The sequence below is a fragment of the Callithrix jacchus genome, chromosome 8 (assembly GCF_049354715.1).
Source record: "Callithrix jacchus isolate 240 chromosome 8, calJac240_pri, whole genome shotgun sequence".
NCBI lineage: Eukaryota > Metazoa > Chordata > Mammalia > Primates > Cebidae > Callithrix > Callithrix jacchus.
The window spans coordinates 22,989,535-23,126,968 of record NC_133509.1 but is presented as its reverse complement, the minus strand read 5'-3'; the positions used below and the strand labels follow the sequence as shown (position 1 = coordinate 23,126,968).

The window sequence follows — 137,434 nt, the reverse complement described above, 5'->3', positions numbered from 1 at the left end:
GGCTCCCCTTCCCACCCTGATCTAAGGAAGACTGCCCCACCCCCAGACCCCTGTGGCTCCTGGTTTCCCTGCAGAAGGCAATGAGCGTCTGACCCCAGAGGCCAGGCCTGGGACATGCAGAACCTCTGGCCTGGTCAAAAACAACTCAGGCCACACTGTCACCCTAGTAGCTTGAACCAGGACCTCCCAAGTCATGTAGTTCACTTATGCAGAGGCAGAAGCCAGATCACATCTCTAGAGCAGCCAGAATGTAGAGTCAGGGCCATGGCGGGGACCTCGATTACCAAGGAGCAGAACAGCAGAACCCCAAAGAAGATGAAGAAGCCCATGAGGAGGGAGGACAGAGCAGAGGAAAGCTTGGGGAGCAGCCCGTAGGGAGAGGCTCCTGTTACCGCTGAAGCCGGAGGCCTGGCTGCATGCACGTGACCCAGAGAACAGGTTCAGGGAAGATCATTCCATTTCACTGGAGGTGGGATCGTTCCCGCAGAGGGGATAAGAGCTTTTCCTGCCACCCAAAGCCAAGGTGGGGTCCCCTCCAGGAAGAAGTGAGGAACAGGGCCTTTGGAGCCTTTTTTTTTTTTTTTAGAGGAAGTCTCATTCTGTCGCCAGGCTGGAGTGCAATGGTGCGATCTCTGCTCACTGCAACCTCCAGCTCTCTGGTTCAAGCGATTCTCCTGCCTCAGCCTCCCGAGCAGCTGGGACAACAGATGTGCACCGCCATGCCCAGTTAATTTTTGTATGATTAAAGTAGAGATGGGGTCTCACCATGTTGGCCAGGATGATCACTTGACCTCATGATTCGCCTGCCTCGGCCTCCCAAAGAGCTAGGATTACAGGCGTGAGCCAACCGCTCCACGGCCTGGAGTGATTTTGAGGAGCGTCCGGGGAGCTCCAGGACAGCCAGGCTGCCCAGGTGGTGGGGGGACGGCTGGGAGGAGGAGGCAGATCCAGAGATGCCCCGAGTGGAGCCCACAGCCTGCACTCACTGCTGTGCCCCTGAACTGCCACTGAGCGGCTGCTGGAGCCCGAGAGGCACCTGTCCTGGGGGTTCCGGAGTCTGCCAGCGCCCCCGCTTGGAAGAACTGAGCCAGGAGCAGCTCGAAAAGGGGTGTGGAGAATGTGCCCCGCCCAGATGGCATAGAAGGGCCAGTGTGGGGCCCAGAGCCACAGCAAAGTCACCCAGGGGAGACCTGGGGATCCACTGTGGCCTGTGCCCCCGCACCCAACGCAAAACCTAGAACAGACAGGGGAGCCCGGCGCGGCCGCAGCCCCTCTCCTGCAGCCACGGGAGCGGGGGCCAAGGCTGCGGCTGGGTGGTTGGCCCGGGGCTGTCCATCCAGGCACCTGGAGGCCATGACCTGAGGGTGTTTCTGGCAGAACAGGCCTGGAGGGCAGGGCCCGAGCCAGCATCACTCACTGTGGGGGCACCGCCTTGAAGAACCCCTGTTTATAGAGGGGGAGGGAAGATGAGAGGCAGGCAAGGAATAAGAGGCGCAGTTCTGCTGCCGCCCCCAGCCTCAGCCCTCCTCCACAGAGTCCCCCGACCCCCAATGCCATCTAACCCCACCCCCGCCCCTGTGTGGGGCCCTGGGCCACTTGGGCTGGCATGCCCACGATTCATTGCCTACATTTCACACAAACAGTTCCCACTGATCGGCCCAGGCAGCAGGTGGCTGTCCACCCCTGCCTCCCTATGCAGGCTCCTGCTCAGGGTGGGAAGCCCAGCCTCGATTCCCTGGGAAGAGGAGCTCAGGGAAGGGCCCCAGGGAGGAGAATGCTCCACACCCCCCAGTAGAGGCTGGTGGCTTTCTGCTGTGGGAAGATGGGTGCCCTGAACACAGGGTCCCAACCCAAAGAGAAAGATGCCCCTCAGCATGTGAAGGTGGCAGGGATCAGGGTGTTCCAGTCTGAGATCCAGCTCTGGGAGGACAGGGAGGGAATTGCCTCGGGGCCTCCATTTGTCTACCCTTGGAGAATGGGCACACGCCTCAGATGGTGGAAGGGTCTGGAAAAGCCAGCATGGGGCAAGGCCATGTCCTCTCTGGGGGGCGCCAGAGAACTGCCTGCCAGCAGGCCGTGACCACCCTCAGTCCTCTGCTTCCCCTCCAGGAAGGGCTTTGGGTGTGCTGGGCTGTGGCTGGACTCTTGGAGGCTACCACTGACCATGTGTCTCTCCTCTCTGGCCTCAGGCCTCTGGTGCACTCCAGAGAGGACACGGGTCTTGCCCCATGCTGACTTATCCAGACACTTCCACCATCAGGTTCCTTTGGGTGAGTTCCCAAGGGCAGGACCTAGGGTGCCATCTCTGCTTCGCAGTCTGGAAGCACCCATGGGCAGGACTGGACCACCTCCGATTTTATCCAAGTGCACCAGGGCTGGGTACACACCAGGCCTGAGTGGCCAAGCCTGGGACATGCAGAACCTCTGACCTGGCCAGAACCAACTCAGTTTCCCTCCCAAGATGTGGTTCTGTCCCCCTCAAGTGAGGAGATGCTGGAGGAGGAGAAGGTGGGAACGGCAGCCCCAGCCTTGCCCCACCCTCAGCTCAGGCAGGGGATCCCAAGGAGCCACTTCTCCAGGAGAAGGGATCCGGGTGGCCACTGGTGGTCATAAAGCCATCTGGAAAAGCCTCCTGCCAGCCACGAGCAAGAGCCCATGCCCCCAAGGGTAGAGAGCCGGTAAATTACAGCTGAGGGCTACACACCCTCCCCTCTGTATTTATATCCGCCTTGGTGCCTGAAAATGGATATTTATGCATTTTCAATATTCAGGGCAAAGGCTCCATCACGCCATGCTCACGGCTGCAGCACACGACACCGCCCCACAGGGACTTTCCTCTTTCACCTGGTTTGCCACTCAGGGGCTTCCAAGTGGAGCCTGGGCCCTGGAAGGGAGTCCCCACCCCCATCTGCAGGCCTGCATGACTAGGGGGAGTAGAGGGAAGAAAGGGACCAGGCTAGCCTCCCACTGGAGCCTCAGGGCCCTCTCGGAGGCAGGCAGGGTCAGTCCCCCTGCTTCATAGACCAAGTAGACTAGGCTCAGAGAGGCTGGGTGCCCAGGCAGGGTGACACAGCATCCTCTCTAGGCCAGGGTTCTCCGGCCTTTCTCTGTTTCTCTGGTTCTCTCCAGTGTCCTCTTCGTGTGTCTCCGGGTCTGACTCTCAAACATCCCGGCCCCTCTCATATCTTTCTCCATCTCTTGCTTAGTGTCTCCCCATCTTTCTTACTGCCCCCCATCTCCCTGTCTCACTCCCACCACCCCCACCTCCCCTCTCTCCTGGCTCACACCCTCCCTCTCCCTCAGAGACCCTGTCCTTGTCCATCTCCATCTCCCAGACTCTGTCTCAAGGCTGAGGTCAGGGCAGGGGTGGGAGGAGCTGTCCTGGTGCCCAGCAGGGGCCTCCCTGGGCAGCGGCATCTCCCCCCACCCCCGCCCTGGACCTGTGATAGGAGAGCCCCCACAGCCCTAAGCCAATGAACGCACAGAGCAGAAGTGGGAATGAGGATGGGAGGTTCGGGGTTGGGGGGCAGGTTTCCACTCGGTGGGAGCAGGTGAAAGTCAGGTGTGCCCGGTCCCCAGAGCTGTGTGGAGGGGGCGCACAGGTGGGCTTCAGAGCCAGCACCACCACTTGACCTTGAAGGGCCCGGCTGGTTCTAGGATTGGCGGTGAGTGAGGAAGAGCCTGGGCCTGCCCTGAGCTGGAAAGGTTAATGCCCATGGGCCCAGGGTCCCTCAGCCTCCTCGCTGCCCACTTCCCCTTCGCCCTCCTGCTGCCCTCTCCCCTCTCCTCTCCGCCCTCTCATTTCACTCCTCTCTCCCTCCTTTCCTCTTGAATTCATTAAATGTGCCCTTGGCTCAGGTCTCCTCACTTCCTCCAGGGAATTAGCCACTCCTGCTTCTTGGGCCTTGTTAGATTCCAAGAAAAAATAACTTGTGTGTGCTCCATGTGCATGTCCGTGTGCATGTGGGTGTCCCTGCATAGTGGTACGCCCCGGGCTGGTCTGCAGGTCTGTCAACACATACCCGCGTGTGTACAATTCTATGCACATGCCAGGTCTGGAGACGGGACTGTGTGTTTGTGAGAACACATGCGTGCATCTCCTGGGGTGCACATCGCCTGTGTCCCATATGGGTTTCTATACGTGTGCACTGTAGGGCTTCACTTGGAGACCCACCCATGTGTGTACATGTCTCTGTTGGATCTGTGTGCTTGCACAGTGTGTCTGGGGAGTTATGCGTGTTACCATGCAAGTATCTGTGGGGTGTGTGTGTGCGCTCGCTAGATCTATGTGCATGCCTCTATTCATGCAGTGTGCCTGTACATGTGTATAAGCATGGGTGTGCGCTCGCTAGATCTATGTGCATGCCTCTATTCATGCAGTGTGCCTGTACATGTGTATAAGCATGTGTGTGTGCTCGCTAGATCTATGTGCATGCCTCTATTCATGCAGTGTGCCTGTACATGTGTATAAGCATGTGTGTGCGCTCGCTAGATCTATGTGCATGCCTCTATTCATGCAGTGTGCCTGTACATGTGTATAAGCATGTGTGTGCGCTCGCTAGATCTATGTGCATGCCTCTATTCATGCAGTGTGCCTGTACATGTGTATAAGCATGCGTGTGCGCTCGCTAGATCTATGTGCATGCCTCTATTCATGCAGTGTGCCTGTACATGTGTATAAGCATGTGTGTGCGCTCGCTAGATCTATGTGCATGCCTCTATTCATGCAGTGTGCCTGTACAAGTGTATAAGCATGTGTGTGCGCTCGCTAGATCTATGTGCATGCCTCTATTCATGCAGTGTGCCTGTACATGTGTATAAGCATGTGTGTGCGCTCGCTAGATCTATGTGCATGCCTCTATTCATGCAGTGTGCCTGTACAAGTGTATAAGCATGTGTGTGCGCTCGCCAGATCTATGTGCATGCCTCTATTCATGCAGTATGCCTGTACATGTGTATAAGCATGTGTGCCGGTGTCTGTGTGTGGGTGTGTGTACGTGTGTCTGCCTGTGTGTGTCTGCCTGTGTGTGTGTTGTGTCTGCATGTGTGTGTCTGTGTGGGTGTGTGTACGTGTGGGTGTGTGTCTGTGTGTGTGTCTGTGCGTGTGTCTGTGTGTGTATTCAATGTACATGCACCCCTGCCACCCTGCACACACATCTCCTTCCTGGCTGCCTTGAGCTGGCAGCCTTGTCCCCAACAGAAGGCCTATTGCGCCACATCCCTGGGGTGATGGCAGTGGTGTCAGTGGCAGTGTGGGTGGCAGGAGCCTGCAGGTGGAAAGGTGGAGGTGGCACAGGGGAGGGCACTTACTAATGAGGTCACCTTCCTTGTTAGCCTGAGAGCCAGTGCCACTAATGATCTCTTCAGTAACCAACTCCCTGGGGAAGGGCTGCTGCCAGAGCCCTGCTCTCTCCCTCACCTGGGACCCCTCTTACCCCACTTCCCCCCAATCCTGAGGCGCTGCAGGAACCAAGAACACCAGGATAAAGCACAGACAGAGCTGGCAGCCAGTGCCTGGTCCCACCAGGACCCAGGAGACCGCCAGCATTCCCATCAGCCTGCCACCAGGAAGCCCGCCTTGCAGTGAACCCTGTGTTAGCGCGCAGTCTCCAAAAGCCCTCTGAGTCCACATGTGCCTCTGGAGGAAGAAGGCCTGCACACCACAGGGAGCGTGCTTCCGTAAAAGAAGCACTCAACTGGGAGTCAGGCGAGCTGGCTATGAATCCCAGTGCTGTGCCACCTCGGGCAGGCCCTATACCTCTCTGGATCTTGGTTTCCTTGTCTGTAAAATGGGGGAGGCTAGAATGGCTGGAAAACTCTCAGCTCTGTGAGCCATCTGAGCCCGGTTTGTTTCACCATAATGGGAGGAGGCTGGAGCCACTCTAAACCTAAAACAGGAGTAGATGGTACACAGAGCTGAACGTTTGCTATTCTGTGTTTACTTTCAGTATATATTTTATGTGTGTATTTTCATATACATGTGTCAGTGTGTGCATGGGCATGAGCCTGTATGTACCTGTGCATGTGCGTATGTGTGCGGGTATTTGACTAGTACATCAGACGCTAATTTCAGAGATATCGCTAAAGATGAGGCTAAAACACACATTTAAATTATAAAAGTAAGCTGATTTTTTAAAATGCTGAGTGAAGAAGAATTCAGGTGGCATCTGAGGGTGGCAAAAGTCCAGATGAAAGTTGACAAATGTCTGCAGCCCCGGTCTGAGTGTCCCTGTCCCCTTCCTGCCTAAGGGACAGTGGATTGGGGGCCCTGGCCTCCCTGGAATGGGAAACGTGCAGACAGGGCCCCGACTTCCCACAGTGTCCTCATGGTCCCAAGACAGACATCGGTGTGGATCGGCAGAAGACCTTGGGGTGGGGTTTATGGAGCTGACCCTTCAGGCCACAGGCTCCATGCGATCTCTGAGGCCACAGAACGTGTCCACACATGTGACCCCCAGAGTGATTCAGGCCAGGACACAGGAATGGCCCAGGCAGAGGTGGCCTGGGCTGGGCCTGAGGCATCCTGGGGGTTCAGCACTGCATCTCCTTGAGGGGCCAGCTGAGACTGCTATGCCCATGAATAGGCTTCTCCCCGGTACCCGCCTGCCTCCTTGGAGGAGAACAGCCAGCCCCACGGCCCCAAATGTCTCTGTCCTCCAAGAGGCCAGATATGAATCACAGGAATTTACAGCCCAGCCTGGAGTGGGATTTATGAGTCTGCCTCCAGCCTGGGCTGGTAGGGAGTGGCCGCTGTCAGCGCCCCATTGCCGCTGATGGATGAGGCTGTTTCCTGCAAGACAAACTCCCCTCTATGGCACGCAGCGGAGAGAGACCCATCCAGGCCCTAGGACCAGCCCCATACCTGTCCCAGAGCTGATCGCTTGTGCCCTCCCTTGGACCTGCCCAAGAAGAGATGTAACCACACTCAAAGCCAGAATGGACCTCTGAGGTAGCTCAGAACACACACACACACACACACACACACACGTGCATGCGCACACACACACACACACACACACACACAGTACTCAGATGAGGAACCAGGGTCCAGAGAGGGATGGGCCTGGCCTGAATCACCCACCAGCACAGCAGTGAAGCTGAGACACCAGCCCACAAGCCCCCCTGGACTGGTTATTTCAGTGTCCGGTCACACTGGGCTGTCATATGGCCATGGGGGTAGTTTTCACCTCCAAATGCCAGCGCCTCTCCAGAGTAAGGACAGACCTGGGTTTGAATCCTCATCCACCCTCTAAAAGTTATAACCTCTCTGTGCCCCTTTCCTCACCTGAAAAATGGGGATCAAAATGCCCCAGCTTGCTGAGGTTCTTACGAGGTTCAAGTGAGAGGACGCAGGTAGAGCCGCAGCACAGAGTGGGCCCCTGGCACATGCTCCCTGGGTGGTGATGATGGTTCTCCACCATCCCCCGTGCCTCAGGGGCCCTGCGCCTGATTTGCTGTGGGCAGAAGGACAGTCAAGGTTGGTGGGGGCAGGAGCAAGGAGAGTTCGAGTGTGGGACTGCAGGGCAGGAGTGAGACCAATTCCTAGTGGAGGAGACCCTGGAAGCCTCCCTGGAGGTGGTGGCATCAAGCAGAGGATGCAGAACTCTGTCTCTCTTGCTCTGAAGCTGACTGGGGGCTTCTTGAGTACCGCAGGGCTGGAGGGAGGTACCATAGTCTGAAAGCCAATCCCAGCCCAGCCCAAGCTTCTGCCCTGGATGACCTGAGGAGGAGTCCCTCCCTTCTCTGGGCATCCGAAAAATGGGGCTAGGGAGGACCAGCCAACACTCCCTCAAGGCGCCTTCCTGCTCAGGGGCTTGCGCAAGCGGAAGAAGGCGGTGCAGACCCACCCTCGGCAGTACCCAATTATTGCCACGGGGCGGCAGCAGGGAGCGAAGCTGCGGTCGGGCCTCCTTTCCCCGCGGCCAGTCCCTCCCCAGCCCCCGGTGGTCTTTGCTCCCCGACCCCCAGCCAGCTCGCCCGAGAGCCAGAGCTGAACGTCCTTCACATCCAGACATGCGATGCTCCCCGCAGCCCTGCAGGGCGTCAGCATGCTGGCCGCTTTCCAGATGGAGAAAATGATGGCCCAGAGAGGGGAGCACTTGCTCAAGGCCCCGCGGGAGCCAAGTCTGCCCGGCCGAGGCGGTGTGAAAGGAGACGGCGATCACACGGACCTGACTGGGATCCCGGTCCCTTCACCTCCCGCTGTGTGTCCTCGGGCAGGTCACCCACCCTCTCTGAACCTCAGTGGATACGAGTGCTGATCACAGAAGCCACCGCTTTGTTTCCGGTAGAGTTAATGCCCCATGAGAGCGGAGACATGTCTGTCACTCACCTCAGCGCCCCCAGAGCCTGGCGCAGGGTGGGACACAGAGAATAGCGCCTTCCTGGCGATGGGCAGATGCTGTCTGTCCTCAAACCCCGCCCCACAGCAGCCCCGCGTCAGCCCCGCCTTGCTCCCCTCCCGGCAGCCGTTCCTGCAGGACGCCCACCCTCCCCCCGGCCTCGAGGGGCTCCTGCTCCACTCCCCGCGTGTCCTCTGACTCCACCCCAGCCCGCAGGCCCCTGTCTGGGTCCCGGCCGCTCCCTCGCGCCCCTCCCTCCTGCCGAGCCCCTGCTCCGCTCTACACTGTTCACAAGACAACGAGGACGGTTTTTATTTCTCTTTTGTCTCCCTTCCTCCCCTGAAGGGAAACGTGCTTCCAATCTTCCAGGAAAACATGAAGGCTCCGGATGAGAAAAAGCAAACAAAGGCCAGTGGGACCGTGGGCGCCCCCCGCTCCCCACGCAGGCCCCGCACGCGAACCGGCGCCAGGGCCCGAGAACCGCTCTGTTATTTTGGGGGTAATTGAAAATGTCGACCTTTATTCTAGAGGATAAGCAGGTCACAGGGACACAGGGAGCCAGAGAGCAGAGAAAGGAAAGCCGGGCGGGCGTGGGGGAGGGTCTGGGGGAGAGAGCGGCCGGCGGGGAGCCCGTGGGCGGGAGAGGAAGCGGGAGCGGAGGAACGGGAGGGGCGGGTGACCCTCCGCCAGTGAGCGGGGCCGCGCGGCCTGGACCCCCAGGGCTCAGGGGCATGTGTCCTCCCGCCAGCCCTCACCCCACCCGCAAGGAGCCGGTGGCAGGAGCTCTGTTTAGTCCTCCCGAGGTGGGCGTCTCTGAGTGCTGGGAACAGGGGTGGGGCCCCGGCTTGTCTTCGTGGGCGCAGTCTCCCAAGCACGTGCACAGCGCCCAGAGGCCGGGGCCCAGACTGGGGGGCGCTGAGAGCAGCCAGCGGCCACCGCTGCTGCGGGAATGCAGGGACTCCCATGACCTCCCTCCCGAGGCGCATCCTGCCTCTCTCTGCCTGTGGGGGCATCTCAGGGTTTGTAGACTTACTTCTCCAGGGCAGTGGGGGGCGCCAGTGAGCCTGGGTGGGCACGTATCTGTGCAGGAGACGAGAAGCCTGGGAGAGAGGGGCAGGCAGGGTGGGGCGGGGGCAGTAAAAGGTGTGGCCTTGGGTGGCGTGGGGCCTGTGCGCATGCGCGGTACAAGTGTGGGTCTTGTCTGTGTTTTCCCTGTGACTGTAGCATGAGGCATGTGTTTGAAGGAGCTGGTACCAGGCGTGTGTAGAGTAAGGTGTGGGTCTGCACATTTATGTGTGTGTCTTGTGCCATGTGTATGCAGTAAGGGACACGTGTGTGCACCCCCTGTGTTCCTCCATATGGTGTGCCCCCATGTCCCTGCAGGCAGGGCCCCTCTTCTGCTCTTGACCCGGGGTCACCATCACCCCAGGTCTTGAAAGCCAGAATCATGATTGGCCTTGGGGTTCCCTCCAGCAACAGCAGAACAGAGACCAGTCCCCACCCCAGCCAGTGTCTCGGGGGCTGGTGGGACTGCAATGCTACCACTGTTGTATTGGACCGAGCACAGAAAGTCAACAGCAAGACAAAAGTATGCCAAATTGCAGGGTTTATTGCCCGCGACCACAGAGGACTCACATCTCTCCAACCCGTGGCAGAGAAAGAAGGATGACAAGACCTTTTTATACCTGCAAAACCACCTTGGGAGTGGGGGTGAAGAGTGGAGATGGGAATGAAAGCTGTCAATCACCTCCTAGGCTGAGACAAGGGTGAGGGGGCTCCCGACATTCCAAGGGCCAGGGGACTTTTGTCATTCCGATTGCCACTTAAGTGGTTTACAGAAGTCAAGATAAACATTAGTTTATACATTATTTGGACAGGTGTGGGGTCCACAGATTTTTCAGTTGCTTGGCGCCAGGATGGAATTATCTGGGGGTGCTTACTCTGGTCAGTACCGGTAAACAGAGGCCAGCAATTCTGGCAGTTACAGATAAGAGAAGGCATGCAGCTTTACCTCTTTTTGCATTTTGCAAAGTAAACTTAGCAGTTTACAGAAGCCAAGGTTAGCAGTCATTGTGAGGAGAATGGAAACAGTTTTGTCTCTTTATAAAATGGCAGTGTACAGGTTCTAACTCTAGGCTAGCTATATCACACCACCAAGCCCTGGCCGAGGTAATCCAACATGGAGTCAGGCCTGTCTTGCCCCTGGAGAGAAGGGCAGAACCTCAGGCGGGCCTCCTGCCAGGCCCTGAGCCTCATCCAGCCTCCATCAACTGCTCGTGGCAGGAGAGGGTGGATTCCCACCCTCTCACTCACACAGCCTCTGACCTCCTGGAGGCCAGGGTAAAGACCGATTCTCCGTACTCCCGGGCCCAGCCAGGGCTTGGCACAGGGCAGGAGCTTAGCAAATGTTTGTTGAATGAATGGATGGATGAATGGATGGACGGGGGCTTTGTGTGTGATCAGGTGCCAGCTCTGGGGCCTAATGACCTGAAGATACGGATTCAAGTCCTGCAAGGATCAAACCAGGGCTTCCTGCAAGGTCAAGCTAGAACCCCGGAGTTGTTCAGAAGGGGCTGCGTCAGCATTCAGCCAGACCTGGGAGGCCGCTCCTGACCTTCTGCAGGTCACCCCTCTGGGGGCGCTACCACAGGAAAGGCAAGGCCAAGAGCTGGGACCACTTCATCCAAAGGTGGAGCCCAGGCTAATGACCCTGTCATTCTGCAGGCGGAGGCACAAGGGAGGCCCCGTTCATCTTCCCTGGAGTTGGCATCGCTTTGTTGGCGGGGCCATCTTCATCCCCCAAATGTTCCTTCTGAACCCTCCATCCTCCTTCTCCCCTTCCCTTGGTACCATAAACCAACCCCAAGAGTGAGTCTCAGCTTTACGGCTCGGTTTCAGTCCTGCCCCTGTCTGGTGGCAGCTGGGGCGAGGCTGAAGGTTTGTCCTAGACTGAGCCATAAAGGCAAAAATAGAGTTTAGTCCTAATAGAAGTAAAGCACTGGCCAGGCGCGGTGGCTCACGCCTGTAATCCCAGCACTTTGGGAGGCCGAGCCAGGTGGATCACAAGATCAAGAGATCGAGACCATCCTGGCCAACATGGTGAAACCCCATCTCTACTAAAAATACAAAAATTAGCTGGGCATGGTGGCCCATGCCTGTAGTCCCAGCTACTCAGGAAGCTGAGGCAGGGGAATCACTTGAACCTGGGGAGGTTGCAGTGAGCTGAGGTCGCACCACTGTACTTCAGCCTGGTGAGGTCGCACCACTGTACTTCAGCCTGGTGACAGAGTGAAACTCTATCTCCAAAAAAAAAAAAAAAAGAAGTAAAACACCTCACCCCAGACAAGTTCTGACCCTGGTCACCCACTGAGCCCTGGTCCTGGTCACACACAGAACCTAAACCTGTATTTAGAGACGGGCCATTAATTTGTCACATGGGCTGGGCATGGTGGCTCAGTTGTGTAATCCTACTTTGGGAGGCCAGGGCAGGAGGATCACCTGAAGCCTTGAGGTCGAGACCAGCCAGGGCAACATAGCAAGATGTCTCTACAAAAAATGTAAAAATTAATCAGGCTTGGTGGCGTGTGCCTATAGTCCCAGCTACTACAGTGAGCCAAGATTGTGCCACTGCACATCAGCCTGGGCAACAGAGCAAAATCCTGTCTCAAAAAAGAGATTGTCATGTGGCCACAGTTATTTCCGGGCTCTGGGACTCAGCCTCCTCATCTTTCCAACGGAGGGCCTGCACCTGGGCTAGGTGTTAAGTCAGAAAAGCCCTATTCAGAGATTGGCCTGCAGTTCCCTGACCTGGTCATGCCGGGGCATTGGCTGCTGCCACCTGCTCCCACCCCCACCCAACACCGACAGCCCAAGCGTCACTAATTTTTGCAGCTGCCGTGATAAATGGCACTGTCGGCAAAATGACATCTTTCTAATCTGCTGCAAGAGAGATGGGTCCCCGAGCTCCCGCAGCCTCCCGAGAGCCTGCCCAGGCCAGCCTCGTTGAGAGGGTGGGCAGACACAAAGCCCAGAACCTAGGGGCAGGTGGGTGGAGAGGGGACCTCAGGGTCCAAAGTCAAGGACATCCCTAGAGGGGTTTACCACAGGCTTTTCTAAGTGTTTAGCTGTACGTATGCTTTTTTAAATAGTCCAGAGGATATTATATCCTCTGTTCCTTTCTGTCCAAAATTAGGTCTTCAATTCAACTTTCTTTTCTTTTCTTTTTTGAAACAGGGTCTTGCTCTATCGCCCAGGCTGATGTGCAGTGGCACAATCACAGCTCACTGCAGCCTCTACCACCTGGGCTCAAGCGATCCTCCCACCTCAGCCTCCCAAGTAGCTGAGAGGACAGGCGCCCACCACCATGCCCGGCTTATTGTTGTATTTTTAGTAGAGACAGGGTCTCACCATGTTGTTCGGGTTCAGACTGTCCTTGTACTCCTGGCCCCAAGTGATGTGCCCACCTCAGCACCCCAAAGTGCTTGGATTTCAGGCATGAGCCACCGTGCCTAACCTCAATTTTCACTTTAAATTAAAACCTGGAAATTGCTCACGGTTATAAAGATGAGCCGTTAGACATTGGTTCTGAGGTGGTGCTCGTTTCCTGTCTCCCTCTGCTCTGCGGAAGAGTGTGCTTCTGCCTGAGTCATTGGACCTGAAGGCTCTTCTCACCCTCCACTCCCTCCGTGTCTCCCACAATCCCTCCCAATCCCTGCACCAACCTCAGCCACATCCCCTCCATGCCTCACACTGGCCTCAGGCTGCCAGGTCAAGGTAGAACTCCCCTCACACCCTCCTATGTCCAGGGGTGGAGGTGAATTGGGCCTCTGGATGCCAAGAATGGAGGAAAGACAAATGCCAGCCCCAGAGACCCTAGCCTCCTCAAAGACCAACGGGAGATGGTGCCTGTTTGCCCAGCAGCAGCCAGGCCGGAGCAGGTGTGGGCCGGGGTGGGTGGGCACAGGCCTGGGCTTGAAAATCCAGGCAATGCTGCCCCCTCCTGGCTAATTCGTGGCTGCTCCTCTGACAGGCACTGCCAGGCTAGTTGAGGTTGGGGACACAGCGAGTGACTCTCCAAGAACAGCATGTGACAAGCAGACCCTTCCTGGCAGTCGGCCTGGCTGAGAGCTGCCTCCGCTGCCCATCCTGTCCAGACTTCTCACTGCCCAAAGCATCTTCCGGCCCTCACACCTTCAGGGCAAAGCCTGAGGCCCCTCCCAACTGCCCATGATGCAGCCCCGGGAGCAGCCCCACCCCTGCACACCGGGCCCCTGCCACTCTGCATCTCCCGAGTTCTGTCCCTTGTCCTTCCGGGGCACCTACATGCTTTGCTCTCACCTTGACCTCCATCTTTGCCCTCCCCAGCACACTGTCTCCTCTTGTCCTCTCTGGTCCCTCCCTGAGGAAACTCCCCTCTCCCCCCCTTTTCGGCCAGAGAAACCCCACTCCTCTGCCCACACCTCCATCTGCCCTGCTCCTGTCCCAAGGACTGTCCACTGTCAGTAACTCAGACCAGAGATTTGATCTGAACCGGGTGAGCCACGTCTAGCTCCAGAACCAGATGCCTGCTGGCTTTAGACAGGGTGCCTGTCACTACCCAGGACACAATTAAGGAAACTAGGGCCCAGAAAGGATCAGGGACTTGCCCAAAGTCTCCTATTACATCAAAGTAGCAGAGAGAGAACCAGCGCACAAGACCCAGGGCTCTCCTTGGATCACAGTCTCTGACTGAATAGAAACCAAGCCGTGCTCAACGCATTCCAGCCACAGGCACAGCGAGGGCTCAGAGCAGCAGGCAGGACAGGCATGCAGGCGTCCAGAGGTCCCTGAGGGGCTGCAGGCCTCACAGCAGAGGACGGGGGCCCACCCCCTCCCCAGCAGCAGCAGCAGACCCTCTGTGTGCTCCCCATGCCCATGGAGCAACCAAGCCTCTGATTTCTGGGAAGGGAGGCCTGGGCCAGGCTGAGGGTGACCCAGCCTCCGTAGCCTCGGGCCGGGGCCAGTGCTGCCTCCTTAGCCCCATCCATGTCAGCTTTTCCTGCAGGAGACTGTGAGCCCTGATGGTCCACCAGTGCTGACAGGGCCGGATCTGGGGCTGGGACCCCCACCTTCCTGGCATTTCAGGCCCGGGGAGCCCCCTGTCTTCCTCCCTGACCGCTTCTGCCCATCATCCTGCGGCACAGCTCTTCAGGAAATCAAGTGACCCACACCCCAGCAGATCACAAGCCACTCCAATTTATTCCCTGTGCTCCCTTCCCTCCAGCTCTGACAGACCCAGCTCACCCCTGGAGGTGGCCCTTGGCCCTCACATCTCTTCTGCCTCACAGTTCCAAGTTGCGTGGGTCACTAGCCACCTTGGTCCCCAGACTGTGTGCCCTCCTATAAAATGCATCATTCCTCTGGGGCCCCGGTGTCCAAGGGTGCCCCCCAACACCTCCTCAGGGCTGCTATGGGTCCCTCACTTGTAAACCTAGCAGCCACGGCTCTGGGCCACCTCCACCCCTCTCTTGGCCCCCTCCAGCCCACCCCAACTCCTGCCATTATCCTGATGGCTCAGGCCTCCCTAGGTCCACCACGAATGCCCTGGCCTCCCCAACCCCAGACCTCCCCATGTGCAGACGCCTCCACTCCCTCGAAGCCCAGACCCCACTGCCATCCGTGGCTTCCCACCACCTCCCGCAACACTGGCGGCCGGTCTCCCTGGAAGGCCGTCCCCTGCCTCCCATCGCTGAGACCCCACCGCTGACCCTGCACTCCCTACACTTCCGCCTCGCCCTTCAGGCCCCTCCAGCCTTCACCACCCTCCTCGTGCAGCCGCTTTCCTGGAACATCCCAGCCCTTCGTCCCCAGGTCGGCCTTGTCCATCTGCACCAGGCAGCTAAAGCTGCTGGGGACAGTCTCACGGCTGGAACCCTGGACCTGCCCTCCTCGCCACCTGCTAGCCACCTCACCCCTGGGCAGCCGCCCTCCCCGCTTTCCCACCCCCACGGGTCACCCCAGCGTGGCTCACTCTCCTCTGTACGCCTGGCCGTCCCTCAGTCCCCGTCCACCTGCCCCATCAGGCTGGGCTCTGACAAGCACCCCCCACGACGGCCTCAGAACCACCACGTCTGCTGTCAGTCCGCTCCCACTTCCCATCTGGGACGCTGTGGATTTCACCCCTCTCCTTTGACTTGCGCCTCTCATCTAGCTCCCTCCTGTCACACTCTGGATGTCCTAAGTCCCCTCCATCTATTCAAAACCGTCCCCCATGCCCACATGCTTCTCTGTCCCCACTTGTCCCTCTCTGCCCAGCCACAGACCCCCTTCCCCACAGAGGCATTTCCCGGTCGTCTCTATTCCCGCCTCCTTCTCACACTTGCTTAGCATGAGTTGGCTCCGGGCCCACTGCGCCACCCGAACCAGGCTTAACTCCAAGGCAGGTGGTACGTGCCTCCCAGGGACACTCTTCAGCTTCTGCACGGACTCTCGGCCTCTCTCGGCAGCACTGGCCCCAAATGCTGGCCCCGCCCCCTCCTGCCGCCCCTCCTACTTGTCTCTCAGCTGCTCCTGCTCCGCCTTCTTACTGGCTTCCTTCCCCATCCTGACCTTTCATTGTTGGTGTTTGCTTATTCATTGCAAAGGGGAAACAGTAACTTTACAGGGGAGAGGGCTGGCAGGCATCACTTCAACCAAGTGATGCAAGTCAGCATCCCGATGATGACGCTACAGACGGGTGCCTCTGTTTGTTTATTGGATTGAAGTGGTGTCATCTCAGCTCATTGCAAACTCCACTTCCTGGGTTCCAGCTCTTCTGTCTCAGCCTCCTGGGTAGCTGGGATTACAGGCACCTACTACCATGCCCAGCTAATTTTTGTATTTTTAGTAGAGACGGGGTTTCACCATGTTGGCCAGGCTGGCCTCAAACTCCTGACCTCAAGTGATCTGCCTGCCTTGGCCTTCCAAGGTGCTGGGATTGTAGGTGTAAGCCACCGCCCCCACAGATGTGTGTGTCTTGATAGGCTGCGTAAGAAGAGAACGGCATCACTTCCCAGGTGTTCCCACCATGATGCAGAACCTGAATCTAATCATGCGGAAACCAGACACACTCAAACCAAAATTCACCTGCAAAAGAACTGGCCTGTATCTGTCAAAAGGGCAACATCACAGAAGACATCGAAGCACTGAAGAACCGTGCCAGACGAACGGACACTCAGAAGACAGGATAACTAAATGCAACGTGGACGCCGGGGTTTTCTTTTGCTATAAAGGATACTGCTGTGCCTCGGGTTCCTGCTAGTCTGCCTGGCATGATGCTGCTCAGCACTGTCCTGGGTTTGAGTCCCAGGTTACGGGCTGAGCGAACGCCAGGCCTGGGTGTGCTGGAGCCACAGCATCCCTGTTTCACTGAGAGCCTCAGTTTCATCTGAGGCCAGGACACTGTCCCCCAACACATACACTTTCCACAGTTGTCAAGAGACCAGGTGAATATTTTGTAAACTGGGAAGCCCCAGCAGAGACATGTGAGCCGGGATTACTAGGAGAGATTACTGCCCTGATGGTTGCTGGGATTACTGGGAGAGATTACTGCCCTACTGGTTGCACTATTTTCCAGGCCTGTGTTTCTCTGCCTAGCTAGACAACAAGGCAGGGGGAAGCTCCCAGCTAATCACAACTTGAATCTCAGCTGTGGGTGGGAGTGCCCTTTCTGGAGGCTCCACAGACATCTGTGTAGGTGGAGAACAGGGAAGATGGGGCTGGCAGATATCTTCACCCAAATTTTTGATTCATAGAGCAGAAGCCTTCTCTCTTCTTTTTTTTAATTCCTGAAAAGAAAGCTCTTTTCCTCCAAATACAGTCTTCCAAAAGCCCCACAGCCCCAGGCCCATAGCTGGCCAGTAATTAGCTTCTAACAAGGACCAGGTGTCCTGGTGACTTGAGAAGGAAAAACAAGGGACAAGTTGTGGAATCAATGGCTTCAACGCCACTGAGGCCAGCCTGGCACAGCCTCCATCCCATGCCTCCTAGGGTACCTGGATTGAAGCGCTTAGGTTTGCCCAGATCCCCACAGAGCAATAGCAACTGGTTTCTTAGTCAATCACAGCAGGCATTTATTGCACACCTACTGTATGCAGCAGCCTCTGGAGGGGAAGGTTCAAGCTTTGCCACAAGGGAGGTGATGTGTGTAAAGCTGTATGTACACCATGAATCACAGGGGTGTGCAGGATGACAGAGACAGAGGAGAAAGGATAAGCATTTATTGAGCACCTACTGTATGCCGGGCCCTGGGCTAGGCAGTTGAGGTACATTAAAGCATTTAATCCTCATCAACCCAATTTTACAAATGAGGAAACTGCCACAGAGAGGTGAGGGGACTTCAAGATTTGACAGTCAAATAGGAGAGCTGGGATTCAAACCCAGGTCTCTGTGGTTTCAAGAGAAACCATAACTCCCGCATGGACCAGACACCACCACATCTCAAAAGTCCTGTCACTCAGCCCACTGGGGTGCAGTCCAGGCCACAGCCCCCATCTCCAGCCCCTGCCCTGGCCCTGGCTTGGACCCTGGCTACGATGGCCAGACTTGCATCTACAGATGAGTGAGGAACCTGAGACCCCGACTCAGCCTGGCAGAACTAAAGGGGCTCCTCAGGAAGGGAAAAAGAATAGGAGGAGCCAGAAATGGCCGCAGACAAGGAGTCAAGCAGGCTGCGCTTCTCCCACCACAGGCTGGGGCTGCCAGGAGTCAACCCTGGGCTGGACACGGACCCCGCTATCTCAGGTTATGGGGTTTCTAGCTAGCCAAGGCTGTCCAGTTGGGGGTGGGGGCAGGGGACCCAGGCACAGATGGCCTAGGGTGTGACTTTGCCCATTTGGAGTGTCTGAGAGACCCAGTAGGGCCACCCCAATGCTAGCCGGGCTTCGTTTGCCAGGCAAATTTGGGGTGACCATGTTTAAGCCCAAAGGGACCCAGTGACAGTGAGAAGTGGGTCCTGCAGCCTCAGATGCCCTGGGCCAGGAACGGGGAGTGCTGCAAGGTGGGAAGCCAGAAAGAAGCCACCCTGCCCTCCCTGTGAGGAGCCCCGCACACCCCTCCAGCTGCTCCCCAGCTCTGCCCCTTCTCCCCTCCCCTTGCTCCCCTGTGGATCCATCTGTCTATCTGCCACCTCCCCTCCTCCTTCTGCCCTTCTCTCCCTGCTCCTGTTGGTGACAGGCAGGACCCCGCCACTCACCACCCACTCAGCCTCTTAGAGGCAGAGCTGGTGCCCCTCAGATACCCCCCGGAGGGGGCTTGTCCTACAGACAGCCCTGGACCACCCCCGCCACACCTCCTCGTCCTAGCACGGATGCCTGGCCCAGCCGAGGCTGAATGGAAGTTTGCTTTCGGAGAGGTGCTGGGATACATCCCCTCTCTGTCCCGATGCCAGAAACCCCACATGACAGCGTTCTTCCTTCAGCCAAGGCAGCTCTAGTTATGCCGTAAGAACTGCGGCCTCAGGGAGCACCCGTCATCACCTCCCATATGTGATTCAGTGCCTCAGCTACCTCTTCGGGACCATTCCCAAGAGCAACGTGGAGCGAGGAAGGGCTGAGCCTCCTTCACCAGGGCCCAGGCCACACCCTTCTCCCCTTCAGATGGAGCAGCCAGCTCTAAGAGAGGGCATCACGGTTCCCGGAAAGGAAGTGAGTCAAGGGAGGACCCCCCGGGGTGAATCAGTGCTGGATCCCCAGGCTCCTGTTCCTGTCTGCAGGGACCAGATCCCCCAAGATTTAAGGGCCTGAGGGAAGGGCTGGGCCTCTGGAGAAATGGGAAGAGAGCATCCAAGGTGACTGTGGCGGTCAGCTCATCCAGGCATCAGCCTCCAGCCAAGGAGGGATTCCAACACTCCCACCTCCTTCGGCTTCAACTGAGAGCCATTCTCAGATACCTTCTCAGCCCTGACAACATGCAGCACGCCCAGTTCCCAGACGCAGCCTATACACTTCCTCCGTGAGCTCCACACGAACCCCACTCCCCTCCCGCTGTCATCGCCAGCCGCCAGGCCCACCTGGTGCGGCCCATCCCCGGGCCCCCAGGCGGGCAGCACTAAAAGGCCCTTCTTGTCCTGCCTGGGCGGGCGGCGTAGGGAGGGAGGCTCAGTTACACTTGGCTCTGGAACAGTTTTGAGTCTGGGTGGGCTGGGCCAAGGGCGCTGGCCCCTGGGCCCTGCCCTGCTCCAGAGGCCTGGGGCGGCACACAAGGTGCACACAAGACTCACTGCCTGTCCCGAGCATCATCGGTCCCCTCAAGCCATCCTCAGAGGCAGCAGGATCTACCCTGCTTCAATTTCCTGTACCTGGTGCCCCTTTGGCCCTGCTAGCTAAGACACGAGTTCTGAGTCCATCAGTTCTGAGTCCCCACCCAGGAAACACACAAGCCCTCCCTGCCAGGTACACCCACCTGGGTCCCACATTCAACCCCTCACATTCTGCCTTTCAAAGTCAGCAATGCCAGGCCAGGGAAGAGGTGTGGGAGTAACCATCCCTGCCTGCCCTGTGCTCACTCTAACCATCGACTGGAATGTCGCCTCCTTCCTTCTCTGCCTGTCCTTCCAGCATCAGCTCGAATCCAATCTCCTCCCACACTTGGCTCTCTGCTGGGGCTGCCCACATAGCTCAGAAGGAGCTGGACACCACATCTGTCATCCACACTCACAGTGGCCCAAGCCTAGCCCCCCACGCGGGCTGGCAGCACCCTCAAAGCAGCGCTGGGAGCTCTTCCTGGGCTGCTGGAGGAGCTGGAAATAGCCCTGATGTCCACACTTAACTGGCGCACACAGATGTGGGCACACACACGTGCACACGGCCACTCTCACAGACCTGGCCGACGTGGCAGAGACCAGGAGCCCAGCATGGCTACTGCCTTCATCTCCAAGTCCCCTACCTTGAAGACCTGGACCAGTGGCACTTGTGGGAAAGGAAGTGAGCACAGGATGGGGACGGGTGCTACACTGAGCTGTGTTCTATTCAAGGCCAGCAGCAAATGAGCAAGACGCTGTGGGTCTGGGCCTGGATCCTGGTCCCTCCCTGGTCCCTCCGCTCCTTCACGACCTCACCTCGACCCTCACCCCATCCAGCTCTCCTCTTGCCTCCAACAGGCCTCTGCCCCAGCTGTCAGGTCTATAGAGGCTTCCAGAGCTAAGACTCTTCCTCCAGCTGTGGGCTGAGGCCGGGTTTCAAATTTACTGTATTACTCTTCCTACTGTTTGTACGAGAAGTGTTTGAATGAACTGAATTTGTATGAACAGTTTTGTACTTAGCTCTCCATGGGGCAAGGGTTCCAGCTCTCTCCGCTTCTTAGGAGGGTCCGTATCTCCAAACAGGAGAGGCCAGAGCTGTCTGTCGCTGTGCTCTTTTCTCCATGGACACCCCAGCGTGCCACTACCCATGGTGCCAGTCCTGCAGCCCACAGCAGCCCTGCAGGTCAGGAAACAGTCCCCCACCACCTGCTCTTTTTTATTTTTGAGATGAGGTCTTACCATGTCCCCCAGGGCTGCAGCAATCTTGGCTCACTGCAGCCTCAGCCTCTGAGGGTCAAGCGATCTTCCCACCTCAGCCTCCTGAGTAGCTGGGACTTCAGCTGCATGCCGCCACACCAGAGTAATTACTTTTTTTAGAGACAAGGTCTCACTATGTTGTCCAGGCTGGTCTCAAAACCCTGGGCTCAAGCAGTCCTCCTGGCTTGGCCTTCTGAAGTACTGGGATTACAGGTGTGAGCCACCACCCCTGTCCAGCATTCCTATCTTACAGATGAGGAAACTGAGGCTCAGAGAAAAGCAGGGACTGCCTCACATCACTCTTTGGGCGCACAGGCCATGGTGTTCTCACTCACCCCAACAGCAGCGAGCTTCCCCACATCAGGCCGGGGGACAGCCACCCACCAGTGGCTCTGACCCCAGCAGGGGGGAGAGAGAGAAGCCTGCAGGGACAGACAGCTCCCTGAGGACACCAGATGTTTGTTCCTGTCTCTTCATCTCCCACCTGCCACTGTTCTCTCCCTCTCCAACCCCCCCCCCGCCACTTTCTCAGCGCCTAAGCAAACCCCCTTCAATAAGGCGCCCCCCAAAAGCCGGGGTTGCCAATGAAGCCACGTGTGTCTCTGATGCAGAGTGATGGCTGTAGGGCTGCCGTCAAGGTGGCCTGGTGGCAGGGGTGGGCTCCGCAGGGACAGTGCCTGTCCTGTTGAGCATTCCTGCCCCTTGCTCAGCTCCTCCCCACGCCCAGGCAGGCTCCCAGCCTGTGGAAGAACCCACCGCTGTGCCAGCCCTGGCATGCGTTAGTCCGGCCTCCAGCCGTCACTCCTGCTTCAACACGTCAACGTGCGGATATCCCTCGGCCTAACGGTTTGGGTGTGTCAGCGAGGCTGCCTCCCTTCCTGGAACTTACTGCAGAAACCCCTGAGCTGCATCAGACCCCCATGGATCCTGGGGAAACCCCGGGCTCAGAGAGAGGCGCCTGCTTGTTCAGAGTCACACAGTAAGTCCTCAGCAGGTTGGGGGTGGGGCTCTGTCCCCGGTTTGGGTGGAAACTTCACCGTCGGGACCCACAGCTCCCCAGGAGCAGACATCCCACCTGCTGTTCTCAGGGGTCTCCCCGTGTTGTAGGCTCACAGCCCAGCCCCCAGAGGGGTGTAGACATCTCTGAGCCAACCAGGGATTTTCAGGCAAATCCCTGAAACGGTCCTGTACCTGCACTTCCACCCCAGGCCTGACCGCCAGCCCTGGGCCTGCCCCTAGGTGGAAGAGCAGTGACGCCTTCTCGCTGGATGTGGCCTCGGGCCTGGGTGCTCCCCTTGAAAGTGTCTGTGTGGAGCTGGAGGTGCTGCCCGCTGCCATCCCACTGGAGGCACAAAACTTCAGCATCCCTGAGGACGGCAGCCGCACCCTGGCCCCTCCGCTGCTCCTCGTCTCCGGGCCCTACTTCCCCACTCTGCCTGGCCTTAGCCTGCAGGTGCTGGAGCCGCCCCGGCACGGGGCCCTGCAGAAGGAGGACGGACCTCAAGCCAGGACCCTCAGCGCCTTCTCCTGGAGAAAGGTACGGCTGTGAGAGAGACCCAGGGCTGCAGCCAGCTCCGGGCGCGAGTGAAGGGAGCCCCGGGACTCCCATCTGGGGTTTACACAGAGAGGAGTCGGGAGTCGCATTTCAGAAGCACCTCTGCTTTCCACACTGCATCTGCTTTCTTCCTCACAACTCCTCCGGGAGCTGGAGCTTGTTCTCCCCATTTCCACAATGGAAACGGAGGCCCTGAGAGAGTCAGTCTCCTCCTGCACCCAAAGGCAGGACACGGAGGGTGCTGCTGGGGCCTGACCGCCAGCCCTGGGCCTGCCCCTAGGTGGAAGAGCAGCTCATCCGCTACGTGCACGATGGGAGCGAGACACTGACAGATGGTTTTGTCCTGATGGCGAACGCCTCCGAGATGGACCGCCAGAGCCATCCTGTGGCCTTCACTGTCACCGTCCTGCCTGTCAACGACCAACCCCCCGTCCTCACCACAAACACCGGCCTGCAGGTGAGAGCATCCCTGGGACCACCCCCATTCTGCTTCAAGAAAGAGGCCAGCGTCCCCTCCCTCCTGGCACAGAGCTCCCCCTCTCTGAGCCTCAGTTTCCTCCTCTGCAAATGGGGCGCTGCTGCACGCCTCACGCGGTGGCTGGAAGGAGAGAAGTGAGATTGTGCTGAAACAGAGCACAGGCGGGAGGTTTTGCTGTTGGACGCTCGCAGGTAAGGCAGGCAGACTTCTGAGCGGCCACGCGTGGCTCTGCAGTTTCTTCTCCTGTGGCTCAGGACCAGAACACCTGCCAGAATCACTTACAAGCCCTTAAGAGCAGGCGTCAGGACAGGAGCCATTAAGCTTCCCACCTTCACCCCAGCAAGTGAAGGACACGGCCTGGCTCCCCAAACTCCTGCCCCTTGTGCCACAGCAGAGCAGGGCCCCCATTCGGCAGGGGTGGAAGTGGAGGCCCAGACATGGGCTGGAACCTCTCATGGCTGCACAGGTAGTTCTGCTGGAACAGAAAGGGCGTGCGCTTACTAAGCCCACGTGGCAGGGCTTTGAACGCCAGCTTCTGGGGGGCATCCTCCCCGGTCAGGAGCCACTGAAGGTTCCACAGAGGGCTGACTTGGTCTGTCTGTGATGTGGGCACTGGGGGGCTTTGGTGGTCTAGGATGTGCCTGTAGAGGGTGGCCTGGTGGTGGGGAGGCCGCTGAAGAGTGAGTGGTACACAGTGCTCCGGAACCATAGGCCAGGACAGCTATGTGGCAGCGCGGCCACCAGGTGGGGCCATCCACCCGTGTTTGCTCCAGGAGCCCAGCGCTGGGGCCCTGCCAGGGCTGGGCCTGAGGGCTCCCTGGGGTCAGGGGAGAGGGCCCAGGAATGCCAGAGGGCTCCATTTTTTGGGCATGTGAGCCCCACACCAGCACTGCTCGCAAGTAATTGGCCCAGCAAGAACAGACCTCAGGACCTCAGGAACTGGAGCCTACTCTGCTTGCCCATGGGAGGCCTGAAGGGGGTCACCTTTGCCCAGCATGAGCAGGGCCCAGAACTACTCTGGAAGCACCTGGCCCATCCCAGCACTGCTTCTGTGCCGCAGGACACTGCCAGTCATCAGCCCACTCACTCTCTTCGCATCCCAGCCCTCCCTCAGCTGGAAGGAGGGCCCATTTCCAAAATCACCGTTCCCACCCTGCACAGCTCTTGCCAGACACACATGGAGAGCCTGAAAGGAGACCCCGGTCCCATCAGTGAGGCAAATTAGGGAGCAATGTTGGTCAGGGTCGGGGTTTCTGGAAATGAGAACTTGGTGAGGGTAAGAGCTGGGGCTTTCCTGGGCAGGGGACACAAGCTGGCCTTGAGGGACACGTGGGACTAGGGCAGATGGAGAGCAGGGAGGCTGGGCCTGGAGGGTGGCTTTCCCTGGGGTTACAGGGAAGGTGAATGCGGGGAGGGCCCTTTGTGCAGGGGAGCCAGAGCGGTGCCAGCCTCGATGCCAGCTGAGGCCTGAGCTGCAGTGGGGTTGAAGCCCTGGTGGCCATGTGGGCCAGGGAGGAAGGGGTGGGTGAGCGTGGCAAGGCAGGACCTTCACAGGCCCATGTCCCCAGATGTGGGAGGGGGCCGCGGCGCCCATCCCTGTGGAGGCTCTGAGGGTCACGGACGGTGACTCCAGGCCTGAGGACCTGGTCTACACCATCGAGTAGCCCAGCAATGGGCGGGTGGTGCTGCGGGCAGCGCCGGGCACTGAGGTGCGCAGCTTCACGCAGGCCCAGTTGGATGGCGGGCTCGTGCTGTTCTCACACAGAGGTGGGTGCTAAGGGCCTGGCCCCAGGTTCCTGCTGCCCACGGGGGAGCCCTGAGGTGGGGAGCCAGCTCAGGCCAGTGGATCCAATGCCCCTTTCCCCAGGAGCCCTGGACAGAGGCTTCCGCTTCGGCCTCTCTGACAGCGTGAGCATGCTACCTCCGGACACTTCTTCCGAATGACAGCCCAGAAGCAGGTGATCCTCTTGCTGGAGGGCAGCTGGACCCTCACCATCTGCCCAGGTATGCATGCTGGCCGTGGGCGTTCCTGGCTGCTGGAAGGCTGGGAGGAGCTGAAGGTCGCATGCCAGGGTGATGCTGTCTCTGCAGCCACACGCCTGGGCCTGGATCCCAAAGGCTGATAGTCTCTTTTGCCTCTGGCAGGGTCTGTGCAGCCACTCAGCAGCCAGAGCCTCAGAACCAGCTCCAGCGCTGGGGCAACCTGCAGCTCCTGCTCTACCCTGTGGTGCCATGCCTGCCTGGGCAGCTGTTCTGTGATTCCCCAGCCCCAAAGGCAGCCCCCTTCATCTGTACCTTAGTCTGTTGTAGTGGTGAGCTGACACATCCAGGCGTGACCATGGCCCTCTGTGGCATGCCCCGGCCCTGTTCTAGAAATATCTTATCTATAAATACTCATATATATACACACCTACACGTGGCCAACTGCCCCACCTCTGGCACTGAGCATCAGTCACCATGCTGTCCTTGTGGAGTCTTGTGACCCAACAAGAGAAAGCTGTTCCCTGACATTGTCCCTCCAAAGTGCGCCACCTCCAGTGAGCCTCCCTGTCACCCAGGCCCCGCCATCCCTCCCACCCCCGCCAAGCATGGGGGTGCTGTGCAGGCAGCCCTGAGGCCTGCCAGTCTCTACCAGTCCTGCTGTACCTCGGCTGAGAGTCAAACTCATTTTTAGATGACAGGGAATGTGCCCTCTGTGGACTGTGTTCTCTGTGGAGTTCAGGGGAGGGGAAAGGCCAAGCCATTTCTGGAATGCTGTTGGGAGCAGTGAAAAGGCCCCAACCTTTCCAAGGGACACTGTTCCTGGAAAGCCCCAGCTTAGCTGGTCTTATCCTGTGAAGCCAGCTCTGGCCACTAGGGGTCAGGGCCATGAACACAGCCTGGAGGGAGCCTGTGGGGCAGCCAGCACTCTGGAGGGACAGACAGAACAGGCCACCAGGCGCAGACAGGAGAGGGAGGCAGGGGGATGAAAGATGCCTGGGGTGGATGGAAGTCAGTGCCCTTGAGTGCTGGTACCTGCCTTCCCAGCCACTACTAAATCAGGCTGTCAGGGCTGGATGTGCCATGGCAGTTCCCAGGAAATCCCCCAGGTGTCACCAGCCAGCACACAGGTAACAGGCCTAGAAGGTCCCCAACAGCCCCATTGGATGTGCTCAGACACTGGGGCTCCTCATTCAGTGGCACAAACTCCAGGACCCAGTGAGGGAAACGGGAATACACCAGCCGAGCAGTGTGACTAAGTCCATTTATTCCAAAATAAAAAGCAAAATAAACAGGAGTTGCATCACCACGGAGCCACGACCCCATCCCCACCTCCTTCCTGTCCTCTGCTATCAATAAATAAGTTTCCCAGCCGCAAACAATTATTAAATCCTCCTCCCCATGTGCCAGCTCCCACCTCTGCTAGGTACAAAATGGGGGTGCCATACCCCCTGGAATAGACAACATGTTACACAGATACAATATGTACACTGGGGAAGGGGGCCACCCCAGCAGCCTGTGCCCTCACCTGGTCCACAGTTAGCGCCATTGTCCTGCCTCAGCTGCCTCTCTGAATAAGAAGATGGGAGCCCCCTGAGGGAAGAGTTGCTTTGGTGGAGGAAGGAGGCCATTAGGCCTCCTCCAAACCCACCAACTCCAGCAGCCTCTGGCTCCTAAGTAACAACCATCATCATCCAGAGATTTAAAAACTCAGCCCTGGTCAAGGTGGCAAAGGGTCTGTTTGTCTCCTCCCATTAGACAGGGGTCTTCTCTTGCTACCCTAATAATAAAGGGGTGACTGGGAAGGGGAGGGAGGGACATGGTGGGGGCAGAGACTCCAGCCCCCTTCTCCAGGCCCTGCTGACAGGGCCTGCTTGTATTTATTTTTATATTTATCTCCATGATGTTTTTTTGAAATCTCATAACTTTCTTTTCATAAATTTTATACTTTTCATAAAATTTTTCTACTTTTTATCCACTTTTTTTTACCACAACCTTTCCACATTTTTTATCCCATAACTTTTATTAGTTTGTGTTCTTTTAATAAACACACTTGCATAGTTATATTACAATTTTGTAAAAATAAAAACAGATTATCTCATGCCAAGTGTGCCCAGCGTTTGCAGTCTCAATACCTTTAATACTATAGCTGTCAAGACGCACAAAGTTTTAAGGCAGAAACAGCGCTTTGCAGCAACTGAATAATTTATTACATCACAGGAGCATCACAGCAGCAGTCAGTATTGCCGCTTTAGACAAAAGGCTCAGGATTTCCATCTTACATTCTGTTCACAGGAGTTCATACAGTGGTAAAAGTCATTCTTAGAAAACTTGGCAACTAAAGCTTTGGACTGGAACTGGCATTTCTTTCTCTACTTTTCCTTCTCCTGGTTTCTTTTAAACTCTGATATTCACATTTTAAAATGTTTTAAGTAATTTCAAAACAATAAGATAGCAGTTACACGTTTTAATAGTTATTTTAAAATGACTCTTAAAGATAAAGTTTTGGAGAAGCTATATTATGGATAGGATAGGAATAATTTACATTTCAAATTTTCTTAAAATCAGCTTTGGTTCCAGAACTGATTTTTATTCATTTCTGAAAAACCTATCAGGTTTGATAAAATCCTTTAAAAATGATCATCATATATTTGCAACCTTTAAATAGGCATTTTGATTCTTCCTACAGAAATTCAAATTTATTCAGTTGAACCCACATTTGGAAATTGTTTTATTGTACTGACCTCTGAACAGAGAGACGCTGCCACTGAGCAGGCCTCTGGTATAGCAAACAAGGTACCTTCTGGAGCTGCGAATATAGCTCTAGGTGAGCCCCTGAATCAGTTCATGGTAGATGATGCTAAATAGTGAGATGTTATTGGAGGTGTGGATGAGGAAGTTTGTTGTTGTAATCCTTTTTGGCACCTTATTTTAAAGAATAAATGAAACATTTTTCTGGTTGCCTTTTTACAAATTTAAAATGGAGGGGAAGAATAGAAGCAGGGCACTATTAGGTTACTTCTGACGCTTCAGTGTTATAAATTCAACATATAGACTGACAACCCAAATCAATGGTGAAACACAATTCTTTTCCTTTTTTTTTTTTTTTGTATCTGTTCAATGAAAATAAGAAGGTACAGCCCAAGTTTTGTAGTCTGACTAGAGGGATTCCACTTCAAGTTCTGAAAGCAGGACTTTTACCTTAAAAAACAATAAAAACAAACAGAAACTATGGCACGGGATGGATAAGAAGATGCTTAAACAGGTTTGTGTGGATCTTGTTGGTGCTGAACTATGGCATGAGCCTCATAGGTTGTAAAATAGAGATAGTTGGAGCTAATGTACAGAACTGAATTTTTTAAACATTATTTGTTGTTAAAGTCTGCGCAGTTTCAGTTATCTAAAATAAACACACACAAATATAAAGAAAATAAATTCTGTGTTTTTGATGAACGCTAACCTTCTGATGTTGCCTTCTAAGCAAATTGAAAGCTGCCTTCTACTGAATGAGGAAGAGAACAGACACTTGGCTGAATGAAGTACTGCAGGAGACTCACGTGCACTTTGAAGAAAGACTTAAGTCACTGTCATGTGATTTCCATTCTTTTAGATTTTTCTTAAATAGATGACAAAATGCCTACTCAGAGTGATATTTCGGTTAATATAGTAAATGTATTTTCCTGACTGCCATTCAGCTTAAACATGCCTGTATGGGATTTACTCCACAGGTACCTGATGAACACATTATCATCAGATTGGGTACAGATGCTAAACACTATCTGAAGGTCATTCCTAGTCATTTGTATTTCTTAGGGTAAAAGTGAAGTGATTTGAACTATCAAAATCCCTTTGAAATAATTTATCAATGTATTAGATAAACCCAGTTTCAGAATGATTAAGGCAAACTGTCCTCTGACAGCCAGAGCCTTGAGGACTAGCATGAGGGCTGTCTGCCCTGTGAGGAGGTAGGTCTCATGTCCCCAGGCCCGGACAGCAGGCCTTCCTACCTGGCCAGCTCAGACCAAGAGGTGCCAAGAAGTTCACATTTATCAGTTTATTAAAAATACAGCATTTTTCACATGAGCTTGAGGGATGTGGAAGGTGGGGTGCAGTTAAAAACATCACAGCTGTCCTGGGAGCAGCCGTCGGGCATTTGCACCTTCTACAAATTCAGACACTGCCCACTCCCGAGAATTCAGACAGACCCCAGATTTACGGCAAGGCAACAAGAAAGGGCGGGTGCAAACAAGTAGACCCTCCTGCTAAGAGGCTGAGGTCCCCTCCAGTTCCAAGGATGGGGTGTCAGCCTTGGCCTTCCGAGGTCTGCGCTGGCCTGGGGGAAGAAGAGGTGAGATGGTCAGCTCAGACTCCGGGGCTGCCCTGACAGCCTCTCTCCCAGCTTCATTCACGGGCTCCTAGGCTGCCGTCCCATCCTCTCCTGTAGAGCTGGCTGCTGGGGATGCTGAGGAAAGCCTACCAGAGGCTGCCTGTCGTCCCTTCCTCCTCCCCTTCTTGGGGATTTTGGGAGCCTCTGGGTCCTGCTGGAAGCTGGTCGCCTTAGGCCGCTGGGTTGCAGTTCTCTCAGGAAGGTCTCTCTTTGCCCTAAGTGTCCTGGAAGGGGCCTTGCTTGGAGGTGGACGGTCCTGGATGGAGGAGGCATGGGTCCCTAAGGGACTCTGCAGAGGTTGGTTAGGACTTGCCACTCCCCCACCCTCTTAGGGTAAGGCAGCTGCCTGGGGGGCGAAGCCAGGGGGAGGAGGAGATGGGACGGGGGCAGCCAGGGCAGGAGTACAAGGGAGGAGGCGGCGGAGCAGGCAGCCATACCTCCACTCCATCCTCAGGACAGCTGTGTGGCCTTGGATTTCTTTTTTCAGGACTCGCCCCCTGCAGGACACTGATGTTGGAGTTGGAGGGTCCTGTCCTGCCCCGGGGGGGACTCCCAAGGTTGCAGGGGGATAGGGTAGAGAAGGGTGTTGTAACCCTAAGTCCTTTCTGCTCTCAGCCTATTACATTAGGAGTAGCTTACCTTTGGGTGCCAATGGTCCAGGATCCCCCTAAAGTGGGACGGGGATAATTCAGCCTGCATTGGCTCAGGGGCAGTATTCCTGGGAGAGGCAGGACTCACACACACCCTTCCAGATCAGTGTAGCTTCTGCCCTAGGAAGCCTCTAGGACCTCCCCCATGTCAGAGTCCACATCAGCAAAGCTGCCCTGCCCTTATCTACTTTGACTGGCTTCGAACCTGGGATGCAAGGGAGAGGAGTGGCATGACCCTCGGGAACAATGTGGTCCTTGGAGGGTCTAGACAGGCCCCAAGCATCTCCACCCCAGTTCTTGTGACCCCAGGTTTCATTTCCACCCATCAGCCTCGTGGGGTCTCTTTGCCTGTGTCAACAGGGCCCAACCTGGAACCAGATGGTGCGGCCATGCTGGTCCTGCAGGGAGCTCATGCCCGGCATGCCATAGCACGGGAGCTAGGCGCAAAAAGGGGCAAAGTCCCTCTCCCCGCTCTCTGACCCGTAGCCTTTGCCCCCTGTGGGACAAAGGAACAGGCAGAGATCAGAGGGCAGACGGGTTGGGAGAAGCAGGGAGGCTGGTTAGACCTGGCCCAGACCTCAGCTACACAAGCTGATGGACTGAGTCAGGGGCCAAACTCCCTCTGGTGATGTGACCTCAGCTGGTGTCTTCCCACTCAGCCACGACTTTCCCATCCTGGAGTGGGGTTAAGGATCCTTGTCCTGGCCCTACGCAGTGGCTCACACCTGGAATCCCAACACTTTGGGAAGCTGAGGTGGGAGGATCCCTTGGGGCCAGGAGTTCAATACAAGCCTTGGCAACATAGGGAGACCGTGTCTCTACAACTTTTTAAAAAAATTAGCCTAGTGTGGTGGTGTGGGCCTGTAGGCTGAGCCACTTAGAGGCAGAGGTGGGAGGATCACTTGAGGCCAGTGCAGGCAACATGGTGAGATTCTATCTCTACCAAAAATGTGTGTGTGTGTGTGTGTGTGTGTGTGTGTGTGTGTGTGTGTGTGTGAATATATAAAAGAATCCTTGTCCTGTCTGTCTCATGGGTTGAGGAAACACATTTTTTTTTTTCTCAGACGGAGTTTTCGCTTGTTGCCTAGGCTGGAGTGCAATGGCCTGATCTCAGCTCACTGCAACCTCTGCCTCCCGGGTACAAGCAGTTCTGCCTCAGCCTCCTGAGTAGCTGCGATTTCATGCATCCGCCACCATGCCTAGCTAATTTTTTGCATTTTTAGTAGAGATGGGGTTTTACCATTTTGGCCAGGCTGGTCTTGAACTCCTGACCACAGATGATCCCACTCACCTCAGCCTCCCAAAGTGCTGGGACTACAGGCATGAGCCACCGCACCCAGCCAGGAAACACTATTGACAAGTGAGGCCTAGTCCACTGAGTAACAGCTAGGGCTACAAACGTCCAAGCCAGTGAATCAGGCCCAAAGAGGGACACCTGCCCCAGGGTTACACAATAATTTGCTCCAGCAGAGGTCATTCCATCTTTGGCCTCACCCAGCTGGACCACTTCCTTGGGCACTGAGTGGCACAGCTCCAGCAGGTCAGGGCTCTGCAGCTTGGCCTTGATCTTCTGGCTCAGGGTCAGCTCCAGGCTCTGAGGAAGGGGCAGGGGCAGGACCTGTCTGTCAACGGGGTCGTGTAAAGGCAGCTGACCTTCCCTCTGAGCTTGGCAGGACCTTGGGCCATTCATCCCCTCCCCATCCCCGTTGTTGAACTAAGCTGGGGACACCTGACCCCACTTATCCGCTAGGCAGCCCGCGTGGACACCAGTGTGGCAGCACGTGCTCCATCCCTCGGGCTCACCAGCCTGGGCTGCTGCAGGGCCTCCAGGACTGAGCGGGCCTTCTCAAAGGGAGGGATCTTCAGCCTGGAGTGGCGGTGGGGGAAAGCCATGCTAGACAATGGGGAATGTGGACACACCTGGCCCACCCATCCCCATGCCCATGCCTGCTTGCTGACTGGCACAGGATCTCCGCCCACAGATAGTTGCCAATGCCATTGAATAACCTCTGCTCCAGGAGGGCCTCACAGATGGGCTGGTAAAAGGCCTTGTCTGATAGGTTTCATAGCACATTCTCCCTGGAGCGACACAGTCTGGGTGCATAAGAGGATGGGGAGAGGGGCTCAGAGAACTTGTTTCTGGGTACAAAGGGAAGGAAGCTGGGAGTTCCAGAGTTTCCTCTGCTCCCTGCCTTGGTTTTCCTATCTGTTAATTGGGAACATATGGGATTAAAATTCATTGTGAAAGGATGGCTGGGTGAGGTGGCCCACGCCTGTAATCCCAACATTTTGGGAGTCCGAGGCTGGCACATCACTTGAGGTCAGAAAGGCAGCCTGGCCAACATGGGGAAACCCTATCTCTACTAAAAATACAAAATTAGCTGGGCATGGTGGGAGGTGCCTGTAATCCCACCTACTTGGGAGGCTGAGTCAGATCACTGGAACCCGGGAGGCAGAGGTTGCAGTGAGCCAAGATTGCATGATTGCACTCCAGCCTGGGCAACAGTAAGACTCCATCCCAAAAAATATAAACAAAAATAAATTCATTGTGAAAGGCGAAAAATGCTGATCAAAAGTAACGTAAGGCTGGTGTGGTGGCTCACACCTGTAATTCCAGCACTTTGGGAAGCTGAAGCAGGAGGATCCCTGGAGACCAGGGGACCAGCTTAGGCCACAAGGAAGGCAACATCGATACCAAAAATTTAACAAAGTAGCCAGGGGCTGAGTGGTGTGCCCTGGTGGTCCCAACTACTCAGGAGGTTGAGGTGGGAGAATCACCTGAGACCTGGAGGTTGAGACCGCAGTGAGCTGTGATGGTGCCACTGCATTGCAGCCTGGGCAACAGAGGGAGATCCTGTCTTAAAAAAAAAAAAAAAAAAAAAGCAGCATGCGGTTGTATATGAGGTTGTGTGTTTATCACTGCAGACTCCTCAGGACATGAGAACTTTGTCCACAGCACCTCATGTCTGCAGTCTGGAGCTCCCTGTATAGGACTGGTGGTGGGTGAGACTACATGTGGGTTTGCCATTGGTAGGGTCCACTCTTCTCAGGATCCTGGATGTTCTCTGGCTCTGCGCAGCAGATAGGTGAGGTACCAGTGAGGGCCCTAGAACCCCCGCCCCACCTCCAAGGGCCGTGGGTCTCCTCCCCACCATGAAGAGGATGCACATCTTGTTTCTTTGAGAGAAAGGGTCATGGCAAGACTGACTGACTGATGGGTGTGATGGGTGGGCCAGAAGACAGAGTCCTGGGGTGAAGTTACAAGGGTTGCCTGGGAGGTGCCCTGATTCCTGAGGGAAGCCAGTCACCACACACCCCAGCGGAAGCACTAAGGAAACAGCGCAAATGCTCTCACTGTTTGAGACAAACCTCAGTTAACTTGTGGCATGACTCCCCAGGAAGGCAGAGGTGGGAGGAATCCAGGACCAAAGACTGAGGTTTCCCTGGGGATGTGCGTGGGGTCTGGGGAGGCCAGGAGTCCACTGCCTTCGAAGGCGTTGGAGACGCCCCCGAACCATCCCACAGGCATCCGTGTCTCCTAAGGGCTAACTAACAGCACCACGTCCCCCAGAAAGGGAGAAGTCCACTCCGGGCCTCTGCGTCTCTTGCCAGTTGAATGCTCTTCCTCTGGCTGGCTCATTCTCATCAGTCAGGCTTCAGCTCACCTCCCTAGAGTGGCCACTGCCAGTACAGCCCCACCCTCGCCCAAGTCATCCTCCACCTCCTTCACCTGTTGGGTTTTCCTCAGGCATGCATCTGCCCGTTTCTCATTCCCCTACCCTATCTGAACATCAGTTCTGTGGGAGCAGGAACCACATTCATCTTGTTCACTGCTGTACCCCAAGCCCTTAGAACAAGGCCTGTCATGAAGCAAAGACTCATATATGTTTCCTCTTCAGAGGAAAGAAGCTGTCAACACTGCACCATCTGAGGTGACCTGCATCACATCCCAGGTGGGGCTGTGAACCCTCCTGCAGGCAGGGAAGAGGCACAGAGGAGACCACAGGACACAGACCAGTGGGCAGGCAGGATGTGGGAGACCAGAAACCCAAGGTGGAAACGTGTCATGAGGCAGTCCCCTCCCCACCCCGTTGAAACAATTCTGCTCAGCCTCTTATGTTAAAGCCCCTCCACCTTCTCAGCCTCCTGGGAGCCCTGAGAGGTACTGTGGCATTGAGGGTGGGAGCCCCAGCTTCTCTGACACTACCTGGCCACCTGTCCTCAGGGCAGTGCCAACCCATCCTCCGCTTGGCTTTCCTCTCTCCTTCCCCATCAGTTAGTTTTTGAGACAGAGTTGTTGGAGTACAGCGGTGCTATCCCGGCTCACTGTGACCTCCACGTCCCTGGCTCAAGCGATTCTCCTGCCTCAGCCTCCTGAGTAGCTGGGATTACAGGCAAATGCCACCATGCCTGGCTAATTGTTGTATTTTAGTAGACACAGTATTTCACCATGTTGCCCAGGCTGGTCTCCACCTCCTGACCTTAAGTGATCCACCCGCCTCAGCCTCCCAAAGTGCTGCGATTACAGACGTGAGCCGCCACACCTAGCCCCCAATTAGTTTTGAGTTTCCTTATCCACTGGCTCGGGGAGCTGACCCAGGACAGGGACACTGTCTTGATCTGCAGATAAGGGGACTGAGGCCGAGAAGCAGCAGACACTTGCCCTTCATTGGCCAACAAGGCAGTAACAGAGCCAGGTGTGGAGCCCGTGACTATGCTCATCACACCTGGTGCTGGCCCTACCTGAACTGCTCGTACTCCTGCAAGACGCAGGGCCCGCGGCCCGGCAGCCACTTGCCCCCAAGATCCCAGTGGCCAACCCGGCGGATGTCCATGAAACACAGGGCGAGCTGGGGGCCGGGCAGAGCCGTGTAAAAGCTCAGGTGGGCGTGGCGTGGCAGCTCCCTGCGGGGAACCAGCTGGAAGGAGCCAGACATGCCGAAGCGGAAGACCAGGGCCAGCGGCTCCTGGGGGGGCTGGGCCCCAGGCAGGGGGCTGAGAGTCAGGCGCAGCTCCTTGCCACGTGCGGAAGCCGAGATGCGGTAGGCGCTGCTCTCAAAGGGCACCTCGGGGTTGCGGCTGACGGGGGACTTCTCCACGCAGCCCCCGAACACCAGCGCCCTGCAGGCCTCGTTCACAAACTGGCTGGCCAGGTGCAGCTCCGGGCCCTCGGGCATCCTGAGGGAGGGTGGCGGAGTCCTGTCGGGGAGGAAGGCAGCAGGATGAGCCCGGCGTGGACCTTGTGAGGTAGCGGCTGTCAGCCCCATTTTTAGAGGAGAACTCGGACGGTCGGAGGGGCACGCGGCCAGCTGCGGCTGGCGGGGAAGTGCGGGCCTGGCCACCGCCCCCAGTCCCCTCCCAGGACAAGAGCCTGGAAAGCCCAGGGCACTGGGAGCCGGGCGGCTAACCGCTTCCTTCCGTGAGCTTTCGGCACGTTTAGAGGAAGGTTCCATCCCGTGCGTGGCCGCGGCTCCCGCCCTGCTTCCTCCGGGTTCCCCTCAATCACTGGCTCTTCTCATCTCCGCCTTGGCCCCCCGCTGTCCCTCTGTCCCGGACACTTAAGGGAGCCTCCCCTCCGCACTCGCTGTCGCTTTCTTCAGGCCCTCCCACCATCTGAAAGGGCCTTAGGGTCTGTGGCCGCCCCTCCCTGCGCCCCCACCCCACCAAGGACACGCCGGATCTGTCGGCACAGGACGGAGGGAGAGCGTGCAGCCCGGCCTGGCGCGGGGGAGCTGTCGGATTGGACCCTCGGCCGCAGCGAGCCCGGGGCCTGCCCCACGGGCCGAACACCCCCGCGGCCACCCCCGGGCCAGGACGAAGTGGGGCTGCTACGGTGCGCTGGAGCCGCCCCCACGGCTCCGCACAAGGAGAGCGGGCACCAGGAAGGTCTCCCCGAGCTCTAGCCCAGTCCCGGGGGAGGTTAAGGGCCCGGGGCAGCGTCTGGTGCCTGGGGTAGGGGTATCCACTCCTGACCTTCGCCCTAACTGCTTTGCCTCTGTCGCCGGGCGGTTCCGGATGGGACGCGAAGGTGTGCCTGGAGTGGAAGGGGGCACTTAGCCACGGGAGATGCCGTTACCTCGCTGTCCCCGCACCTGGGCGCCGACCTGGGCCTGGGGCCCTCAAGGCTTGTTTTGAGGAAGGACTTAAGGCTCCAGATTCCTAGTTTTGGGGAGGAGCGGTGCTCTAGGGCCCGCCCTCCCCATGCTCCCGCTGAGACCTCGTCCTCCGTTAATCCTGGCTCCTCTTCTCCTCACATTTGGGAGCCAGAACCCTGATTTTCCTCTCAACAGACAAGCAGATGCATTTCGGTGCTCAGTCTGCCTCACCTGTGGCCTGCCTCGATCAGCAACTGACAAAAGAAAATGAGTGATGGACCAAGGAGGCCGGTAGGTCACTTTCGTTTCTCACAAAAGCCCTTGATCTGAACCCAAACAGAAACCCCTGTACACATTCCTTTTCCTTCTGTTTATTTTTCCTGCTCACGAAAATGGCCAACAACTGCCTTTCAAGGGAAGGGAAGGGAATGTTGGGAAAGGTCCTCAGGAGCCCTAAGCCGAGCTCTCATGAGAGAAGTGAGGCAGCCGGGGATCTGGGAGGCCAGAGCCCAGCTATGGCCCCAGTTTCCTAGAAGCGGGGCACCTCCTGAAGAGCAGTGCAGATGGCATGATTCCGTATAGGTTAAGGCGGCTCCACACAGGCCTGTAACTCCCTTCTCCTCAGCCCAGGGAGCTCATCAGGGTCTGGGCCTGCTTCAGCTCTGCAGAGGGAAGAGGTGGGCAGGCGGGAGGCAGTCAGGCAGGATCTGGGAGGAACCCTTAACCCTCCAGGAGTAGCTGAGCCTCACCTGCCAGGAGGACCTGGAACTTGTCTGCTGAGAGGGACATGGCAACAGGCTGGGCTGGGGTACCTGGGGCAGCTGCCACCTCCAGGCGCAGGTGCACCATAGGCTCTTCCACAGACTGCAGCAGGCTGGAGCTCAGGGTGTAGTCTACCCGCCAGCCCACACCTGCCAACCTATTTGCTGGGAGACGAGGTGGGTGGCTCTCAGGATCAAAGGCAGGAAAGCCAGTGGCCCTCAGCCCACACCCTGGCTCAGCCCTCAACCCTGCAAGGCTGTGTGGCCTCGAAGAAGCTCCCATCTCCCTGACCCAGGCTCAGAACAGGGCAGGTGCCCAACAGTCAGGAGTCTGGATCACGTACAGCAGACCTCAATGGCAAGAAACCTTAGCTGGAGTCAAGAGAACCAGGGCCAGGCCCCAGCTCTGCGGCTGCTCAGTATGTCACCTTGGTTAAGTCGTCTCCCTGGAGCTAGCACTTTGCATGCTGCATGCCCCTTCCAGAATGAGCCTGGAGCCTACCCTGGCTGGCCTCATACTTACTGCGGAGGCTGCAGACCCGCAAGTGCTTCTGCAAGGGAATTTGCTTCTCCTCGTAACAGCGGCACAAGGCTGGCCGCGTGCTCTGCAGGTGGAATGGAGGAGTTCTGGAGGTAGCAGGTGGGGGCTGGGCTTGGGCTGCTCAGAGGCAGGTCTCAGGCTCCTGGCCCAGAAAGGGCAGGGTACAGCTCAGGGTCACAGGGCCTGGTCCGCTCTCTAGCCGCCCTCGGCCCACAGGCTGCCCAGCTGCCCACCCACAACCCGTACCTTTGGGCAGCCCCAGCTGCTGCAGTTCACTGGACAAGGATTCGCCATCAACACTGTGCTTGGCCGCACTGGAGAGGATGAAGCTCAGCACTGCCACTGTGGCCTTCACATCGCCTGACTCTGAGGAACCCGTGGGAGGGGCAGGGGGTGTCACTGTGGCCCAGCCACCTCCCTATTGCCCTATTATCTTCAGCTCAAAGCCCACAGGCCTCCTGAGCCACAGGCACTGCTACTACTGCCCCATGAGGAGCTGGTGGTGGGGAGTGTGGGGGGTCGGGTTGGGAGTGTGGGGGGTGTCAGGTTGGGATTGTCGACGTCTTTCTTTCCCTCATGCTCTTCCACTAGGGAAGGTAGGTTAAGGACGCTGCTGGGAGAGATGGGTGGGCCCCTCTGTACCAGGCACCATGCCGAGTTCCCAGGGTTGCCGAGGACCTGTGGACTCAGCAGGGTACTCACCAAACTTGGTGTCAGCCGTGAGCTTCAGGATCTTCTCATACTATGGGGAAAGAGATCCTATAAGGAACAGACAGGCTGGAAAGAAGGATGGAAGATGCCCAGAGAGGCTGAGAGGATGGGTCAGCCGTCTCCCTGGGCCTGGTGAAGAGTTTGAGGGCAGTGCGGGTCATAAGGTCGTGGGCAATAGGGTGCTGGGTCTTTACTCACATCAGTCCCCTGTCCCAGCAGCTCCTTTAGTACCTGGCTGCAGAGCAGCCGCAACTTCACAGAGGACTGGAAGGGAAGTCCTCTTATCAGCCAGGCTGTCATACCTCACCCCACCTTCCTAGGCACTGGCTCAGAGCAGGCCAGCCGCTGATCAGTATCACAAGGCATTGTAGCACAGGCTGAGAGCACTGAGGTCCTAACCCCAGAGAAACCTCACCATCCTCTACACCCACAATCCCCAGCCCCAACGCCCCTCCTCCACCCAGAGTAGACCCTGTGCACTCAACCATCTTGGCCAGCGTGCTGATCTCTGCCAGGACCCAGTCGGGACAGTCCAGATCGCCACAGAACCGGAACCTCTGCAAGGGAGGGAGGCAGGTCATCAGGCTGGAGGGAGGGCTGAGGTGTGGCCAGGATCCGTGTGTGTCTCCCACAGTGCTGCCCAGCACAGACCCCTGGTCCCTGTCACAGATGAATACCCTCTGGCCACTTGTTCTCCCCTATCACCAGGCTGTTCAGTAAACTCTGCCTGACCCGCTTTGCCACCAAACCCTGCTGAGGTCTATTGCAGGCATTTATCTGCTCAGCGAACATCAACTGAGCGCCTTCTCTGTGCTAGCTCCCACTCTAAGGGCTGGGGGTACAGCAGGGGATAAAACAGAGTCCTGGGCCTCACAGACACGAGGGACCTCTCTCCCCTCTTCCCCAGACCCACACAGCTCCAGCCACTCCAGCTTCCCTGCTGCTGCTCAGGGACACCAGCCTTGCTCTGCCTCCATGCCTGCTACACTCTGTGTGGCTTGCTATCCTTTATTTCATCCTAGCCTCTGCTCAAGTGACACATCATCAGACAAGCCCTTCTTAAACAAAAAAACAAAAAAACACGCTCATGGCTGTAATCCCAGCACTTTGGGAGGCTGAGGCAGGTGGATCACCTGAGGTCAAGAGTTCGAGAACAGCCTGGCCAACATGACGAAACCCTGTCTCTACTAAAAATACAAAGATTAGCCAGGTATGGTGGTGCGTGCCTGTAATCCCAGCTACTAAGGGGAATGGAGCAGGAGGATTGCTTGAACCCGGGAGGTGGAGCTGCAGTGAGCTGAGATCCTGCCACTGCATTCCAGCCTGGGCAACAAAGCTTGACTCTGTCTCAAAAGAAAAAAAAAATTTTTTTTAATTAGCCAGGCATAGTGATGCATGCCTGTGGTCCCAGCTACTCAGGAGGCTGAGGCAGGAGAATCGCTTGAACCCAGGAGGTGGAGGCTGCAGTGAGCCGAGATCAGCCACTGCACTCCAGTCTGGGCAACAAGAACGAAACTCCGAATCAGGGGAAAAAAAAAAAAAAAGAAAGAAAGACGGAGTCTCTCTCTCTCTGTTGCCCAGGATGTAGAGCAATGGCATTATCTCGGTTCCCAGCAACTTCTGCCTCCCAGATTCAAGTGATTCTCCTGCCTCAGCCTTCTGAGTAGCTGGGACTACCGGCATGCACCACCACCCCTGGCTAATTTTTTATTTTTCATATGGAGTTTCACTCTTCTTGCCCAGGCTGGAATGCAATGGCTCTATCTCAGTTCACTGCAACCTCTACTTCCTGGGTTCAAGCGATTCTCCTACCTCAGCCTCACGAGTAGCTGAGATTACAGGCATGAGCCACTGCACCCAGCTAATTTTGTATTTTTAGTAGAGACAGGGTTTCACCACGTTGGCCATGCTGGTCTCGAACTCCTGACCTGATGTGATCTACCCTCCTCAACCTCCCAAAGTGCTGGGATGACAGGTGTGAGCCACCGCACCTGGGAAGACTGGCCCTTCTTGATCATACTTCCTAAAATAGCCCCTCACACAAAGAAATTTTGGGGCCAGTCGATATGCTCATTATTTTGATTGTGGTGACCCAAGAGCCAGGAAGATTTGGTCTTTACTTGTCCAGCCTCATCTTTCACTAACCTCCAGATGACACTCTCCCAGCTATATGACATGCATTCATTGCTGGGGAGCCATGCTCTCTCTCAGACCTAAGTCTCTGCACATGCTGTTCCCTGTCTGAAGACACACGCCTCACACCCTTACCTCCCAACCCCTGGGACAGAAACTGTGCTTCAGCCAGCCAGCTCCTGCCATCCCCCTTTAAGGTTGAAGTAATCCTCAGGAAGCTGCCTTAACCCTACACACAAGGCGCAGTTAGGTCTCTGTCCCTAGAGCCTTAACTATGACTGCCAATTCCCTCGGCAGCTGAGGTCCTCCCAGTGCCCAGCACACTGCATGGTATAGACGCGGCGCTCAGAACGTACGGGTGGGTGGATGGATGGATGGATGAGTCTCAACCCAAGTACTACTACTTTCTGGCTCTGGAAGGAGCGGAGCGGCTTCCCAACAGTATGGAAGAGGGAGCCTGATTCTAAGCACGCTCCTGTCCAAGTCCCACAGCAGGGGTGGGGAAGTGGGCGTCCTTGGAAGGTCCTCTTGGGGCTGCGGAAGACCTGAAAGGACTCCAGCTCCAGACAAGCCCCAGTTCCTGCCCCGGGAGGCAGGGGCCCTTCCGTCCGCCAGGGAGGCAAGGGGACTCTAAGCCGCCGGCCGCGCTGTCTTACTCGCCCGCGTCTCGGGAACCGGCGGCCGCGGACTTTTCTCTACCAGACTCGCAGTCCTCACGCCCGCACACCCTGTGTTTGCGGAGAGGCCAGTGGAGACAACCTCCCCCGTTTCCGGAGCCACCGGCGCCCCCTCATTCCCGCTCCAGCAGCCCAGGCCTCGCTTCACCCCGGTGCCTCACCATCGCGCCAGGAAGCCCGCGCCGGGTAATTCCTTTTTCCGCTCGCGCCGGGTCAGCTGATTCCACCGTCACTTGACTTGGAGTCACGGCCTCTGGGTGGGCGGGGCCTGCTCGAGTGTGGCTGGGAGCGGACCGCCGCCCCCTGGAGGTGGCGAGGGCGAACTGCTGCGTCTACTCCGTCTCCCAGAACCCTTCCCGGGAAAAAACCGGCGCTAACCGGCAGTTTAACAGAGGTCCGAATGCAGGCATTAGGAGAGACCGCGGAAGTTATTTCATTTAACTTAAGCGGGTAGGATCCCGGGAGCTAGGGTTCCAGGTCATTGCCACTATTAAGCAAATGCCATTATGCACAGCTGCGGGCTGTGGCAAAAGACGTATTTTGAAAACTTGAAATATACACATACAGAAAACTGTATATATTATAAATGTAAACTTTTTAAGTTTTCATAAACTGTAGACCTCACATAACCAGCACCCAGATTAGGAAACAACCAGATATCTTCTTCAAGTGCGTGTGTATTTTATTTCATTTTGATGAATCCTCTAAGCGCCCAGGGAAAAGGGCTGTCATCATTTACATGCTCAGGAAAACTCCCTACGACTTCGACATCAATAGAAGCTTATCTTAATGTTTGCCCATGGGATGGGGAAAAGAATCGGTTGCTTAGATTGCAGCGGTAGTCTGCTTAAGGGTGACTTTGAGCAAATGAGTAGTCTACAAAAAGTTAACTTTCCGACATTGATTTGAAGAGGCAAAAACAAAAAGACAAAACAACAAAAATACATTAGAGACTAGCCTAATAACCAAAGAAGAAATCGAATACGGTCGTCGCTTAACAACCTCAAGATATTGGTTTCAGGACCCCAGAGATACCAAAATTCACAGATGCTCGAGTCCCTGATATAATGTGGCATAGTACTTGCATATAACCTATACACATCGTTCTGTAGACTTTAAATCATCTCTAGATTGCGATAATGCCTAATGCAATGTACACGGTTTGTAAATAGCTGTTAAAAAGTATTTTGAAATTTTTGGGTTTTTTTTATTGTTTTACTTTTTCCGAATATTTTTGATGCACAGTTGGTTAAATCCAAGGATCCAGAACCTGAGGATACAGAGGGCTGACTACAGTTTGCATGCTCTCCTCAATTCCATGCCTATCCCATGCACTAGGTGCAGCTGGCTTTATTGTTTCAGGCTTTGAAGCTTTCAAAAGACAGAGCCCATGACAATTAAACTTCTCTATAAAATACAAAGAAATGGAGAATGTCCCAATTCATGGTAAAAATGAGCTCATTTCTGAAGAGTTCTTTTACAAATCAAAAACACTAGCCTGTTGAAAACAACAGTATGTTAAGTTACTATATCACGTCAAAGAAAAATTTTAAGAACATAAGACCTGTAATCATAGCACTTTGGGAGGCGAAGGCCAGTGAATCACTTGAGCCCAAAAGTTCTAGACCAGCTTGGGCAACATAGGGAGTCCCCAGTGTCTACAAAACATTAGCCGCTTGTGCTGGTGCATACCCGTCGTCCCAGCTACCTAAGAGGCTGAGGCGAGAGGATCTCTTGAGCGTGGGGGATGGAGGCTGCAGTGAGCCATGATGGCGCCACTGTACTGCAACCTGGGTGACATAATGAGACCATTTCAAATAAAAAAAAAGGTTTGGGCGCGGTGGCTCACACCTGTAATCCTAGCACTTTGGGTGGCCCAGGCAGGCAGATCACCTGCGATCAGGAGTTCTAGACCAGCCTGTCCAACATGGCAAAACCTTGTCTGCTAAAAACAAAACAAAACAAAAAGCAGGGTATAGTGGCAGGTGCCTATAATTCCAGCTACTCAGGAGGCTGACGCACGAGAATCACTTGAATCTGGGAGGTGGAGGTTACAGTGAACTGAGATCGCACTACTGCATTGCAGCCTGGGTGACAGAGTGAGACTTCATCTCAAAAAACAAAACAAAACAAAAAACCATGTAAGAATGGCTCAACTTTCATTTTGTCCTATCAGTAGGATAAAGAAGAGAAAACTGGACCAGGTGCAGTGGCTCACGGCTGTAATCCCAGCACTCTGGGAGGCTGAGGCGTGTGGATCACAAGGTCAAGAGGTCGAGACCATCCTGGCCAACATGGTGAACTAAAAATACAAAAATTAGCGGGGCATTTGGCACATGCCCATAGTCCCAGCTACTTGGGAGGCTGAGGCAGAAGAATCACTTGAACCCGGGAGGCGGAGGTTGCAGTGAGCCGAGATTGTGCCACTGTACTCCAGCCTGGCGACAGAGGAAAACTCCATCTCAAAAAAAAAAAAAGAGAGAGAAATAGATTTGGAAAACCATTTTTATTTAAAAAGAGAAAATTAGGAACAGATAAAAACTTCCTTAAATTGGAAAATGAAACAGCAAATTTAACATCAGACAAAATATTTAAATTCAGAAATAAGATAAAAAGGTTTGTGGTGTGTTTTTCTCTTTAAGCATTGTTTCATAGATATTTGTTTTACAGATTATTTGACTATTTAGAGCAGTGGTTGTCAAACATTAGTGTGCATGATAGTCACTGCAGGGCTTGTGGAAAGCCTGGCTGCTGGCCCTACACCAGAGTTTCTAATTCAACAAGACCCAGGTGGGTCCTGAGCATTGCATTTCTATGTTCCCAGGTGGCGCTGATGCTTCCAATTTGAGACCATGCTTTGAAAACCACTAATGTAGGGAAATATACTTGACAATATGTTATGAATACACTTGAGAATATGTATATGTTAACTTACAGATTTCTGTCCAATAGAAAACTCCCAAAGATGGAAGTTTTATGTCTCTATAAGATTTTTTTTTTTTTTTTGAGACAGAATCTTGCTCTGTTGCCCAGGCTGGACTGCAGTAGCATGATCTCAACTCACTGCAGCCTATGTCTCCTGGGTTCAAGCAATTCTCCTGCCTCAGCCTCCCAAGTAGCTGGGACTACAGGTGCCAGACACCGCGCTTGGCTAATTTTCTTATTTTTAGTACAGACAGTATTTCACCATGTTGGCCAGGCTGGTCTTGAACTCCTGATCTCAGGTGATCTGCCCGCCGCAGCCTCCCAAAGTGCTGGGATTACAGGCGTGAGCCACCGTGCCCGGCCTCCCTATAGGATATTAACAAGTTTGTCTCTGTGTCAGAATGCATTTCAGAATGCCCTCCCTGGAGCACTACAGACACTGTCTCTCAGCTCACTGGACCCTTGAAGTAGCTTCACCGGTTGCTGACTCCCTTATGAATGAAAGAAAATGTCTTATACATATTCCTTCATTCTTTGTATGAAAGTCATGCTTTTCACATTCTGAACATTATAATTCAGGCTGCGTGAGGTGGCTCATGCCTGTAATCCCAGCACTTCGGGAGGTTGAAGTGGCCAGACCACTTGAGGCCAGGAGTTTGACACCAGCCTGGTCAACATGGTGAAACCCCATCTCTACTAAAAAAAAAAAAAAAAAAAAATCAAAATTAGCCAGGCATGATGGCTCACACCTGAAGTTCCAGCTACTTGGGAGGCTGAAGCACAAGAATTGCTTGAACTCAGAAGGCACAGGTTGCAGTGAACTATCGTGCCACTGCACTCCAGCCAGAGCAAGACTCTGTCTCAAAGAAAAAGAAAATTATACTTTGATACAGTATGCTAATGTGAAGGATATGATTCGGTTTGACTGTGTCCCACCCAAATCTTACCTTGAACTGTAATAATCCCCACGTGTGGGCTGGGAACAGGTGGAGGTAATTGAATCCTGGGGGCGGTTTCTCCCACTCAGTTCTCGTGATAGTGAGTTCTCGGGAGATCTGATGGTTTTATAACAGGCTTTCCCCTTTGCTTGGTTCTATTTCTCGCTCCTGCTCCTCCGTGGAGAGGTGTTTTCTGCCATAATTGTGAGTTTCCTGAGGCCTTCCCAGCCCTGCAGAACTGTGAGTCAGTTAAGCCTCTTTTCTTATAAATTACCCAGCCATGGGTATTTCTTCAGAGCAGCATGAGAATGGACTAATACAGTATAGTGATATAGCAGCCCAGACAGTAGGATGCGGGTACCACTATACTTTGATACTAGAGGTATTCCCAGTAAGGTCAGGAGCAGTGTGTGGATCATCCCCGTGATCTAACATTGTTCCAGAGGTTTTCAGGTCAGCAGTTCTCACCTGGAGGTGACTTTGTCTCCCTGGGAACATTTGGCAATATCTGAGATCACTTTGGCTGTCACACCTGAGGAGTGGTACTAGCGTGTGGCAGGCGGAGGCTGGGGATGCTGCTGAATACCCTGCGAGGCACAGACAGCCCCATAACAAAGAATTCTCCAGCCCAAAACGTCAATAGTGCTGCTGTTGAGAAACCCTAGCCTAGACAAGTAAAACCTGGGAAATCCATTAACATAAATGCTGGAAAATAATAAACAGTATTTGCCACTGGCAGTCTAGCTAGGAGGTCCAAAAGAAGCACCTGGATAACAGTCAGATTTTGTAGGGGCTGCATGGTGGCTCATGCCTGTAACCCCAGTGCATTGTGAGGTCACATTGGGAGGATAATTTGAGGCCAGGAGTTCAAGACCAGACTAGGCAAAAGAAAGAAAGAGAGAAAGAAAGAGAGAAAGAGAAAGGAGATCCCGCCTCTGTAAAAAAAAAAAAAACTTAAAGAAATAGCCAGGCATGGTAGTGCATTCCTGTAGTCGTGACTACCTGGGAGGCTGAGGGAGGAGGATCACTTGAATCCAGGACTTGTAGGCCACAGTGAGCTATGATTGTGCCGCTGCACCCCAGCTTGCACAACAGAGCCAGACCCTGTCTCAAAAAATATATATACATATATATGTATATGTGTGTGTGTGTATGTATATGTATATGTATATATATGGTTCGATAGCTGGAAAATAATATACACAGCATGTAAATTATAAAGTATAGTAAACACTCATGAACTACATCACCAGGCTGGGCATGGTGGCTGATGCCTGTAATCCAACGCTCAGGGAGGCCAAGGTGAGAGGATCACTGGAGTCTGGGAGTTCAAGACCAGCCTGGGCAACATAGTGAGACCTGGTCCCTACCAAAAAAAAAAAAAAAACAGGTATGGTGGCAGCACCTATAATTCCTATAATGGTGGGAATTTGGGGGCAAGAGTGGGGAGGATCGCTTGAGGCCAGGAGTTCAAGGCTGCAGTGAGCCATGATCACACCACTGCACTCCAGCTTGGGCAACAGAACAAGATCCTGTCTCTAAAACAAACAGAAAAATTACAGATCATTTACTTTAAAAAATCTAAATGATTTTTTCTTTTTTTTTTTTCCTGTTCTTTTTGGAGATGGAGTCTTGCTGTGTCACCCAGGCTGGAGTGCAACAGAGCAATCTCAGCCCACTGCAACCTCTGTCTCCTGGGTTCAAGCTATTCTCCTGCCTCAGCCTCCAGAGTAGCTGAGATTACAGGTGCCTGCCACCATGCCCAGTGAATTTTTGTATTTTTAGTAGAGATGGGGTTTCCCATATTGGCCAGGGTGGTCTCGAACTCCTGACCTTGTGATCCGCCAGCATCAGCCTCCCACCAAAGTGCTGGGATTACAGGCATGAGCCACTGTGTCTGGTCTTTTTTTTAAGATGGAGTCTCAGTTGGTCGCCCAGGCCAGAGAGCAGTGGTGCGATCTTGGCTCACTGCAACCTCCACCTCCTGGGTTCAAGTGATTCTCCTGCCTCAGCCTCCCCAGTAGAAGGGACTACAGGCCCACACCACCACACCTGGCTAATTTTTGTATTTTTAGTAGAGATGGGATTTTACCATGTTGGTCAGGCTGGTCTCAAACTTCTGACCTCACGCAATCCACCTGCGTCGGCCTCTCAAAGTGCTGGGGTTATAGCACTTTGAGATGCCCAGCCTAATCTAATAGATTTGAAGTTGTTTTTTTTTCTTCTCCTTGGGGAGCAGGGATAACTCCTAGGCAGGGCACTCAGAGTCAGCCTGAAGGTATTCTTGGCATATTCTGGATATTAACTCATAACTCATTATGTTCATGCAATTCTCTTCTAGTTTCTACTTCATCCCTACCCTTCATTTTCCCTCAGCCCCACTGTCTTCCATCATCAGCCCTTACTCAATGTGTCTGCAGCAGGACTCTTGGATAATTTCCTTCTTCCCAGACCATAAACATCAAGAATAAGTAAAGTGTGTATGTTAGCAGGGGATGCGTTATGAAACAGAACTGAGCAGCTTATAGAAACTAAGCAGAGCTTGGGGTGAGGATGGGAATCATTTCAAAGGAGTGTATGGCAGAGCAGGTCTTACTGAGAAGGTGCTATTTTACAGGGGTTAAGCCACCTGTGGCTATCCAGGGGGAGAACATTTCAGGAAGGGGACACAGTGGAAAAGCCTTAAGATGGGACAGTGCCTGGCATGTCAGAAGAGCCAGAAAGCTGTCTCAGCTGGGGCAGAATGGGCAAGAAGGAGAGGGAGACATTAAAGAGCTTGTAGCCCCTTGAAAAGACTTTGGCTTTTATGCTGAGAGGCGGTTACTTCAGGGTTTTAAGCAAAGGACTGATACTTGTTTTTTGTTTGTTTTCATTTCCGAGATAGAGTCTCACCCTGTTGCCCAGGCTGCTGTGCAGTGGTATGACCAGGGCTCACTGCAGCCTTAACCTCCCAGCCCCAAGTGAACCTCTTGAGTAGCTGGGACTACGGGGTGTATGCCACCAGGCCCAGCTAATTTTTGTTTTTTGTTTTTTCTTTTTTTTTTTAGTAGAAACAGGGTTTCATCATGTTGGCCAGGATGGTCTTGATCACTTGACTTTGTGATCCACCCACCTTGGCCTCCCAAAGTGCTGGGATTACAGGTGTGAGCCACCGTGTCTCACCTATTTTTTATTATATTATTACTCTTTTTTGAGACAGAGTCTCGCTCTGTCACCTATGATGGAGTGCAGTGGTGCGATGTTGGCTCACTGCAGCCTCCGCCTCCCAGGTCCAAGGAATTCTCCTTGCCTCAGCCTCTCAAGTAGCTGGGATTACAGGTGCTGGTCACCATGCCTGGCTAATTTTTGTATTTTTAGTAGAGACAAGGTTTTGTCATGTTGGCCAGGCTGGTCTCGAACTCCTGACCTCGAGTGATTCACCCACCTCAGCCTCCCAAATTGCTGGGATTATAGGCATGAGCCATTGTGCCCAACCATTAATTTTTAAACTTTTTGTAGAGATGGGGGTCTCACTATGTTGTCAAGGCTGGTCTTGAACTCCTGGGCTCAAGCAATTCTCCTACCTCAACCTCCCAAAGTGCTGGGATTATAAACATAAGCCACCATGCCCGGCTCATAAATTTAATTTGGGACATGTTGGGTTGGAGGCAGCCATTCGACTTCTGAGGGGAGATGTCCAGGATAAATATATATTGAGTTGGAAGTTTTTTTTTTCTTTTTGGCGGTTGTTGTTATTTGAAATCCTGTCTGGCTCTGTTGCCCAGGCTGGAGTGCAATGATGCAATCCTGGTTCACTGCAACCTCTGCCTCCTGGGTTCAAGTGATTCTCCTGCCTCAGACTCCTGAGTAGCTTTGACTACAGGTGCCTGCCACCAAGCCCAACTCATTTTTGTATTTTTAGTAGAGATGCGGTTTCACCATATTGGCTAGGCTGGTCTTGAACTCCTGACCTCAGGTGATCCACCTGCCTTGGCCTCCCAAAGTGCTGAGATTACAGGTGTGAGCTACCATGCCCAGCCAAGTTAGGAGTGTTTTTAAAAGGGTTGGAGATTTAAAAAATTGGGCATTACTAGCATGAGTGGTATTGGAAGTCATTTGTCTGGATGAGACCATCAGAGGACTATGGATACAAAAGACAAGACCACTCTGCTGTGTTCACGCTAATGTTAAGGATTACTGGAGAGAAGAGGACAAACCCGTGCTGTAGAAGGGACACCAGGAGAGTATGTTCTCGCCAGTGCAAATGAAGGCAGTGTATCCAGGAGGAAGGAGTGATCAACAGGTCAGGTGCTCCTGAGAGACTAAATAAGAGAAGAACTGAGAATAACCATAGGGTCCAGCAGCACCGAGGCTACTGATGACCTTGACAAGAATAGTTCAGCGGGCCAGGCACGATGGCTCATGCTTGTCATTTCAGCACTTGGGAAGCAGAGGCGGGAGGATCTCGAGGTGGGAAGTTTGAGACCAGCCTGACAAGCATAATGAAACCCCCTTCTCTACTAAAAATGAAAACTTCACCAGGTGTAGTGGCAGGTGCCTGTAATCCCAGCTACTGGTGAGGCTGAGGCAGGAGAATCACTTGAACCTGGGAGGTTGCAGTGAGCCGAGATCGTACCACTGCACTTCTGCCTGGGCAACAGAGTGAGACTCCATATGAAAGCAAAAACTAGTTCAGTGGAGTGTGGGAGTAAAAGACTGGTCCGCAGGTCTCCCAAGTTCAGCCATAGGACACAGTGCCAAGCCACCACCGTGCCCCCAATTCAGCCTGGGTCCCTGCCCCTGGGTCTCTGCCTTCTGGGTCCACCTTGGGGGAAGTGCCCCTGTACCCTCCAGGCCGGGGCTTCCCTGACCCCTTCGGCCCTCTCCCTACAGGTGCCCTCGCACCCCACCAGGGGTCCCCGGGTGGGTAGGGGCTGAATGCATGGAAGAGGCTGGTGGACGGGCATGGCCTGGAGAGAAATGGTGCTGGATTTCAGAGCATCGGACCTGGCCACCAGAACCGACCGTCTCCATCCCAGGCACTCGGACCTTCGGTACTGGAACCACATGTGGCCGAGGGCTGGTGGAGCCTGCCCTCCAGGGAGGGCTGAGTCCGGAGGGGGTTGTTTCTGGGGAGGGGGCTGTGGGGCTCATCCCACCTGCCCCTTCTGTCCAGCACTTGCATGGCATTTCCCTCTATGTTCACTGGGCAGCTGCCCACACGTTGCACTCCTCCTCCTTTCTTCTTCTCTCTGTCCTGCATCCTCCATTCCGTCCAACTCCCCTCTTAGGCCCTGGGGAGCCTACCTTAGGTCAGAGTCTGAACCCAGATCTGCTCTGAGTGTGTGGATTTCCTTCAGCTACCCCAATGTTTCCACTTCCAACTCCTGACTCCTTTGAGCCATCCCAGGGGGTGTCCGGCCAGTGGCCCACAGAAGCAGAGGCCAGGCTGTGACTGTAGTACCATCAAGGTGTGTGATGTGTGTGTGAGCGTGCACACGAGCGTGAGAGTGTAAGAATGGCTCCCAGGCCTGGGCTAGGATGGAAGCAGCTGGGGAAGGACGCTGAGGGCCATAGGCAATCTGATTTTTTCCTCCACCCCCACCCAGACCCCCCACCCTACTAGGTCTACACCCATGTGGTAGGGGTGGCTACAGGGACAGGGATGGGAGCGGCTGAAGCCTGCTTCACTCCCAAAGATTTCTGGGGAAGAGCGTTCTGCTGCATCCTTTGTCTCGGCCTTGCTGACCCATGTCCCTCTTCAAGGACATTCACTCCGATTCCCAGTGTGCCCTGTTTCCACTGGCCACAGTCTCTAAGGAGGAACCATAGCATCTGTTTTTGTCTCCAGATGACTGGAGGGTAGGGCTGTGGGTCCAGAGCCCATAAACCAAAATGAGGCAGGGATTGGGGCTTGCCCTGTGACCTGCTGATGACCAGTGTAGACGGGTAGTGGCAAGCAGCATGGTACTGGGCAAGAGCACTGCACTGGGAGTCCAGAGATGCTGCCTCACCCTGGGCCTCTAGGCAAGTCCCTTTCCCTCCCAGAGCCTCAGCATGGCTTCTATCAAATGATGACCTTCTGCCTTTCTCCCAGGGTGGTTGTGGGGATCAAGGGAGACAGTGGCCACAGGGATGCGGTGTTAACTGAAGATGGGGCCGTAGGGGCACTTTGCTAACTGCCCATGTGAGTTCAGTCTCTTCAGTGTATTTGGTGCCCAGGTCTACGGTAAGGTTTGATGCCTGCTCCGACTGCAGTTTCACTGACACACAGGAGACATTTGGCAACTCATGGCCCTGCCTTGGGGAAAAGAGCAGTCTGGGAGAGCTTCTTCAAGTCAGGCTGACTTCACTGTGGTCTGGGGCATGACTGAGACAGGCTTATGTGGTGAGGAATTGGAGGGTATCTGAATAAAGAGCTGCAATGTGGGCAGTGTGGGCAGAGGTGTAGTGTGGGCACTGAGGACAGCCACTGGCCAAAGCAGGGAACAGAGACAAAATGAGGAAGCACTCTGTGGGAGGGTGGGCATAGGGTGGAGAACCTTCAAAGTCTGAAGAGTTTGACTTGATGGGGCTCAGTGCTGTGGGCAGTAGGAAGGCTCTTATGTGGAGAAATGACAGTTGGACATTAGCAAGCAAGCCCTGTCTCCATGAGCAGCACGGGTTGTCCTCTGAGCACGCCAGGCATGAGTGTGCCGGGAGCTGGTGACTCTGTGTGTGGGAGCATCTGTGTTGTGACTCTGCCCAGGAGTGTGCTTCAGTGTGCCGAGTGGCTGAAAGCCCCAGACCTGTGTGGCATGTGCCAGCCAGTGAGGGTGCTGGGCACTGGGAGGTGGTGGGGAAGGAGGTGTGTGTGTGTTGTTTGTGGGCATGTGTGTTAGTGTGTGCACACGTGCATGTGTCTCCCCCACCCTCAAGCCTGCCACAGCCATGCTTGTGAGCTGCCATGTTGGTTTTATGCTGTCTTTCTGAATCACTCTCAGTGACCCTGAAGAGCCTCAGCCATGGTAGGTACATGCCTCACCCACCCTGCTGCATGAACGGTGTGCCCACCCTGCTGTGCCAGCTCCACACGGGGCACACCTGGGACCTCAGAGCCAGGCTCCTTTCCCCACCCTTCTGGAGCTGCAGACTTGCTCTTCCAGATTTCTGTCCTTGTGCTGCTGTCCTCTCTTCCCTGGGAGCCCCAAGGCCTCCATGGCTGAGCCTAGGGCTCGTGGAACAGGCTCTATGCCCAAGCTGACACAGTGGGTCCTTTATGGTGTAGGGCTGCGAGCTTGGAGGGGTTGTGTGTGGGGCTGGACTCAGAGCCAGAGGCCTAGGAACGTCATCCTGGGCCCGCTGTGTCTGTCCTGCAGTGTGAGTCATGCTGCTAGGCAGGTCATCCAGCTCCCAGCCTGGTGATGCCAAGAGCCAATCCACTGCAGAGCCAGGGTGATAGGGTCTCACCTCCTTTGTCTGTCGGCAATCAAGTGGCGATCTAGGTGAAAGCTTGAGAGTCCCATACACATGATCATCCTAGCACACACCTCACAGGTCAGGCAGGACACACGGCCCCCTCCCCTCCCTCCCAGGTCCCTTGTAGATGCTGTCATGTGACTGAAGACAGGATCCCTGGCTCCCTCTGACCCTCTGAAACACTACCGCCAGCCAGCAGGCTCATGCACCTTGGCCTGTTGCTCTTATCCCCTACTCAGCCAAGGGACCACAGTGGCTGCTGGCCCAGCTAGGCTCTGTCCACAGAGCTAACCCACCTCCCCTGCCACAGACTCTCCCTCTTCTGCTTTTCCCTGCAGGAAGGGCCCAGCCTCAACTTTGTGACCTGCAACCCCCACCCCCTCACCGACCAGCTGAGGGTCCCCACTTAGACTTATAAGTCTGTGGCCACTGGCATCCAGCTGCCTGCCCTCCCCACCTCCCCCAGGGTCCCTTCAGAGGGTCCTGGGCTTTCTGACCACTCAAAAGGTGAGGGAATCTGTGGGGATCGTTCCCGTGTGAGGCCCCTGGGAAATGGGCCTCACAATACGGTGAGCTTGAGCCCAGACACAGATCCCTGGTTGGGGGAGTCGAGCTGAGGGAAAGCAGGAACCGAGAGAGGGACTGTGTTATTCTAAATAATTAACAGACATTACTTTATGGATATGAGGACTTGGGAGGCAATGTGTCCACTTTCGGCTTCTTATGGTTTATTGCTTGTGTTCATTTTGGACCCTTGTTACCTTCATTGCAAAATATTAACTTAAGTATTTACACTTGGTAACTTACTTACCGTAACTTACTGGGTGTAACTGTAACTTACTTCCCATAGCTTACTGGGCCTGACTGTAACTTACTCACATTGATCTATTGGGCATAACCTAATTACTGAAAGTAACCTACTTTATTGGGCATAACCTACTTAATGGGATCAACTTACTTACTGGGCGTAACTTAGTGGGCATAACTTGCTTACTGTAACTTAAGTACCTTGATCTGGTGTAAACAACTTTGACTTCAGGAAAGTATATAAGGAAACATATTGCAAAAATAAAATTGCTGCTTGGACGTAGCCTAAGCCAGCCCTCCAGACTCTGCTTTTCTATTTTGTTTCACTTCCGCGCACTCTCTCCCTCAGTTTGAATGAGACATCTACGTTGGCGGTCTTGGGGACTCCTGCAGGTCAGTAGTCCCCTGGCAGACGTGCCGGACCCGGACAAAAGGGGCCTTGGGCACTCCCTCGAGCCATCCAGCTCTTTTAGCTTTGCCCTCCTGGTTCAGGCAGTGTTCCTTCTCTATCAGGCCTGGTGGCTGTTGTGTGGGGCTCCCCAACATGAGGGGTGGCCCTGGGCCAGTGGATTGGAAGTCAGGGTGACCAGGGTAGAGGGCAGTCCGAGAGTGGTCAACATGGGTCTGAACTGTGGGTGCACTGCCTGGGTGCCGTGGGAGAGGCCAGCGTGTTTGGGTGGGGAGGGCTGCCTCAGCCCCCGGGCACTACCTGTGAAGCTCTGGCTCCTTCCTCCTTCTTCCTTCCCTTTCCCTTCCACCCCTTTCCAGGAACCTTGCCACACCTGCACCTGTGCCCTCCCCTGCCCAGCCCTCCCCCAGCTGCTGCAGCGCCCCTGCTCTGTGCTTATCTCACCAGCTCTCTCCTCACTTTTTTCTCTCCCATTTCCTCTCTGCTTTATCTGCAACTGCCAACCGATTGGGTCAGGGAAGTCCATCCCATCCTGAGAGCCCCCGGCCCCCCTTCGACCTCTACACAGATCCCCCCTCCTGTCAGAGACCTCCCTTTCCAAGCCTGCCTGGGCGGCTGTTCTGTGACTCACCAGCCACAAAGCCAGCCCCCTTCATCTGTGACTTAGTCTGTTGTAGTGGTGAGCTGACACATCCAGATGTGACCGTCCCCCTCTGTGGCACGCCCCTGCCCTGTTCTAGAAATATCTAGAAATACTCACATATATGTACACACCTACACGTGGCCGACCACCTCGCCTCTGGCACTGGGAGTCAGTCACCGGGCTGTCCTTGTGGAGTCTTGTGGTCCAACAAGAGAAAGTTGTCCCCTGACACTGCCCCTCCAAAGTGCGCCACCTCCAGTGAGCCTCCCTGTTATGCCCGGCGTGTGGGCACCCAAGCCCCTCCATCCCTCCAGCCCCCGCCAAGCATGGGGGTGCTGTGCAGGCAGCCCTGTGGTCTGACAGTCTCTATCAGTCCTGCTGTCCCTCGGCTGAGAGTCAAACCCATTTCTAGATGACGGGGAATGTGTCCTCTGTGGACTGTGTTCTCTGTGGAGCTCAGGGGAGGGGAAAGGGCAGACCATTTCTGGGGTGCTGTTGGGAGCGGTGAAAAGGCCCCACCCTTTCCAAGGGACACTGTTCCTGGAAAGGCCCTGGGGCTTAGCTGGTCTTATCCCGTGAAGCTGGCTCTGGCCACTAGGGGGCAGGGCCATGAACTCAGCCTAGAGGGAACCTGCCTGGCAGCTGGTACTTTAGAGAGAGAGACAGAACAGGCCACCAGGTGCAGACAGGAGAGGGAGGCAGGGGGATGGAAGAAAGATGCTTAGGGTGGATTGAAGTCAGTGCCCTTGGGTGCTGGTACCTGCCTTCCCAGCCACCCCTAGATCAGGCTTCCGAGCCTGCTGGCTGTCAGGGCCGGAAGTGCCATGGCAGTCCCCGTGAAATCCTCCAGGTGTCACCAGGCAGCACACAGGTAACAGGCCTGGAAGGTCCCCAACAGCCCAGCTGGACATGCTCAGACACTGGGGCTCCTCATTCAGTGGCACAAACTCCAGGACCCAGTGAGGGAAATGGGAATACACCAGGCCGAGCAGTGTGACTAAATCCATTTATTCCAAAATAAAAAGCAAAATACTGTCCTCTGCTATCAATAAACAAGTTTCCCAACTGCAAATAATTATTTGAACCTCCTCCCCATGTGCCAGCTCCAACCTCTGCCAGGTACGATACAGGGGGCACCCCAAACCCCTAAAATATACAAAATGTTACACAGATATAATACCTACACTGGGGAAGGGGGTCACCGCAGCAGCCCATGCCCTCACCTGGTCCACAGTTAGCACCACTGTCCTGCCTCAGCTGCCTCTCTGAATAAGATGGGAGCCCCCTGAGGGAAAAGTTGCTTTGGTGAGAGAAAGGAGGCCATCAGGCCTCCTCCAAACCAACCAACTCCAGCAGCCTCTGGCTCCCAAATAACAACCATCATCATCCAGAAATTTAAGGACTCAGCCCTGGTCAAGCTGGCAAAAGGTCTGTCTTTCCCCATTAGACAGGGGTCTTGCTGCCTTAACAATAAAGGGGTGACTGGGAAGGGGTGGCACATGGTGGGTGTAGAGACTCCAGTTCCCCCTTCTCCAGGCCTTGCTGACAGAAGCCTGCTGTTATTTATTTTTATTTTTATCCCATGACTTAAAAAGAAAATCTCATAACTTCCTTTTCATAACATTTATAACTTTTCATAAAATTTTTCTACTTTTTATCCACAATGCTTTTTGCCACAACTTTTCCATTTTTTATCTAATGACTTTTTTATCCCATAACTTTTAATCCCATAAATTTTATTAGTTTGTGTTCTTTTAATAAACACACTTGCATAGTTATATTACAATTTTGTAAAAATAAAAACAGATTATCTCATGCCAAGTGTGCCCAGCGTTTGCAGTCTCAATACCGTTAATACCATAGCTGTCAAGACGCACAAAATTTTAAGGCAGAAACAGCGCTTTGCAGCAACTGAATAATTTATTACATCACAGGAGCATCACAGCAGCAGTCAGTATTGCCACTTTAGACAAAAGCCTCAGGATTTCCATCTTACATTCTGTTCACAGGAGTTCATACAGTGGTAAAAGTCATTCTTAGAAAACTTGGCAAATAAAGCTTTGGACTGGAATTGGCATTTCTTCACTTTTCCTTCCCCCTATTTCTTCTAAACTGCAATATTCATATTTTTTAATGTTTTAAGTAATTTCAAAACATTAAGAGAGCAGTTTTTTTAAATTGCTATTTTTAAATACTCTTTAAGATAAAGTTTTAGAGAAACTATATTGTGAACAGGATAGGACTGATTTACATTTTCAAATTTTCTAAAAAGCAGCTTTGGTTTTAGAACTGAGTTTTATTCATTTCTGGAAAACCTATCAGGTTTAATAAAATCCTTTAAAAATGATTATCATATATTGCAATCTTTAAACAGGTATTTTGATTTTTCCTACAGAAATTCAAATTTGGTCAGTTGAAGACACATTTTAACATTCTGTGTTTTTGATGAACGCTAACCTTCTGATGTTGCCTTCTAAGCCAATTGAAAGCTGCCTTCTACTGAATGAGGAAGAGAACAGACACTTGGCTGAATGAAGTACTGCAGGAGACTCACGTGCACTTTGAAGAAAGACTTAAGTCACTGTCATGTGATTTCTCTTCTTTTAGATTTGTCTTAAATAGATGACAAAATACCTACTCAGAGTGATATTTCGGTTAATATAGTAAATGTATTTTCCTGACTGCCATTCAGCTTAAACATGCCTGTATGGGATTTACTCCACAGGTACCTGATGAACACATTATCATCAGATTGGGTACAGATGCTAAACACTATCTGAAGGTCATTCCTAGTCATTTGTATTTCTTAGGGTAAAAGTGAAGTGATTTGAACTATCAAAATCCCTTTGAAATAATTTATCAATGTATTAGATAAACCCAGTTTCAGAATGATTAAGAAAAACTGTTAGACCAAATAATGTGGCTGATTAACAGGGGTACGATTTCTAGCCCGAGGGTTGAAAATGGACTTAAAGTAACTATCTTTAAACTGAACTCAAAGAATGCAAAAGCGGCAAGTTCAGAAATAAGAAAACAGAACTTTAAGTCCATTTTAAACCCCCAGGCTAGAAATCATACCACTGTTAATTAGCCGCATTATTTGGTCTAACAGTTTTCCTTGATCGTTCTGAAACTGGGTTTATCTGATACATTGATAAATCCCTACAATTTGGAAGAGTCAGTTCAAATCACCAGGACCCAATATTTGTACTCTTTCAGGGAATGCAGGCAAATGTGTTATTCCATCTGTCAAATTGTATGAGTGCTCTCCTATTAATGTCATATTTATGAAAGTATCATGAGGATGCCAAATGCTAAACCTGGAGACGGTCAGTAACTAGGAATCTCCCCTTCAGGTAGCACACATGCATATCTCCCTCCATCCTAACAATGGGAGGTATTTTGGTAGACGGACATTAGAACTTCATGAAGTTTCAACTGTTGATTCTGTCCCAAGCATCATAAAGTTATGATTTATGCAATGTCTGACTGAAAGAATTCATTCATAATGTAGAGACACATTAACATAAATCTTGAACAAAATGTGCCTCTAACTGAAACTGAAAGGTATAAAAACATATTTCTCTCTTGGTAAAGAACTTGCTGAGGAAATAGAACTCTGTGATTGTTAGACACTTTTCCTGATAATACATTGACGTTCACAAACAGTAGATGGCACTGCAGGCTATAAACATTTTACGTTGCATTAATTTCTCTTGATTGTCAAATAAAGTACAATTCTGTCTACTGAAACTCCTTTTTTTTCAGCCAAGTACTCTCACATATATTAGTTTATAATAATGTTTGTGATTATTGTTTAAAGTCCTTTTCGTTGAAGAAAAACAAGGCAATTCCTATGTCAGAGTAACCAAGGTGGTTGAAGAATAGGTATTAGCCAGAGAAGTCTGGATGGTCAAGTCAATCTCGCCTCAAAGAAGCTCCGTGAACACAGAGGGACGCCAGGTGTCACACGGCTTTCCTGCACTCTAGTTCATTCTTGACTACACCCTGTGTGCCTGTTCCAGGGACATTTAAACTTTTTAAAATTTTTTATTCAAATTTTTATTTTTTTTCTGGACATTTAAACTCTGAAAGGATTTTGTTGTTGTTGGAGATGTTTTATGAAAACAGACATTTTATCAGCAACTTGCTATGTGAACTGTAATCAATAGCAATTTTTAAAACTGTGAAATGATACAAAGGATAATCTCATCCGTGGTCTTTTTCTGTGTGCAAGGCACTCATTATACCAAGTGTCCTAAAACATTAACTGTTCAGTCATCAATATTTAGTGCCTATCCATTCTAAGATACAAATTTCCATTCCTGTATATAATATATATGTATATATATATAAATTACACTTTATCTTAAAGGATTTCTTATGACCTTCACTAAATACATTAAGAAGAATGCCAACCAGTGCCCTTTTGTGTACTGAGACTTAGAGTCAGGGGATTAAAACAGGTAACGAGCTCTGACTTTACAATGTATTATAGATGTAAATGCTCTAAGCTAGGAAAGGTTTTCCACATCCACCATCAAAGATGGGAGCCTTTTATTCCTCAGAAATCATCTCTTTATAGGTCATAAAAAGAATACAGCTGCTGCAGCTCATCATGCAGTGTCTTCATGAGCCCAGAGCACAGAAAAACCCTAAAAGAACTACCATAGCGCAGCGCTCATTCTTGGCACGGGAACCAATGAACTACTCTATTCTGCACATACCAGCCATAGCAGGCCGCTTTCCTCTTCTGTGAGATTTTAAAAGCTCCCCAAAATGTTATTACTCCCATTTGCAATACACAGAACATGGAAGAAAGGCTGTTTCCAGTTCTCGGCCTTTCAACAACTCTAAATGTCAGTACTCACAGTAGCACCTTACAAAGTAATAAACAGTGTGCACGTGAGGGCAAAGCACATATTGAGCTAATTAAGAGCTCACTGTAAATAGGATTTGATCAAATATCATAGCAGAACATAAGCAAATTGTATCTGAATTCCATAATGAATACACATGCTTCAATAACATTAAATAACCATGGCAGCCTATTCCAAACTAGCGAGAATAGTTTTGTGCCAATAGTGGGTCTTTGTGTGTTTGAACTCCCACCACGTAAGGGCAAACTCGATAGGCATGCTAATGACCTACGATTATCAAATTAAAAATGAAAAATTCTAAAAAATGCCAAAGTGAACATCAGTGAAAGCTACAGGAAGACCCACTCTCCTTTAACTTTTTACAAATAAACTATAGATTAGAAACACAAATCATCCCAAGTGGCTCTAACATTCAAATGAAGTAAACGTGAAGACTAAACCTATAACTTTGTTTGTTTGTAAACTTCTGGGCCAGCTCTTAGCTGATCGTGATGTTTACCCGCTCCTTCGCCCACAGCCTGGTAAAAGCATGGCGTGGAGGGACTGCTGCCCAAGGGTCGGTGTTGCTGGCTGTCCTGCAGCTCACAAAGCCATGTGCCATCTGCTGTGCAGTGGGGTTCTGGTGTATCCCCCCCTCCTGCAGGCTGCAGGCTGTCAGCGAGGATCACTTGACAAAGTTCTTTGGAGAGAGGGAGGCAGGGATATGAGTGCAGTGCCAGCCTCCCCTGCTCCTGCCTGCCCACCCCGCCTGAGGGCTCTACTCACCATCCTTGTCAGCAGCACCAGGCTCCTGGGGGGCTGGGGCCCCTGGAGTGGGCTCATTAGCAGGGTGCTGGACGACCTCATGGTTGATCATAAGCTGCATCACTGGCCCCTGCAGCTCCAGCAGCTTTACCTGGAGAAACGGGTGCTCAGCTGCCATGCCGGTGCCGGCACCCATGCTCACGCCCACCCTTATCCCCCTCACCCCTGCAGAGATGCTGTACACCTTACCTTCATCCCCTCCTCGGCCTGCGACAGCATGCTAACATCGTTCTTCTGGTGCTGGGTTTTGGCCACTGCCCTCTGACGGTCATTTGGTTTGATGGACTTTCCTGTGGGAGGACAGGCTCAGACACTGGGGCCCCTCCCACCACCCTGCAGCTCCCCCTGCCCTGCCTGGCCTCCTGCTCACTTATCATGTCTCTCTCTCCAGAGAGCTGAATGAATCCGAGCTCTAGTTTTTCCACCCGCTCCTTCAGGTATGAATTCTCCTTCAAAATGTCCATGAAGTCTCTCTGGAGCCGAAATAATGGGGTCACATCTTGGGAGCAACCTGCCCCCTTCCCCACCCTTCTCGGCCCCTGCCAGGACTCACTCACCTGCAGCTGGTCGAGAGCTCCCTGCAGGGCCCGCTGGGTCTCCCCACACCCAGACTCGCTCCCAGTCCCTGTGGCTGCGGCCGCTGCCTCTGGCTCCTTCAGGGCCGAGGCCCCCAGCTGAGCCTGGTGCTGGCAGCACACCTGTTGTTTCTGGAGCTGCTCACAGAGCCGTGCCTGCTCCTCCTGGGCACTGGCTTTAGCAGCGTTCAGAAATGGCACCTGAAGGCAAGAGGTGAGGGTTCTTGTAGAGGCATACACAGGACAAATGAGGCAGGGAGGTAGAGCATAGCCCCTTCCCTTGGGGCCTCAGAGGGTGCACCTGTCAGTCACAAAGGTGTCTGACCACCGGCTCCCGGAAGGGATGAGAATCCAGAAGAATCAGAAGTCAGGGAAACCAAGAGCATAAGGGGGTCTGGGAGGGACCACAGAGGAAGGTGGCCTGCCCATGCGCCTGGCCCCTGGCTCCAGCCCAAGAGACTGCCTCCCTTGCCTAGAACCCCGTGTCTCCTTCCACAGCCTCAAATCTCACATCCTTCTTTCCACCATTTAAACTGTAGGCCACAGACTGCTGAAAAGCAGAGGGAGCCAATCACCATCTGCCAAGTGTGCTACATGCCTAACGCTTTCTACGAATCATCTCATTTATTCCTCAGCACCCACGCAAGGAAAATGCTAACTTCCTTTGGAAGGTAAAGAAACAGAGACTTAGAGATGCAAAGCAGTTGAATGGTGACCAGTGGAATCAAGGTCGGAATCCAGTTTGGATCTAAGAAGACTTTAGTGTTGTTTTGTGACAGAGTGTCACTCTGTGGCCCAGGCTGGAGAGTCGTGGTGCAAACTCAGTTCACCGCAACCTCCACCTCCCTGGCTCAAGCGATGCTCATGCCTCAGCCCCCTGAGTAGCTGGGATTACTGGTGTGCACCATCACATCCAGCTTTGCTGTTTTGTGGTTGTTGTAATTTTAGTAGAGATGAGGTTTCGCCATGTTGGCCAGGCTGATCTCAAACCCTGCCTCAGCCTCCCAAAGTGATGGGACTACAGGTGTGAGCCACCGCACCCAGCATAAAGAGTCTCTCACACCACTGTCTCTTGCCCTATGACTAGGGGGCTCCATGCCTCGAGCTGGAATGATGATGTCCAGACTGGTGTCTGCCTCCCATGGCACCAGGAAGGGTGGAGGCAGGTTAGAAAAATTGTCTCCTTTCTCCCACAGCCATCAGAGCAGGGTTCTGGCTCCCAGGTGCCTTTAGAAAGCCCATTTCATGGGAGGGCTACACTCTCACATTTTACAGGTGGGAAAACAAAGGACTGGAGGGCTGGGGAGGAGGGCAGGCTCCCCAGGTGGGCAACACACCAGCTCCTCCTCTTGCTCCTGGAGCCCCTCCTGCTCAAGAAGCCTCTCCTGTTCTCTCAGCCTCACCTCCGTCTCCCAGAGCCTCATTTTTGCCTCCTGCAGTCTCTCCTGTTCCCGTGGCTCATCTCTCAGGTACTTGGTTTCAGTTTTTAGGTTTTCTTTCCAAGTCAGAGGACCCTGTGGGTGCTTCGGGATCGGGGGTTCAGCTGAGAAAGGAAGCAGACAATAAGGGCCTCTGGATTCTAAAAAAGAAAAAACTCTTCTGGGTGCACAGCTCCTCTCAAGCTCCCCAAACCTGGCCTCACTGCTAATGATTCCTCACACCCAAATGGTAGCCAGTCTTCCAAGCCACTTTCAGATAGAGAGCACTGTGGGTGGCTGACCACGGGCACCCTCCCTCTTTCTGATGGGGACACTGAGGCCCATGGAGATGACAAGACATGCCATCTCCCAGCACAGACCTCTCTCCCTCTGCCTCAAAGCCCTTCCAGCCACCCACCTCCCTGGGGCACTCTAAGCCACCCCCACAGCCCTCTGATGCCAGTCCTGCTCCCGGGTCACGCCAGCCCCATCTTACCCAGAAGGTTTTGTAGGTGGGCAAGGCTCCCCTTCAGCTTCTCGATTTTCATTGCATCTTGACTTTTCTCCATTTTGAATATTTCAATCTGCCCAAAGAACAGCGGGAAAGGGCCCTGGAGAAGGGCTGGTGGCTGGACAGGCTACCATCTCCCTCTCTGCCCCCAGCTACACACAGCCCAGTCCTGTGACCACCCCTGGCTGGACTAGTCTCATTTTACAGATGCCCAGTAAGATCCAGTGACCTATCTAAGGTGGGGGCTGAAGGGTCAGCTCTCACTTCTCCTGCCATTGTGAGGATTTTCTGCTGCCACTGCACCTTCTGTGTTTTGAGTTGTTGAGCGTAAGCGTCTCTTTCTAGCTGAGCTTTCTTAAGACACTCCGTCACCTGCAGGAATGGACCCAGAAGTTAGGAAGGGCTGTCACTGTCCTCACCTGCTCCTGGCCACCTGGGCTCATCTTCCTTCCACATCCCTCCCTCTGCATAGTCTCACCTCTGCCACCTGCGCTTTTAGCAGTTCCCGCTCCTGTAGAAACTGCTGTACCTGCTGCTCAAGGACTGCTTCACGGCGGCTCGAGGGCTGGAGGGAAGAGCGAGAAGCTTCAATCTGGAGAGCCTGGGCCATTCCACACAGTGCCCCTTAAAAGGGCTATGGCTGGGCTTAACACACAACTCAGTCAGTAAAGATCAAGTCACGTCCAATCCCGTGGTCTGGATTTTAAAAGACCTCAGTAAAGTTGGAAGGCACAGGGAAAGAGGCCACAATTACAGCTGGCTAACAGAGGCCCAGAGAGGTCACATCATATCCTATTGTTATTCCTGTCGTTACTACCGCTGTTGGAACCTTTATTGAGTGCGTCACCAGGTAGCGTGCGAACAATCCCAGTTAACCTCACAACCACCATGAGGGGCGGTTACTACCATTACCTCTATTGTGGAGATGGAAAACATGGAGTATTAGAGGTCAGGTGGTTGACTAAGATCACTTAGACAGAGCTGGGATTTGAACACCCAGGTCCATCTGATTCTCTAAGTCCATTTTTTTTTTCTGCTGGGTGTGGAGGCACAGACGGGAAGGGGGAAATGAATCTTTTGCTCATATTTTGAAAGGAGGATACATTCACATAGTCCAAAACTTAGAAGGTACAGAAGGGAAGTATCTCCCAGCCACTTGTGCTCTCACCTGAGTTTTTTACAAATCCTTGCAGACATGTTTTATGTATATTATCATAGTATGTACACACACACACACACACACACACACGTTTCCTCTCTCTACACAAATGGTAACATACTAAAGCTACTCTTCTGTACCTTCACAGTCCAAGGGCCAAGTGCACAGTCCCCCACCTAGGACTTGGCCAAGGCCACAGCCAAGTAAGGGCAGGGCGGGCATTTGGCCTCCAAACTCTGCGTCCGGTGCTGGCTCCCCATAGCGCCCTTCAATTCACCCACAGCAGCCCCAAGGGGAAACTGGAGCCCAGGATTGGCAGTGTGGAATCAGGGGACCCCACTGGACTCTTACCAATAAGTCGATGGTGTTATTCAGTTCACTAGTTGTGACTGAGCTCGAGTCCAGGGCTATTCGTACTTGGTGTGTGCTCTGAGGCACATGCAGAGAGGAGTTGGAGGAGGATTGAGGGAGAGGTAGAGAGAACAATCATTACGGTTGGGGTGTGTGGGGCTGTCTCGGCTGGCAGAGGGGCACCCAGCTGCCACTGTGGGAGAAGGGTGGAGGGCTGGCCTGCAGGGTCACTGTACCTCAGCTCAGGGCCTCTTACCTCTGGACCTTTCATGGTGGCACACGGTGCAGGGCCCTCCTTGTGACCACCTGCTGCTGACTACAAGAGATGAGAGTGCACATGGAGATGTTCTGTCCCCCTCAGTGTCCAAGCCTCTGACTTCCTTTCTTCCCATCAGCTGGCAGCATTTTCTGTTCTGCCTCCCTCAGACCCTTTGTCCCATAACTCCTTTGTGCCAGCTCCTCTCATGGTTCTGATCTCCCACCACCCCCCCCCCCCCGGGGCCCTTTCAGTGACTCTTAAAGGGACAGCCTGACAGCAAATGGCTGTTCTCATTGGGCTGGCTTCCCCCTTGAGACTGGGGGTGAGGAAAACAAAACAGCAAGGACCATTTCCTGGGTGTCCTGGGTGTTTACAGCAGGCCATGTACTAGGGATTAACAAAACAACAGCAATAACGAATCTCATTTCACCCTCACAAATGGAAGTCAGACAATATCACCTCTATTTCACAGATGTGAAAGGAGAGGCCCAAAAAGCTCAAGGAACTTGCCCTAAATCCTATCCCTCGCAGATGGAGAGGCGGGATTCAAACCCAGAATTCCTAACCAGTACCCAGAAGTTCTTCCACAACCTTAACAATTACCCTCTACTGCCCCTTGGGCCCCTTTTCCCCAGAAGCCTGGCCAGCCAAGACTCACATGGCATGGTGACTGGCAACCATCAGAAGCGGATGTCTCACGGCTACTGTTGTTTCTTTTCTTTCTTCTTCTCACTCGAGATGGAGCAGCAGGGCTGTTTCTTTGTTGAAATTCTTTTAACTGTGGGAAAAAGAGCAGTAACGCCCATGAGAACTACAAACCCCTACAGTCACAACCTACTTTACAGTTTTTACAAAATACTGTTATACACCATCTGATTTAATGCCACCAACAACTCTATACTGTGTTGTCACACTCACTTAGTGACTGAGAGGGATTGATGTCATGACAAAAAAAAAAAAAAACAAAGAGAGAAAGTAATACTAAAACTTAAACTCATTCCTCTGACTCCAAGCTCTAGGGTTTTGCCACGAATCAGCAACTGCCAGAGACCAAAACCACAGGCAGAGGTAGAAAAATCAACATGAAGTAGGCAGGAACTGTATGCCGTGTGGTTTAGCATCATAAAGCCTCACATGAGCACCACTGGCCGGGAGCGGTGGCTCATGCCTATAATCCCAGCACTTTGGGAGGGTGGATCACAAGGTCAAGAGATCGAGACCATCCTGGTCAACAAGGTGAAACCCCCACTCTACTAAAAATACAAAAATTAGCTGGGCATGGTGGTGCGCGCCTGTAGTCCCAGATACTCGGGACGCTGAGGCAGGAGAATTGCTTGAACCCAGGAGGCAGAGGTTGCGGTGAGCCGAGATCGTGCCATTGCACTCCAGTCTGGGTAACAACAGTGAAACTCCATCTCAGAAAAAAAAAAAAAAGAAGAGCACCAGTACCTCTCACACTTTTATATCAATGTGTCCTCATGGCAGAAGGCAGCCTTTTTGTTAAATCTGGGAATTCATCAGAAGGAGGACAACCCAAGTCTTATTGAGAGAGGTCTGGTATACTCTTAGAAACCTATGTGACTGTCATCCCTAAGTACATTAATGCTTTTGCTCTCTCTAGAGACTCAAGGGAAACTGATGCTTCAGAAAGATGTCCCATGTTTATCCCGTGGCATTCAAAGTAGCCTGAGTTGCAATGATTTGAGGAAGATTCAAGCTGTCAGTTTCAATTTCCCAAGATCTGTTCCACAGAAGATGAGCAAATCTCACTCCAGAGGCCAGTGACTGAGGGCAGTCTGGTCCCAAAACCATGGAGAATTTGAAGATGAGCTGGAGAACTCAGAAAGTAACGTCAAAGTCTCTCTGGAGAGTAGAAGCCTGAGAGAAAACCAAACCAAACCCATTCTCCCATTGCCACCCAGAGACACTGTCAATGTTTTGAGCTCATGTGGGAAGTGTAGGCTTTTCACACTGTCAAGGTCTATGTTAAAGGAGTGGGCAGCCTGAAACCTCTCACTCCTAGGTCCCATAGTCCACATTCCCCAACCAGCTGGAAATGTGTGCTGGGACCAGAGGAGCCAGAAATGCTATGAGAATGCTTAGGGGTCTGGGCGGTAAGATCAAAGGCTGGTCTTGTAGCAGGAATGATGGTTCCTAGAAGGACTGTGACATCACTACATCTCACTCCTCCTGGGGGAGGGGACTACACCCACGAGATGCCTGAGTCACTGCTCCATGATGGGGGAGGGGGATGCAGGGTTGGGACCCAGGTCCTTGGAGATGCCAGCCCAAAGAGCACAGGGAGGCCACCCTGGGGGAGGAGGAGGGGAGGGCAGAGTCTGCAGCAGGGATTCCCAGGAGTCACCAGCCCAAAGTCACCCAGAAATGACTGGTGAGGGCGGGGGCTGGGAGACCCAGGTCCTTAGAGATGCGAGCCCACAGAGCCCAGGGAGGTCAGGCTTGGGGCAGGAAAAGGTGAGGTCCAAGTAGGGAGCGGGGAGCCTCAGGAGTTACACATTCAAAGTCACCCTGGGGTGATTGGCAAGGGTAGGGGCTGGGCTCCTTGCTGAAGGGGTGGGGCTGACAAGACGTTGGTAGGGGGAGCCCAGAGGCAGCAGGGTTAGGGGCCCACCCAGTCTGGTGTGTCTCAGAAGTGTTATGGACTGTGGCAGCGGTCTTGCTGTTGGAGGGGATCTGTGTGCATGTTACCTTTTTCCTAGCCGAGGCTATCATCTTGCGAATTTCTTCTGACATCGACATGGTGGGTGGGGGAGGGAGGTGGGGTTGGGGAGGGAGGTGGGGTTGGGGCCACATCAGCACAATTCAAAGGAGCACTGGTGAGCAGCTCCACTCCTCTACCAGGCAGCTGTGTGTCTGAGACAGAGGAGGCGTAACCAGGGCCACACTAGAATGTAGAACAGGGGCGTGGCCTTCATGCTCCAATCCCATTGGTCATGAGAAAGATGAAAGGAAAGGAGGCGTGGCTAGGCAGCTCCAGAGAGACCTGTGGCATCCCAAGGAAAGCTGCCCCTGCAACTCCTGTCCCCGCCCACTCTGAGAGGGGTGGGGCCACCCACTCCGGAAGAGTGGAAGGGCTGACTTTTGCCTTTGAACTTTTACATATACCAGAGCCTGGAGCCCAGTGTTTGGGGAGGTGACTGTATGGGGAGATGACAGTGTGGGAAACAATCCTGCCTAGGCCAAGGTCTCATGGAGCCCAGGGTTCCCTAGGGCCAGGAGAGCACTGGAGCACACCCTGACAACCATTGGAAACCTGAAATCCACACCTGCAGATCAAGAAAGGGGTTCAGTCTCCAATGCACCTGCAGCCAGGTGAGACAGGCACAGGTGGGTGCCAAGCAGATCTCCTGCCTGACCTTCCTCTCCTACCTCCCCCAAGCAAAGGAGAAGTGACAGCTGCCCATCAGCCCATTGCCTAGATTGAAGCCAATGAATCTGGGTTTCAACAGGCAAGTGTAACTTCTGACTGTCCCAGGCCTGGCCCAAGGCAGTCATGTCTCTGGTGAGGACGTGGTAGACAGATGTGATGTTCCCAATGGCTCTATAAACCTCTTGTTGAGGATAATCAAAGAAATGGGCAAGACCATCATGCTCAGCCAAGAACCTGTCAGGTCCAGAGAGAAGTCAGTTTGGTTCCAGGCCTGGCCCTGGAAGGATGGTGGACTGGGGGCAGCCACAGTGTAGGGGAATGGATGGCCATGGGCTGCGTGGCCAAGGCTGCCAGCTCCTGCAGCACCTGCGGAACGTCAGCCCAGGCCTGGCTCTGCACTCACGCTTCTGCCTGGAGCCACCGGTGCCTGGGCAGCAGCCTGAAGTACGGATGTTGGAAGGAAAGGCACTTGTGGCCACATGTGGGCACCTAAGCATGGGACAGAGGGGCATCATGCCCCAAAGAGACCATAGAGGCCAAGAACTCAAGCAGATGTAACCCCCTTGTCCTGGGTCACATCAATTAGGTCAGAGCCTGTCCTGACCCTGAAGCTGCGGCTCAGTCTAGTTGAGACTCACGAAGAGGTTAGTGCAGGGCAGGGGGCCCGGCCCAGCCTGCGATATCCAGCAAAGCTGTGTGCTGGACAAGCATCTCTGAAGATGAGTCCAGGACAAGGAAAGCTGTGCCTGGGCTGGGAGTGAGGGAAATGCCCAGGGGCGGGAGGCCTGAGGACCTTTAACTAGGTGGGATGCCAGGTCAGCATGTGGAGAAGCGAAGGTGACATGGCAGCAACTGTCTGAGGCCTGGCTATAAACCTAGGGGCCGCCTTGTCTAGCCTAAACCATGCTGCTGCCCAGCCACCATCCTTCAAATGCCAGAGGCAGGGCTGGGAGGGCCCCCAGACCCCTCTTCCCTCCCGCCCTAAGCTGGTTCTCATCCCTCACCAGAAGGAAACTGAAGCCTTCTATGGCTCACAGACTGCCAGGTTCTCTGTCACCTGGTGGAAGGGGTGGGAGAAGCTGCAGCTGGGTGAGGAAGAACCCAGGTACCAGAGCTAGAAGGGATTTGGGAAAGTCTTGAACAGGGCCAGGACCTCAGCTCTGCCTGGCTATGGTGACTCTGAGCCAGGCAACCCTACGATAGTCTCAGTCTGTCACGGTCACACGGGGGATGTCGGCATTATTACCTTTGGAGTCAAAGTGGGTAATCCAGGGAAACCAGGGTTCCCAGTAGGGACCAAGACCAAAGGATGGAGGGGTCTGGCCTGTCCCAGAAGGTCAGGCTGGACGAGGGGCTGTGTGAAGCCCTGGCAGCCGAGGCCCTTGCCCTTCAGGTTACAGGCATCTGGGTCCTCGTCTAGATCCTCACATGCCATCCAGAGACCCAACCCTAGGGACAATTCCTCCCAGCTGGTAGCAGTGAGTCAATCCTGGTACTCACCCCACCAAAAGCTCTGAAATGAGGAGGCCTGTGGGTGAGGGTAAGACTCTTCACGAGAAGGTTCTCAGTGGCAAGAAAGGTTTGAGCTGTGCCTTAGGGAAGCCAGAGGGTAGGTAACAGGCCCCCTCACAAAGCCTGCCAGGGAACACAGGAGAAACACAGGTGTAGTGGTGGGAATGTTCTGGGAGACAGCAGGCAGCCTCCCACTCACTGATGGGACCGAGTGAGGTCAGGTCCACACGCCAGAAGCTGGATTCCACACACAATGCACTTTGTTTCTTGTTTTAGAGACAGGGTCTTGCTCTGTTGCCCGGGCTGGAGTGCAGTGGTGCAGTCATAGCTCACTGCAGCCTTGACCTCCTGGGTTCATGCAGTCCTCCCACCTCAGCCTCCTGAGTAGCTGGGACTACAGGTGCATGCCACCATGCCCAATTTTATTATCTGTAGAGACAGGGTCTTGCTATGTTGTCCAGGCTGCTCTCAAGTGATGTTTCCACCTCAGCCTCCCAAAACACTGGGATACTGGGACAAGCCAGCGCTCCTGGTTCTGCTGCTGTATTTTGGCTGCCTTGGTGCACAGGAGATAAGAGCTGGGGGGCAGAATCTGCTCCTGGACCTTTCCCAGGTCTGCACCCAGACTGACCCCTGGGCTGCAGGAGGCAGGTGTGGAGAGAACACAGCAAGCAGAGCCGGCCAGCCAGTGATGGAGACCCAGGCTGGGACTAGGAGACGGGGCTCCAACCCTCAGCCTAGTGGCCCTACCAAACCTTGAAAAAGAGAAATGAATGATCTAGTCTCAGGTATTCCTCTGGAGCAACGCAAAACCGACTGATACAGCCTCCACGCTTGGTGTCCACCGGACCCGACCACTCGAGGAAAGGCTGCTCTTGCCTCTGCTGTTAACATCCAGACTACGACAGAGTTGTTCCCCTGCTCTGCCTCAGTTTAACTCTCTCAGCTGAGCAGAGTAGGGATAATTGCTTCTCATGTGGGCCACAGGACAAAACAAAGCCCTGAGTCCCACAGGAAGGCAGGTGGGCCGTGTCCAAGGGAAGACATAACGGGGGAAATATTTTATGTCCTCGGGGTGGCAGAGGGATATGGAGAAGATGCCTCTTTTGTGGGCAAAAGAGAAGGGAAGATAAACAGAGAGGTGCTGGACACCTGTCTCACCCTGACCTCCCCCACCCCACCCCAGGCCCATTCCCACGTAGCCCCCAGCTCAGGAGGCACCGTTCTCCTTAGGGTCAGTGGGACTTCCAGGCTAAGCTGCGGAAGCTGACAGTCCGGATTCATCAGGGGCAGACGTAGTGTAAGTGATGTGCTGGACGGAAGTGGAGAGGGGACACGGGAGCCGTGGTGTCAGGTCTGGGGCTGCCAACGTGGTACCTGCCCTGGCCATGGGCAGGCCACGCTACTCCACCCTGCCAGATGTGGCCTCTAATTCTAAGGCATCTGAGTTCCAGGCCAGGACTGGAGCCACACTCCCCTTGGAAACAAAGGACAGTCCGCGCAGACTTCACTGGTGCTTTGGGCAAAGGCAGCTGCACAAATGAACAGAAGGGGCCCTGATGGAGAGTAGGAACGGGCCTGGACTACTCAGACCTGCCTCTGTGACAGGTCGGTCCCAGCCTTCCAGTCAGACCCCTGAGAAGAAAGCTCATTCAGCCAGGGAGTGGGAGGCGTGGCCTGCAGGATCCCTGGTGTCTGTAGCCCCTCCCACCCACATAAGCTCCAGAAAAAAAGATGCAGAAACAGCAGGTGTGCCTCCCAGCTGCAGGCTGCTTCCTGGTGTGGCCTCAGGGATCACAGACAAGTCAAGATGGGGCTGCCAGCAGCTGGGGGCAGGGGGAAAGTGGGTCCCCAGGGTGGATGCCCAGCAGGGACATGCAAGTGTGGGGAGTGCTGGGTCCTCAGGGCTGAGCCCCTTCTGTCCAGGGGGTCTTGGTGAGAGAGAGGCCTGCTGCTGAGCTCAGCCCGAAGAGTCAGGGCCTGGTGACAAGTAGCCTCTTTGCTTGTGAAGACAGTCCAGGGGTCGTTATCCCTCTGCCCAGGCTCAAGGATCCAGGCTGTGGAAGGGCCAGCATTCAGAAAGAAGGGCACTGTGGGTGTGGGCTCCCCGGCAGTCAGGGGCCTTGGTGGACAGAGCCCCCTATGACGGTGAAAGCCCCGTTCTCACTCCACGGCAATGCTGTGAGAAGAGTTGTAGAGATTTGGGGTGTGGTCCCTCCCCACCCCCACCCAGGGGACACTCTGGGTTAATTAAGTGCTGACTTTGGTCTCGTCTTCCCCACACGCTCCTTGGGGCCTGCTGGGTCCCCACCCTCAACCCCAGGAGTCCCTCTCCTGGTCCTCAGCCCATGCAATACCCTTTGCCCTGGAGACTTCTTGAGGCTGCCACCTGGGACCCAGCCAGTAGACAGGCCACCTGGGACTCTCAGGAGTCTCTGTGGGAGAGGTGAGGGCTCCACTGAGCTCACAGAGAACTCTTAGGGGTGTGGGAGTGACCTTATGTCCCGTCAGTAGGAGGTGGACAGCCCAGGACACACTCCCTCAAGGGAGGTTGCTCCTCCATTCAAGACAGTGGCCATGGCCGGGCGCAGTGGCTCAAGCCTGTAATCCCAGCACTTTGGGAGGCTGAGGCGGGCAGATCACGAGGTCAAGAGATCGAGACCATCCTGGTCAACATGGTGAAACCCCGTCTCTACTAAAAATACAAAAATTAGCTGGGCACGGTGGCACGTGCCTGTAATACCAGCTACTCAGGAGGCTGAGGCAGAATTGTCTGAACCCAGGAGGCAGAGGTTGCGGTGAGCCGAGATCGCGCCATTGCACTCCAGCCTGGGTAACAAGAGCGAAACTCCGTCGCAAAAATAAAAGACAGTGGCCAAAATATAGGTGATGTGTGTCAGGCAAGCAGCAGGGCCACAGGTGTGCAGCAAGAGAGGGAGGGAGAGGAGGGAGGAGAAGGCGGAGGGAAGAGGAAGGATCTAAGGAAAAAGAAAGCACCTACTCCAGTCATGCGCTGGCCATGAGACAGACTGACAGAGCTGATGAGGCACCCATGTCGGCCCAGGGCCTGGGGGAGCCCCAGATTCAGAAACTCCACCTCCACTGCATTTCTTCCATCCCTGTAGGGGTAGCCTCACATGATCCCTCGTGGCTCACGCCCCCATTCCTCAGGTTGTGGGACTGAGTTTACGGGTTGCTCGATTTCTAGCCAGGCTTCTCAGCCCCGCCTGGGGATTTCCCTGCAGCAAACTCATCAAGACTCTGCATGCACGGTTCTGTCCACCCAGACCCCACTTTGCACATGACTTCCTAATTGTCTTCAAGGTCCAGTTTAGAAACCTCTTCTGGGTCCCAAGGACCCTCCCCCAGGTTGACACTGCAGTGGCCAATGTGTTGTGCTTACCTGTCCCCTCCACAGCCCAGGACTCTTCCTAGGCCAGTATGAACAGTATAAGGGGACAATGGCAGCTACCACTCCAAATCCCAGCCTAGTGTCAGGCCAGGCTGCTACAGGAGGGATGGCGCAGCTGGGCCCCACCACCAGGATGCCACACAAGTCTAACAATGACCCAATGGACTGGCCCCAGGCCCAGGTGGAGGGGGAAGACCGGCCCAGGAAGCTACCTTAGCTGCCCTGAGGACAAGCCTTTGAGGAAATCGAGCCCAGCTGGGGTAGGGTCTCTTTGAGGGTGGGCCCAGGAAACCACCCACCACTCACCCAAGCTGATGACAGTGGGCCGCATGGTCACCAGCAATGGGGAGGTTGGGAGTTCCACACAGACGGTGAAGGGCATGCTTGGCCCTGGGAGAGGGGCATGTGCTGGGGTCTAGTGACCAGCATTTCTCAACAGGCAGTAAGCCACCGACCCACCACCACCAGGACCCATGGGGTCCCAGGAGGGAGGGCTTTCCCGGAGCAAGTATGCATGGGAGAGGGGCCCACAGAGCCAGAGCTGGCCACTTGCTGGAGCAGGTGCTCAGCACCTTCTGGACTGGGAGCAGGGAGAGCAGCCTGAGAGCAAGGGGTAGGTACACAGTGACGAACATGAAAGCCACCACCCCACACACAGCCAGGCCCCACTTCCGAACACAAGCCAGGTGCTTTAATGGCTGCCTCGAAGGCCCAGAGGCTCATCAACATCCCTTAAATAAGATCCAGAGCTCACCAGCCTCTGGCTCAACTCAGCCCTCCGAAGGCAGGTGGCTGCCAGTGGGCCTGGCTGATGGGTTCTGGCTTGGGGAGCAGCAGGGTCCTCAGTCCAGACGATCAGAGGCCTTCTGAGCCTGAGCTGCCATTCAGCCTGCCTGCACCAGTCCCCGAACCCCAGCAGCTGCTTCGCTCCTAGAAAATGCAAGTTTCCTGGGAGAATGCCTGGGGTGGGGGAGGCAGTTCAGGGAAGCACTGACATCGATTCAGGACAGGCCTGGGGCCTCCTGGGGTGGCAGTGGTAGCCCCAGAACAAGGACACCAGCTCCAGGCTGCATCCCTGCACCATCACTGGGGATTGGGAGTGGGCAGTGCAGGCTCCCTCAGGGAGCTCCAGGCTGGAGGGCTGGGGCCAACCCAACCCCAGGTGCTGGGGGTGAATCCTAAAGGTGTGAGTCACATCCACTGCATAAGGCACCACTCTTCGACAGCCACGTCCTAGAACACACGAAGACTTTCTATAGGAAGGTTCTCTGGCTCCGATTCTCCACCATCCCAGGGAGGAAGCAGAGACCAACCCGTGACGGAGTACGTGTCAGGCAGTATCCCCACGACAACCCTGTGAGGTAAGTGGCGTTGTCCCATTTTCCACGTGGGGAATGAGGGCTCAACAGAGCCCTCTGCTGTGTGACGTGTCTTGCCCAGGTCACGCAGCAAGAACACGAGCCGGGTTTCAAGCCCAGGCCTGTTGGGCTCCAGAGCCCATGTGTGTGTTCTCTAGGGAGAAACGGGAAGGAGTCCTTCCAATAAAGACCCTCATATGAAAAGCTCAGGGGCTCTCAGCCCACCCTGGGTGGGCCCCAGGGTCAGAGCTGGACCCCATCCAGGAGAGCAGCCATGGCCCCAGCATCCCCTCCTGGCCCAGGCAGCTGGGCAGGCAGAAGGAAGGCTGGAGAGTGACCGCCGTACACACGGCACCAGCAACCAGCGCTACAGGTGAGGGTTCTGGCTGTCCAGCAGCTGTGGGTGGGGCGAAGGCCGGTCTGGTCTTGAGGCCTTGTGGCCCCAGGTAGGCAGGGCCAGCCCATTGAGCCAGGTGGTCTCCAGCAGACTGCGGAAACCGGCCTTCAGCCTGCGGCCAGGTGGGCTGGTGCTGGCAGCAGGGGTAGCGGAGGCACCACAGGACTCTTTCCCAGCAGCTGCCTCTGCTTTCTCTGGGCCAGGCCTTGGTGGCTTCCTCCCTGGCTTCCTGACCTTGGGGGCCGGTGACTTCCGAGCCAGGGCAAGTTTCTCTGGCTCATATCTGGCCACAGTGGGCTCTGAGGGGGACACAGCTCCAGCCTCAGTGTCAAAGTCACCTGCAAAATGAACACATAGTCAGGTTGCAGACCCCGTACCCTCAGGTCCCACCTCCTGGCCTCCAGAGCCCCCCCATACAGTGCTTCTGCTCTGCCCCACATCAGGCTGGCATCACACCTCTTCCCCACATGTGCCTACTGGCCAGACCATCCAAGCCAAAAAGATGGGCTTCTCCGCAGGTGACCCCAGAGCTCTATCTGATGCAGGCACTGCTCAGGAGAGGCTGTTTGGGTACAAAGATGAGAGGAAAGGGGCTCAGCAGTTCAGGAACCATTGTCGTGGCCCAATACCCACTGTCCAGATGGGAAAACTAAGGCATGGGAACAGAGGGCCCTGCCATACATAAGACCGCCATCATCTTTATGCCAGCTCCAGAGCCAGAACCCAAGCCCAGGCCCAGGCACGGACTGCCCTAAAAGCCATGCTGGGGAGCGCAGGAACCTGGAAGAAAGGCAGGCCGGAATCACTGTCTAGGGGCACACACAGAAAGGAGCCCCCAAGGATGGGGGGAGGGAGTGAGAACAGGGGCAACACTATTCAGCCAGAGGCAGGAAGCCTGGTCCCAGTCACTTCCTTCCCAGGCCCCCGACTCTTGCAAGCTCCACTCGGAGCAGGCGGGGACTGTGTGGCGGCCAGACTCCACTGCCCACCAGGCAGCCCAGAAGACAAGGACCTGACCCTCTTTGGACCCCAGACAGCCCAACTGTATGGGGAAGAGGACTGAGCTGGGCAGCCCAGCCCTGAGTGATGCCTGACCCTCACACTCAGTGGTAACAGAACGCCTGAGCCTGGATTTCTTTTGCATCCCAGTAAGGCATCTGCTCCAATTCTGTAAATGTTCAGGGTTCAGGGATGCTAGTCAGCCAGGCTGCTGATCAGCATCTACATCTCACTGCCTCAGGCCCTTCTCCATCCTGACCAGGTAAGGGCCAGAGCAAGGCTGCTGCTATGGGGATGGAACTAGGAGGAACAGTTTCTACAGGAAGAGGCGGATGGAAGAGGGTGGCGGTGGAGGCCACAGGGAGAGTAGAACTAGAGGGGGCCTCAGGCCGTGATGCCAGGTGTACTGACGCAGGAGGGACAATGGCGGAATCCCGTCGGTCCCATCATCAGATCCCTAGCTGAAGAAGTGTGATCATACATACCACGGGACACTTCGGCAGTTGTGTGATCCTCCAGGACATTAAAAAAACAAGCTGGAGAATAGTAGACACAAGACGACGAGTAGAGGAAAAACAGACCACAAAACGACGCAGCCTATGGGCACTTTTGTGCCGTCAGGGCTGAGGACTGCAGAACCGCTCGGTCAGAAAGGCACCTGTGACCCTCAGGAGATCTCACGCATGAGGAGCTTTGTGAACAGGGGTGCCCTTCAATGACATGGAAAAGACTGAGGGTGGCGACTGAGGAAGGCTCAGGAGTATGATTTGGGATAAGTTCAGTGTGGGAAGAGACCTGGCGCAGAAGACCACTGCAGGCCGACACCACTGCAGGCCGAGAAGGTCAGGGTAAATGTCGGGCAGCTGGCGCAGCGCCAGCAGCTTCAGCATGCGTGAGGTACAGCCCGGTAGGGCGAGCTCCCGAAGTGCCCGCTCCTCCGACAGTGTGTTGGGCCGCAGCTCCACACGATGCTCCTGCAGCACATGGTCCACAGAAGCAGGTGGCAGCCGAGGGAAGAGCCGCTCCTTCACCAGGTGGATGGGCACGAAGATGGCGCCAGCTCACACCACGTGGGGGAAGGGGCACCGGTGGGTGCGATCGAAACACTGCAGCTGGGACAGCAGCTTAGCCAGCAGTCCCTGCACACCCTGGCAGTCCTGCCACGCAGCCTGGCCCCAGGGCCCAGCCGTCTCTAGCCACTCTCGAAGCTTCTCTGGAGGAGAGTGGGTCACTGAGCCTGAAATAGCATCACACAGCGAGGTGTGTAGTCCTGTAAAGTGCTGCTCCGGGGAGTCCTCTGCTGTGGAAGTAGATGCCGGAGCAGGGCCTGGAGCAGGGGCAGGGGCAGGGGCAGAGGAGGCCACAGCTGCGGCTGGAGGGCTGGGCAGTGCCAGAAGTCTGTCTCTTCCTCTGTAAAACAGGGATAATAGTATGTGCCTCATGGACCCTGGCAATGCTTCCGTAAAAGTAAGAGACAGCCAGAGAGAATGAGAGAGAAATGTGTATTTACGTATGACCAAGAATTGGAAATAAGAAGTATGTGAACAGAAACCAATACTCACTAGCTCGCCTCACAAAGTTCCTATTACAAAAGAAAGAAGAAATGCTAAAGTCTCTCACTTTCTAAACTACAACCATGGAAATAATGGCTGCTATGGTTTTTGTCCTTGTATACAAAGCAGAATCCCCGGTTTTCAGAAAATGATGGAACGGCGTCCTGCTTCAGACTTAGAATACAAGCGGGAGAGGAACAGGAAGTCAGAGATAGGTTTTGCTCTTACCTGCACAGTAGCTTCATTGGCGGTGTCCCAGGCGGTGACCGTGTCAGCGGCAGTCCGAGGCGTCTATGGTGCGTGGCCGGAGTCCCAGGCGCGGATGGCATTGGCGGCGCGGTCGGCGCCTCGGAAATGTCGCCGGTGCAGTAGGCTGATCGGAGGCACCCACGGCGCGGTCAGCGGTTGGGCGGCTTTCCAGCCGCTCACAGGGTCAGCGCCGTAATCGGCACAGTTCACGCTCCGGCGGCGTTAGCAGCGATGGAGGCGCGGTCCGCGCCAGCGGCGTCCAGGGGTGTCTATGGCGTCAGCGTGGTCCGCGCGTCAGTGACGTCAGTGGCGCGACCCCGGCGTCTACGGTGCGTCGGAGGCGTCCCAGGCGCGGAATGCATCGGCGGCGCGGTCGGCGCGTCGGGTATGTTGGCAGTGCAGTAAGCTGGTCGGGTGCATCCACGGCAGGGTTAGCGGTTCGGCGGCTTCCCAGCCGCTCACAAGGTCAGTGCCGTCGGTGGCGCGATTCGCGCTTGGACTGCGTCAGCGGCATTGGAGGCGCGATCCGCGCAGGTGGCGTGGGGGGGGGTGTTCTATGGCGTCAGCGTGGTCGGCGCGTCAGTGACGTCAGCGGCGCGATCCCGGCGTCTATGGTGCGTCGGAGGCGCGTTCGGCGCGTGCAGAATGTAGGCGATGCAGTAAGCTGGTCGGGTGCATCCATGGCGCGGTTAGCGGTTCGGCGGCTTCCCAGCCGCGCAAAAGGTCAGTGGCATCGGCGGCGCGGTATGCTGGTCGGGGACATCCGCGCCGCGGTCATCGGTTTGGCGGTGGGGTCCCCGGCGCTGACGGCGTCCGCGAGGTCTGCGGCGCGATGGTGGCGTCCCAGGAACGGTCACTACGTCGGGGGTGTACGCGCCGCGGTCTGCATAGTGGGCGTCTCTGGCATGTTGGGGATGTTCGCGGCGCGGTCGGCCTCTGCCACGCGAAGGCGACATCCGAGGCGCTGCGGCGGCGTCGCAGGCGCGGGTGGAATCAGCGGTGCAGTCGGCACGTCGGGAGTGTAGGTGGCGCGGTAGGCTCGGAGGCGGCCGCGAGTGGTCAGCGGGTCGGCGGAGTCCCAGGCGCCACAGCTTCAGTGGCGTCGGCGGCGCGGTCACGGTCAGCAGCGTCCAGAGGGTCTGCGGCGACCGCGCGTCGGGGGCGCCCAGAGAGTCTGTGGGGAGACAGCGGCGTCCGAGGCTCGGTCGGTGCGTCGGCAGTGACCGGGCATCAGCGTCGCGGTAGGCGCGGGCGGCTCAGTGGCGCGGGCCGGTGCGTCGGCGGCGCGCTAAGTGAAGCTTTACCGTGACGTCCAGGCAGCGTTTCCGAGGTGAGTGTCGCCGCGGGGCTGCGGTCGGGATCTGCACTGAAAGTTGTAGGTCTACTAGGAAGTCGAGGTTTAGGGGGAAGTCCACTCAGCCTTTCCGAGGTAAGGGCGCCGCGCCAAGCCGGGAGAGCGGTGAGTCCGGGAACAGAGGCGCACAGCTGGGTCGATGTGCGTGCCGGCGGCCTCCACAACTTTTGCTGTGCCAGAGGGGCGGGCGCGCCTGGCCCCCCGAGCGCTTAAGTTGCCTGCATTGGATTCCTAGCCTGCCACTGCCGGCCGCAGCCCTGCTCTCCTGTGCTCTGGGGAAGAAACTCGTGGGCGAGTCTTCCTGTGGCATCCCAGGAGGTGGAGGGATGGAGCAGCTTCGGTGGCACATCCTCCTCGATCTGGTGGAGGACATTGACCCTTTGCCCCACCTTGGAGGCCAGAAATTGGTTCCCTCTGGGGACCTGAGGGGCGGGAGATCTCAAGCCCCAAATTTGCAAAGTTGGGGTCTTTATTGGCCTCCGGGATTCCGCACCTGCCGCGGTCTCCAGCTTGGTGGGGGGCAAGCCAGGTGTGCCAGATCCAGGAAGCACTAGGGGAGCGTTTGTAGCCGTCGCTGAATCGCCTCAGGACTAGCGGGGCAAGCCTCAGATGACCCGCAGCATTTCCAGTAGGTTAGATTGTGGTGCTGCTGTTTGCGCTCCAAAGAGTTGCTGTGGTTTCCCTGTGTCTGTCTGCCTTGGGAGCTTCTCAGATCATCTGGGTTGGCATCCTCTCACAGAAGAGTTAAGCAAGACTTCCGGAATGCTTTCCTCCATTTCCTTCTGTGTTTTGCTGGTAAAGCTGCTTTCAAAAGGAAGTATTTTCTTGCAGTGCTATCTTTTCTTTGACTCCCAGTGCTTGACAAAGTTAAAGAAAAGTAATCTGCTGGTAGTTTTCATCTTTGTTCTGAGCTGATACGCGTTAGTAGCTTTCTTTTGTTTTTAAATTTTATTGGTAAAATTTCAGCTGTGAACCAGAAGCTCGTTTTTTCTCTTCTAAAACGGTAGCTTTAAGATTTCTGAGACCTTTGTGTCAAAGAAGTCTTGGGAAAGTTACTCAAGTCTACAGAGGAAGCTCACAATTTTAAATGTACAGGTGGTCCCGGGACCGTGGATCACACCTGTAATCCCAGCACTTCCGGAGACCAAGGTGAGCAGATCAGTTGACCCCAGGAGTTCCAGACCAGCCTGGGCAACGTAGCAAACCCCGTCTCTACTGAAAAGACAAAAATCAGCTGTGTGTGGTGGTGTGTGCCTGTAGTCCTAGCTACCCGGCAGGCTGAGATGGGAGGTTGAGATTACAGTGAGCCATGATTATGCCAGTGCACTCAGGCCTGGATGGCAGAGTGAGAGCCCGTCTCAAGAAAAGAAAAGAAATACAGGTAATGAATTTACACTAAGTAAATTTCACTACGTATCAAGAAATAGAACATTTCCAGATTGGTGTATAAATGTAGGAGTGGCATTGTTGGTTTTAGAGGTATGTGAATGACAAAACTTTAGTATCAGTTATTGTTGATCATTTTCACAAAGTGGTTGTACCGCTTAGCTGGGAATATTCTGGTTACCCCACATCTTTGCTTATTCTTGTCCATTCAAAATTATTTTGCCATTCTAGTAGAGGTGCAGTAATATATCAGTGTAGTTTCATTTTGCATTTTCCTGGCATTGAGATTGTGTATTTTTATTGCCATTTATATGTCCTCTTTTGTGAAGTGCCTGTTCAATCTTCGTATCCTGTTTTCATTGATATGCTTGTTTTTCTGTTAATTCCTAATACTTTATTCTGGATGTGTCTCCTTTTTAGGATATATATGTATTATATGTATTACATTTCTCGGTTTTTCAAACTGTAGCATGCCTTTTCACTCTTTTAATGGTGTTTTTATGTGAATGGAGATTCTTCAGTTTTCTTTTGTTTTTGAGGCAGGATCTCATTCTGTTTTTCAGGCTGCAGTGCAGTGGCACAATCACAGCTCAGTGTAACCTCCACCTCCCAAGCTAGGCTCAAGAGATTCTCCTGCCTGAGCCCCCAAGTAGCTGGGACCTACAAGGGAGCACCATTATGCTCAGCTCTTTTTTGTATTTTTAGTAGACATTGGGTTTTAACACGTTGCATAGGCTGGTCTGGAATTCCTGGGATCAAGTGATAGTACCTGCCTTGGCCTCCCAAAGCGTAGGGATTACAGTCATGAGCCAGTGTACCCAGCCTGAGTTTCTTAATTTTAATGAAATTATACTTGATCAATCTTTTCGTTTACGGTGACTGCGTTTTGTGTCCTGTTAATCAATGCCTAACCTAAGAATTTGAAAACTTAATCTCATAGCAATTTTAGTTTAGTTTATGCTTCCCCACCCCCCACCCCTATGCCCCAGATAGGCTGTCACTCTATTGCCCTGGCTGGAGGGCAGTGGCATAATCTCAGCTCACTGCAACCTCCACTTCCTGGCTCAGGCAATCTTCCCCACTCAGCCTCCTGAGTACCTGAGACCATAGGCATGTGCCACCATGCCTGGCTAAGTTTGGTTTTTTTGTAGAGATGGGGATTCACCATTTTCCCAGGTTGGTCTCAAACTCTTGGGCTCAAGTAGTCTGCCCGCTTCAGCCTCCCAGAGGGCTAGGATTCGAGCCAACCCACCCACCCATGATTCACTTTTTACTACATGGATGTGACTGACAGCTTGATCCAGAACCATGTATGGAGAAGACCATCTTTGTCCTTCTGCGCTGTGTAGCGCTTTTGTTCATCAATTGGATGGCTGTATGGTCATCTGATTGAGGAAATCAGTGTGGGTCTGTTCCTGGACCAACCTGGGCAGCATAGCAAGATCCAGTCTCTACAAAAAATAATAAAGAATAAAGAAATACATGACATTTTTTAAGTGGGTAGAGCAGATGGAGTCATAGGTGGTAATTTATAAACTATTGTCAATTTCTTGGCTACATAGAGGTGTTGGTAAGTGAGATCTGTGGGGAGTTCAGGCAAAATGTATTAAGTGAATTCTTTGGTGTTCAGAATGATTGCTAGATGTTCCTTGTGACTTCAGTTAGATGTTATTTGCGTATCACAGAGCTACAGGTTTTATTCTCTTTTTATTTATTTGTCTTTAAACATTTTTACAATCTTCCTGTCAAGGCAGTACCTCTTTTATACTTAATTGTTCTTAGGTATGCTTAATCACCAGGAAAATTTTATGGATCATACCTAACTGTTAAGCCACTTAAAGGGCTGATGTGATGTAATGTACACGATAGGATTCTACATAATAGTTTCACGAGTATATCGATTAAATTGTTTCTTCTTCTCCTTTTTTTTTCTCCTTGAGACAGGGTCTGGCTCTGTTGCCGAGGCTGGAGTACAGTGGTGTAGTGGTATGATCGTGGCTCACTGCAGCTTTGACCTCTCAGGCTCAAGCAGCCTCCCACCTCAGCCTTCTTAAGTAGCAGGGACTACAGGCATGCACCACCATGCCTGGCTAATTTTGTATCTTTTGTATGCAGGGTCTTCCTATGGTGCCCAGACTGGTTTGAAACTCCTGGGTTGAAATGATCCTCCCACCTTGTCATCCCAAAGTTGTTGGTATTACAGGTGTGAGCTATCACACCTGGCCATTTTAGTTTTAATAATTTTATATTTTTGTAACTTAGAATATTTACTAAGTCTATTTAATTTATGAATATGATATTCATTATGGTTGTTTTGTATGCATTTAATCTCATTTTAATATAAGGTCTTGGAAATCAGAGATGTTGTTTCTTATTTGGTACCGTGTTCTCAGTACTTGACCTTGCCTGGTATGATACAGTTATTGAAACAGTTGTTAAATGAATGAATGAACCACATTCATAAATTCTCCAAGTATCACAGCGTTCACCATCTAACGAATAAAAGAGCTTGTCTAGAGTAGAGTCACAGTTAACCTGCCATACAAGGAAATGTCAATGAAAATCGACCTTTGTATGTGTAGCTGCTAAGATTTGGGGGCTTTTGTTACTGCAGCATAAACTAGCGAAGCTCAGTGAGATGGCAGATAGAATACACACACACACACACACACACACACACACACACACACGTATATAAATAGACCGGATGGACCAGTAGATGAGATTCCAAAGATAATTCATTCAGCATTAACTAACCACACCTACACTCTTAATTTCCTAACAGAATGAATGCAATTCCTGTTCACTAAGATCTGCCTCCAAGAGTACTTTGTGAAAACTTCTCTGGGTATGCAAGTATTTAATCAGGACCTTTTCTTTTTCCTCCTGCAGGTTGGAGTGCAATGGTGCCATCATAGCTCACTGTAACATCTAACTCAAGGCTCAAGGAATTCTCCTACCTCAGTCTCCCAAGTAGCTGAGACTGCACGTGTGCACCACCATGCTTGGCTAATTTTTTTTTTCCAGAGACAGGGTCTTACTATGTTGCCCAGGCTGGTCAAGAGTGTTGATTGCATACGACAGAAACCCAGCCAACCCTAGTTCCCGCCACCCTTCAGTCTGCTCCTTTCTTAGTCTTCCGAGTCTCAACAAATGGCAGTTTCATCCTTCACGTTGCCCAAGCCCCAAATCTTAATGTTAACCTTGATTTCTCTTTTATGTCATAGCTTATATGAAGGCCAATCATGTTCAGACCCTGGCGGAGGTTCTTGCTGACCCAGGCTCTCACCGGCACATTGTCCTTTACTGTCCTCCTGAGGGCGTCTGAGCTTCAATGCTGTGTGCTCTGGGCCTCCATGCTGGGGCACCACCGACTCTCGGTGTCCAGGGCTTCCAGTGGACTCTCCGAGGCACTGATGTAGAATCTTCCCCATTCAGCGCACCAAGAGCAGCCTCCCACGGTGTGGGGTGACATGAAGAGCTGTCAGATCCAACAGGTAAAAATCATGAGGCACTGCCAGCTGGTTGGGGTCAGAGAGTCCTCTCTCTATTGGGATTCAGATGAGAAGGGAAGATTCCTTAGGCCCTAAACATCGCAGCATGACCAGCGTGTGCCACCGACGAGATGTAGTGCATGGTCAGGTGGAAGTTATTTGACTTCAGAAGAGGACGGTTTCTCTTTAGGCCTTTTTCTCAGTCCTTCTCCTCTCTCTTCCCCCTCACCCCCTAGTCTCCATCCCCATTTGTCTCTCTTTTCACCTGCTTTCTCCTCTTCAGCTTTCATGGTTCTCCCGTCCACCCACATTTTCCAGGCTAAGGCCCCTGCACTGTCCTGGGTGGGGAGATGTGTCTGGATTTAGGCGGTGCCTCTAGATGTGTCCAGGATGGGGAAACATGGCTCGGCTGCCTGTATAATCGTTTCAGAGTGTGGCCACTTTTGAAGGCCTTTCAATATCCCATTCTAGAATGGTGTGGGACTTAAAATTGATGGGCCACTGTGGAATTCTTGGTTCCTCAGGACCTTGTGGTGGATGCCGTCTTTCACTGAGCATTCACAGGGTGGCTGTTGGTGCCAGGCCCTGCTCTGGGCTAGGGGCACCATAATGAGTAAATACCAGGTCGCTATCCCATGGAACCCACCACTGCAGGCATCAAGAGGGGGAGAAAGAAAGCGATGTGGCCTGTTTGTGTCCTTCTCATATGGTCACCTGCCAGGTCCTGGGGGAGTGGGAGCCAGTGCAAGGAGAGAAGCCCAGTGAGAAAGGCAAAGGGACGATGTCAGACCCAGGGGCTAAGACCCCCACCTGCAGCCAGGTAGCTTCTGGAGTGGATGAGGAGCAGCAGGAAAGGTCGTGGCCTGGTGTTGAGGGGGTTCACTGTTTCATCTCATTCCTGTGGGTGCCAGAACTTATCCAAAGGGAAGACTCAGTGTCTCTAGCAATAGCAGGTCAGAGACAGAAAGTGTCCCAGAGAAGCAGGAAGGATTGTACACCATGGACACGGTGTATGGTTTTATAGTAGTGCCTCTCTCTCTCTCCCTCCCCCCCCCTCTCTCTCTCTCTGTCTCCCCCCCTCCCCCCCTCTTTCCCTTAGATTTCGTGTTCCTGTTAATGGAAAATATCGGTGGTGTAAGTTCCCCTGGATCTCCTCATCTTCATGTAAGTTTGTCTGTTCCCCCATCCCTCCCTTGTTTCCTTCTTTTCCTTCCTTCCTGAGTTTTTTGATCAGGGTCCTGTGAGGCTAAAATCCAGGAATGGCCTGGGAATGCTTTTTCTCTAGAGCTCAGGCCATTTTTCTGAGTTCACTACATGTATTGAAAGAGTTTGTATTCTTGTTCGTGGAGGACTGAGGGCCCTTTTTCTGTGCTGGCTGTCAGCCAGGAGACACTCTGACTTCAAATGCTACCTGCTTTTCTCCTTACCTGTCTTTTCCATCTTTCAACCAATCACAACTCATGGAGTCCTTCTCAGGCGCCTCCCTTCTCTGCCTCCAGGCTCTGCGTTTTTTTTCTATCATTTTTGAACACATTTTATTTTTCTTCTTCCCCACCTCTTTTGGTTCTTCCCCTTTCCCCTCATGGCAGCATTCTCCACTTAATCCTTGTTACATCATCCCCAGAAGAATTGGTCAGATATTGCCTGTGTCACAGTCCTGAGCATCTTTAGGAGGGGCTGTCCTTGTGAGCCTGTGCTCCTCTTCACTGTCCTGAGTTCTCACAGTCATGATTGCTTTCAGCTGACCTGGCTGGCTCAGGAGAAAAACCTAAGACTTTGGAGTCCCAGAACCCATCTCTGCTCTCTCTATCTCCAAGAAAGGAAGAAAACAACAGGGATCTTCCTGGAGAAATGGCCCATGTGAGGGCCTGGACTCTCCAGCAGTTAACAGCAGAGGAATCTTTCTGAGGAAGAATGGAGGAGCTGAGAGCCCAGGCCAGGAAAGCAGGGTTGTGTGAAACACTCTTTAATCCTGTGTGCTCCCTGCCCCAATCTAGCAGCTAGTGAGTGACAGCTGACCGAGTATAAATGCCAGGACTATAGAACTGTGATAAAGGGTTTGTCCAAGGAAAGGGGCTTTTACTGTTTTTGTTTTCACAGAGGAAATTGGTATTTCTATTCTAAAGTTTTCTGAAAGTCAGCAGTGAGCTTCTGGAGGGTGAGTTACCTGCTCTGCACAGGGAGGCTGAGGCCAAGGCTTGTGTGTGGGCTCTGCTGTCACCAAGAGGTGAGGGTGCCTGGGAGAGTCTTAGTCTTTCTGGGTTTCAGGTTCCTCATGGGTAAGGTAGGGGCTTATTGTACCTCTCTGAGGTCCCTTCCTACTCTGTTTCTCTGAGTCTCCGAGGAATTGAGATGGTTTTCAGTGCTCCCTGGGACCGTCGGCCGAGACCTGACTGTGTGTGTCTCCTGCAGGAGCCTGAGCTGAGTCTACATCCTGAAATCCCAGAGCTGAGGAAAGAAAGAAAGTCAGCAAGTTTAGGGGATGAGAATAATCCACAAAGGATAAGCCATTGATAGATGAAAACCAAAGAAGGGGAGAATAAGGACAAACTGGGACAGAAGCCTCAGGGGAAATGGGCAATGCCTATGATCACTTAAATTCTCAGGAAGCAGCATGAGCTGAGCAGTGGGGACTGAGAGAGAAACTACTCCACAGGAATCTCCTGCCTGTGGCCAGGGAGAGCCATAGGGTAGATCAGAGCTGGTTTATAGTGAGGGGCAGCTTCAACTCCAGGAGGGGGAGGATGCGACCGTGCGCCCCCCTCCCTCAGACCCAGGAGCCTCGACCTCGGGGCTGCCGTAGCAGTGGATGCTCTTCAGGTCACTGTGGGTTCGAGGGAATAACCGTGCTTAGAGAAGGGTTGGAGGTGTTCATTCTTACACCGAACAGCTCTGCCCTAGGTCAGGCGCCAGAGTAAGTGTCCCTCGCTTGTATGTGAAGCAGTGATACTTTACTATTCTTCTGCACCTTCAGTTGAGGGAAGTTTCTCATAAATATTTATTGAGTATTTAATTTTCTTTATACTGTGCTAAGCACTTGGGATTCAGCTATTTAATGTCTCCAAAGAAAAGCCAGTGAGTGGAAGAACACAAATATCATTTCAACAAGATACAGTAGTTCTAACCAACTGAGGTATTGTGGCAGCCCAGAGGCTGGGAAGGTATGTCAGAGGACATTGCTCCTAATGACAGGGGGAAGCATAAGAGAACATTTTCAGATTGGCCAGGCCTGGTGGCTAATACCTATAATCCCAGCACTTTGGGAGGCCGAGGCGGGTGGATCAGAAGGTCAAGAGATCGAGACTCTCCTGGTTAACATGGCGAAACCCCATCTCTACTGAAAATACAAAAGCAGTAGCTGGGCATGGTGGTGCGTGCCTGTAGTCCCAGCTACTTGGGAGGCTGAGGCAGGAGAATTGCTTGAACCCAGGAGGTGGAGGTTGCAATGAGCTGAGATCACACCATTACACTGAAGCCTGGGTAACTAGAGCAAAACTCTGCCTCAAAAAAAAAAAAAAAAAAAAATTTCTGAACAGGCTAGCCTTCCTTCAAGCTCCCACAGGAGAGGATCCTGGGGCAGGGACGGTGTAGGGCAGGCACCTCTCTAGAGAAGGGGATTTGCAGCATTCTGAGGGAAGGAGAATCCTTAGTAGACACTGGTGACAGAAATGTAGGCGAAAGGGTCAGAGGTTTGTAATCAATTTTATTCAGTCATGGATGAACACTGCTGAGAGACCCGTCTGTGCTGGGCCCTTAGCTGAGAACCATGACCACAGAGGTGAGTAAAATAGGATCCCAGCTTTCACACAATTCTCAGTCTAGTGACTGGTGATTGATGAGAAGTGTAGTCATGGTGGGTTCATTGGAACCAGTGGCCGATGCTGCATGAGATGACCTCAGTGTATGGCCTAAGCCAGTGATTCTGGACTTCAGCCATATTTCAGCATCCTGAGGTACAGTGCACCAATACCTCTGCTCCATGTTGAGTCAAAGCAGTTAACACAGCCAAGGTTTTCAGAAGACACTGATGATATCAGTAGCTATTGACTGTTTCCAGCTGGGCAAACAAAGAAGTAAATTTAATAAGTCTTCTAAATTTGTTCTTGCCATGATGATAAATAAGTTGATCTTGATAATGAATGAAATTCTGGCAAATTAATTATAACTTGCCATAATGAGAAATAACTTTATGCTGAGTACAGCAGACACACAAGCCCTTGGGGACACATGCCTGAGGATTCTGATGAGGATATTATGTCTAAATATGTACACGTTTGGACCTACAGTCCAGCTTTGAAACAATGGAAGACCTAGTTTCAAATTCAAGGTTTCTTTGAGTAGAAATTCACTTTACCTCTCTTTGCATGGCAATGGGGCCAATCTTCCCTAAGGTGCCCCTTACAAGAAAAGAAATCATGCTGGTAAGATTCCAGACTTCAGCAGACATGGGTAAGTAAGGAAGTCTTACAAATGTATTCTAGCCACCTAGTGAGAAATCAGAAATTTAGCAAGTTCACTCACATGTAGGACAGTTGTGTGCACTAGATCAGAGGCCCTGCTACATGAAGAATAGAGCCCTAACAAGGGAAAGTATTTCTTCCCATCCTAGGACATCACTGCCAACTTCAGGGAAGTGGGAACACAACCGCCTGCCTTAGGGTATGGGTTACTTTTGTGCCTGGAATGTGTCTGATATCCTGCTACCTGTACCCATTTCAGGGAGCCTTGGGAGGAGCCTGAATCACTGATGGAATTGGACTGTGCATGGAGATGGTTGAGCAAGATGAGGGTAAGTGCCGGGGCATGGCCAGGTCATACTGGGAGACAATGAGCAGCACTGATGCGGACAAAGATAAAGTCAACAGTTTGTGCTTCAGCATCAAAAACTCAAACCAAGCCAGGCGCAGTGGCTCACGCCTAGAATCCCAGCACTTTGGGAGGCCGAGGCGGGTGGATCACGAGGTCAAGAGATCGAGACCATTCTGGTCAACAAGGTGAATCCCCATCTCTACTAAAACTACAAAAATTAGCTGGGCATGGTGGTGCGCGCCTGTAGTTTCAGCTACTCGGGAGGCTGAGGCAGGAGAATTGCTTGAACCCAGGAGGCGGAGGTTGCGGTGGGCCGAGATCGTGCCATTGCACTCCAGTCTGGGTGACAACAGCGAAACTCTGTCTCAAAAAAATAAAAAAAAAATCAAACAAAAAAGGAATTTGCTTTTAGTAATAAGTATTTTTCTATTTACATCAGAATTTAATCTCAAATCATAAAAATAGTAAGTCCAGGGCATAAAACCTAAACCATAGCTCATAGTTATTCTTTCTTAATGGAGGTATCAGTAAAATCTTCTTCATAAAACATACATTGTGGTTATAAAAAGGCAAAAGTTGACCAGGTGCAGTGGCTCATGCCAGCAGTCCCAGCACTTTGGGAGGCCGAGACGGGTGGATCACGATGTCAGGATATCAAGACCATCTTGGCCAACATGCTGAAACCCTGTCTCTGCTAAAAACACAAAACTTAGCCAGGCATGGTGGCACGTGCCTGTAGTCCCAGCTACTTGGGAGACTGAGGCAGGAGAATCACTTGAACCCAGGATGCAGAGGTTGCAGTGAACTGAGATTGTACCACTGCATTTCAGCCTGGTGACGGAGCAAGACTGTCTCAAAATAAGGAAGGAAGAAAAGCAAAATTCTTAGTGAAAATCATAGGTGTACCTTAGAAGAGAGAATTAAATATAGTCAAGGGAAGACCAAGTCTCATAGTTCTCTTGTATATTCCAAAGTTCCAGGGAAATGCCAGGTAACAGAGGATATTTCCCATGCTGTTAAAGCAAGGTTGCAGACACTAATGAATTCTGGGCCCAATATTCCAGGAGGGCACACCTCTGTCCTGGAAAATTGTACAGGAACGAATACTTTTCCTTTGACTCATTCTGGTTATTCATCCAGGATCACAGAAACTAAACAATGGAAATATGGCCAAATTCATGATTTGCTAACCCTCTTCTCAGGTTTCTTACCTGACTCTTAGGATAACAGCATTACTTTGAAGCATATGATGAAGATATGCTGTCCAAATATGAGCACAGTTTTGAGCAAAATGCCTGATACAAATTGGTCAACAAACAATTACTGGATGATGATATGAATATTTACTGAATGACATGGATCCTATGAATAACTGTGGAATAATTGTTGTGATTGCTTTTATTAGCAGTGCTCAAAACTCATCTCTGTGTGACCTTGCAAGTAAGCCACATAACTGTGAACCTGCAGCTTCATCAGTTTTAAAATGAAGGAACGTGACAGATTTTCATTCTGCCACAGAATGTCAGGCCTCCCAGACACCAGAACATACATTTACGTAAAGCCTTTGATATATTTCCATGCAGTATCCCTACAGGTAGTTGGAGGATGGTGGGGGCTGCAGAGAGGCACGCTTTCCAATGGGATTGAGGCAGTCCTTCTTCCTTGACTTTTGCATGAATGCTGGGCAGCCCAGGGTCACACCCATTGCACCCTCAACTCAGGCAAGCCCAGCAGCCAAACATAGGAGACTTGGGCTACAGAACAGTCTTCCAAATCCCAGGCTCAGAAAACCGAGGTGGAGATGACGGCCGAGAAAGTGAGGGGGTGGTTCAGGGGATCACTCTTCCCTACTCGTTCCTCTCATCTCAAATTCACCTTCCATTGCACAGCAACACTGAGGACCACCAACCACCCCTGACCATCACCTTGATCTTGCCATGTTTGGTTAGTGGGATGCACCCCCACATCAGTGGTGTTAGACCAACTCAGAAAAATATCTGTCAAACAGTGTTTTCGTAAGAACCGCTCATGGCCCTGTTATTTCCAATATATGGAAAAAATGAAATGAAAACAAAACCATACCAGGTTTCCAAGACTTCCCAAGATAGATGGTCACACATGCTTTCAGGAGATCTCTATAGAAATGGTTTCAATGATGCGACACCTTGAAAAGAGCTCTTCTGGGACTAGAATGACATCTATAAGTGACAAGTATGAGATGTAGTGTTCACTCACATTAAAAAACAGAATTTAAGGCTGTTTTTTAGAGGAAGCTTTGGACATAGGTACGTCACACTGGTCTTGATTGTAATGAAAAGCCTCTACTGCCACAAACATTAGTGTACTGGCACATGCCAGTAAGAAAAGTAAATCAGCATAACCATGGGATGCAGCAAGAAGAATATTGAGCCAGGAAAGAAAATATTTTTAAGAAATGAGTTACTCATTGACTTTCTAGTGGATACAGAAAAAACTGCAGAAGACTCAGAGGATATCATGGCAGTGTAATAGATTGACATCTTAAACTTGTGGAAAAGCCTTAAATTCTGTTTTAACATGTGAGAAGGACTCACATGTTTAACATGACTGACTTCATGAGTAGCATTAAGGAAGTATCACGTGTTGGGAAACTTTCTGCCTTGATGATTTTATACACATAAGAGATGAAAAATGAGGCACATGCTTAGATGTATTGGGAATGAGATGGCACTGTGGCATTGTCACAACGGTACACAAATACTGAGAGTGACTTATAGAGTAATGGTCCCCATCTGTTGTGACCTCAGGTGAGACCAGGAGGCCTGTGTTTTAGCAAACCCTGGGCAGTTGGAATGAAGGGCTCCTAAGATTCCATGACACGGCCAGCTTTTAATTCTGTTATTGCAACAGCAGACGGTTACCTGGGACACTGGCCGCTATCTCTCTCACTCTTGTCAGAGTCTGAGCTACAGGCAGCTCCTTCAGTTCTCAGCTCAAGCATTTTCAACCTTGTTTTTGCGGTTAAGGACCTTAGCTAAAGTGCTGTGAGGAGGGATCGAGTTTTTCTCAACAGTAAGTTAAGAATTTGAGTTCATGACATCCCCCAGTCCTGATGAAACCTATTTGATTTCCAGTTTTTAACCCATCATGTGTTTGCGTTTCTTCTCCCAGTCCCTGGCCCTACCTGTGGTGCCCCAAACGTCGGCATGATAGCATCTCGCAGGACATGTTCCAGGAAGACCACAGAGGCAGACTTTCCAGATACCATCGAGAATTCCTACTCCCAGCAGGAAGAGACCAAACCAAATATCGGAGCCAGCAAAAATAGACTTCTTCTGAGTCAGGTGGCTTACTTCCTGAACTACCAGCTGAAGACCTACAGTAAGTTCTATAGGTTGACCACCATGAAGGTGATGAAGGATGTCCTGTCTTGTCTCAAGAAACTAACCGTTCTCTTAATCAAAATTAATTTCATCCTTCCCATACTTGTGGAAACTAGCAATGGGTATTTTAACATTTACTTAAAATGGAAGACAGTGGCGAAAGTACTTAGCAACTTTTCCACATCTACAGTAATGTGGGTGCAGGACTGGGTTTAAAATCCCAGTGATTGATTTCTGACACAGGCACTGAACCACCTGTTTTTCTCAGCAAAAGGCTAAATCATGTTTACAGGAATCCTCTCTGTACCATAAAAGATGCTACATACAAGTAGCATCCAGTCTGTTGGTCTTAATGTCTGAGGCTACTGAACTTCCATTTGGTTCCGGTTTCTGCTGAGGCCCAGTAGGCAAAGCTGTATTCTGGGACACTGGGAGAAACACAGTGATAGCGCACAGTACCCACTATGAGAGGCTGCAACGGGACCCTGCTCCTAATAGAACCTGTGGTATCTATAAGTGGCTCCATCAAGGGCAGGGAGTACCCTGGTACTGGTGCCTCAGCCTCCCAATCAGCTGTGATCTCCGATGGGCACCAGCACACCTGGAAAATTTTTGTATATTTAGTAGAGGCAGGGTTTCACCATGTTGGCCAGGCTGGTCTTGAACTACTGAGGTCAAGTGATCTGCCTCCTTGAGCCTCCTAAAGTGCTGGGATTCCAGGCGTGAGCCACCATGCCTGCTCCACAGATTCTTTTTTTCAGTAGAGATTGTTAGAATTCATCCCTTGGTCCAGTCTCCTATATAAATTTCTCTAACAATTCATTGGCAATGACATATGATCAGATAAATCAGTATTACACCAATGCTTCTGGAAAGTACTTAGGGCAATTTTTGAAGATTTTGGGGACAAAGGTTTAATTTTTTGCACTGACTTAGGTCAGATGATGTGACATAAGATCTACCAGATGAGGGAGATTTTGTCCCATGGATCTGAAAAGCAGGCTCATCTACTTCTAGGGTGACCTAATCTAGGGACCAGTAGAACATTCCCTTCAGAATATCACATTCTGAAACGGAGAATATTTTACGTCCTTGCGCTATGACCAAACACTGTTTTGGTCCTGTGTGAAGTGTGATTTCCTTAATGTGACCTGCTCTTTTGAATTTGTTTACAGGAGATCGAAAAGATCACGATGAAGAACAGAAAGGCAGAGACAGCAAAAATAAACTTCTTATGAGTCAAGTGGCCTACTACCTGGGCTGCCGGCTGAAGACGGAAGGTAAGTTCTCTAGGTTCACTGTCTCGAAAGTGATGAACAGTGTCCTGCCTTGTCTCTGAGAAACGATGCACTCTCTTCAGAGTTAATTTTATCCTACCCATACTTCTAGGAATATAGCAATGGGTATTTTAACATTTTGTTAAAATATGTTAACAAACTACTGGACGACAGAGGCCAAAGTATTGAGCAACATTTCCACATCTGCAGTAAGGCAGGTGTGGGACTAGTGTTAATATCCCAGCAATTGATTCCTGATACAGGCACAGAACCACCTGTATTTCTCAGCAAGAGGCTAAATCATGTTTAAAGGAATCCTTCTAACATAGACGATCCTGCAGAACTCATAAGCAAGATAAAGGTAGAAGTGTTAATTTCCTGGTTTCAAGGTGACTGAGTAGTTAAGACAAGTTGACTTTAAAGAGAATGAGAGAGGAGGTAAGAAGAGTAAAAGCAGGGAAAGAACATCTTCAAATCAACAGGCAAGGCTGTCAGTGACATCGCTCAGTCCCGATTAAACCAACTTGATGTCACCAGTTTCTAACCCATCATGTGTTTGGGTTTCTTCTCCCCAGTCCCTGGCTATCTGTGTTCTGCCCCAAACATCAGCACAGGGGCATCTGGCAAGCCTCCTTCCAGAGAAAACACAGAGGTGAACGTTGCAGAAGGCATTGAGAAATCCTGCTCCCAGCAGGAAGAAAACAAAGCAAATTTCAGAGCCAGCAAAAATAGACTTCTTCTGAGTCAGGTGGCCTACTTCCTGAACTACCAGCTGAAGGCCTACAGTAAGTTCTATAGGTTCACCACCACGAAACTGATGAATGATGTCCTGTGTTGTCTTGAGAAACTAACCAGTTTCTTCATCAAAATTAATTTCGTCCTCCTCATACTTGCAGAAAATAGAAATGGGTATTTTAACATTTTGTTAAAGATGGAAGACAGAGGCCAAAGTATTTAGCAACTTTTCCATGTCTGCAATAAGGTGGGTGTGGGACTCGGATTAAAATCCCAGCTATTGGCCGGGCGTGGTGGCTCATGCATATAATCCCAGCACTTTGGGAGGCCGAGGCAGGTGGATCACGAGGTCAAGAGATCGAGACCATCCTGGTCAACAAGGTGAAACACCGTCTCTACTTAAAATACTTAGTCGGGTATGGTGGCGTGCACCTGTAGTCCCAGCTACTCAGGAGGCTGAGGCAGGAGAATTGCTTGAACCCAGGAGACGGAGGTTGCGGTGAGCCGAGTTCGCGCCATTGCACTCCAGCCTGGGTAACGAGCGAAACTCTGTCTTAAAAAAAAAAAAAATCCCACCTATTAATTTCTGACGCAGGCACGGAACCACCTGTTTTACTCAGCAAAGGGTGAAATCATGTTTACGGGAATCCTCTCTACTGTATAAGATTTTGCAGACCAGTAGCATCTAGTCTGTTGCTCTAAATGTCTGAGGCTAGTGAACTTCTACTTGGTTCTGGTTTCTGCTGAGCCCCAGTAGGCAAAGGTGTGTTCTGGGACACCAGGGGAACACAGTGATAGCACATGGTACCTCCTGTGAGGAACTTGAAGGGGACCCTGCTCCTAATAGAACCTGTGGTATCTGTAAGTGGCACCATCAAGAACAGGGAGTACCCTGGTACTGGTGCCTCAGCCTCCCAATGAGCTGGGATCCCTGGTGGGCACCAAGGCACCTGGCTAATTTTTGTGTTTTTAGCAGAGGCGGTGTTTCACCATGTTGGCCAGGCTGGTCTTCAACTCCTGAGGTCAAGTGATGTGCCCGTCTGGGCCTCCTAAAATGCTGGAATTCCAGGCAGGAGACACCGGGCTGCCTCCACAGATTATTTTTAAGTAAAGGTTGTTAGAATTCATCCCTTGGTCCTGTCTCCTATTATAAATTTCCCTAAACATTCATTGAGCATGATATATGATGATATAAATCAGTATTGCAGCAATGCTTCTGGAAAGTGGTCGGGGCGATTTTTGAAGATTTTGGGGACAAAGTTTTAATTATTTGCACTGACTTAAATCAGAGGATATGTGATTAAGATCTACCAGATGAGGGAGACTTTGTCCCATGGATCTGAAAAGCAGGCTCATCTACTTCTCAGGTGATTTAACCTAGGGCCTGTTAGAACATTTTCATCAGAATATCACATTCTTACACTGAGAATATTTTACATCCTTGTGCTATGACCGAACACTGATTTGGTCTTGGGTGAAGTGTGATTTCCTTAATGTGACCTGCACTTCTTAATTTGTTTGCAGGAGATCCAAAAGATTACAATGAAGAACAGAAATGCAGAGACAGCAAAAATAAACTTCTTATGAGTCAAGTGGCCTACTACCTGGGCTGCCGGCTAAAGACAGAAGGTAAGTTCTCTGGGTTCACTGTCTTGAAAGTGATGAACAATGCCCTGTCTTGTCTATGAGAAGTGATACCTTCACTTATTCAAAGTTGATTTCATCCTTTCCATAGTTTATGAAAATAGCAAAGAGTATTTTAATGTTTTGTTAAAGATGGAAGACAGAGGCCAAAGCATTTAGCAACTTTTCCACATCTGCAGTAAGGCGGGTGTGGGACTAGGGTTAATATCCCAGCTATTGATTCCCGACACAGGCACAGAACCACCTGTTTTTCTCAGCAAGAAGCTAAGTCATGTTTACAGGAATCCTCTCTGTACCATATAAGATCCTGCAGAACTCAAAAGCAAGATAAAGGTAGAAGTGTTTATGTCCTGGCTTCAAGGTGACTGAGTAGCTAAGACAAGTTGACTTTAAGGAGATCAAGAGTGGAGATGAGAAGAGTAAAAGCGGGAAAACAACATCTTCAAATCGATAGGCAGTGCTGTCAGTGACATCCCTCAGTCCCGATTAAAGCAATTTGACGTCACCAGTTTCTAACGCATCGTGTGTTTGGGTTTCTTCTCCCCAGTCCCTGGCTATCTGTGTTCTGCCCCAAACATCAACACGGTGGCCTCAGGCAAGCCTCCTTCCGGAGAAAACACAGAGGTGAACGTTGCAGAAGGCATTGAGATATCCTGCTCCCGGCAGGAAGAAAACAAACCGACTTCCAGAGCCAGCAAAAATAGACTTCTTCTGAGTCAGGTGGCCTACTTCCTGAACTACCAGCTGAAGACCTACAGTAAGTTCTACAGGTTCACCACCACGAAAGTGATGAATAATGTTCTGTCTTGTTTTGAGAAAGTAACCTCTTCATCAAAATTAATTTTGTCCTTCCCATACTTGTAGAAAATAGAAATGGTTATTTTAGCGTTTTGTTTAAGATGGAAGGCAGAGGCCAAAGTATCTAGCAACTTTTCCACGTCTACGGTAACATGCGTGTGGGACTGGGGTTACAATCCCTGCTATTGATCTCTGACACAGGCACAGAACCACCTGTTTTTTTCAGCAAATGGCTAAATCATGTTTACAGGAATCCTCCCTGTACCATATAAGATCCTGCAGACAAGTAGCATCTAGTCTGTTGGTCTACGTGTCTGAGGCTACTGAACTTCGATTTGGTTCCAGTTTCTGCTGAGGCCCAGTAGGCAAAGCTGTGTTCTGGGAACACTGGGGGAAACACAGTGATAGCACACAGTACCTCCTGTGAGGAGCTCAAGGAGGACCCTGCTCCTAATAGAACCTGTGGTATCTGTAAGTGGCACCCACCATCAAGAGCAGGGAGTACCCTGCTACTGGTGCCTCAGCCTCTCCATTAGCTGGGATTTCTGGTGGGCACCAAAGCATCCGGCTTATTTTTGTACTTCTAGTAGAGGCGGGGTTTCACCATGTTGGCCAGGCTGGTCTTGAAATCTTGAGGTCAAGTGATCTGCCCTTCTGGGCCTCCTAAAAGGCTGGAATTCCAGTCATGAGACAGCGGGCTGGCTCCACAGCTTCTTTTTTAAGTAAAGGTTGTTAGAATTCATGCCTTGGTCCAGTGTCCTATATAAATTTCTCTAAGTATCATTGACCATGATATATGCTGAGATAAATCGGTATGGCCGCAATGCTTCTGGAAAGCAGTTATTGCAATTTTTGAAGACTTTGGGGAAAAACAGTTTTAATTATTTGCACTGACTTAGGTCAGAGGATATGTGATAAAGATGGACGAGATCAGGGAGATTTTGTTTCACGGATCTGAAAAGCAGGCTCATTTACTTCTGAGGTGACTTAATCTAGGGCACAGTACAACATTCCTGTCAGAATATTACATTCTTACACTGAGAATATTTTACGTCCTTGGGCTATGACCGCAAAAACACAGTGTTTTTGTTTTTTTTTTTCCTCTGAGACGGAGTTTCGCTCTTGTTACCCAGGCTGGAGTGCAATGGTGCGATCTCGGCTCACCGCAACCTCCGCCTCCTGGGTTCAGGCAATTCTCTTGCCTCAGCCTCCTGAGCTGAGATTACAGGCACGTGCCACCATGCCCAGCTAATTTTTTGTATTTTTAGTATAGACAGGGTTTCACCATGTTGACCAAGATGGTCTCGATCTCTTGGCCTCGTGATCCTTCCGCCTCAGCCTCCCAAAGTGCTGGGATTACAGGCGTGAGCCATCACGCCCGGCACTGATTTGGTTTTGTGTGAAGTGTGATTTCCTTAATGTGACCTGCTCTTCTGAATTTGTTTACAGGAGATCGAAAAGATCACGGTGAAGAACAGAGAGGCAGAGACAGCAAAAATAAACCTCTTATGAGTCAAGTGGCCTACTACCTGGGCTGCCGGCTGAAGACGGAAGGTAAGTTCTCTAGGTTCACTGTCACAAAAGTGCTGAACAATGTTTTGTCTTCTTTCTGAGAATTGATACACTCTCTTCAAAGTTAATTTGATCCTTCCTGTACTTCTAGGAAAATAGCAGTGGGTATTTTAACATTTTGTTAAAGACGGAAGACAGAGGCCAAAGCATTTAGCGACTTTCCCACGTCTGCAGTAAGGCGGGTGTGGGACTAGGGTTAATATCCCAGCTATTGATTCCCGACACAGGGACAGAACCACCTGTTTTTCTCAGCAAGAAGCTAAGTCATGTTTACAGGAAACCTCTCTGTACCATATAAGATCCTGCAGAACTCATAAGCAAGATAAAGGTAGAAGTGTTTATGTCCTGGCTTCAAGGTGACTGAGTAGCTAAGACAAGTTGACTTTAAGGAGATCAAGAGTGGAGATGAGAAGAGTAAAAGCGGGGAAACAACGATCAAATCGATAGGCAGTGCTGTCAGTGACATCTCTCTGTTCTGATTAAAGCAATTTGAAGTCACCAGTTTCTAACGCATCGTGTGTTTGGGTTTCTTCTCCCCAGTCCCTGGCTTTCTGTGTTCTTCCCGAAACATCAGCAAGGTGACATCTGGCAGGCCTTTTTCCAGAAGAAACAGTGAGTTTAACATTCCAGAAGGCATTGAGAAATCCTGGTCCCAGCAGGAAGATAACAAACCGAATATCGGAGGCAGCAAAAATAGACTTCTTATGAGTCAGGTGGACTACTCCCTGGACTATCGGCTGAGGACATGCAGTAAGTTCTATAGGTTGACCACCACGAAAGTTATGAATGATGTCGTGTCTTGTCTCGAGAAACTAACTGCTCTCTTCATCAAAATTAATTTCATCCTTCCCATTTTTGTAGAAAATAGCAATGGGTATTTTTAACATTTAGTTAAAATGGAAGACAGAAGCCAAAATAGCAACATTTCCACATCTGCAGTAAGGTGGGTGTGGGACTGTGGGACTGTGGGACTGGGGTTCCAATCACAGCTATTGATTGCTGACCCAGGCACAGAACCACCCGTTTTTCTTAGCAAGAGGCTAAATCCATGTTTACAGGAATCCTCTCTGTACCGTGTAAGATTTTACAGACAAGTAGCATCTAGTCTGCTGGTCTAAATGTCTGAGGCTACTGAACTTCCATGCAGTTTCGGTTTCTGATAAAGGTCCAGTAGGCAAAGCTGTGTTCCGCGTACCCTGGGGGAAACGCGGTGATAGCAGACAGTACCCACTGTGAGGAGCTTAAAGGGGACCTTGCTCCTAATAGAACCTATGCTTTCTGTAAGTGGCACCATCAAGAGCAGGGAGTACCGAGGTATTGGTGCCTCAGCCAGCCAATTAGCTGGGATCCCTGGTGGGCACCACCACATCTTGCTAATTTTCGTTTTATGTAGAGGCAAGGTTTCACCACGTTGGCCAGGCTGGTCTTGAACTTTTGAGGTCAGGTGATCTGCATGCCTGGGCCTCCTAAGCTGCTTGGATTCCAGGTATGAGCTGCAATGCTGGCTCCACAGATTCTTTTTAAGTAAAGGTTGTTAGAATTCATCCGTTGGTCCGGTCTCCTATACAAATTTCTCTAATTATTCATTGGCCATGATATATGATGAGATAATTAGTATTGCAGCAACCCTTCTGGAAAGTAGCACAATTTTTGAAGGTTTGGGGAGGAAAAGTTTTAATTGTTTGCACTGACTTAGGTCAGAGGACACATGATTAATATCTACCAGTTGAGAGAGGTTTTGTCCCATGGGTCTGAAAAGCAGGTTCACCTACTCCTCAGGTGACTTAATCTAGGGCCCGATAGAACATTTCAGTCAGAATATCACATTTATACACTGAGAATATTTTATGTCCCTGTGCTGTGACTGGACACTGATTTGGTCTTGTGTGAAGTGTGATTTGTTCAATGTGAGCTGCTCTTCTGAATTTGTTTACAGAAGATCGACAAGAGCATGAAATACAGAAATACAGAGAAAGCAAAAATAAAGTTCTTATGAGGCAAGCGGCCTACTACCTGTGCTGCCGGCTGAAGATTGAAGGTAAGGAAGTTCTATAGGTTCATCATCATCATGAAAGTGCTGAACGATCTTCTGTCTTCTCTCTGAGAAACTGAACACTCTCTTCTTCAGAATTTATTGAATTTTTCCCATACTTCTAGGCAAATATAAATGGGTACCTTTCCATTTTATTAAAAATGGATCCGTCGGTTCAGTCTCCTCTGTAAATTTCTCTAACCATTTGCTGACCATCACATATGATGAGATAAATCAGTATTGCTGCAATGTTGTCCCGCAGTCAAGTGGCCTCTAGTCTGTTGTTCTGAATGTCTGAGGCTGCGGAACTTCCATTCGGTTCCGGTTTCTGCTGAGGCCCAGTAGGCAAAGCAGTGTTCTGGGGACACGGGTAAACACGGTGATACCACACAGTACCCGCTGTGGGGAACTTAAAGAGGACTCTGCTCCTTACACAACCTGTGGTATCGGTAAGTGGCACCATCAAGAGCAGGGAGTACTTTTGTATTCGTGACTCGGCCTGTTAGCTGGGATCCCCGGTGGAAACCATGACCCTTGGCTAGTTTTTGTATTTTTGGTAGAGGTGGGTTTTCACCATGTTGGCCAGGCTGGTCTTGACTTCCTGAGGTCAAGTGATCTCCCTTCCTGGGCCTCCTAAATTGCTCCAATTCCAGGCATGAGTCACTGTGCTGGCTCCACAGATTCTTTTCTATGTAAAGCTTGTTAGAATTCATCCGTCAGTCCATTCTCCTCTATAAATTTCTCTAACCATCATATATGACGAGATAAATCAGTATTACTGCAATGCTTTTGGAAAGTAGTTAGGGCAATTTTAGAAGATTTTGGGGACAAAGTTTTAATTGTTTGTGCTGACTTAGGTGAGAGGATAAGTGATTAAGATCTAGCAGATAAGGGAGATTTTTGTCCCATGGATCTGAAAAGCAGGCTCATCTACTTCTAGGGTGACCTAATCTAGTGACCAGTAGAATATTCCCTTCAGAATAATCACATTCTGAAACGGAGAATATTTTTCATCCTTGTTCTACGACTAGACACTGATTTGGTCTTGTGTGAAGTGCGATTTGCTTAATGTGACCTGCTCTTCTGAATTTGTTTACAGAAGATCGGAGACGTCACGGGGAGGAACAGAAATACAGAGACAGCAAAAATAAACTTCTTATGAGTCAAGACTACCTGTGCTTCAGGCTGAAGACGGAAAGTAAGTTTCATAGGTTCACCGTCACCAAAGTGCTGAACGATGTTCTGTGTTTCCTGTGAGAAACTAAAGGCTCTGTTCATCAGAATTAATTTCATTTTTACCATACATCTAGGAAAATATAAATGGGTATTTTAACATTTTGTTAAAGGTGGACAAGAGAAGCCAAAGTTATGTAGCAACTTTTCCACATCTGTAGTAAGGTGGGTGTGGGACTGAGGGTAAAGTCTCAGCTGTTGATTTCTGACACAGGCACAGAACCACCTGTTTTTCTCAGGAAGAGGCTAAATCATGTTCACAGGAATCCTCTCTGTACCACCTAAGATCCCGCAGACAAGTAGCATCTAGTCTGTTGTTCTAAATGTCTGAGGCTGTTGAACTTCATTCGGTTCCGGTTTCTGCTGAGGCTCAGTAGGGAAAGCTCTGTTCTGGGGGACATGCGATGGTAGCACTCTATACCTGCTACAGGGAGCTTAAAGAGGACTCTGCTCCTTACGTACCCTGTGGTATCTGTAAGTGGCATCATCAAGAGCAGAGATTTCTCTGGTCAGAGGGACGTCCTGCTGTCTTTGCAGAGGCTCTCGTTGGTAAAGAGGAAGAACGACGGCACCCATGACTTTGTGAAGGCAGCAGTGCATAGAGGAGGGACCCTGGGCCAGTCTCCTGAGCTCCCTCCAAGTTGCTTCTTTTGTTTGTTACTCAGTTTTGTCATCTGTTTGTAGGATACTATAATAATGCCTACCTCTGTCAATTGCTGCACTGAATTAGATGGCCTATTTCTTGTAACTTTCCTGGGACAGTTGTTGGCACAGAGTAAACACTGTCTATTAGTTCCTTTTTTTTTTTTTTTGAGATGGAGTTTTGCTGTTGTTTCCCAGACTGGAGTGCAATGGCATGATCTCGGCTCACCGCAACCTCCGCCTTCTGGGTTCAAGCAATTCTTTTGCCTCAGCCTCCCGAGTAACTGGGACTATAGGTGCACACCACCATGCCCAGCTAATTTTTGTATTTTTAGTAGAGACGGGGTTTCACCTTGTTGACCAGGATGGTCTCGATCTCTTGACCTCGTGATCCACCCGCCTCAGCCTCCCGAAGTGCTGGGATTATAGGCGTGAGCCACCACACCTGGCCAACACTGTCTGTTAGTTCTTCATTCTACTGTGTCTAGCATAAGGGAAACGTTATTAGTCTTTGTGCATATTTCTTTTATGGCCTTAGGAGAGGCTCCAGACCTTTATAATTCCACAATGACAGTTTTATCAGTGGTGTTTTCTTCCACGAAACATATGTGGCCATGACATGACTAGGACTTTCTGAATGAGAACACAGATGGGAAACCCATGGATTTGGAGGTCACCGTATTGCAAATGTCCCTCCTTTTGTGATGGATTGTGGTCTTTGGAACAGGAGGCAGTATCTGTCCAGTTGTAAAGGACAGGAAGGAAGCGGTGGCAGGAGGGCAGTTGTTGGAGTGGAAAGAGCTCTGGACTAAGAATGAAGGTCCCAGGCTGTATCTTCAGCAGTGTTCTTAGGAACTGTCAGGGAGTAATTGATTTCTTCTTCCTGATTTTCTCTGCCTCGATCTGCAAAGACAGGTAAATTTCTCTCTCTCCATCTGCAAAGGCAAACATCTTGCAGTGTCTGAAGCATTCAAATGTGTGAGCACTTATGACCACTTATCACAATGAGATAAAGCCCCTCGCTGTGTGGTGTTGGAGAAAGCACTTGATGTGTGGGCATTTGGTGGTAGGAAGTGGTTCAGATTGGAGCATTCCCCATGGAGAGAATGTCCCTGAATAACATAGCAGAAGCCACTTGGAGGGCCTGTGAAGTCACCTGATGTGCAGAGGATTGTGGGACAAGTTTGTTTATCTTCTCCTAAGAGAAAGAAATAGGTTGTAAATATGAGCTGTGACGGGACGCCAAGCCTGTCCCTGGGAATCAGATCTGTGTCGGGATGGGGGGGACAGCTGCCAAAGTCCAGAGAGAGACTGCACAAGCCTCCAGTGATGTGGGAGCAGAAGGTCTTTTCAACATTCGGCCTCATCTTGACGGTGAGCCTCCTGATCTGAAATGCATTGCCTGGTGGATCAGGAAACCATGCCAGGGCATTTTGTTAGAGAGAAAACATGAGAGCTTTCAGTAGAACAGGGACCCATACACAGATGTTCATGTCCCTGCGCACATTGGGCCGACTGTCCCTGCAGAGTGAGAAATGGGAAATAACTGAACGAACACATCTGTACTTGCAGAAAACGACAAAGACGAGGATGAAGATGTTCGTGTCATGGAGGCTGAGAACATCCAGGAATCACGTGCCCCCAGGTAACACTGAAGAAGCCGGAGCAAGTAATGGGTGGTAAAGTATGGAAAAGGTCTAGAAGCACACCCTCTCTGGTGTCTCCCATGGGCCAAAAGCCTGTATTCCCTTGGCCACAATATGTTCAGTTCAACCCAACTTTGACACAGGATGTGGCAGCTGTTGTGGTTCTTTGTATGTGCTGAGTGCCGTGTCTGAATTATACAGGGATAACTGAGTCTTTTTTCTTCTCGGCTCCTTTCTGCCCAGTGTAAGGAATACCAGCTGCTGTCTTTCTCTCCGGTTCCCATGGCAGCCACACTGTGTTGCAGAGAGGACAGTGTTGTGGGTGATTTGTGGCACGTGTATAGATTTTAATTTCTGACTCCTCCCAAGATGGGAACCTGCAATCAGATGAGCCAGGTGAACTCAGCAAACAGGGATTTCCTGGTTTTGCCTGTTCTCCCCACTGTGTTTAAACCCAGGGAGAGACACATATATGCGTTCTGCCCATTTGTTGTGAGTGTGTTTGCTAGGATTTGTGAAGAGAAGAAATTCACAACATAGACATATTATATCAAAATACTGGAAAAAGGAGGCCCTTAATACACCAGATCTGGGTGTCTGAAGTGCCTCAAGAGCTGTATCCACTTGAATGCCGCATGTAAAATTCAACACAACTTACGCGAGGTGGTTGAAGCCCGTGTTAGTTCTCGTGCTGCAAGTCGTGATGAGAGTTTACAGGGAGAGTCTGTGTGGCCTGCAGTGGCTCATCTGTGGCACATGCACTGAGCACATGCTGCTCATTTGTGCTCTGTCCCCAGGGCAGTCACCCTCCACCCTGCATTTAGAAGCGATAGTTTTTTTTCTCTTGAAGGAAAAAGGCCTTTGCTTTCTGTGACCACTCCATTCTGACTTCCATCAGATCAGCTGGGAGACTTTGTTGTCTAATCCGTGTTGGTTTAATCTTCTGTCATCCCTGTCCTGCCTGGCTCATCAGGAATCTGCAGGAGTCTGTGGAGAAGGAAGCCACCCAGGAGTCCTGGGATGAAGATGATTCGACTCTCTCAATTCCTCCTGGCACATTTACCTTCAATGAGCTTTACAGGACCAACTTGCACTCATTAGAGGAACAGCAGGTCAACTTGGCTCATGACACAGACAGTGAGTACTCTGTTGTGAAAGTGGTAAAGCTCCACTTTGTGTCCCAGATAGACCCCATAGTCTTTGTGCATTGCTCCCCTGGCCGCGCTGAGAGTTGTCATCACTGTGGGCTGAGCCTATCCATCAGTGCAGATTTCAATCACTCCGGATTCCAGTCTGAAGCATGGGCATGGGGTGGTTCAGTGAGCTTTGCTCTCTCTCTAGTCTCAGTCCATGCCCGTGGCACCCTGGACCAACTGTCAGGACGTTGAAACCCAAGGCGGCTGTTGCAAACTCACACCAAGCTATGCAGCACATGCCCACGAGTTGTCTGTCAATCTGAATTAAATGTCTCTTGCCAGCTACCAAGTTCCTCATGAGTTTTGTTCCCCAGGCATGTCTGTGAGGTTCTTTCCTGTTTGTACAAACTTGGCATAACTTTTTGTACAAACTTGGGATAAAGGGATAATAGTCTACCAGAATAGGGACGTTTCACCATTGGTTCTGAGACACAAACCAAGGAATCTCTATCATGATTGGCCTTGAGACCTCCTGAAGTCTCTCTCTCACGTTATCCTGTTCTCAAGCTGAGGAGTCTGAGGTCCCTGTGCAGGGATTAGACAGTGGACTGTTATGGGTGTAGGGCAATGGCTAACTTTGTCCCTATCTGAATTTATTGCAGAGATTAAAAAGGACCAAGAAGAGGAAGAAGACCAAGGCCCACTGTGCCCCAGGTAACTTTGAGCAACTGTGAACAGCTAATTTTGTGTTGACACCTGGAGACGCCAGGTCCACGGAAAACAGAGTGGGCTGACAATATCGATACTATCTTTTCAATGAAGCCTGAAGTATTCCTCCAAACGTCGCTGTTGGTTTTCATTGCAGTAGATACTTAGGTTTCCTTCCCATTTACTAACTGCTGTAGGTTGACCATACTTGTTTTTATGATCAGTGTACGCTGTGTGTCCTGAGGGTACTAACTCAGAGTGTCCTTTTACTCCCTCATCAGTGTGTCACCTGGACGGTTCACTGAGCTTAGTTTCTCTCTCTCTCTGTCTCTTTTATTCTTTTCTCCCCTACTCTTGTTCATCCCAGCATAAGGCAATAGTTTGTTACGTCATTAGTGGATCTATGTTTTTTCTTTATCAACCACTTTCTTGTGCTACCCATGAAATCTAGTTGGGGCTCTGTGGTGTCTTATTTTCCCTGACTTATTCTTTGGTTTTTCCTCCTTTTTTAGGCTCAGCATGGAGCTGGTGGAAGCAGAAGAGCCTGAAGTCTTCTGGTACTCACTGGATATATTGTATTCAACATATACAGCTTATCTTGAGTTTTATTACACATGCCAGGCTTACACATATGCCATTTTTTTATATGCAGAAGAGCATGTTCGCTTGACTTTGTACATGGACAGTAGGTTTATTACTATGACGGTGATAGGACTCCACCTGGTCTCCCGGATAGGGGTCATATTCCCACACTAAGACAACGTGTCACATGGGACTCTGCCAGTGCAGAGTGTGAGCAACACCATGTTCTTGCTGAAAACACTTAGCCCGAGTTTCATAGCCTGAGGTAATCTCCAGACGACTTCAGAATGTAGAACAGTGAGCGGCACAGCTGACCTGTCTCCTTCAGACAGCCCATGTCACCACAAATCACACAACTGAAAGGAGAAGAGACGTTTTGGGTTGAAAAAGAGTAAAAAGATAATGTAGCTACATTTCTTTAGTTCTTTTGAACCCAAAGTGTCTCCTCACCTTTTTGTTGTTGTCATTGATGGTGGGGACATGGGCTTGTTTGTAGAGGACAGGTCAGCTGTCCGGCTCAATGGTCTGTACCCTGAAGTTGTCTGAAAATGTCCTCATGCTTAAATTCAGCCTAAGTGTTTTTCCGGGAACACTGCAGGGTCAGTGCTACCTCACCCATCTGCAGGTAGAGAAGGTCCCGTGTGTCTGCCACCATGATCGTGATACCAGGACTTTTCCACCATTTGTCTATCACCATGATCGTGATGCCAGATCTGTACCTTTCAGAGACACCTTATTTATATGGATATATATATTTATTCAGAGACACCTTATTTATACGTATATATATATTTCTTCAGAGACACCTTATTTATGTGGATATATATATTTATTCAGAGACACCTTATTTATACGGATATATATATTTAGAGACACCTTATTTATACAGATATATATATATATTTATACGAAAGTAATTGGAAAAATGGTTTTTAAAAGTATTGATATCCTGTATTCAAATGATCATCCCTCAACATTTTATTATTCATTAATCATCCCTGGCTGTGTCAATTATTGTATTTACATCTCTACACTGGAAATTTTTCATTATTACTGTATCTTTGCTTTTGCTGGTTTCTGTTGTTGAACCAAAAAAATTCCCTGCCTGCATTTCAATTTTTGCCAAAGTTAATTTTAATCTGTATAATGAAAATTTTTTTCTTTAAGATAAGACTGTGAGCACATAAGGCCACAGCAAAACAGAGCCTTTGTTTGCTAATTTTTAAGCCTTTGTTAATTTCTGGCTGACGAGAGAGGTAGTTTATTTAATTAGCTGGTAATATCTATTTAAGTAAACAGCCAGAGAAATGTCTATCAGACTAAGGATGTGCAAAGCCCAGACCATTCTCTTTGAGTCTTTTAAACTATTTCAGAAGAGAAGGGAATAGGCAGATTCCACATATGTGGACAGGAAGGAGAATATGCTAAAAGACACAAACAACTGTTGTCCAAAACAGAATAGAAAATCCATTAAAATGCATAAGATATTTTCTCATGAAATGTCATCTCTCTAAACTTAGCCATTATGTGAAAGTCAATTCTTAATATGCCACACTGCATTGATTGTTGACGTTCATAAGAATTCATTTCCATGTTTGTTATTTGAAAAAGCAAAAGGACTGTAATCCTTTCTTTTCTTTGCCATGATCATTTTAAGATTGAGGATTTTTTTTCCAAAATAAAATTAAAGATTTTAAAGATTGAAAATTGACATTAAAATTTATCTTCTCAAAGCAATGATGTGTAACGCAGGCTGTCTTATTCCTGTTTGTAGTGTAAGTGTCAGGTGCTCGTTTAACCATTCTTTAAATGTTTCAAATTACTGGGAACAAACCACTTTCCAGGGTGGTTTGTTTCTTTTGTTTTTGTTTTTTTTGTTTTGTTTAGTTTCCTTTTTTCTTTATTTTACTTTAAGTTCTGGGTTACATGTACAGATCTTGCAGGATTGTTACACAGGTATGAGCATGCCATCTTGGTTTGCTGCCTCCCCCCAGCCCCGAGTCACCTACATTAGGTATTTCTTCTAATGCTATCCCTCCCCAATCTCCCCACCCCCTGCTATCCCTCCTCTAGCTCCCCCACCGCCTGACAGGCCCCAGTGTGTGATGTTCCCCTCCCTGTGTCTGTGTGTTCTCATTGTTCAACACCCACTTATGAGTGAGAACCTGCGGTGTTTGCTTTTCTGTTCCTGTGTCAGTGTGCTGAGAATGACGGTTTCCAGTTTCATCCATGTCCCTTTAAAGGACATGAACTCATCGTTTTTTGATGGCTGCATAGTATTCCATGGTGTATATGTGCCACATTTTCTTTTTCCAGTCTATCACTGATGGGCATTTGGGCTGGTTCCAAGTCTTTGCTCTTGTGAATAGTGCTGCATAAACATACATGTGCATGTGTCTTTATAATAGAATGATTTACGATCCTTCGGGTATATACACACTAATGGGATTGCTGGGTCAAATGGTATTTCTATCAGATATTTATTTCTTTATTTTTTTTGAGATGGAGTCTTGCTCTGTCAACCAGGCTGGAGTACAGTGGCACTGTCTTGGCTCACTGCAAACTCCTCCTCCCGGGTTTAAGCAATCCTCCTGTCTCAGCCTCTGGAGTAGCTGGGATTACAGGCACCTGGCACCATGCCTGGCTAATTTTTGTATTTTTAGTAGAGACAAGGTTTCACCACGTTGGCTAGGCTGCTCTCAAACTCCTGACTTCAGGTGATCTACCCGCCTTGGCTGCACAAAGTGCTAGGATTACAGGCATGAGTCAACGTGCCCAGCCTGGATGAACTCTTTAGAGATGAAGAACTGAGACTGGGTGTGGTGGCTCACACCTGTAATCCTAGCACTTTGGAAGGCCAAGGTGGGTGGATCACTTGAGGTCAGGAGTTAAAGACCAGCCTGGCCAAAGTGGCAAAAACTCCATCTCTACTAAAAATACAAAAATTAGCCAGGTGTGGCGGCAGGCACCTGTAATCCCAGCTACTTGGGAGGCTAAGGCACGAGAATCTCTTGAACCCAGGAGGCGGCGGTTGCAGTGAGCAGAGATCGCACCATTGCACTCCAGCCTGGGTGACAAGAGTGAGACTCCACCTCAAAAAATAAATAAATAAAGAGTATTCCATTGGTGTTATTGTCCCAATATCCTAAAAATAATGATGGTCTGTGGCTTTGAAGAAAATAATGCATTTGAGAAGTAAAATCATTAGGTGCAGTGACTCACACCTGCAATCCCAGCACTTTGGGAGGCCGAGGTGGGAGGATCACTTGAGCTTGGGAATTTGGGACCAGCCTGGGCAACACAGCAAGACCCCACTTCTGGGGAAAAAAAAAAAAAGTAAAATCAACTGGAGTCTATGCTAAAATCCTGGAGGGAAAAAGTACCTCACTTGAGCTCTTTGTCCATGCCTGTCCTCAAACCCAAAGCAAACTCCTCAAGAAAGCTCCATCAGAGAGAAGACCCAGTTCATTTCTCAGACGCAGGAAGGCACAGCACACTCAGGAGAGCTAGGGAGCCCCGGTCTGAAGCTGGAGACAGTCCTGTCCCGAGATCCCGAGACTCAGCAGACCTGACCTGCCCTGGACATCACATATTGAGAGAGAAGACAAAGCCCTGCCTGAGGGCTGCAGTCTGAGGAGAAAATTCCCTGCTCTGAGAGACGCATCTGAGGAGGGAGATGCAGCCCAGCCCTCGGCGTCTCAGCAAAACTCACCTGTTCTGAGATCCCTTGTCTGAAAGCGGAAACACAGCTTTGTCCTGGGAGGGACCACGGACATGGCGCTGCTCCAAGGGGCCAATCTGAGCAGGGAGGCGGAGTCCTCTGAGATCTCTCAACTGAAAGGAATATGGCTCTGTCATGAGCAGCCCAGCCCTGAGAATCTCAGGAAAAGAAGTTGGCCCTGTCTGAGAGAGAAACATGGCTGGCCCTGGAAGCTCCTATCTGAGGGGACATGGCCCTATTCTTTAGAGCCCCTAGACTGCCAGCAGGCTCATGATGCACCCTGGTGTCACATACAAAGACTCCCAGCAGGCCAGGCTCCAGGGCTCACACCTCTAATCTCAGCACTTTGGGAGGCCAAGGCGGACTGATCACTTGAGGTCAGGAGTTCAAGACCAGCCTGGCCAACATGGCGAAACCCTGTCTCTAGTAAAAAACAAAACTTAGCCAGGCATGGTAGTGGGTGCCTGTAATCCCAGCTATTCCGGAGGCTGAGGCAGGAGATTCACTTGAAACAGGGAGGCAGAGTTTGCAGTGAGCCGAGACCACAAGCAGGCATTGCCATACTTTGCCCCTCTAAGCTGCAGCAGGGCCCAGGTCCCTGAGGAAATTTCAGGACAGATCTGAGGTGGCTCCATGGTCACCAGATGATCACTGCCCCATCTGACTCACCGTGGTCTTGAGACGGCCTGAGCTGCTCACGCACACCTGGCCAATCTTTAACTGGTTGGCCTGGAGTTTCCCACTCGCCAGAGCCAAGGTAGAAGGAATTAGAGACTTTGCTCTACTGTTTGTCATCCTTGCCCCCTACAGCAGGCAGGAGGCACATGGGGTCAGCCTTTTCTGTTTCTTCCCAGGAGGCCATGGACACACGTCATCTCAGGCTGTTCTCTTAACAGCCACAGGAGATGGACACTGATATACCCACTTTAGAGATGAGAAGCCTGAGGCTCAGGAAGCACAAGGAGGACCCGGGTGGTGGAGGGACTCAGGACTGTGCCATTTACCCTCTGCCACCTCCAGGGTCTCTTCCCTGCCCGTGTCTCTCCTGAGTCAGGACTGGCTGGCTGGGACAGGACAGCGTGGAAATGCAACATGACTAAGGAAAGGCATGGAGAGTTGGAAAGAGCTCTTGGCCAGAGGGCTAGGAGAACTGTGCCCGGGTTCCAAGTGTGGGTGACCTTGGGCAAGCCCCACCCATCTTCAGCCTCCTCTGAGGTCTTCTCCAGCACCATTCGCCTGAAGCTCGGGCCTCTGACAATGCCCCCTGCTCTGCCAGCCTTGCTTAATAAGGCTGTGGGCAAATCCAGTGAGGCTCTGGCAACCCGTGAAGTGCAGTGCACCCAGGGAGGGTGATTTTTGGCTAAGATGATGGAATGGAAGATGGTGGAATGGTGGGAAAAGCCTTGAGCTGGGAATCCCATCTCCACTTCACAGGGAAAATCAAGAGACTTCTCTAGTCCTCCTTGTCTGTCCAGTTCAGAGCCTCAGCTCCCTTGCTCTCAAGCATCTGCCACCAACCAGATACCAAATTTTTTTTTTATACCTTAGCACAGGTCTATTTTTTTTTAAGAGATGGGGGTCTCCCTCTGTCACTCAGGCTAGAGTACAGTGGTGAATCATAGCTCACTGCAGCCTCGGACTCCGGGACTCAAGCAATATTCTCCTGCCTCAGTCTCCTGCCACTGTACCGAGCTCGTTCAGCTCCTTGAGAGAGGAGTTTGATTGGCTCAGCTCATCTTTTTCAGCCAGGCCACACAAGTCAGAGGTCACAGTCAGTCAGGGTCCCCTTGGAGCAGTGTTTACTGCCACAGCCAACAGGGTCAGGGTCACAGCATCCTGGCTACCTCAGCCCAGGGCCCCTGCACACCCCTCCTTACACCCCCACTGCAAAGAAAATCACCCATGGGTTGGGCACGCCTCTAATCTCAGTACTTTGGGAGGCGGAGGCAGGCAGATCACCTGAGGTTGGGAGTTTGTGACCAGCCCGACCAACATGGAGAAACCTTGTCTCTACTAAAAACACAAAATTAGCCAGGCTCGGTGGTGGTGCATGTCTGTAATCCCAGCTATTGGGGAGGCTGAGACAGGAGAATTGCTTGAACCCGTGAGGCAGAGGTTGCAGTGAGCCGAGATCACACCATTACACTCTAGCCTGGGCAACAAGAGTGATAGATATTGGGGGTAGGATTACAGAGACGGGTGATCACAGAATCAGCAGGCAGTGTTGGTGTGATGTTGGTGGGGAGTCTGGGGTGCTGGAGAGCACAGAAGAGGTGCTTACTCCAGCTGGGTTGGGGGGATTCCAGAGGCTTCCTGGACAAGCTTGCAGTGTTTGAGTTTGATGGGGTATCCACATTTTTAACAGGCTCCTGAAGGTATTGATTCTGATGTAGCTGAAGTTTTGGGATCACAGAACAAGGGCTTTCTCTGCTGGGCCAAGATGTAGGGTAGGGTGTGAGAGGTTTTGGGCTGGTAAAGAAGGAACTGCAGCCTGGGGGTCAGGACAGCCTACAGCACCTCTGGCAGGACAGCTGGCTCCATTCTGGGAGCTGTGCCCCTGTTCCCAGTAATCCATTGAGTGTGTGTAGGGGCAGGGTAGTCCCTGCTGCCTCTTGTAGGATCCTCTTGGGGGATTAGATACCCCCAAGAGGACTGAGGCTATTCCGGGCCCTGGAGCCTCCATTTCCTGACCTGTGTCATTGGTCTTATAGCACTGCCGGCCTCCTTTCCCCAGCCCCTCCTCCCACCTCGCTGGAGTGAAGTGACCATTCAGGAAGGACACCAGGGGGCCCTTCATGGTGAAGGGCCTGGGATGGGAGTGGGGCTAGTGACCCTCTGGATTCCCAGCCTGGGCCTGTTCAGCCTTGCCACTCCCTCCACCCTCCACCCCCTCCCCATCTAGCCTGGCTTTGGCCCTTCAAGGAGACCGTGAGGAAATGTGCCCAGAGCTGGGTGACCGCCCTGCAGCTCATGGAGCAGAACCCTGAGTTCATCTTTGCCTTCTCCCAGGTCAGAGGGACAGCTGCAAGAGGCAGGGGAGGCATGTACCCCTCCCTGGAGCTCCACAGGCCCCGAGGGCTTCCCAGGCCTGGGGGCAGGGCTGCTCCTCACCCTCAGCCACTCACTGGGTCCCAGATGCTTGGCCCTGGGTGGGGCCCTCGTCCCTCTGGGCCCAGCTCCCCTCAACCTGCCCACAGGTGCAGCAGCTGGAGTGGGTGAAGAGCCACTACCCCGGTCTGTACTCCCGCCTCCAGGAGTTTGCCTCCCGTGGGCAGTTTGTGCCCGTGGGGTGTACCTGCGTAGAGACGGTAAGCGCACTGGTCGTCCCTCAGCCTTGAACCATGTGACGATGGCCTTCCCTCAGGTGGCCCCAGCCCTCCTGCTTTGCTGGTGACTCTGCAGGCCACTCAGTTCCCCTCTAGGGCAGGCTGGCTCATTAGTCCCTGGGATGTCACAGCCCTGGAGGTTGCATGGCCTAGTCCCAGGCATCCCCTGAGGCAGATGGCCAGTCAGGCCTGAAGGACGGGCACTTTCTGAGGTCTGGCTGGAGCTGGCGTGTCAGAGCAGCCCTGGCTTCTCCTGCAGGGTTGGGTTGGCCTGAGCGCCCGCTGCTCCCCATCTGGTGCTGACCTGTGTTGCCTCCCACTTCCTTCACTCCAGGACGGGAACCTGCCCAGTGGAGAGGCCATGGTGAGGCAGTTTTTGCAGGGCCAGAACTTCTTTCTGCAGGAATTTGGGAAGATGTGCTCTGAGGTAGGCTGAGAGCTATTGCAGCAGGCTGTGGGCAAATGGGGCTGGCGTGCGGCTGGAAGTGCTGAGGGCTGGGGCCGAGGGGAAACCGCTGGGAGCCCCGGTTCCTGTACTCCAGGACCTTCTTCCCCACAGTTCTGGCTGCCGGACACCTTTGGCTACTCAGCACAGCTCCCCCAAATAATGTGTAGCATAATCTGTAGCATCAGGTGCTTTCTCACCCAGAAATTGAGCTGGAATTTGGTGAACTCCTTCCCGGTGAGCAGGCAGGCCCCTGGGGGGTCAGGGTCAGAGTGGGCCTCAGACCCACATGGCCCATTTGCCTCTTTTCCTTTTTGAGGAGTTCCAGAGAGACCACCGAACCCTCCCCCACAGACAGCAGGTCACACAGCAGGTAGGGGCAGGACTGAGTTTGGAGATTGCACCTCTGCTTCAGCCCTGACTCTGGCCGCTCCACCCTGCCTCTGTTTCCCTGCCAGTAGCACCATACCTTTTTTTGGGAGGGACTGGATGGCTCCCATGTACTGGTCCACTTTTCACCTGGCGACTCATATGGGATGCAGGGCAATGAGGAGGTGAGGGGACGCCTAGGGTGCTGGGGTGGGGGCAGGCTGGAGAGGGCTGGCTTGCTCCAGGCTGACCCACACCAGCCTGCCCTCACCTGTTCAGGTGCTGAAGACCGTGGCCAACAACCGGGACAAGGGGTGGGCCAACCACAGTGCCTTTCTCTTCGGCTTTGGGGATGGGGGTGGCGGCCCTACTCAGACCATGCTGGACCGCCTGAAGCGCCTGAGCAATACGGATGGGCTGCCCAGGTCGGGCCAGGCCTTGGCTGCCATTCAGCCCCATCCTGGGCCCCTGCCAGGAGCCCTGCCTTCCCTCAGACATGGGGCCCACCCCTCCTCTGGACCTTGTCCTGTTCCAATCCTAGACCATGGGCTCCTCCAAACTTCCACCCTGAGGTTGGGGGGAAGCTGAAGGTGGTAAGGGCTCCAGCCCACCAGAGAGAGAAGCTCTCCTACAGCATCCGGGGCTGGCATTGTGTGGACGGGGAGCTTTCTGGAGTGGCTCCTGTGTGTAGGGGCTGGATCCTTTTTCTGCTCTGGGGTGGAAGAGGGGGTAGCCATGTGGTCTCCAAGGCTGGGACACCCAGGCTTGTGGTCTCCTCAGGGTGCAGCTCTCTTCTCCAAGGCAGCTCTTTTCAGTGCTGGAGAGCGGCTCTGGGCAGCTGTGCACGTGGGTCAGGGAGCTCTTCCTGGAGCTGCACAATGGCACCTACACCACCCACGCCCAGGTCAGGGACTGGCTGCAGGGCCATGCAGGGAGGGTGTGGCCTTGATCTGCAGATGGTCAGAGAAGGCAGCAGGGGACAGAGCCCAGGCCAGACCTAGGAGAAGAGGTTCATGTTCCAGGAAGTTTGGAGGAGAGAAGTCCAAGAGCTGGGTTGGCCACAGAAGCGTGGACGAGGCAGCGTCTCTAAAGAAAGAGGGGTTTGGGCTTCAGGGAAGAGATGGAAAGCATTTGAGGCAGGTCACCTGCCAGAGGCCTTCTTCATGAGGCCCCTGGGGAGTCCCCAGGGATTCTGAGCATGGGAGGGCTTTGGAAGGTGTCCTGGGACCCTTAGGCAGGCTCCAGACTGATCTTCCCATCCCGGGCTCAGATCAAGAAGGGGAACCAGGAATGTGAGCGGAACCTGCACAACGAGCTGCTCAGCAGCCTGGCCCTGGCCCGCAGTGCCCAGTTCCTATACCCAGCAGCCCAGCTGCAGCGCCTCTGGAGGTCAGCCTGGTTCTGCCCCTGCCGCCCACCTGACTGCTCACAGCAGACACTTCTGTAGCTGCCCCTCCCAGCCTTTCCATCCCTGTCCTTGGCCCCTGCAGGCTCCTGCTTCTGAATCAGTTCCATGATGTGGTGACCGGAAGCTGCATGAGATGGTGGCAGAGGATGCCATGCGCCACTATGGTTAGGCTCACTCCTGCCCACTCTCTCCAACCCCAGGGCTGAGCCTGGAGTGTCTCCTCTGTGGGATACTCATGGGCCCATTCCAGACCTGTTGCCCACCCATGACCAGCCAGTCTCTCCTCAGACATTCGTTCCCGTGTCAATACACTGCTCAGCAATGCAGCCACAGGCTTATGTGCCGGGGAGCCAGGTCCCGAGGGCCTCTTCATCGTCAACACCCTGGCCTGGAAGCTCACCGAAGTAATGGCCCTGCCCAAGCCGGGTGGGGCCCACAGCCTAGGTACGAGCTGAGGGGAAGGGGTACTACTGTGGCAGGAAGGGTGGATGTGACAGATCAGGCCTGGGATACCCCTGGGGGTCTGTGCCCTGGGTGCCCCAGATTGGAGAGTAGCAGCACATCCTCCACCACCCCACCCCTACCTGTGTAAGCTTTCCGGAAGGTCAGGGAGGCTGCACTGATGCCCAGGCCTCACCCCTAGCTCTGGTGACAGTGCCCAGCATGGGTTATGCCCCTGTTCCTGCCCCCACCTCACCGCAGCCCCTGCTGCCCCAGCAGCCTGTGTCTGTAGTGCAAGAGGTGAGTCCTGCATGCCCTGGGGGCAGGAGCGGTGCTGGGATGCCTTCTAACCCAACCGGGGTCCTGAGTTCCTCTTCCTGGAGCAACTGGTGAGGCGGGGCTGGGGCTGGGGCTGGGGCTGGGGCGGGAGGACTTTTGGTATGGGAAGCCCCTACAAACTCAGCCTCAAGGCCTCCTCTTGCAAAGACTGATGGCTCCGTGACTCTGGACAATGGCATCATCCAAGTGAGGATGGACCCGACTGGCCGCCTGACGTCCTTGGTCCTGGTGGCCTCTGGCAGGTGCCAACTCGTCACTGCCCTTTCCCAGTGCCTGGCAAACAGATCCCAGCCTGCTTCCTCTCTCCCATGGCCACAACACTGCCCACAGCAACCCACCAGTGGGTCTGGGCTGGAGCCCACACATGGGGCAAGGCAGGCTGGGCAGTAGTCCCCTGTCTGCTGGGTCTGCTCACTCCACCCTACCCCACCAAGTGCAGCTGGAGGGAACGAAGTCAGATGGTTGTAAGCACCAATCCCATGTCCTTCCAGGGAGGCCATTGCTGAGTGGCCGTGGGGAACCAGTTTGTGCTGTTTGATGACGTCCCCTTGTACTGGGATTCGTGGGACGTCATGGACTACCACCTGGAGACACGTTACAGGCTGGGCAGCACGTGGGGATGGTGGAGGTGTGGGGAGCACAGGCTGCTCTGGCTCAGTGTGTCCACCCTTCCCATAGGAAGCCTGTGCTGGGCCAGCCAGGGACCCTGTCAGTAGGCACCGAGGGCGGCCTGCGGGGCAGCGCCGGGTTCTTGCTACAGATCAGCCCCAGTAGTTGGCTTAGCCAGGAGGTCATGCTGGACATTGGCTGCCCCTATGTCCGTTTCCACACTGAGGTAGCAGGGGGGTAAGGGGCTGGCTGTTTTCCCCAAGCATGCTTGGTAAGGAGGGAGCAGCCCCAGGCTATGGTGGGTCTCTTCCTTCCCTTACTCCCACCCTCCATCCCGCTCCCAGGTACACTGGCATGAGGCCCACAAGTTCCTGAAGGTGGAGTTCCCGGCTGGTGTGCGGAGTTCCCAGGCCACCTATGAGATCCAGTTCGGGCACCTGCAGCGGCCCACCCACTACAACACCTCTTGGGACTGGGCTCGATTTGAGGTCTGACATGGCAGGGTGGGGGTGGCCTTGGACTCCTCCCTGGCTGGGGAGGAAGAGGATAATCAACATTTGCCGCTTCCTAACATGTGCATTGTACTAAACACTTTACATTGGCTGGGCGCGGTGGCTCACGCCTGTAATGCCAAGGGAGGCCAAGGCAGGCAGATCACCTGAGGTCGGGAGTTCAAGACCAGCCTGGCCAACATGGAGAAACCCTGTCCCTATTTCAAGCAAAAATTAGCCAGGTGTGGCACATGCCTGTTATCCCAGGTACCTGGAATGCTGAGGCAGGAGAATCACTTGAACTCGGGAGGCAGAGGTTGCAGTGAGCAGAGATTGTACCACTGCACTCCAGCCCAGGCAACAGACTGAGACCCTGTCTCAAAAAAAAACCAAAAACACTTCACATTTAATTTGATACTCATGATCACTTGGTGAGGTGAGTACTATTATTTATTCCCATTTCGCAGATAAGGAAACTGAGGCTTAGGCAGATATGGTGACATGCCCAGGGCCCCCTAGAGTGGGAGCTGGAGTTGAGTTGTGTGGTTCTAGAGCTTGCACCCCACCAAGTGACAGGAGCTCTGGAGTCTGGGAGCAAAAGGAGAGGCGCAGGGCCAGCACGTGTGTCTCGGATCTGCCCTCAGGTGTGGGCCCAGCGCTGGATGGATCTGTCAGAGCACGGCTTCGGGCTGGCCCTGCTCAACGACTGCAAGTATGGCGCGTCGGTGCGAGGCAGCATCCTCAGCCTCGCACTGTGAGTGGGGTACCCACCAGGCCTGGGAGCTGGCAGGGGACATGGGTCTTCCCGGCTGCAATTCCACCAGCTTCAGCCTGACCCCTACCGGCCCTCCTCACCCCAGCTTGCGGGCACCTAAAGCCCCAGACGCTACCGCTGACATGGGGCGCCACGAGTTCACCTATGCGCTGATGCCGCACAAGGGTGAGTGCCGGGCACGGTGGGGCCTTCCTGCAGCCCTAGGCACCTCTCTGCTCTTCTCTGAGCACAAACCCCAGCAGCCTGGCTCCCTGCCCTCCTAGGGACATGGGAGGGAAACCCCCATTCTCCACCAGCATCACTTTCTGGTCATATCCGAGGCTCTTTCCAGGATGCTGGCGTTATCAGGGCTGCCTACAGCCTCAGCTTCCCCCTGTTGGCTCTGCCGGTCCCGTGCCGAGCGCCCGCCACCTCCTGGAGTGCCTTTTCCCTGTCTTCACCCGCTGTCGTGTCGGAGACGGTCAAGCAGGCAAGGGGTGGGACGTGTCGGGGGTGGGGTCCCGGACTGGGCGCCCCCTCGGCCTCGCCCACCAGCCACATCCCTCTGCAGGCTGAGAGCAGTCCCCAGAGCCGCTCGCTGGTCCTGAGGTTGTATGAGTCCCACGGCAGCCACGCGGACTGCTGGCTGCACCTGTCACTGCCAGTTCAGGAGGCCATTCTGTGAGTGGCGCCATGAGGTGGGGGTGGGGGTAGGTCCTGCCCTGGCAGAGCCCTCATGGCCCCTCCCATTCTCCAGCTGCGACCTCTTGGAGCGACCAGACCCTGCTGGCCACTTGACCCTTTGGGAGAACCACCTGAAGCTCACCATTTCTCCCTTCCAAGTGCTGTCCCTGTTGCTCGTGCTCCAGCCTCCGCCACACTGAGTCCCTGGGGCTGGGGTCTTTTTTGTGGAAGGCTTTGGGGACTCCTAATTTCTGCTTCCTTAGCCTAAAACAGGGATCAGTCTCTTCTTGTGGAATAAATTCTTGGATGAGAAACCTGCTGGTAGCCACTGCCCGCTCCTTTTAGGGCCCATCCTCAGGCTTTGGGTGGGGGTGGGAAGTCTGGGGTGGGTTGGTTTTCGGTGGGTAGGGGCAAGGTCCTAAGGTACCTGTGTGTGGAAGGTCTGGGTTGCAGCCCCCACAAGAGACACTGGGGACCCTGAGTGACCAAAAGCCAATGAAGAGACCATGCGTGGAGAAGCTCCTGCCCTGTGCCTGCAGGCAGAGGGCCCAGGGTTGGGGAGCAGCTGGACGGCAGGTTCTGCCTGGCTCCTGCCAGGATGGGAGAGCAGCCCTGGACCCTGGAGAATCTGGAGTGGAGGAGCTGTAGCTCCCAGGCTGCCTGGGGCCAGACACCACCTCTGAGGGGCTGTCTCTGCAGAGGCACACTGTCCTCTGACAGCCAGAGCCTTGAGGACTAGCATGAGGGCTGTCTGCCCTGTGAGGAGGTAGGTTTCCTGTCCCCAGGCCCAGACAGCAGGCCTTCCTACCTGGCCAGCTCAGACCAAGAGGTGCCAAGAAGTTCACATTTATCAGTTTATTAAAAATACAGCATTTTTCACATGAGCTTGAGGGATGTGGAAGGTGGGGTGCAGTTAAAAACATCACAGCTGTCCCGGGAGCAGCCGTCGGGCATTTGCACCTTCTAAGAATTCAGACACTGCCCACTCCTGAGAATTCAGACAGACCCCAGTTTCAGGGCAAGGCAACAAGAAAGGGCGGGTGCATACAAAGAGACCCTCCTGCTAAGAGGCTGAGGTCCCCTCCAGTTCCAAGGATGGGGTGTCAGCCTTGGCCTTCCGAGGTCTGCGCTGGCCTGGGGGAAGAAGAGGTGAGATGGTCAGCTCAGACTCCGGGGCTGCCCTGACAGCCTCTCTCCCAGCTTCATTCACGGGCTCCTAGGCTGCCATCCCATCCTCTCCTGTAGAGCTGGCTGCTGGGGATGCTGAGGAAAGCCTACCAGAGGCTGCCTGTCGTCCCTTCCTCCTCCCCTTCTTGGGGATTTTGGGAGCCTCTGGGTCCTGCTGGAAGCTGGTCGCCTCAGGCCGCTGGGTTGCAGTTCTCTCAGAAAGGTCTCTCTTTGCCCTTCGTGTCCTGGAAGGGGCCTTGCTTGGAGGTGGACGGTCCTGGATGGAGGAGGCACGGGTCCCTAAGGGGCTCTGCAGAGGTTGGTTAGGACTTGCCACTCCCCCACCCTCTTAGGGTAAGGCAGCTGCCTGGGGGGCGAAGCCAGGGGGAGGAGGAGATGGGACGGGGGCAGCCAGGGCAGGAGTACAAGGGAGGAGGCGGCGGAGCAGGCAGCCATACTTCCACTCCGTCCTCAGGACAGCTGTGTGGCCTTGGGTTTCTTTTTTCAGGACTCGCCCCCTGCAGGACACTGATGTTGGAGTTGGAGGGTCTTGTCCTGCCCCGAGGGGGGGACTCCCAGGGTTGCAGGGGGATAGGGTAGAGAAGGGTGTTGTAACCCTAAGTCCTTTCTGCTCTCAGCCTATTACATTAGGAGTAGCTTACCTTTGGGTGTCAAGTGTCCAGGATCCCCCTAAAGTGGGACGGGGATAATTCAGCCTGCATTGGCTCAGGGGCAGTATTCCTGGGAGAGGCAGGACTCACACACACCCTTCCAGATCAGTGTAGCTTCTGCCCTAGGAAGCCTCTAGGACCTCCCCCATGTCAGAGTCCACATCAGCAAAGCTGCCCTGCCCTTAGCTACTTTGACTGGCTGCGAACCTGGGACACAAGGGAGGGGAGTGGCATGACCCTCAGGAACAGTGTGGTCCTTGTCTAGACAGGCCCCAAGCATCTCCACCCCAGTTCTTGTGACCCCAGGTTTCATTTCCACCCATCAGCCTCGTGGGGTCTCTTTGCCTGTGTCAACAGGGCCCAACCTGGAACCAGATGGTGCGGCCATGCTGGTCCTGCAGGGAGCTCATGCCCGGCATGCCATAGCACGGGAGCCAGGCGCAAAAAGGGGCAAAGTCCCTCTCCCCGCTCTCTGACCCGTAGCCTTTGCCCCCTGTGGGACAAAGGAACAGGCAGAGATCAGAGGGCAGATGGGTTGGGAGAAGCAGGGAGGCTGGTTAGACCTGGCCCAGACCTCAGCTACACAAGCTGATGGACTGAGTCAGGGGCCAAACTCCCTCTGGTGATGTGACCTCAGCTGGTGTCTTCCCACTCAGCCACGACTTTCCCATCCTGGAGTGGGGTTAAGGATCCTTGTCCTGGCCCTACGCAGTGACTCACACCTGGAATCCCAACACTTTGGGAAGCTGAGGTGGGAGGATCCCTTGGGGCCAGGAGTTCAATACAAGCCTTGGCAACATAGGGAGACCGTGTCTCTACAACTTTTTAAAAAAATTAGCCTAGTGTGGTGGTGTGGGCCTGTAGGCTGAGCCACTTAGAGGCAGAGGTGGGAGGATCACTTGAGGCCAGTGCAGGCAACATGGTGAGATTCTATCTCTACCAAAAATGTGTGTGCGTGTGTGTGCCTGTGTGTGTGTGTGTGAATATATAAAAGAATCCTTGTCCTGTCTGTCTCATGGGTTGAGGAAACACATTTTTTTTTCTCAGATGGAGTTTTCGCTCGTTGCCTAGGCTGGAGTGCAATGGCCTGATCTCAGCTCACTGCAACCTCTGCCTCCCGGGTCATGCCTAGCTAATTTTTTGCATTTTTGGTAGAGACGGGGTTTTACCATGTTGGCCAGGCTGGTCTTGAACTCCTGACCACAGATGATCCCACCCACCTCAGCCTCCCAAAGTGCTGGGATTACAGGCATGAGCCACCGCACCCAGCCAGGAAACACTATTGACAAGTGAGGCCTAGTCCACTGAGTAATAGCTAGGGCTACAAACGTCCAAGCCAGTGAATCAGGCCCGAAGAGGGACACCTGCCCCAGGGTTACACAATAATTTGCTCCAGCAGAGGTCATTCCATCTTTGGCCTCACCCAGCTGGACCACTTCCTTGGGCACTGAGTGGCACAGCTCCAGCAGGTCAGGGCTCTGCAGCTTGGCCTTGATCTTCTGGCTCAGGGTCAGCTCCAGGCTCTGAGGAAGGGGCAGGGGCAGGACCTGTCTGTCAACGGGGTCGTGTAAAGGCAGCTGACCTTCCCTCTGAGCTTGGCAGGACCTTGGGCCATTCATCCCCTCCCCATCCCCGTTGTTGAACTAAGCTGGGGACACCTGACCCCACTTATCCGCTAGGCAGCCCGCGTGGACACCAGTGTGGCAGCACGTGCTCCATCCCTCGGGCTCACCGGCCTGGGCTGCTGCAGGCCCTTCTCAAAGGGAGGGGTCTTCAGCCTGGAGTGGCTGTGGGGGAAAGCCATGCTAGGCAATGGGGAATGTGGACACACCTGGCCCACCCGTCTCCATGCCCATGCCTGCTTGCTGACCGGTACAGGATCTCCACCCACAGATAGTTGCCAATGCCATTGAAGAACCTCTGCTCCAGGAGCGCCCCCAGATGGGCCGGTCAAAGGCCTTGTCTGATAGGTTTTGTAGCACATTCTCCCTGGAGGGATACAGTCTGGGTGCATAAGAGGACGGGGACAGGGGCTCAGAGAACTTGTTTCTGGGTACAAGGGGAAGGAAGCTGGGAGTTCCAGAGTTTCCTCTGCTCCCTGCCTTGGTTTTCCTGTTAATTGGGACCCATATGGGATTAAAATTCATTGTGAAAGGATGGCTGGGTGAGGTGGCCCACACCTGTAATCCCAACATTTTGGGAGTCCGAGGCTGGCACATCACTTGAGGTCAGAAAGGCAGCCTGGCCAACATGGGGAAACCCTATCTCTACTAAAAATACAAAATTAGCTGGGCATGGTGGGAGGTGCCTGTAATCCCACCTACTTGGGAGGCTGAGTCAGATCACTGGAACCCGGGAGGCAGAGGTTGCAGTGAGCCAAGATTGCATGATTGCACTCCAGCCTGGGCAATAGTGAGACTCCATCTCAAAAAATAAAAACAGAAATAAATTCATTGTGAAAGGCGAAAAATGCTGATCAAAAGTAACGCGAGGCTGGTGTGGTGGCTCACACCTGTAATTCCAGCACTTTGGGAAGCTGAAGCAGGAGGATCCCTGGAGACCAGGGGACCAGCTTAGACCACAAGGAAGGCCACATTGATACCAAAAATTTAACAAAGTAGCCAGGGGCTGAGTGATGTGCCCTGGTGGTCCCAACTACTCAGGAGGTTGAGGTGGGAGAACCACCTGAGACCTGGAGGTTGAGACCACAGTGAGCTGTGATGGTGCCACTGCATTGCAGCCTGGGCAACAGAGGGAGATCCTGTCTTAAAAAAAAAAAAAAAAAAAAAAGCAGCATGCGGTTGTATATGAGGTTGTGTGTTTATCACTGCAGACTCCTCAGGACATGAGAACTTTGTCCACAGCACCTCATGTCTGCAGTCTGGAGCTCCCTGTATAGGACTGGTGGTGGGTGAGACTACATGTGGGTTTGCCATTGGTAGGGTCCACTCTTCTCAGGATCCTGGATGTTCTCTGGCTCTGTGCAGCAGATAGGTGAGGTACCAGTGAGGGCCCTAGAACCCCCGCCCCACCTCCAAGGGCCATGGGTCTCCTCCCCACCATGAAGAGGATGCACATCTTGTTTCTTTGAGAGAAAGGGTCATGGCAAGACTGACTGACTGATGGGTGTGATGGGTGGGCCAGAAGACAGAGTCCTGGGGTGAAGGTACAAGGGTTTCCTGGGAGGTGCCCTGATTCCTGAGGGAAGCCAGTCACCACACACCCCAGCGGAAGCACTAAGGAAACAGCGCAAATGCTCTCACTGTTTGAGACAAACCTCAGTTAACTTGTGGCATGACTCCCCAGGAAGGCAGAGGTGGGAGGAATCCAGGACCAAAGACTGAGGTTTCCCTGGAGATGTGCGTGGGGTCTGGGGAGGCCAGGAGTCCACTGCCTTCGAAGGCGTCGGAGACGTCCCCGAACCATCCCACAGGCATCTATGTCTCCTAAGGGCTAACTAACAGCACCACGTCCCCCAGAAAGGGAGAAGTCCACTCCGGGCCTCTGCGTCTCTTGCCAGTTGAATGCTCTTCCTCTGGCTGGCTCATTCTCATCAGTCAGGCCTCAGCTCACCTCCCTAGAGTGGCCACTGCCAGTACAGCCCCACCCTCGCCCAAGTCATCCTCCACCTCCTTCACCTGTTGGGTTTTCCTCAGGCATGCATCTGCCCGTTTCTCATTCCCCTACCCTATCTGAACATCAGTTCTGTGGGAGCAGGGACCACATTCATCTTGTTCACTGCTGTACCCCGAGCCCTTAGAACAAGGCCTGTCATGAAGCAGACTCATATATGTTTCCTCTTCAGAGGAAAGAAGCTGTCAACACTGCACCATCTGAGGTGACCTGCATCACATCCCAGGTGGGACTGTGACACCCTCCTGCAGGCAGGGAAGAGGCACAGAGGAGACCACAGGACACAGACCAGTGGGCAGGCAGGATGTGGGAGACCACAAACCCAAGGTGGAAACGTGTCATGAGGCAGTCCCCTCCCCACCCCCTTGAAACAATTCTGCTCAGCCTCTTATGTTAAAGCCCCTCCACCTTCTCAGCCTCCTGGGAGCCCTGAGAGGTACTGTGGCATTGAGGGTGGGAGCCCCAGCTTCTCTGACACTACCTGGCCACCTGTCCTCAGGGCAGTGCCGACCCATCCTCCGCTTGGCTTTCCTCTCTCCTTCCCCATCACTTAGTTTTTGAGACAGAGTTGTTGGAGTACAGCGGTGCTATCCCGGCTCACTGCGACCTCCACGTCCCTGGCTCAAGCGATTCTCCTGCCTCAGCCTCCTGAGTAGCTGGGATTACAGGCAAATGCCACCATGCCTGGCTAATTGTTGTATTTTAGTAGACACAGTATTTCACCATGTTGCCCAGGCTGGTCTCCACCTCCTGACCTTAAGTGATCCACCCGCCTCAGCCTCCCAAAGTGCTGCGATTACAGACGTGAGCCGCCACACCTAGCCCCCAATTAGTTTTGAGTTTCCTTATCCACTGGCTCGGGGAGCTGACCCAGGACAGGGACACTGTCTTGATCTACAGATAAGGGGACTGAGGCCGAGAAGCAGCAGACACTTGCCCTTCATTGGCCAACAAGGCAGTAACAGAGCCAGGTGTGGAGCCCGTGACTATGCTCATCACACCTGGTGCTGACCCTACCTGAACTGCTCGTACTCCTGCAAGACGCAGGGCCCGCGGCCCGGCTGCCACTTGCCCCCAAGATCCCAGTGGCCAACCCGGCGGATATCCACGAAACACAGGGCGAGCTGGGGGCTGGGCAGAGCCGTGTAAAAGCTCGGGTGGGCGTGGCGTAGCAGCTCCCCGCGGGGAACCAGCTGGAAGGAGCCAGACATGCCCAAGCGGAAGACCAGGGCCAGCGGCTCCTTGGGGGGCTGGGCCCCAGGCAGGGGGCTGAGAGTCAGGCGCAGCTCCTTGTCACGTGCGGAAGCCGAGATGCGGTAGGCGCTGCTCTCAAAGGGCACCTCGGGGTTGCAGCTGACGGGGGACTTCTCCACGCAGCCGCCGAACACCAGCGCCCTGCAGGCCTCGTTCACAAACTGGCTGGCCAGGTGCAGCTCCGGGCCCTCGGGCATCCTGAGGGAGGGTGGCGGAGTCCTGTCGGGAAGGAAGGCAGCAGGATGAGCCCGGCATGGACCTTGTGAGGTAGCGGCGGTCAGCCCCATTTTTAGAGGAGAACTCGGAGGGTCAGAGGGGCACGCGGCCAGCTGCGGCTGGCGGGGAAGTGCGGGCCTGGCCACCGCCCCCAGTCCCCTCCCGGGACAAGAGCCTGGAAAGCCCAGGGCACTGGGAGCCGGGCGGCTAACCGCTTCCTTCCGTGAGCTTTCGGCACGTTTAGAGGAAGGTTCCAACTCGTGCGTGGCCGCGGCTCCCGCCCTGCTTCCTCCGGGTTCCCCTCACTCACTGGCTCTTCTCATCTCCGCCTTGGCCCCCCGCTGTCCCTCTGTCCCGGACACTTAAGGGAGCCTCCCCTCCGCACTCGCTGTCACTTTCTCCAGGCCCTCCCACCATCTGAAAGGGCCTTAGGGTCGTGTGGCCACCCCTCCCTGCGCCCCCACCCCACCAAGGACACGCCGGATCTGTCGGCACAGGACGGAGGAAGAGCGCGCAGCCCGGCCTGGCGCGGGGGAGATGTTGGATCGGACGCTCGGCCGCAGCGAGCCCGGGGCCTGCCCCACGGGCCGAACACCCCCGCGGCCACCCCCGGGCCACGACGAAGTGGGGCTGCTACGGTGCGCTGGAGCCACCCCCGCGGCTCCGCACAAGGAGAGCGGGCACCAGGAAGGTCTCCCGGAGCTCTAGCCCGGTCCTGGCGCAGGTTAAGGACCCGGGGCAGCGTCTACTGCCTGGGGTGGGGGTATCCACTTTTGACCTTCGCCCTAACCGCTTTGCCTCTGTCGCTGGGCAGTTCCGGATGGGACGCGAAGGTGTGCCTCCAGTGGAAGGGGGCACTTAGCCATGGGAGATGCCGTTACCTCGCTGTCCCCGCACCTGGGCGCCGACCTGGGCCTGGGGCCCTCAGGGCTTGTTTTGAGGGAGAACTTAAGGCTCCAGATTCCTAGTTTTGGGGAGGAGAGGTGCTCTAGGGCCCGCCCTCCCCATGCTCCCGCTGAGACCTCGTCCTCCGTTAATCCTGGCTCCTCTTCTCCTCACATTTGGGAGCCAGAACCCTGATTTTCCTCTCAACAGACAAGCAGATGCATTTCAGTGCTCAGTCTGCCTCACCTGTGGCCTGCCTCGATCAGCAACTGACAAAAGAAAATGAGTGATGGACCAAGGAGGCCGGTAGGTCACTTTCATTTCTCTCACAAAAGCCCTTGATCTGAACCCAAACAGAAACCCCTGTACACATTCCTTTTGCTTCTGTTTATTTTTCCTGCTTACGAAAACGGCCAGCAACTGCCTTTCAAGGGAAGGGAAGGTAATGTTGGGAAAGGTCCTCACGAGCCCTAAACTGAGCTCTCAAGAAAGAAGTGAGGCTACCGGGGATCTGGGAGGCCAGAGCCCAGCTATGGCCCCAGTTTCCTAGAAGCAGGGCACCTCCTGAAGAGCAGTGCAGACGGCATGACTCCGTATAGGTAAGGTGGCTCCACACAGGCCTGTAACTCCCTTCTCCTCAGCCCAGGGAGCTCATCAGGGTCTGGGCCTGCTTCAGCTCTGCAGAGGGAAGAGGTGGGCAGGTGGGAGGCAGTCAGGCAGGATCTGGGAGGAACCCTTAACCCTCCAGGAGTAGCTGAGCCTCACCTGCCAGGAGGACCTGGAACTTGTCTGCTGAGAGGGACACGGCAACAGGCTGGGCTGGGGTACCTGGGACAGCTGCCACCTCCAGGCGCAGGTGCACCATAGGCTCTTCCACAGACTGCAGCAGGCTGGAGCTCAGGGTGTAGTCTACCCGCCAGCCCACACCTGCCAACCTATTTGCTGGGAGACGAGGTGGGTGGCTCTCAGGATCAAAGGCAGGAAAGCCAGTGGCCCTCAGCCCACACCCTGGCTCAGCCCTCAACCCTGCAAGGCTGTGTGGCCTCGAAGAAGCTCCCATCTCCCTGACCCAGGCTCAGAACAGGGCAGGTGCCCAACAGTCAGGAGTCTGGATCACGTACAGCAGACCTCAATGGCAAGAAACCTTAGCTGGAGTCAAGAGAACCAGGGCCAGGCCCCAGCTCTGCGGCTGCTCAGTATGTCACCTTGGTTAAGTCGTCTCCCTAGAGCTAGCACTTTGCATGCTGCATGCCCCTTCGAGAATGAGCCTGGAGCCTACCCTGGCTGGCCTCATACTTACTGCGGAGGCTGCAGACCCGCAAGTGCTTCTGCAAGGGAATTTGCTTCTCCTCGTAACAGCGGCACAGGCTGGCCTCGTGCTCTGCAGGTGGAATGGAGGAGCTCTGGAGGTAGCAGGTGGGGGCTGGGCTCGGGCTGCTCAAAGGCAGGTCTCAGGCTCCTGGCCCAGAAAGGGCAGGGTACAGCTCAGGGTCACAGGGCCTGGTCCGCTCTCTAGCAGCCCTCGGCCCACAGGCTGCCCAGCTGCCCACCCACAACCCGTACCTTTGGGCAGCCCCAGCTGCTGCAGTTCACTGGACAAGGATTCGCCATCAACACTGTGCTTGGCCGCACTGGAGAAGATGAAGCTCAGCACTGCCACTGTGGCCTTCACATCGCCTGACTCTGAGGGACCCATGGGAGAGGCAGGGGGTGTCACTGTGGCCCCAGCCACCTCCCTATTGCCCTATTATCTTCAGCTCAAAGCCCCCAGGCCTCCTGAGCCACAGGCACTGCTACTACTGCCCCATGAGGAGCTGGTGATGGGGAGTGTGGGGGGTCGGGTTGGGAGTGTGGGGGGTGTCAGGTTGGGATTGTCGACGTCTTTCTTTCCCTCATGCTCTTCCACTAGGGAAGGTAGGTTAAGGACGCTGCTGGGAGAGATGGGTGGGCCCCTCTGTACCAGGCACCATGCCGAGTTCCCAGGGTTGCCGAGGACCTGTGGACTCAGCAGGGTACTCACCAAACTTGGTGTCAGCCGTGAGCTTCAGGATCTTCTCATACTATGGGGAAAGAGATCCTATAAGGAACAGACAGGCTGGAAAGAAGGATGGAAGATGCCCAGAGAGGCTGAGAGGATGGGTCAGCCGTCTCCCTGGGCCTGGTGAAGAGTTTGAGGGCACTGTGGGTCATAAGGTCGTGGGCAATAGGGTGCTGGGTCTTTACTCACATCAGTCCCCTGTCCCAGCAGCTCCTTTAGTACCTGGCTGCAGAGCAGCCGCAACTTCACAGAGGACTGGAAGGGAAGTCCTCTTATCAGCCAGGCTGTCATACCTCACCCCACCTTCCTAGGCACTGGCTCAGAGCAGGCCAGCCGCTGATCAGTATCACAAGGCATTGTAGCACAGGCTGAGAGCACTGAGGTCCTAACCCCAGAGAAACCTCACCATCCTCTACACCCACAATCCCCAGCCCCAACGCCCCTCCTCCACCCAGAGTAGACCCTGTGCACTCAACCATCTTGGCCAGCGTGCTGATCTCAGCCAGGACCCAGTTGGGACAGTCCAGATCGCCACAGAACCGGAACCTCTGCAAGGGAGGGAGGCAGGTCATCAGGCTGGAGGGAGGGCTGAGGTGTGGCCAGGATCCGTGTGTGTCTCCCACAGTGCTGCCCAGCACAGACCCCTGGTCCCTGTCACAGATGAATACCCTCTGGCCACTTGTTCTCCCCTATCACCAGGCTGTTCAGTAAACTCTGCCTGACCCGCTTTGCCACCAAACCCTGCTGAGGTCTATTGCAGGCATTTTTCTGCTCAGCGAACATCAACTGAGCGCCTTCTCTGTGCTAGCTCCCACTCTAAGGGCTGGGGGTACAGCAGGGGATAAAACAGAGTCCTGGGCCTCACAGACACGAGGGACCTCTCTCCCCTCTTCCCCAGACCCACACAGCTCCAGCCACTCCAGCTTCCCTGCTGCTGCTCAGGGACACCAGCCTTGCTCTGCCTCCATGCCTGCTGCACTCTGCGTGGCTTGCTATCCTTTATTTCATCCCAGCCTCTGCTCAAGTGACACATCATCAGACAAGCCCTTCTTAAACAAACAAACAAACAAAAAAACACGCTCATGGCTGTAATCCCAGCACTTTGGGAGGCTGAGGCAGGTGGATCACCTGAGGTCAAGAGTTCGAGAACAGCCTGCACAACATGGCAAAACCCTGTCTCTCCTAAAAATACAAAGATTAGCCAGGTATGGTGGTGCGTGCCTGTAGTCCCAGCTACTAAGGGGAATGGAGCAGGAGGATTGCTTGAACCCGGGAGGTGGAGTTGCAGTGAGCTGAGATCCTGCCACTGCATTCCAGCCTGGGCAACAAAGCTTGACTCTGTCTCAAAAGAAAAAAAAAATTTTTTTTTAATTAGCCAGGCATAGTGATGCATGCCTGTGATCCCAGCTACTCAGGAGGCTGAGACAGGAGAATCGCTTGAACCCAGGAGGTGGAGGCTGCAGTGAGCTGAGATCAGCCACTGCACTCCAGTCTGGGCAACAAGAACGAAACTCCGAATCAGGGGAAAAAAAAAAAAAAAGAAAGAAAGACGGAGTCTCTCTCTCTCTGTTGCCCAGGATGTAGAGCAATGGCATTATCTCGGTTCCCAGCAACTTCTGCCTCCCAGATTCAAGCGATTCTCCTGCCTCAGCCTTCTGAGTAGCTGGGACTACCGGCATGCACCACCACCCCTGGCTAATTTTTTATTTTTCATATGGAGTTTCACTCTTCTTGCCCAGGCTGGAATGCAATGGCTCTATCTCAGTTCACTGCAACCTCTACTTCCTGGGTTCAAGCGATTCTCCTACCTCAGCCTCCCGAGTAGCTGAGATTACAGGCATGAGCCACTGCACCCAGCTAATTTTGTATTTTTAGTAGAGACAGGGTTTCACCACGTTGGCCATGCTGGTCTCGAACTCCTGACCTGATGTGATCTACCCTCCTCAGCCTCCCAAAGTGCTGGGATGACGGGTGTGAGCCACCGCACCTGGGAAGACTGGCCCTTCTTGATCATACTTCCTAAAATAGCCCCTCACACAAGGAAATTTTGGGGCCAGTCGATATGCTCATTATTTTGATTGTGGTGACCCAAGAGCCAGGAAGATTTGGTCTTTACTTGTCCAGCCTCATCTTTCACTAACCTCCAGATGACACTCTCCCAGCTATATGACATGCATTCATTGCTGGGGAGCCATGCTCTCTCTCAGACCTAAGTCTCTGCACATGCTGTTCCCTGTCTGAAGACACACGCCTCACACCCTTACCTCCCAACCCCTGGGACAGAAACTGTGCTTCAGCCAGCCAGCTCCTGCCATCCCCCTTTAAGGTTGAAGTCATCCTCAGGAAGCCGCCTTAACCCTACACACAAGGCGCAGTTAGGTCTCTGTCCCTAGAGCCTTAACTATGACTGCCAATTCCCTCGGCAGCTGAGGTCCTCCCAGTGCCCAGCACACTGCATGGTATAGACGCGGCGCTCAGAACGTACGGGTGGGTGGGTGGATGGATGGATGGATGAGTCTCAACCCAAGTACTACTACTTTCTGGCTCTGGAAGGAGCGGAGCGGCTTCCCAACAGTATGGAAGAGGGAGCCTGATTCTAAGCACGCTCCTGTCCAAGTCCCACAGCAGGGGTGGGGAAGTGGGCGTCCTTGGAAGGTCCTCTTGGGGCTGCGGAAGACCTGAAAGGACTCCAGCTCCAGACAAGCCCCAGTTCCTGCCCCGGGAGGCAGGGGCCCTTCCGTCCGCCAGGGAGGCAAGGGGACTCTAAGCCGCCGGCCGCGCTGTCTTACTCGCCCGCGTCGCGGGAACCGGCGGCCGCGGACTTTTCTCTACCAGACTCGCAGTCCTCACGCCCGCACACCCTGTGTTTGCGGAGAGGCCAGTGGAGACAACCTCCCCCGTTTCCGGAGCCACCGGCGCCCCCTCATTCCCGCTCCAGCAGCCCAGGCCTGGCTTCACCCCGGTGCCTCACCATCGCGCCAGGAAGCCCGCGCCGGGTAATTCCTTTTTCCGCTCGCGCCGGGTCAGCTGATTCCACCGTCACTTGACTTGGAGTCACGGCCTCTGGGTGGGCGGGGCCTGCTCGAGTGTGGCTGGGAGCGGACCGCCGCCCCCTGGAGGTGGCGAGGGCGAACTGCTGCGTCTCCTCCGTCTCCCAGAACCCTTCCCGGGAAAAAACCGGCGCTAACCGGCAGTTTAACAGAGGTCCGAATGCAGGCATTAGGAGAGACCGCGGAAGTTATTTCATTTAACTTAAGCGGGTAGGATCCCGGGAGCTAGGGTTCCAGGTCATTGCCATGTTTTCCACTATTAAGCAAATGCCATTATGCACAACTGCGGACTGTGGCAAAAGACGTATTTTGAAAACTTGAAATATACACATACAGAAAACTGTATATATTATAAATGTAAACTTTTTAAGTTTTCATAAACTGTAGACCTCACATAACCAGCACCCAGATTAGGAAATAACCAGATATCTTCTTCAAGTGTGTGTGTATTTTATTTCATTTTGATGAATCCTCTAAGCGCCTAGGGAAAAGGGCTGTCATCATTTACATGCTCAGGAAAACTCCCTACGACTTCGACATCAATAGAAGCTTATCTTAATGTTTGCCCATGGGATGGGGAAAAGAATCGGTTGCTTAGATTGCAGCGGTAGTCTGCTTACGGGTGACTTGGAGCAAATGAGTAGTCTACAAAAAGTTAAGTTTCCGACATTGATTTGAACAGGCAAAAACAAAAAGACAAAACAACAAAAATACATTAGAGACTAGCCTAATAACCAAAGAAGAAATCGAATACGGTCGTCGCTTAACAACCTCAAGATATTGGTTTCAGGACCCCAGAGATACCAAAATTCACAGATGCTCGAGTCCCTGATATAATGTGGCATAGTACTTGCATATAACCTATGCACATCGTTCTGTAGACTTTAAATCATCTCTAGATTGCGATAATGCCTAATGCAATGTACACGGTTTGTAAATAGCTGTTAAAAAGTATTTTGAAATTTTTTTTTAATTGTTTTACTTTTTTCGAATATTTTTGATGCACAGTTGGTTAAATCCAAGGATCCAGAACCTGAGAATACAGAGGGCTGACTGCAGTTTGTGCTGTCTCCTCAATTCCATGCCTATCCCATGCACCAGGTGCAGCTGGCTTTGTTGTTTCAGGCTTTGAAGCTTTCAAAAGACAGAGCCCATGACAATTAAACTTCTCTATAAAATACAAAGAAATGGAGAATGTCCCAATTCATGGTAAAAATGAGCTCATTTCTGAAGAGTTCTTTTACAAATCAAAAACACTAGCCTGTTGAAAACAACAGTATGTTAAGTTACTATATCACGTCAAAGAAAAATTTTAAGAACATAAGACCTGGAATCATAGCACTTTGGGAGGCCAAGGCCAGTGAATCACTTGAGCCCAAAAGTTCTAGACCAGCTTGGGCAACATAGGGAGACCCCAGTGTCTACAAAACATTAGCCGCTTGTGCTGGTGCATACCCGTCGTCCCAGCTACCTAAGAGGCTGAGGCGAGAGGATCTCTTGAGCTTGGGGGATGGAGGCTGCAGTGAGCCATGATGGCGCCACTGTACTGCAACCTGGGTGACATAATGAGACCATTTCAAATAAAAAAAAGGTCTGGGTTCAGTGGCTCATGCCTGTAATCCTAACACTTTGGGTGGCCCAGGCAGGCAGATCACCTGAGATCAGGAGTTCTAGACCAGCCTGGCCAACATGGCAAAACCCTGTCTCTGCTAAAAAAAAAAAAAAAAAAGCAGGGCATAATGGCAGGTGCCTATAATTCCAGCTAATCAGGAGGCTGAGGCACCAGAATCGCTTGAACCTGGGAGGTGGAGGTTGCAGTGAACTGAGATCGCGCTACTGCATTGCAGCCTGGGTGACAGAGTGAGACTTCATCTCAAAAAACAAAACAAAACAAAAAACACGTAAGAATGGCTCAACTTTCATTTTGTCCTATCAGTAGGATAAAGAAGAGAAAAATGGACCAGGTGCAGTGGCTCACGCCTGTAATCCCAGCACTCTGGGAGGCTGAGGCATGTGGATCACGAGGTCAAGAGGTCGAGACCATCCTGGCCAACATGGTGAACTAAAAATACAAAAATTAGCGGGGCGTTTGGCACATGCCCATAGTCCCAGCTACTCGGGAGGCTGAGGCAGAAGAATCACTTGAACCCAGGAGGCGGAGGTTGCAGTGAGCCGAGATTGTGCCACTGTACTCCAGCCTGGCGACAGAGGAAAACACCATCTCAAAAAAAAAAAAGAGAGAGAAATAGATAGATTTGGAAAACCATTTTTATTTAAAAAGAGAAAATTAGGAACAGATAAAAACTTCCTTAAATTGGAAAATGAAACAGCAAATTTAACATCAGACAAAATATTTAAATTCAGAAATAAGATAAAAAGGTTTGTGGTGTGTTTTTTTCTTTAAGCATTGTTTCATAGATATTTGTTTTACAGATTATTTGACTATTTAGAGCAGTGGTTGTCAAACATTAGTGTGCATGATAGTCACTGCAGGGCTTGTAGAAAGCCTGGCTGCTGGCCCTACACCAGAGTTTCTAATTCAACAGGACCCAGGTGGGTCCTGAGCATTGCATTTCTATGTTCCCAGGTGGCGCTGATGCTTCCAATTTGAGACCATGCTTTGAAAACCACTAATGTACGGAAATATACTTGACAATATGTTATGAATACACTTGAGAATATGTATATGTTAACTTACAGATTTCTGTCCAGTAGAAAACTCCCAAAGATGGAAGTTTTATGTCTCTATAAGAATTTTTTTTTTTTTTTGAGACAGAATCTTGCTCTGTTGCCCAGGCTGGACTGCAGTAGCATGATCTCAACTCACTGCAGCCTATGTCTCCTGGGTTCAAGCAATTCTCCTGCCTCAGCCTCCCAAGTAGCTGGGACTACAGGTGCCAGACACCGCGCTTGGCTAATTTTCGTATTTTTAGTACAGACAGTATTTCACCATGTTGGCCAGGCTGGTCTTGAACTCCTGATTTCAGGTGATCTGCCCGCCGCAGCCTCCCAAAGTGCTGGGATTACAGGCGTGAGCCACCGTGCCCGGCCTCCCTATAGGATATTAACAAGTTTGTCTCTGTGTCAGAATGCATTTCAGAATGCCCTCCCTGGAGCACTACAGACACTGTCTCTCAGCTCACTGGACCCTTGAAGTAGCTTCACCGGTTGCTGACTCCCTTATGAATGAAAGAAAATGTCTTATACATATTCCTTCATTCTTTGTATGAAAGTCATGCTTTTCACATTCTGAACATTATAATTCAGGCTGCGTGAGGTGGCTCATGCCTGTAATCCCAGCACTTCGGGAGGTTGAAGTGGCCAGACCACTTGAGGCCAGGTGTTTGACACCAGCCTGGTCAATATGGTGAAACCCCATCTCTACTAAAAAAAAAAAAAAAAAAAAAAAAAAATCAAAATTAGCCAGGCATGCTGGCTCACACCTGAAGTTCCAGCTACTTGGGAGGCTGAAGCACAAGAATTGCTTGAACTCAGAATGCACAGGTTGCAGTGAACTATCGTGCCACTGCACTCCAGCCAGAGCAAGACTCTGTCTCAAAGAAAAAGAAAATTACACTTTGATACAGTATGCTAATGTGAAGGATATGATTCGGTTTGGCTGTGTCCCACCCAAATCTTACCTTGAACTGTAATAATCCCCACGTGTGGGCTGGGAACAGGTGGAGGTAATTGAATCCTGGGGGTGGTTTCTCCCACTCAGTTCTCGTGATAGTGAGTTCTCGGGAGATCTGATGGTTTTATAACAGGCTTTCCCCTTTGCTTGGTTCTATTTCTCGCTCCTGCTCCTCCGTGGAGAGGTGTTTTCTGCCATAATTGTGTTTCCTGAGGCCTTCCCAGCCCTGCAGAACTGTGAGTCAGTTAAGCCTCTTTTCTTATAAATTACCCAGCCGTGGGTATTTCTTCAGAGCAGCATGAGAATGGACTAATACAGTATAGTGATATAGCAGCCCAGAGAGTAGGATGTGGGTACCACTATTCTTTGATACTAGAGGTATTCCCAGTAAGGTCAGGAGCAGTGTGTGCTATCATCTCCGTGATGTAACATTGTTCCAGAGATCTTCAGGTCAGCAGTTCTCACCTGGAGGTGACTTTGTCTCCCTGGGAACATTTGGCAATATCTGAGATCACTTTGGCTGTCACACCTGAGGAGTGTTACTAGCGTGTGGCAGGCGGAGGCTGGGGATGCTGCTGAATACCCTGCGAGGCACAGACAGCCCCATAACAAAGAATTCTCCAGCCCAAAACATCAATAGTGCTGCTGTTGAGAAACCCTAGCCTAGACAAGTAAAACCTGGGAAATCCATTAACATAAATGCTGGAAAATAATAAACAGTATTTGCCACTGGCAGTGTAGCTAGGAGGTCCAAAAGAAGCACCTGGATAACAGTCAGATTTTGTATGGGCTGCATGGTGGCTCATGCCTGTAACTCCAGTGCATTGTGAGGTCACATTGGGAGGATAATTTGAGGCCAGGAGTTCAAGACCAGACTAGGCAAAAGAAAGAAAGAAAGAAAGAAAGAAGGAAGGAAGGAAGGAAAGAGAGAGAGAAAGAAAGAGAGAGAAAGAAAGAGAGAGAAAGAAAGAAAGAAAGGGAGAAAGAAAGGGAGAAAGAGAGAAAGCCAAAGGAGATCCCGCCTCTGTAAAAAAAAAAAAAAAAAAAATCTTAAAGAAATAGCCAGGCATGGTAGTGCATTCCTGTAGTCGTGACTACCTGGGAGGCTGAGGGAGGAGGATCACTTGAATCCAGGACTTGTAGGCCACAGTGAGCTATGATTGTGCCGCTGCACCCCAGCTTGCACAACAGAGCCAGACCCTGTCTCAAAAAATATATATACATATATATGTATATGTGTGCATGTGTGTGTGTGTGTATATATATATGTATATATATGGTTCGATAGCTGGAAAATAATATACACAGCATGTAAATTATAAAGTATAGTAAATACTCATGAACTACATCACCAGGCTGTGCTTGGTGGCTGATGCCTGTAATCCAAAGCTCAGGGAGGCCAAGGTAAGAGGATCACTGAAGTCTGGGAGTTCAAGACCAGCCTGGGCAACATAGTGAAACTCAGTCCCTACCAAAAAAAAAAAAAAAAAAACAGGTATGGTGGCAGCACCTATAATTCCTATAATGGTGGGAATTTGGGGGCAAGAGTGGGGAGGATCCCTTGAGGCCAGGAGTTCAAGGCTGCAGTGAGCCATGATCACATCACTACACTCCAGCTTGGGCAACAGAACAAGATCCTGTCTCTAAAACAAACAGAAAAATTACAGATCATTCACTTTAATAAATCTAAATGATTTTTTCTTTTTTTTTTTTTTTCTGTTCCTTTTGGAGATGGAGTCTTGCTGTGTCACCCAGGCTGGAGTGCAACAGAGCAATCTCAGCCCACTGCAACCTCTGCCTCCTGGGTTCAAGCTATTCTCCTGCCTCAGCCTCCAGAGTAGCTGGGATTACAGGTGCCTGCCACCATGCCCAGTGAATTTTTGTATTTTTAGTAGAGATGGGGTTTCCCATATTGGCCAGGGTGGTCTCGAACTCCTGACCTTGTGATCTGCCAGCATCAGCCTCCCACCAAAGTGCTGGGATTACAGGCATGAGCCACTGTGTCCGGTCTTTTTTTTTTAAGATGGAGTCTCAGTTGGTCACCCAGGCCAGAGAGCAGTGGTGCGATCTTGGCTCACTGCAACCTCCACCTCCTGGGTTCAAGTGATTCTCCTGCCTCAGCCTCCCCAGTAGAAGGGACTACAAGCCCACACCACCACACCTGGTAATTTTTGTATTTTTAGTAGAGATGGGATTTTACCATGTTGGTCAGGCTGGTCTCAAACTTCTGACCTCACGCAATCCACCTGCGTTGGCCTCTCAAAGTGCTGGGGTTATAGCACTTTGAGATGCCCAGCCTAATCTAATAGATTTGAAGTTGTTTTTTTTTCTTCTCCTTGGGGAGCAGGGATAACTCCTAGGCAGGGCACTCAGAGTCAGCCTGAAGGTATTCTTGGCATATTCTGGATATTAACTCATAACTCATTATGTTCATGCAATTCTCTTCTAGTTTCTACTTCATCCCTACCCTTCATTTTCCCTCAGCCCCACTGTCTTCCATCATCAGCCCTTACTCAATGTGTCTGCAGCAGGACTCTTGGATAATTTCCTTCTTCCCAGACCATAAACATCAAGAATAAGTAAAGTGTGTATGTTAGCAGGGGATGCGTTATGAAACAGAACTGAGCAGCTTATAGAAACTAAGCAGAGCTTGGGGTGAGGATGGGAATCATTTCAAAGGAGTGTATGGCAGAGCAGGTCTTACTGAGAAGGTGCTATTTTACAGGGGTTAAGCCACCTGTGGCTATCCAGGGGGAGAACATTTCAGGAAGGGGACACAGTGGAAAAGCCTTAAGATGGGACAGTGCCTGGCATGTCAGAAGAGCCAGAAAGCTGTCTCGGCTGGGGCAGAATGGGCAAGAAGGAGAGGGAGACATTAAAGAGCTTGTAGCCCCTTGAAAAAACTTTGGCTTTTATGCTGAGAGGCGGTTACTTCGGGGTTTTAAGCAAAGGACTGATACTTGTTTTTTGTTCGTTTTCATTTCCGAGATAGAGTCTCACCCTGTTGCCCAGGCTGCTGTGCAGTGGTATGACCAGGGCTCACTGCAGCCTTAACCTCCCAGCCGCAAGCGAACCTCT

The 137,434-nt window shown here is 52.5% G+C and overlaps 7 protein-coding genes, 1 long non-coding RNA gene and 3 pseudogenes across 45 annotated transcripts; 4 read left to right on the top strand and 7 right to left on the bottom strand.

The window, feature by feature from the left end:
* Positions 1-7,170: 7,170 nt before the first annotated feature.
* On the top strand, positions 7,171-12,923 carry LOC128928940 (uncharacterized). Its single transcript, XM_054240692.2, has 4 exons — positions 7,171-7,212; positions 7,769-8,287; positions 8,688-8,841; positions 12,576-12,923. The coding sequence occupies exons 1-4, from the start codon at positions 7,171-7,173 to the stop codon at positions 12,683-12,685; spliced, it is 825 nt and encodes a 274-aa protein (XP_054096667.1). The 3' UTR covers positions 12,686-12,923.
* Positions 12,924-28,908: 15,985 nt separating this feature from the next.
* Positions 28,909-36,046, bottom strand: LOC100405885 (endonuclease 8-like 1). Of its 6 annotated transcripts, none has more exons than XM_078333822.1 (5): positions 35,880-36,046; positions 34,650-35,105; positions 29,694-29,753; positions 29,347-29,512; positions 28,909-29,202 (listed from the first exon to the last, which is right to left on the bottom strand). In XM_078333822.1, the coding sequence occupies exons 2-5, from the start codon at positions 35,081-35,083 to the stop codon at positions 29,065-29,067; spliced, it is 798 nt and encodes a 265-aa protein (XP_078189948.1). In that variant the 5' UTR covers positions 35,084-35,105; positions 35,880-36,046; the 3' UTR covers positions 28,909-29,064. The 6 variants fall into 6 exon arrangements, with proteins under 6 accessions (XP_078189948.1, XP_078189950.1, XP_078189947.1 ...); XM_078333824.1 differs by having other exon boundaries at positions 35,983-36,046; XM_078333821.1 differs by lacking the exon at positions 35,880-36,046 and adding an exon at positions 35,413-35,591.
* Positions 36,047-36,356: 310 nt separating this feature from the next.
* On the bottom strand, positions 36,357-40,996 carry LOC100408905 (COMM domain-containing protein 4-like; annotated as a pseudogene). Its single transcript, XR_013520845.1, has 8 exons — positions 40,283-40,996; positions 38,500-38,571; positions 38,213-38,278; positions 38,006-38,045; positions 37,550-37,669; positions 37,286-37,367; positions 36,751-36,927; positions 36,357-36,663 (listed from the first exon to the last, which is right to left on the bottom strand). The product of XR_013520845.1 is annotated as a COMM domain-containing protein 4-like (transcript).
* Positions 40,997-58,042: 17,046 nt separating this feature from the next.
* On the bottom strand, positions 58,043-66,816 carry LOC100399689 (golgin subfamily A member 6A). Of its 5 annotated transcripts, none has more exons than XM_035261822.3 (13): positions 66,650-66,816; positions 64,599-64,718; positions 63,938-63,997; positions 63,682-63,759; positions 62,650-62,736; positions 62,436-62,543; positions 62,157-62,244; positions 61,646-61,785; positions 60,225-60,443; positions 60,038-60,140; positions 59,857-59,957; positions 59,629-59,758; positions 58,043-59,542 (listed from the first exon to the last, which is right to left on the bottom strand). In XM_035261822.3, exons 1-13 carry the CDS (start codon positions 66,752-66,754, stop codon positions 59,304-59,306), a joined length of 1,578 nt encoding a protein of 525 aa, XP_035117713.2. In that variant the 5' UTR covers positions 66,755-66,816; the 3' UTR covers positions 58,043-59,303. The 5 variants fall into 5 exon arrangements, with proteins under 5 accessions (XP_035117713.2, XP_035117714.2, XP_035117715.2 ...); XM_035261823.3 differs by having other exon boundaries at positions 62,475-62,543; XM_035261824.3 differs by lacking the exon at positions 63,682-63,759.
* A 6,108-nt stretch (positions 66,817-72,924) lies between these two features.
* LOC144577317 (uncharacterized protein C15orf39-like) lies at positions 72,925-74,622 on the bottom strand. The gene is made up of 2 exons (XM_078333843.1): positions 74,467-74,622; positions 72,925-74,348 (listed from the first exon to the last, which is right to left on the bottom strand). The coding sequence occupies exons 1-2, from the start codon at positions 74,477-74,479 to the stop codon at positions 73,981-73,983; spliced, it is 381 nt and encodes a 126-aa protein (XP_078189969.1). The 5' UTR covers positions 74,480-74,622; the 3' UTR covers positions 72,925-73,980.
* Positions 74,623-75,536: 914 nt separating this feature from the next.
* LOC144577312 (uncharacterized protein C15orf39-like) lies at positions 75,537-77,100 on the bottom strand (annotated as a pseudogene). Its single transcript, XR_013520843.1, has 2 exons — positions 76,791-77,100; positions 75,537-76,419 (listed from the first exon to the last, which is right to left on the bottom strand). The product of XR_013520843.1 is annotated as an uncharacterized protein C15orf39-like (transcript).
* A 39-nt stretch (positions 77,101-77,139) lies between these two features.
* LOC118145077 (uncharacterized) lies at positions 77,140-106,958 on the top strand. Of its 16 annotated transcripts, none has more exons than XM_078333799.1 (17): positions 77,140-77,196; positions 82,779-83,048; positions 84,145-84,209; positions 87,765-87,834; positions 91,005-91,214; positions 92,392-92,496; positions 93,069-93,278; positions 94,753-94,857; positions 95,420-95,629; positions 97,120-97,224; positions 97,783-97,992; positions 99,179-99,280; positions 100,374-100,472; positions 102,722-102,794; positions 103,769-103,932; positions 104,594-104,645; positions 105,152-106,958. In XM_078333799.1, exons 4-17 carry the CDS (start codon positions 87,810-87,812, stop codon positions 105,393-105,395), a joined length of 1,914 nt encoding a protein of 637 aa, XP_078189925.1. In that variant the 5' UTR covers positions 77,140-77,196; positions 82,779-83,048; positions 84,145-84,209; positions 87,765-87,809; the 3' UTR covers positions 105,396-106,958. The 16 variants fall into 16 exon arrangements, with proteins under 16 accessions (XP_078189925.1, XP_078189930.1, XP_078189922.1 ...); XM_078333804.1 differs by having other exon boundaries at positions 77,140-77,276; positions 100,377-100,472; XM_078333796.1 differs by having other exon boundaries at positions 77,140-77,276.
* Positions 106,959-115,743: 8,785 nt separating this feature from the next.
* On the top strand, positions 115,744-116,512 carry LOC144577318 (alpha-mannosidase 2C1-like). The gene is made up of 2 exons (XM_078333844.1): positions 115,744-116,105; positions 116,224-116,512. Exons 1-2 carry the CDS (start codon positions 115,890-115,892, stop codon positions 116,371-116,373), a joined length of 366 nt encoding a protein of 121 aa, XP_078189970.1. The 5' UTR covers positions 115,744-115,889; the 3' UTR covers positions 116,374-116,512.
* Positions 116,513-117,695: 1,183 nt separating this feature from the next.
* LOC144577319 (uncharacterized) lies at positions 117,696-118,122 on the top strand. The gene is made up of 2 exons (XR_013520847.1): positions 117,696-117,805; positions 117,882-118,122. It is a non-coding gene; the product is annotated as an uncharacterized LOC144577319 (long non-coding RNA).
* Positions 118,123-118,648: 526 nt separating this feature from the next.
* On the bottom strand, positions 118,649-125,262 carry LOC144577313 (endonuclease 8-like 1; annotated as a pseudogene). Its single transcript, XR_013520844.1, has 6 exons — positions 125,060-125,262; positions 124,297-124,752; positions 121,478-121,635; positions 119,434-121,169; positions 119,087-119,252; positions 118,649-118,942 (listed from the first exon to the last, which is right to left on the bottom strand). The product of XR_013520844.1 is annotated as an endonuclease 8-like 1 (transcript).
* Positions 125,263-126,006: 744 nt separating this feature from the next.
* LOC144576477 (COMM domain-containing protein 4-like) lies at positions 126,007-130,907 on the bottom strand. Of its 11 annotated transcripts, none has more exons than XM_078333829.1 (9): positions 130,462-130,689; positions 129,937-130,030; positions 128,149-128,220; positions 127,862-127,927; positions 127,655-127,694; positions 127,198-127,317; positions 126,935-127,015; positions 126,400-126,576; positions 126,007-126,312 (listed from the first exon to the last, which is right to left on the bottom strand). In XM_078333829.1, the coding sequence occupies exons 2-9, from the start codon at positions 129,985-129,987 to the stop codon at positions 126,272-126,274; spliced, it is 648 nt and encodes a 215-aa protein (XP_078189955.1). In that variant the 5' UTR covers positions 129,988-130,030; positions 130,462-130,689; the 3' UTR covers positions 126,007-126,271. The 11 variants fall into 11 exon arrangements, with proteins under 11 accessions (XP_078189955.1, XP_078189954.1, XP_078189951.1 ...); XM_078333828.1 differs by having other exon boundaries at positions 130,644-130,689; XM_078333825.1 differs by lacking the exon at positions 129,937-130,030 and having other exon boundaries at positions 130,644-130,907.
* Between the last annotated feature and the right edge of the window lie 6,527 nt (positions 130,908-137,434).

Bases quoted from the DNA above. Each gene is read 5' to 3' on its own strand.
- LOC128928940 (XM_054240692.2), top strand. From the start codon at position 7,171: ATGGGGGTAGTTTTCACCTCCAAATGCCAGCGCCTCTCCAGA. The intron at 7,213-7,768 runs GTAAGGACAGAC...AAATGGGGCTAG, and splicing joins AATGCCAGCGCCTCTCCAGA to GGAGGACCAGCCAACACTCC. The intron at 8,288-8,687 runs GTAGAGTTAATG...CCTCCCCTGAAG, and splicing joins AAGCCACCGCTTTGTTTCCG to GGAAACGTGCTTCCAATCTT.
- LOC100405885 (XM_078333818.1), bottom strand. From the start codon at position 35,359: ATGGAACCTTCCTCTAAACGTGCCGAAAGCTCACGGAAGGAAGCGGTT. The intron at 29,754-34,649 runs GTAGGGCCAGCA...AGTGTCCTGCAG, and splicing joins CAGGAGTACGAGCAGTTCAG to GGGGCGAGTCCTGAAAAAAG. The intron at 29,203-29,346 runs GTAGGCTTTCCT...TTCTTCCCCCAG, and splicing joins GGGACGACAGGCAGCCTCTG to GCCAGCGCAGACCTCGGAAG.
- LOC100399689 (XM_035261822.3), bottom strand. From the start codon at position 66,754: ATGTGGCCCCAACCCCACCTCCCTCCCCAACCCCACCTCCCTCCCCCA. The intron at 63,760-63,937 runs GTAAGAGGCCCT...CATGTGCCTCAG, and splicing joins CCACCATGAAAGGTCCAGAG to AGCACACACCAAGTACGAAT. The intron at 60,141-60,224 runs GTGAGTGAGTCC...TTTCGGCTCCAG, and splicing joins GAGCTCTCGACCAGCTGCAG to AGAGACTTCATGGACATTTT.
- LOC118145077 (XM_078333801.1), top strand. From the start codon at position 87,810: ATGGAGATGGTTGAGCAAGATGAGG. The intron at 94,858-95,419 runs GTAAGTTCTCTG...TCTTCTCCCCAG, and splicing joins CTGCCGGCTAAAGACAGAAG to TCCCTGGCTATCTGTGTTCT. The intron at 97,225-97,782 runs GTAAGTTCTCTA...TCTTCTCCCCAG, and splicing joins CTGCCGGCTGAAGACGGAAG to TCCCTGGCTTTCTGTGTTCT.
- LOC144577318 (XM_078333844.1), top strand. From the start codon at position 115,890: ATGGTGGAGGTGTGGGGAGCACAGGCTGCTCTGGCTCAGTGTGTCCAC. The intron at 116,106-116,223 runs GTAGCAGGGGGG...TCCCGCTCCCAG, and splicing joins ATGTCCGTTTCCACACTGAG to GTACACTGGCATGAGGCCCA.
- LOC144576477 (XM_078333825.1), bottom strand. From the start codon at position 130,892: ATGCCTGCATTCGGACCTCTGTTAAACTGCCGGTTAGCGCCGGTTTTT. The intron at 127,318-127,654 runs GTGAGTACCCTG...TGGGTCCCTCAG, and splicing joins CACGGCTGACACCAAGTTTG to AGTCAGGCGATGTGAAGGCC. The intron at 126,313-126,399 runs GTGAGGCTCAGC...TTCCCTCTGCAG, and splicing joins GTTCCAGGTCCTCCTGGCAG to AGCTGAAGCAGGCCCAGACC.